General features: G+C 51.1%; 1 protein-coding gene across 1 annotated transcript; it reads right to left on the bottom strand.

The window, feature by feature from the left end:
- Positions 1–51,857: 51,857 nt before the first annotated feature.
- Positions 51,858–120,941, bottom strand: LOC132816261 (microtubule-actin cross-linking factor 1, isoforms 6/7-like). The gene is made up of 10 exons (XM_060825758.1): positions 120,918–120,941; positions 117,197–117,385; positions 110,105–110,216; positions 105,320–105,486; positions 102,830–102,992; positions 100,818–100,972; positions 100,397–100,471; positions 85,170–85,287; positions 83,735–83,913; positions 51,858–51,887 (listed from the first exon to the last, which is right to left on the bottom strand). Exons 1-10 carry the CDS (start codon positions 120,939–120,941, stop codon positions 51,858–51,860), a joined length of 1,212 nt encoding a protein of 403 aa, XP_060681741.1.
- Between the last annotated feature and the right edge of the window lie 21,660 nt (positions 120,942–142,601).

Raw genomic sequence — 142,601 nt, 5'->3', positions numbered from 1 at the left:
GCTTTACCAGTTCCCTCAGAGGGTCCGTCGCTTCCTGGTTGGGAGGGTGTTACCCTCCTTTCTCCACGTGGCGCTGGTGATGGTCCTCATTGCACCCGTCTTCACCGTCTGAAGAGCTGCCTGTATCCTCCTTGTGCAGCTGCTGTTTCCCTCTTTGTTGGGAGGTTTTGGGGACCTGGTGGGTTTCCTTTTCCTGTTTTTCACGGGTATCTACTCTTCTGCCTCCTTGGTTCTCTCCTCCTCCATTGTCTCCGTCTGTTCAGCTGGAGCTTGGGTCAGCTGCTGTACCTCTCTGCTGGCTGCCATCTGCTCCGCCTCAGCCTGTCCTTCCTTCTGGGTGCCCCCAGACTCCGTTTCCCTGCTGTCTGGTTGGACCTGCTGGTCACATTGCCACCTCTGGCCATGTATGTTTAGGTGGCAGCCTCTCATCTGGAGCCTCTCCACACAGTTCTTAACCTCCTTACATTCCTTGGTCAGATGACCCTCCTGCTTTACATTTCCTGCAGATGGTCACCTCACAACCCACTGCCATGTGTTCTGACTTCCTGCAGGTTTAGCACACTTTAAGCTGCCCTGCGTGTGTCAGGTAGCCCCTGCTCCCTCCAATTGTGAAGCTGGAGTCTGGGTGGGGCATGTTCCCTCTGGGGTCCACCCTCAGGGTTACCTTGACCTGCCGCTTGCTGGTCCAGATTCCGAATGGCTTCACTACATCAGTGCTGTCTCCTTCCACCTGGGCGTACCTTCCCAGGAAGGTCAGGGCATCAGCTGCTGAGACGTGGGGGTTGTACATGTGGATTGTAACAATCTGACTCCTCTGTGCAGGAAGCACACACAGTGTGACCGCAGACAGGATGGAGAACAGAGACTCCCCTTCCTTCTCCTTGATCACCTTCAGGAGCTGCTCACACTGCTTCGCACTCCTGAAGGTCACGTCGAAATACCCAGTGCTGGGGAAATCCTGCAGGCAGTACATGTCCACCGCTTGGAATCCGCCGCACTCCAACAGAATCTTCTTCACTAACACAGTCTGATCAACTGGCGTACACTCCTTCACCTTCTTCAGTTACCCTGCTCAAACTCCACCAGTGATGAGCAGTAACTGGAGACTAGCGTGGAGTCCTTGCACCATTCTGTGTTGATGTAGACACAGACTCCCACCCCGATCCTTACTGCACAGAGCTGCATTTCTGTCAGTGTGAAACAAGGCGAGCCGGTCTAGCTGGATGGCGGTGTCTGGAACTCTGTCACTGAGCTCTGTTTCCATGAAACAAGGATGCAGCAGTCTCTGAGCTCACAGAGAAACCTGCCTCACATGGAGGCAGTCCAACCTGTTGTCCAGGGAGCAGACACTGGGGAGCAGAATGGGTGGGAGAGCAGCCGGCTAGGATTTGCTTTTAGCCTAGCACAAATTCCTGCCTGCCTTACCCCGATTCCCCTTCCTTGCACACCGCTTCCAATGTTTCAACACCCAGCCACCGGCATCAGGCGAGGCTGAGGACTGAAGGCCTGGTCTCCGCAGTGAACCACGATCATGTAAACCCTTCAATAGCTCTCCATTCAGGTTTGTTTTTGGCTGGATCCTGGACTGTAGCAGTTTACAGACTGTAACAGTGTCTGCAAACACCAGGCTTCCTGTTCCTGTGCCTTTAGAAAACTGAACTTTAAATAGCCCAAGGTCAGGAGAGGCCGCTGCGAGCTGCTGCTGTGCTACCATTATGTTCTACTAAGTGGGAAAGCTGTTTTCTATCAATCTGTGTCCTCAGCCTATGATCTCTGTAGATCACTCTCTCTCTGTTCCAAAGAAAACAGCCTGAGCTTATCCAGCCTCCTTTATAGCTGAAGTGCCCCATCCCAGGGAACATCCTGGTGGATTTCCTATGTACTCCTTCCAGTCAATCACTTTCTTCCTATAGTGTGGTGACCAGAACTGCACACAGTACTCCAGCTGTGGCCTAACTAGTCCTGGGCAGCTCCAACAGAACCTCCCTGGACTTTATACTCACTACCATGGTTGATAAACACAAGTGACTTCTATGCCTTCTCAATTATGAAAATGAGTACGTAGGGTCAGTTGCACTCAGGCCTGGTCTTGTGGGTTTGTGTCTGAGTCTGTGTCTGCATTTTCTTTCCTGACTTTGCTGAGGGAGTGTTTTGCATGCTTTTTGGCATTAACCTTGTGAGCTATTTCCTGAACATGGAGGCGTATTGTATCAATGGAGGGATTCTCCCTGAGTCCCAGAAACTTGGGGGATGCTCAACTCAGCCCACTTTAGTTATTTACAGAATGTAGAACGTTACAGCGCAGTTCAGGCCCTTCAGCCCTTGATGGTTCCACAGGTTGGTGCAACAATCTGAAGCCCATCTAAGCTACACTATTCCATTTCATCCACATGTTTATCCAAATACTGTTTAAATCCCCTTAAAGTTTGTGAGACTACTACTGTTGCAGGCAGGCCGTTCCACGCCCCTACTACTCAAAGAGCAAAGAAAATTCACAGCCCAGGAACAGGCCCTTCAGCCCTCCAAGGTAATCCAAATATACTATCTGAACCTGTTGGTCAATTCCTAAGCATCTGTATCCCTCTGCTCCCCACCTACTCATGCATCTGTCCAGACGCATCTTAAATGAATCTACCGTGCCTGCCTCTACCACGTCTGCTGGCAACGTGTTCCAAACGCCTACCACCCTCTGTGTGAGGTACTTACTGTGTGTATTTCCCTTAAATTTTCCACCTCTCACCTTGAAAGTGTGATTGAATTTTTCACCCTGGGAAAAAGCTTATCTCTAACCTCAATCAGGTCCCCCCTCAATCTCCTTTTTTCTAGTGAAAACAAACCTAACCTACTCAACCTCTCTTCATAGCTAGCACCTTCCATACCAGGCAACATCCTCGTAAACCTTCTCTGCAGCCTCTCCAAAGCGTCCACATCCTTTTGGTAATGTGGTGACCACAACTGTACACAGTATTCAAACTATGGCCGAACCAATGTCTTGTACAATCTTAACATGACCTGCCAGCTCTTATACTCAATATCCCATCCAATGAAGGCAAGCATACCATATGCCTTCTTGATCACTCTACCCACCTGTGCAGCAACCTTCAGGGTACAATGGACCTGCACTCCCAGACCTCTCTGCTCATCAACTTTTCCCAAGGCTCTTCTATTCATTGTATAATTCACTCTAGAATTAGACTTTCCTAAATACATCACCTCACATTTGTCTGGATTGAACTCCATCTGCCACTTCTCCACCCAACTCTCCAGTCTATCTATATCCTCCTGTATTCTCTTGACAGTCCCTTATGCTTTCTGCTATTCCACCAATCTTTGTGTCATCTGCAAACTTGCTGATCATACCAACAGTGCCCTCTTCCAGATCATTTATGTATATCACAAACAACAATGGCCCCAACACTGACCCCTGTGGAGCGCCACTGGTCATCTTTCTCCATTTCGAGAAACTCCCTTCAACTACTACTCTCTGTCTCCTGTTGCTCAACCAGTTCTTCATCCACCTCGCTAGAACACCCTGCACACCATGTGACTTCACTTTCTCCAATCGTCTACCAGTGGGAACATTATCAAACGCCTTACTAAAGTCCATGTATATGACATCTACAGCCCTTCCTTCATCTATCAACTTGGTCACTTCCTTGAAGAACTCTATACGTTGGTAAGGCACGATCTCTCCCACACAAACCATGTTGCCTATCACTGATAAGCCCATTCTTTTCTAAATATAAGTAGATCCTATCCCTCAGTACCTTCTCCAACTTCTCCACCACTGATGTCAGGCTCACTGGTCTGTAGTTACCCGGAATGTACAGGGGGAACAACATGAGCAATCCTCCAGTCCTCACCTGTGTTTAAGGATGCCACAGAGATATCTGTCAGGGCCCCAGCTATTTCCTCTCTTGCCTACCTCAGTCACCTGGAATAGATCCCACCATGTACTGGGAGTTTTTCCACCTTAATAACCTCTAGCCTACCCAACACATCTTCCCTACTCATGTCAACGTGATCCACAACATGAATAGTGATGCAAAGTAATCATTCAGAATCTCACCCATTCTCTCAGGTTCGACACACAGCTTTCCTTCATTATCCTTTAGTGGACCAATCCTTTCTCTAGTTACCCACTTGCTTCTTATATAAAAATAAAATGCTTTGGGATTCTTCTTAATTCTGCTCTCTAAAGCTATTTCATGACCTCTTTTAGCCTGCTTGTTTCATTGTTTAAGACTTGTTCTACTCTTCCGATATTCTTCCAGGGTCCGTTCTGTTCTTAACTGCCTAGACCTTATGTACGCTTCCCTTTTCCTCTTGGCTAGTCGTACAGTTTCTCCTGTCATCCACGGTTCACGAATCTTGCCCTTTCCTATCCCTTGCCTTCAACGGGACATGCCTATCCTGCACGATCTTTAACCTATCTTTGAAAGCCTCCCATATATCAAATGTCCCTTCAAATAGTTGTGTCCAATCCACATTTCCCAGCTCCTGCCTGATTTTGATATAATTGGTCAGTTTAGTATTCTTTCCTTCCCTTGTCTTCTCTCCTTTATCTATGAGTATTGTAAAACTTACAGAATTGTGGTCACTGTTCCCAAAGAAACCCCCACCACAACTTCTACCACCTGTCCTGGCTCGATCCCCAGTACCAGGTCCAATATGGCCCCTTCCCTAGTCGGACTATTGACATACTGCTCTAGAAAACTATTCTGGATGCTTCTTACAAATTATACCCCATCCAGACCTCTGATGTTAAGTGCATCCCATGGCCACTACCCTATTGTCTCTACATCTTTCCATAATCTGTTTACCTATTTGTTCTTCTACCTCATGCTCACTGTTGGGAGGCCTGTAATATAGCCCCAACAGTGTAACTGCACCTTTCCCTCCATACCAGGCAACATCCCAGTAAATCTCCTCTGAACACTTTCCAAAGCTTCCACATCCTTCCTATAATGCGGTGACCAGAACTGTACCCAGCACTCTAAGTTGACCGCACCAGAGTTTTGTACAGCTGCAACATGACCTCATGGTTCCGAAACTCAATCCCCCTACCCGTAAAAGCTAATACACCGTATGCCGTCTTATCAACCTGGATGGCTACTTTCAGGGATTTATGTATTTGGACACAGAGATCCCTCTGCTCACATACACTGCCAAGAATCTTACTGTTAGCCTATTAACTGTTTATTTCTGTTGCTCCTTCCAGGATGAATCAACTCACACTTTCCTGCATTATACTCCATTTGCCACCTCTCAGCCCAGCACTGCAGCTGATCTACTTCCCTCTGTAACCTGCAATATCCTTTGGCACTATCCACAACTCCACCAATCTTAGTGTCATTCACACATTTACTGACCCATCCTTCTGCGCCCTTAAATAGATCACTTATAAAAATGACAAACAGCCGGGGGCCCAAAACAGATCCATGCAGTACACCACTAGCAACTGAACTCCAGGATGAACATTTCCTAGTGAAGTTGTTGGAACTGTTACGGAGAAGAGGTCATAGAGATGTACAGCAGGTCGTGGGAATGTCACTGGCAGGGACGTTCCCCCAGTGGATCCGTGCTAGCTGAGTAGTGGGGGGGGGTGGGGGGGGGGCAGAGGTGTGAACAGCACAGTCGGATGGCCATGGTTAGTGCCACAATCCCAGCAATGATAATAATGAATGCTATCAGTCCCTGTAGTAGGGCTGTACCCCATGAGCCCAGCCAAGAGGCTGCCTGGTTCCATAGGTCCCTGTGGGAGCTCTGATCATACAGGACAGAAGCTGCCTGCTGGATATATTGGGCCAGGTGTGTGATGTTTTCACTGGGGTCAGGAATGTAAGTGCAGCAGTCAGTACCAATGAGGGCGTATGTACCCCCTTTCGCAGCGAGCAGGTAGTCCAGGGCCATCCTGTTCTGCAGAGCCACAGTACGGATGGCAACAGCCTCTCCATTCAGTTGGGCGAGTGCGTCTGCTGTGGAGTTCGCCATCTCCTCTAGTGTGGCGGTGAGTTTGTGGGCTTCTATGTGCAACCGCAGGGTTGTATAGGGGGTGTCATCGGGTCGAGGGCAGCAAGGGCTCGTCTGCTGTGGGTCATGGGCTTTGGGAATGGAAGGGACTGGGTCGGAATGGATGAATGGGCACTGATTGGGGTGTGAGCAGCACGGCTCTGGCCTGGTCATGCTTTACATTAATGCTGCTGCTGAGGGCTTGTACATAATTCAGCAAGGCCACTTTGTGTTAGGGGATGGGCAGTGTCCATGGAGAGCTTTGGGGACCTGGTAGTGGTGGGCGTACATCTCTCCATGAGCCCCTCAAAAGGGGTGAGTCCAGTCGTGGGATTTGCTTGACCATGTATAGTGTAAAGAGTTAGCAGCAAGGCGTTTGGCCAGGTCAGTCCTGGGTCTTGGGGGATCTTGGTCAGTGTGGTTTTAAGGGTGCCATTCATCTGCTTGACCATGCCTGATGTCTGGGGTTGGTAGGGGATGTGGTGTCTCCACAGTAACCCCAGTGCCTCGTTAATGCCAGTCGTGAGCCGGTCAGTGAAGTGAGTCCTCTGTCTGTCTGTGTTACCGGGGACCCTGAATTTGGGGATGACATCCCTTAGGGGGCATTTTCCCCCTGCCTGTGCGCTATTCTTTTCTTGTTCTCTCGAAATAGATGGAAGCATTCCCCACATGTCGATGATGACAAAGATGTATTTGCAATCTTGTTGGAGCATGTGAACAAAGTCCATCTGCAAGTGGCTGAAAGGCCCCTCAGGAGCTGGTAAGTGGTTATATCTGACAACAGGCTTTCCTGTGTTGTTCAGCAGGGCTTGGGCAGCTGCAGCAATTCCTGGTGTGTACCAGGATTGTGTGACTGCGTGTTGTAGTGATCTCTCTGCTGAAGTGATGAACCCTCTCTGTTTCCAAAGTTGTGAACAACTCCGAAGTCGGTGTGAATGTTAGCTGTGTGACCTTTTAGCAATGACATGAGCCCTAGTGAATGTGAACAGCTCCGCAGCCTGTGTGGGTGTGCCATCTGGTAGCGCAGCTGATTCCAGGATTGTGAAAGGGTTGCACACACCATAACCTGCCAGTGTGCGATGGTCTGAGGGCCTTGAAGGATGAGCCATCCAGAGAGAGAAGAGTGCAGGGTTGTCTAGAGGTGTTTCAGAGAGGCCGGGGTGCAGTGTGATGACCTGCTGAACAAGGTCTAAGCAGTTATGGTCTTCCGCAATGGCGTTCTGAGTGAATGGGAGCAGGGTGGTGGGGTTCAGGGACAGGTTAGCTTTGGACAGTAAAGCGACCTCACAGCCAGTTCTCCGGGTGGCAGTGAGATGTGGGGTTGCTGCTGAATTGAGCGGCAGGGAGACCAAATGGGGAACCAAAACAGTGCATGGGTGATCGAGCATGATGGGATTGGCCTTCTCTGCTGTCACCGTGGCTGCTGCCACAGCTCTCTAGCACACCGGCATTCCCCTTACAACAAGTGGGAAGTGTACAGAGTAAAAAGCAACAGGGCACTCGAGATCCCCATGGAACTCTGTTAAAATAAGATTAGATTAGATTACTTACAGTGTGGAAACAGGCCCTTCAGCCCAACAACTCCACACCGACCCTCCGAAGACCAACCCACCCAGACCCATTCCCCTAAACTTACCCCATTCACCTAACACTACGGGCAATTTAGCATGGCCAATTCACCTAACCTGCACATTTTTGGACTGTGGGAGGAAACCGGAGCACCCGGAGGAAACCCATGCAGACACGGGGAGAACGTGTAAACTCCACACAGATAGTTGCCTGAGGTGGGAAGTGAACCCAGGTCTCTGGTGCTGTGAGGCAGCAGTGCTAACCACTGTGCCACTGTGCTGCCTTGTCATCTGTGTATGTGGCTACTAGGGACAGCAGGTCGCGGTGCTTAGTGGCCAGCCGATGTCCGTGGATGCAGACCGCCAGCCGTCCACCTGTCTGCATGCAGTCCTTGCATGGATTCCTGCAAACCATGTCTGTCCTGAACATAATGGGTATAGGATTTTTCAACAACCAAATATTTAACAGATCAACGGAACCCCTATGTGCTCTCCCGTCTTGGGGCTCATTGCATCACTGCTTCTGCTAAGGCTAAAAAAAACCAGCCCTTCCACAAATCCTACCCAAACTCTGGATGAGATACATGGATGACACTGTTGTGGTTCTGTTCGCCGAGCTGGAAGTTTTTGCTGCAAACATTTAGAACAAAGGACCCAATAGCCAGCACGAGCCAAACTAATGTAGTTTATAAAATACCATGCAAGGACTGCACAAAACACTATATAGGACAAACAGGAAGACAGCTAACAATCCGCATCCATGAACATCAGCTAGCCACAAAACGACACGACCAGCTATCCCTAGTAGCCATACACTCAGACAACCAGGAACATGAATTTGACTGGGAAAACACTACCATCATAGGACAAGCCAGACAGAGAACAGCCAGGGAATTCCTAGAGGCATGGCATTCATCCACAAACTCCATTAACAGACACATGGACCTGGACCCAATATACAAACCACTACAGCTGAAACTGACACCCGGAAACGGCAAGAACATCCATCAACAGACACATCGACCTGGACCCCACATACAAACTACTACAGCTGAAACTGACACCCGGAAGCGGCAAGAACAAACCACTATAAATACCGGAAGAAACATCAAAGCAGCGCCTCACAGGAGGCTCCAATAGCACTGATGATGTTCCCTAGCCAGGGAACGAAACATTTGCAGCAAAAACTTCCAGCTCGGCGAACAGAACCACAACAACGGACACCCGAGCTACAAATCTTCAACCAGACTTTAAACATGGATGACACTTTTATTATCATGAAGAGAACAGAAATCAACACCTTGGTCACAGGGATCAGATTTACGAGAGAGGAGGAAACCAACCATCAACTCTCTAGATGTGATGGTGAAAAGGACACGGAATAGTTAATGCACTACAAAAGTGTACAGAAAAGTCGCACACACTGACCAGGTCCTGAACTACAACAGCAACTTCGTGAACACACAAAAGCGAAGCTGCATTAGGACCCTGTTTAAAAGGGCTACAGCACATTGCAGCACTCTCGACCTATGAAGGGACCTTTAAAGTTTATTTTCCAACTTCATCAGCAGATTTCTCTAGTTTCCTATTTTCCCCTCCCCCCACCTTATCTCAGTCCCAACCCTCAGACACAGCACCGCCTTCTTAATCTGCAATCTTCTTCCTGACCTCTCCGCCCCCACCCCTTCTCCGCCTATCACCCTCACCTTAACCTCCTTCCACCTATTGCATTCCCAGTGCCCCTCCCCCAAGTCCCTCCTCCCTACCTTTTATCTTAGCCTGCTTGGCACCTTCCTCATTCCTGAAGAAGGGTTTATGCCCGAAACATCGATTCTCCTGCTCCTTGGATGCTGCCTGACCTGCTGCACTTTTCCAGCAACACTTTTTTCAGCTATGATCTCCAGCATCTGCAGTCCTCACTTTCTCCTCCTTCATCAGCAGATGCCTAATAGACAAACCAATGTGATGAGGACATGCTACGACCTAACTCACTAGCCACTCTACATTAAAAACACCTCAGAACTGACAGCCAGACTTCTCTGATCACTGGGATTCACGACAACCCAAACCCAACAGCCACACTCAGACAGCAACTCACTCGGACAAACGACCTGATACTCATCATGTGCCAGACAAATACAATTTACAAGATTCCATGCAAAGACTCTGTAACACACCATACAGAGCCAACAGGCAGACAACCAGCAATCCGCATCCACGATCACCAACCAGCCACCAAACGCCACCACCAAATGTCCCCAGTAGTTGCACACAAATGTCAAGGACCACAAATTTGACTGTACCAACACACCAATCATTGGACAAGCCCAAACAGAGGACAGCCAGAGAACTCACAGAAGTGTGGCACTCATCCACAGATTCCATCAACAAGCACACAGACCGAGACCCAACATACCAGCCACAACAATGAACAACCTGAACCGACAACCGGAAGCAGCAGGAACGGAACCAAACAAATTACAAGCGACACAGTACAGCTGCGCTTCACAGGAGGCTCCAAAACTCTGAAGATCTGAAACTCTGAAACCCAGACAGAGGACAAAACGTCCGCAAATCAACTTCCCAGCTCAGCAAACATACTCACGACTATGACTGGTTCTGAAGAAATATGGAACTGTTTTTTAAAATAAGAAAGTCACAAGAAATTATTCATAATCATTTCATTGTAATTTATTTATGTTTATGTTTAGAGATATTTGCCTAAAATGCATTAATTACATTATTAAAGTTGGAGGGAATTATATCAATAAGCATTAAGTTATTAAGTCAATACTGTCTTGGTTTCAGCTGTCCATGCTAATTAAGCTCTCTTGCACTTGCAGTCTCAGTAGCCATTCCAAGTTACTGCTATCCAAATTCATCAGCCTTCTCATTATAAATTCAGCTTTCACATGTCATTCAAACACTTTTCTCTCTATTTGTTGAGTATATTTATTTTCTGAGAGAGAATATCATGGGGCAGTAACTTTTCAATTGTAATGTGGAACAATGGGAAAGGCCTGTCTCCTCCCCTGCATACATCACTTTGATTAATTCAAAATGACAATAACAGAGCCTAGGAAGGTAGATGTGGCCTCAATTGTTCAGCTTCTAGATTTAAAAAACTCATCCTAGTGACAGAAGGCAGTAGTCAGAGCCGAATGAAGAATGTCCTGCTCACAGCCCTAATGCCATTTTATCAGGTATTAATAATAATAAATTCAGTTCTTGTCTATCAAAGTGCTAATATAAGGTCTCGCAGATTTCATGTATTTCTTTTCTACTCCACCCTCTTCACATCAACATGTGCCTCTGGGCATTGGGATGTTTAGCTGAGAGACGCTTCCAGTTATCAGTTCCAGCTGTCCACCGACACGTGGTGTAGGGATTCAATTCTTTCGGCATTTGTGCAGGAACCGGAGTTATTCGTATGTGGCACTTAGGCAGTCTCTTGCCCGAAAGGTGTTCAAAGTTTGTGAGAAGATTTGTAGCTCGGGTGCTCATTGTTGTGGTTCGCTGAGCTGGGAATTTGTGTTGCAGATGTTTCATCCCCTGTCTGATAACTGAGACAGTAATTGCACAGAAAACACAGCAACATAGCCATAACAGCATTTTGGGAAGAGAGCTCAGGAAACTTTGTGCCAGATTTTAAATTATTTGGATTTCCTATTCCAACTTTTGATAATTAGGCTGCATCTTCTGACACAACCAGAAATTATAAAGCAGTAAATTCTGAAAATCAGACAGCACCTAAGAATAAAACAGACAAGATGTTGGATACAAACAAACCCCTTGGATTCACTGACATAGAGGTAGAAGGGCTGAGTGTACTCTGGGACCCCCAGGGCAGGAGCAGAGATCAGTCACTGTTTTAATTCGGTTAATGCCTGTTCCATCTTTGGTGTCCAGTGCACTTTCGTTGGCTGCTTTGGTGAGGCTGCCTCTGGTAGGGGCTGGTCAATGGCACAGTGGTCTGGGATCCAGTGCTTTCAATAATTCACCATCCCCAGGAAAGCCTGCAGAGGAGTTCTTGTAGCTGGCGGGGGAAGCTGAGTGATGGCCATGACTTTCTCTCTAGATAGTGCCCTGAGGCCATGTGAGAGTTTGTACCCCAAGTACTGTACCGTGTACTGGCAGAGTTGCATTTTCTCTGTGGAGACCCTGTGTCCATTCTTTGCCAGACAGCAGAGCAATGCGACAGTGCCCTGCATACATGATTCAGTGGAGGTGGAGGCCAGTAACAAGCTATCTGTGTATTGGAGGAGGGTGCTGTGGTATGGCAGGTGTAGGATGGAAAGGATATGGTGTAGACTGTGTGGGGAAGCCTAGTCCATGTGTACTGGCAGCTGCCATATGTAAAAGTGAAAAGGTACTCACTCTCGGGACAATGTGATGGAGGAAAAAGGCTGAGCAGAGGACGGTCACAGAAAAACAGATGGCGGAGGCAGGGATTCTAGCATTCGTGTCTGGGAACACTGGCCTCATGGGTTTTGGGATGAGTGTATTACAGGGACTGGTCGTTGGAGCCAGGACACCCTGTAGTAGGAGGGAGTCAGTCACTGGCTTGATCCCTTCTACTGCTGCTGGGAATAGTGGGTATTGCTGTAGAAACAGCAGGATGGCTCCCTGCTTGAGTGTGACTCTGACTCTGTGGCGGCGTGTTGCAGACCTCACTTGGCCTGCATGGTTGGGGTGCTGTGCCCATAGTGATGCCAGGAGGTCCGTTAGCAACAGGGGTTTTTTGTAGGAGAGGGCAGTGCCTGAGGTGTGTATGGTAAATGTGGCCTGGAGTGTTGCAGGAGCGCAGCATACACAGAACTCACCCTGCACAAGTTGGGCAACCTCTACCAGGGGGATGGGACCAGACTAAAGGGTGCAAATTAGAGGGGTACACTTATAAAAGAGATGCCAACCCTGGTTCAACTGAAATTACTCTTAACTGCGTGTGAGCAGGACCAGGTGCAGCTGGAGTTAGAAGGGTTGGAGGTTCCAGGACTGTGGGAAATTGTTACCCGCAGCATGGAGTAGTGTCTGGGATTTCCAGCGTGAGATCCTCAGAGGAGCAGTGGATGCTGGCATCCAACTTGCAAAATGTCTGCCCACCCAGGAGGGCCACTGGGCATGAAGCAGAAATTATTGCAGTATTAGGGACAGTGACAGGCTCTATGCTGAAGTTGACAGGATCCGATAGTAACTCTACCATGGGTACTCCATAGTCCCTGATGAGATGCAGCAATCTTTAAAATCCCCCAAAAACAAAACTTAATTATGCCAGTATAATTTTCTGAATGCAATGTTGGTGGTTTGGAACATTTAGAACAGTCTTTAGAGTCGGATTTACAATTTTCTTTTGTATTTTAATTAAGCCATATAAAGTTCACGTTTATTCTCATGCAGAATCATTCTGTACCTCAGGCCAGGATGCCAAGTGTTACTTTAACTGTATTATACCATATCATTAAAATTCAATGTATTATTTTTTAAATAAACATACTGCCGTAAACTCTAATAGAGAAGCAGTGAACAGTCTGATGCCAATTTAGTTATAATCCAACTGCTTTGATCTACTTAAACAATTTTTTGACTTGTTAGAGAGTGCCAGTGGGCCAGTTATGGTGTCTAAGAAGGGAGGGAGTGTTAATACCTTATTAATAAAACTTAAGCAGAACTTTCATTTCATAAGCACTAATGGTTCATTAAAAGAAAAACCATCATGGATCACCAAATGCAAAATAAATCAAGTCATCTCTGGATGTTGAGCTGCAGGGATTGAAACAGACATTCAAACACCAGCAAGCAAATGTGCATGAAGTCCGAACACAGAGTCAAAGTTTCTCCAAGGTTTAGTGAGTAAGTGCATCCGGGCACTAGGACCCTGTTTAGTACTAACATGAACTTTGATAGTCAGTCCCTCTCTCTCCCTCTCTCCTCAGTAACAAGGTAAGTGTCAGGTACTGAGAGAAGGTGGCTGGGAAGCATCCTTATTTCCCCCAAGTTTTCGGGACTCTGATTTTAAGTCGGTGGTTGGGGGGTTGCTCACCATTTCCTGAAACTTACTTAAACTCAGGTGACGGGGAGTCACCAAACCTACCTTTCCAATTCTGCTCCCAAACAATATTGGCTGGAGACCTACCTTACTCTCTGAGTGTAGGTGGTTACCCCGGTGCTTGCTACTTCCTTGAGAGAGTCGGTGTCCGCGGTCCCCTGCCTCAGCAGGACAAGTTAGACCTGACCCTGGGGTAATCCTTCTCCAGAGGGTTGGGGTCCCATAACCTCATGGAGCTCTGATTTGAGCTGGGAAAGGTGAACAGACTGCAGCACTGACAAACACAGAAACAAACAGGACAAACGCAAGACAGACAAACGACAGCAGGGCCCCTGACAATTTCCCATGATGTGTGGATTTCTTAGTATTAAAATGTAAATTTAATCGGCGATCTCTGTGTCAATCTTGCCATGTTTTCTCTGCCCGCCCATCTTTCCCTGGCTGGATCAGAATCGTGACACAGGTAACAACAGTGACTGCAGATGCTGGAAACCAGATTCTGGATTAGTGGTGCTGGAAGAGCACAGCAGTTCAGGCAGTATCCAACGAGCAGCGAAATCGACGTTTCGGGCAAAAGCCCTTTGTCAGGAATAAAGGCAGAGAGCCTGAAGCGTAGAGAGATAAGCTAGAGGAGGGTGGGGGTGGGGAGAAAGTAGCATAGAGTACAATAGGTGAGTGGGAGAGGGGATGAAGGTGATAGGTCAGGGAGGAGAGGGTGGAGTGGATAGGTGGAAAAGGAGAAAGGCAGGTCGGACAAGTCATGGGGACAGTGCTGAGCTGGAAGTTTGGAACTAGGGTGAGGTGGGGGTAGGGGAAATGAGGAAACTGTTGAAATCCACATTGATGCCCTGGGGTTGAAGTGTTCCAAGGCAGAAGATGAGGCGATCTTCCTCCAGGCGTCTGGTGGTGAGGGAGCGGCAGTGAAGGAGGCCCAGGACCTCCATGTCCTCGGCAGAGTGGGAGGGGGAGTTGAAATGTTGGGCCACGGGGCGGTGTGGTTGATTGGTGCAGGTGTCCCGGAAATGTTCCCTAAAGCGCTCTGCTAGGAGGTGCCCAGTCTCCCCAATGTAGAGGAGACCGCATCGGGAGCAACGGATACAATAAATGACATTAGTGGATGTGCAGGTAAAACTCTGATGGATGTGGAAGGCTCCTTTAGGGCCTTAGATAGAGGTGAGGGAGGAGGTGTAGGCACAGGTTTTACAGTTCCTGCAGTGGCAGGGGAAGGTGCCAGGTTGGGAGGGTGGGTTGTAGGGGGGCGTGGACCTGACCAGGTAGTCACGGAGGCAACGGTCTTTGCGGAAGGCGGAAAGGGGTGAGGAGGGAAATATATCCCTGGTGGTGGGGTCTGTTGGAGGTGGCGGAAATGTCGGCAGATGATTTGGTTTATGCGAAGGTTGGTAGGGTCAAAGATGAGCACCAGGGGCATTCTGTCCTTGTTACGGTTGGAGGGGTGAGGTCTGAGGGCGGAGGTGCGGGATGTGGACGAGATGTGTTGGAGGGCATCTTTAACCACGTGGGAAGGGAAATTGCGGTCTCTAAAGAAGGAGGCCATCTGGTGTATTCTGTGGTGAAACTGGTCCTCCTGGGAGCAGATGCGGCAGAGGCGGAGGAATTGGGAATACAGGATGGCATTTTTGCAAGAGGTAGGGTGGGAAGAGATGTAATCCAGGTAGCTGTGGGAGTCGGTCGGTTTCCACCACAGAACGAGGGTTCTCTTCCTTGAGCTGAGGATGAAGCCAGGTTTTATAGGAATCTTGGACAATGAGGTTTATTAAAATGGGGAAAGATACAGTGTATTGGGAAATGGAGTAATCCCGTCACAATGGTGATAATTGTAAAGCCATTCTTTGAAGAATGTCCTCATAGTATGACAATGTAACATCCTGACAGTGTCAGTGAGTTCCTGAGGGGATCAGGAGATTCCAGCTCTCTTTGGTAGGGGAGCATGTCTCTTTTGAAACAGTGAGGTATTTCCATTGTTCGTGCCCTGGGAGCGATGTCCTTGGTGATGCCTCTCCTTCTGACTTGTCCTTTGTGTGACTTTGGTATTGCTGTGTTATGAGACTGCCCTCCAGGCTTTGGGACAGCTGTGTTTACCAGCTATTGATAGTGGGTTTTGGGAAGTGTATTCCCTTGTCTGCGAGTGCTGTCTGGTTTCACTTGTCAGCCTGTTTGGTCACTGCTGAGGCATTCTGGGTTATTCTGGTATAGTTTGGCCAAGTTTGCTTTCCTATGTTCTGTGCGGGCCTACATTGGGTAGGCAGGGTGGCAGATCTTTCCCCACAGTACATAACTCCCATTCTGGTTTTATCGCCTTTGTGGTTCCTGAACTCCACCCACACAGGCTCCACATCATCTGACTCTGTCATTCAGAGTCATAGATTTAATTTCATTAACTAAGAAGGCACACCCACCTCCTCTGCCAACCTCCCTGGTATTTTGATAAGTTGTATATCCTTGGATGTTTAACTGCCAGTCCTAAATCCCCTGTAACCACCTCTCTGTGATGCCTACCACAGATGATTTATGCTGTCAATTCATCTAGTTTGTTACAAATACTAAAAGCATTCAGGTAAAGCCCCTTAATGCTAACTTTCTTATCTTCCTGATTTCCATCACCTCTAGTAAGAGCCTTTTTGCTTCATTCCTAATCTGCCTCGAACTTAAACCATGCACACGTACTAACCTGCTGCTTATCTTTCTACATGATTCCTTACTCCCTGTCGCTTTCCCTTTCCCTTCACCACCCTCCCTCCCCCCACAACCACACTCACTAGTTTGAAGTCCTAGTGATCACCCTATTTATCCTGTTCACCAGAACACTGGTTCCAGATCGGTTCTGGTGGAGACTGTCCCATCAATACAGATCCCCCTCCCGGTTCTAAAGCTGATGCCTATATCCCATGAATGGAATCCCTCTTTCCCACACCAATTTCTTATCCACGTGTTTACTTCCGTAATCTTCTTATCTCTATGCCAATTAGCACGTGACTCGGGCAATAATCCAGAAATTACGACCCTCTAGGACCTCAAGTGTCCATTGTACAGCTGCCCCTAGTTTTGTTGTGGGGCCCTGTGTAGTTTCTGGATGGTTTGCAATTCCCCCAAGTGCTTTGTTTCCTCCCCCTCCTCCTCTGACTGGATTCTTTTTTTAGATTAGATTAGATTACTTACAGTGTGGAAACAGGCCCTTCGGCCCAACAAGTCCACACCGACCCGCCGAAGCGCAACCCACCCATACCCCTACATTTGCCCCTTACCTAACACTATGGGCAATTTAGCCTGGCCAATTCACCTGACCCGCACATCTTTGTGACTGTGGGAGGAAACCGGAGCACCCGGAGGAAACCCACGCAGACACGGGGAGAACGTGCAAACTCCACACAGTCAATCGCCTGAGGCGGGAATTGAACCCGGGTCTCTGGCGCTGTGAGGCAGCAGTGCTAACCACTGTGCCACCGTGCTGCCCACGGGTGGAGGTTGAGTTTGTTTCTGTGCTGGTTCCCTCTCCTCTCTCTCTGTCCACCCTTCTGTTTTTTTCCTTCTTACTGAAGGGTGACCCCTTACTGTTGTTTTGGGGGTGCTCTGTTCACATTGCCACTGCTCACCATTTGAGGATGTGCCCCCCCCCCATGGTCTTGGATATGTCTTATACAGGGTGTGCTCCTCCCACCACAGGTTGTGGTTCTTTGCTTTGCTGGCAGTCTCTGGTCAGGTGCCCTTCCTCTTTACAGTTCCTGCACACAGTCATCTTGCACTCGGCTGCAATGTGGCCTGACCTCCCACAGGTTTCCCCGCCTCTCTATCACCTCCTGAACACCTTGAGGATGAAGAACCTCTTGATGTTCCCTTTTACTGTTTCCCACCAGTCTGCTTGGGAATCAAAGAGGGGCTTCACGGTTCTCCAACCTCCTCAATGTTTCCCAGGGTCAACAGCTTTGTGTTCAGCTTCCACGTTCCCTTACCAGCCCGCTGCTCGTCCTGTAGGTGACAGTCGGCCAGCAGGAGGCAGTGGTCAGAGAAGAACACCGGCTTGACATCGGTGGATCTGACCAAGAGCGTTCGGGACACAAACAGGTAATCTATCCTTGAGTGGATAGACCCGTCTGTCCATGACCAGGTGTATCTACGCTGCGCTCCGTCTGCAGGGGTGATGAGGACGTCGAGCAGCTTGGCATCTTTTACCGTGTCCATCAGGGCTCTGGATGTGGCGTCCAGTTTACTGTCCCCCTCTCATCGCTGGATCGTCCATCTGCATCAATTATACAGTTGAAGTCTCCAGCCAGAATGACTGGCCTGGACATAGCCAGCAACAGTGGAAGCTGTTGCAGGACGGCCAACCGTTCATCTTACCCACTGGGGCGTACACATTAATCAGTCTCAGGGGAGCATTCCTGTACATGACGTCGGTGACGAGGAGTCGCCCGCGCACCACCTCCTTAACCTCGGAGATGGTGAAGTTGCCTCCTTGCAACAGGATACCCAGGCCTGAGGAGCGGTTATTGTTGCCCCCCCCCCGACCAAACGTCTGCTGCTTGGAATCCATCACACTCCAACAGAATCTTCTTCACTAACACAGTCTGATCAGCTGACGTACACTCCTTCACCACCTTCACAGTTACCCTGACTGTGTTCCGAATCCCCTGGCGTGGGCTGTGGGTGGCTGCTGAGGGGCCATTGCCCCAGGTTAGCTTTTCCCTGAATTGGTGAGTATGATATGCGTCCATGATGCCTATGCCCTAAACCTCCCCAACGTTTTTTTTTACAACTAATGAAACATGATTATGTGAATCCCAGTTGCCAAGTTAGGTCGGGTTCAGAGGCCTGTTATGCTCCAACCTCTTTCCCGTGGTAGGGGTTAGGAGTGTTTAAACACCCTGACCATGATGTGGTTAGGAAAAAGAACCTGAGATACAGTGGTCAAGAAAACCAGTGTTTCAGAGACAAGTGATTATGCAGAGGACTGCAAGAAATCAATCATTTTAAATAAAAGTGAAAATGGAGCTGACCTGTAGACAGAGACCACTTTAAATGTAGGTAATAGAAATGAAGGTGAAAGCAAAGGGGAGGTAGGGATCTGATTTGGAGACTATCCAAATGCGCAAAAAATTTGAAGGACTTAACCAACTTCGAATGTTATCAGCATGCCCAGGAATAAAGTTGTGATGCGGTGGTGCCAGTGTTGGACTGGGATGGACAAAGTGAAAAATCACACAACAGCAGGTTATATAAGGGAAAAAGTGAGAACCGCAGATGTTGGAGATCAGAGTCAAAACGTGTGGCACTGGAAACTCTCAGCTGGTCAGGCAGCATTTGAGGAGCAGGAGAGTTGAGTCCACAGGTTTATTGGGAAGGACGAGCTGTTGGATTGTTGCTCCTTTATCAGGAAGAAGTGAGATCCATGTGAGTTCAGATATATCAGAAACAATTACACCTTGTCTTGTCTGGCTGTCAGGAACTGTTTCATCACTTGGATCACTGAATCAGTGCATTTTTCAAACAGGTACCAAACAGAGGGTCTGAATGCTTTCTCTCTGGGGTGACTGTATTAAATCCTCCAAGAGGTAAAAACAATGACTGCAGATGCTGGAAACCAGATTCTGGATCAGTGGGGCAGGAAGAACACAGCAGTTCAGGCAGCATCCAATGAGCAGCAAAATCAATGTTTGAGGCAAAAGCCCTTCATCAGGAATAAGGGCAGTGAGCTGGAGGCATGGAGAGACAAGCTTGGGGAGGGTGGGGGTGGAGAGAGAGTGGCATAGAGTACAATGGGTGAGTGGGGGAGGAGATGAACGTGATAGGTCAGGGAGGAGAGGGTGGAGTGGATAGGCAGGTAGGACAAGTCATGGGGACAGTGCTGAGCTGGAAGTTTGGAACTAGGGTGAGGTGGGGTAAGGGGAAATGAGGAAACTGTTGAAGTCCACATTGATGCCCTAGGGTTGAAGTGTTCCGAGGCGAAAGATGAGGCATTCTTCCTCCAGGCATCTGGTGGTGAGGGAGCGGCGGTGAAGGAGGCTCAGGACCTCCATGTCCTCGGCAGAGTGGGAGGGGGAGTTGAAATATTGGACCACAGGGCGGTGTGGCTAATTGGTGCGGGTGTCTCAGAGATGTTCCCTAAAGCACTCTGCTAGGAGGCGCCCAGTCTCCCCAATGTAGAGGAGACCGCATCGGGAGCAATGGATTCAATAAATGATATTAGTGGATGTGCAGGTAAAACTCTGATGGATGTGGAAGGCTCCTTTAGGGCCTTGGATAGAGGTGAGGGAGGAGGTGTAGGCACAGGTTTTACAGTTCCTGCAGTGGCAGGGGAAGGTGCCAGGTTGGGAGGGTGGGTCGAAGGGGGGCATGGACCTGACCAGGTAGTCACGGAGGCAACGGTCTTTGCGGAAGGCGGAAAGGGGTGGGGAGGGAAATATATCCCTGGTGGTGGGGTCTTTTTGGAGGTGGTGGAAATGTCGGTGGATGATTTTAGATTAGATTTTAGATTAGACTTACAGTGTGGAAACAGGCCCTTCGGCCCAACAAGTCCACACCGACCCGCTGAAGCGAAACCCACCCATACCCCTCCATTTACCCCTTACCTAACACTACGGGCAATTTAGCATGGCCAATTCACCTGACCCGCACATCTTTGGACTGTGGGAGGAAACCGGAGTACCCGGAGGAAACCCACGCAGACACGGGGAGAACGTGCAAACTCCACACAGTCAGTCACCTGTGAACGATTCTCAGCTCATCCCCCAACACTTTCCTAAAATCATCCATCTGCTTATCTAAGGATGGTTTAAATCTCCCTAATGCGACTGAGTTGACTAGCAGGTAGTGCATTCCATGCCCTTACCACTCTCTGCATAAAGAACCTGCCTCTGACATCTGTCTTAAATCTATCAGTTTGCCGTTATGCCCTCTCATACACACTGATGTCGTCGTCATCATCCTAGGAAAAAGGCTTTCACTGTCTACCCTATCTAATCCTCTGATCATTTTGTATGTCTCAATCAAGTCCTCTCTTAGCCACCTTCTTGCCAATGAGAACAGGTTCAAGTCTCTCAGCCTTTCCTCATAAGACCTTCCCTCCAGACCGGGCAACATCCTGGTAAATTTCCTCTGCACCTTTTCCAATGCTTCCACATCCTTCCCAAAATATGGGGAGCAGAACTGTACACAATATTCCAAGTGTGGCCGCACCTGCGTTTTGTATAGTTGCAGCATGATATTGTGGCTCCAGAACTCAATCCCTCTACGAATGAAACCTAACACACTGTATGCCTTCTTAACAGCACTATCCACCTGGGTGGCAACTTTCAGGGATCTATGTACATGGGACTCCAAGATCCCTCTGCACATCCACACTACCAATAATCTTTCCACAGGAAGTACTCTGCCTTCCTGTTATTCTTCCCAAAGTGCATCACCTCACATTTAGCTGCATTGAACTCCATTTGCCACCTCTCAGCCCAATTCTGCAGTTTATCCAAGCCCCCCTGCAACCTGTAACATTCTTCCACACTGACCACTACTCCACCGACTTTAGCGTCGTCTGCAAATTTACTAATCCATCCACCTATGTTATGCCTGCGTCTAAGTCATTTATAAAAATGACAAACAGCAGTGGTCCCAAAACAGATCCTTGTGGCACACCACTAGTAACCGGATTCCAGGCTGAATATTTTCCATCAACCACCACTCGCTGCCTTCTTTCAGAAAGCCAGTTTCTAAGCCAAACTGCTAAGTCACCCTCCATTCCATGCCTCTGCATTTTCTCCAACAGCCTACCATGTGGAACCTTATTAAAGGCTTTACTGAAGTCCATGTATACCACGTCAACTGCCCTACCTTCATCGACATGCTTGGTCATCTCAAAAAACTCAGAGGTTTGTGAGACACGACCTGTCCTTGATGAAACCATGTTGACTATCTGAAATCAAATTGTTGCTTGCCACATGATTATAAATCTTATCTCTTATAATTCTTTCCGGTTGTTAAGATGGGAAACCCGAGCTGAAAAATGTGTTGCTGGAAAAGTGCAGCAGGTCAGGCAGTATTCAAGGAGCAGGAGAATCGGCGTTTTGGGCATGAGCCCTTCTTCAGGAATATTCCTGAAGAATTCCTTCTAATTCCTGAAGAAGGGCTCATGCCTGAAACATTGATTCTCTTGCTCCTTGGATGCTGCCTCACCTGCTGTGCTTTTCCAGCAACAAATTTTCAGCTCTGATCTCCAGCATTTGCAGTCCTCACTTTCTCCTAGAAGATGGGAAACCCCCCCATGTGAACGTCTGGACCTTGGAAGTGGGTGTGGAGACTGAGGACACTGAACTCTTACTTAGAGAACTTTCGTAAGTTGAGACTTTTAAAATTGGATAGATGTTTGGGAAGTCGGGTGTTGCAACACCTTTGCATCGGTTATGCTGGGGTGATCCCCCTCCCCCCAAACTGAGGAACTGTTAGGGTGTCTGTTAAGATGTTTAAATAAAAAATTGGGAAATGCAATTTGGCCAATGTTAGGAACTTGGGACATAAATATTTAAAAACAGACAAGGCAATTTGGAAACATAATATCGGGACTAAATGACAAACTTGAATATCCATGTGGAGAAAGACTGCTGAGGAAATAACGAATAAATGTAAACAGGCCAGCTGGGACAATAACACGCCATCTCAACGAGGGGTTAGAGTGTGTGATCGTGAGGGAAACACTAAGTCTTGGAAGGTGCTGTAGAGTCAGTGTAGAGGATTATGATGCCGAAAGAGAAACAGGAGAAACTGAGAAAGAAGGCAAAATCAGGAATTGGCGTTGAAATTCCAAGCCGGATTCTTGCGTGGGAATAAAATGGAGGTATCTCCTGACATGTCTCATCTGCCAATGATGTTTTGAAATAATGACACTGTCAATGAGGAAGGTTGGCAAATTCTGCCCAATGGTACCCCCCATATACCCTAATCCCTCTGCCAGCATTCCATCACCTCAGTCTCAGTCCAAGGGCCAACAACCATTGCCTTCACCCTATCCTCTAACACAGTCTGTCCCTCCACAACCTGATCGTCAGCCCCCTGCAAGTATTGACCATCCCCACCCTGACTAGAACCAGACTTCAGAAAGTTTCACCAACCCAGTCACTTTCAGAATTCTATCAAAAACCTAGAGGGCAACAGACTAACGTCTTTGAGAGACATAGGGGGCAGAACAACTGCTGGATATAACTAAAGTATTAGAGTGGAGCCCAAAGCAGGGAGAGGAGGGTTCAGATTTCTGGAATGGGTTCTGCTCCACAAATGCCACCTATGCAGGAAATCCCTCATCTCCATTTCGTGCCCAACTGTTGCAGTATGTTCCAGAAGAGGTGGTCACTGCTGTTAGGACCAATAGCTGAAAATGTGTTGCTGGTTAAAGCGCACCAGATCAGGCAGCATCCAAGGAACAGGAAATTCGACATTTAGGGCACAAGCCCTGTTAGGACCAATAATTTGGGTTGGTTGGGCAACACCCGCCCACAAATGAGAAGGGCGCTTATCTGCTACTGGTATAGCATTAAAGACTCTAAACAGACTAAGGCCAAATATGAAATGGTATGGTGTTCCTCCTCGTCAGCTCTATCACAGGGACTCTGATGCTCCTGTTATAGACCCTGACTCTCTCGGGGCCATCATATGGAAGCCCAGCATCATACCCCTGGGTGGGTAAATAGATGATGTTATACGTGTACCACTCACCCGAATGGGCCAAGTACACCTCAGTCACCCATGCCCCTTTTGCTCCCTTTCTGCAACAGTAAGTCGCTTCCAAAACCATGGTGGTCTGCCCTGTTTGGCAACACCAAAGTCAGCTCAGGGTTGTGCTAGGTATCATTGGCAGCAACATAGATCCCCAAAGCAGGAGAAAACCTTTCTTTACCAGCAACCCTTTCTCAGCTTGACTACCTTCCCTTCTGAATTACCCCATATTGGTGAAGGATCCTGAGGATGAACTGATAGATTGCTTGAACATAGAAAAATACAGCGCAGTACAGGCCCTTTGGCCCTCGATGTTGCACCGACCCAAGCCCACCTAACCTACACTAGCCCACTTTCCTCCATATGCCTATCCAATGCCCGTTTAAATGCCCATAAAGAGGGAGAGTCCACCACTGCTAATTGTAAGGCATTCCATGAACTCACGACTCGCTGAGTAAAGACTCTACCCCTAACATCAGTCCTATACCTACCACCCCTTAATTTAAAGCTATGTCCCCTCGTAATAGCTGACTCCATACGTGGAAAAAGGTTCTCATTGTCAACCCTATCTAAACCCCTAATCATCTTGTACACCTCTATCAAGTCACCCCTAAACCTTCTTTTCTCCAATGAAAACAGCCCCAAGTGCCTCAGCCTTTCCTCATACGATCTTCCTACCATACCAGACAACATCCTGGTAAACCTCCTCTGCACCCGTTCCAGTGCCTCCACATCCTTCCTATAGTATGGCGACCAAAACTGCACACAGTACTCCAGATGCGGCCGCACCAGAGTCTTATACACCTGCAACATGACCTCAGGACTCCGGAACTCAATTCCTCTCCCAATAAAAGCCATTTTTGCCATATGCCTTCTTCACAGCACTATTTACCTGGGTGGCAACTTTCAGAGGTCTGTGTACATGGACACCAAGATCCCTCTGCTCATCCACACTACCAAGTATCCGACCATTAGCCCAGTAATCCATCTTCTTGTTACTCTTATCAAAGTGAATGACTTCACACTTAGCTACATTGAACTCCATTCGCCACCTTTCTGCCCAGCTCTGCGCTTATCTATATCCCTCTGTAACCTGCCACATCCTTCCTCACTGTCAACAACTCCATCGACTTTCGTATCATCCACAAACTTGCTCACCCAACCTTCTAGCCCCTCTTCCAGGTCATTTATAAAAATGACAAACAGCAATGGTCCCAAAACAGATCCTTGCGGAACACCGCTAGTAACTGCACTCCAAGATGAATCTTTACCATCAACTACTACCCTCTGTCTTCTTCCAGCCAGCCAATTCCTAATCCAAACCTCTAATGCACCCTCAATGCCATACCTCCGTATTTTTTGCAGTAGCCTACCATGGGTAACCTTATCAAACACCTTACTAAAATCCATATACACCACATCTATCACTTTACCCTCGTCCACCTCCTTAGTCACCTTCTCAAAGAATTCAATAAGGTTTGTGAGGCACGACCTGCCCTTCACAAAACCATGCTGACTATCCTTGATCACATTATTTCTATCCAGATGTTCATAAATCCTATCCCTTACAATTCTCTCTAAGACTTTGCCCACAACAGAAGTGACACTCACCAGCCTATAGTTACTAGGGTTATCCCTACTCCCCTTCTTGAACAAGGGAACCACATTTGCTATCCTCCAGTCTTCTGGCACTGTTCCTGTAGACAATGAAGACATAAAAATCAAGGCCAATGGCTCTGCAATCTCCTCCCTTGCTTCCCAGAGAATCCTCGGATAAATGTCATCAGGCCCAGGGGACTTAGTTATTTTCACCCTTTCCAGAATTTCCAGCACCTCTTCCCTACATACCTCAAAGCCATCCATTCTAATTAATTGTGACTCAATATTCACATCGTTGAGGGCAAGGAAATCCCCTTTATAAAAGCAAATTACTGCAGATGCTGGAATCTGAAATAAAAAGAGAAAATGCTGGAAAATCTCAGCAGGTCTGGCAGCGTCTGTAAGGAGAAAAAAGAGCTGATGTTTCAACTCTAACTGACCTTTTGTCAAAGCTGGTTGTCAAAGCTTTGACAAAGGGTCAGTTAGACTTGAAACATCAGCTCTTTTGTCTTCTTACAGATGCTGCCAGATCTGCTGAGATTTTCCAGCATTTTCTCTTGAAATCCCCTTTATGATTGATACCACGGCCACAGCTTCAGCACTGGAAACATCCTGTATGCACTGGCACGGGTTTAGGCTCTCATCAACCTTCATGAACCTCCAGTGGTCTAACCGGGCAGGAGAGATCATACCCCCGATGGAACCACTAACTGTTCAGTTTGGCCCCTAAGACCCATTCTGTCCAATTTCCTCAAACCAGCGAATTAGGGATCAATCTGGGGCAGGAAGGGATTTGTTGTATTTCCTGAGTCTAGATTCTCTGCCTTGATGAGGACACCACCATTGGGGTAGCACGGTGGCCCAATGGTTAGCACCACTGCCTCACCATGCCAGGGACCTGGGTTCAATTCCAACCTTGGGTGACTGTGCGTGGAGTTTGCATGTTCTCCCAGTGTTTGCGTGGATTTCCTCTGGGTACTCCGGTTTCCTCCCACAATCCAAAGATGTGCAGGTCAGCTGGATTGGCATGCTGTCCATAGTGTTAGGTGCATTAGTCAGAGGGAGTTGGGTCTGGGTGGGTTACTCTTCAGAGGGTCGGTGTGGACTTGTTGGGCCGAAGGGCCTGTTTCCACACTTTAGGGAATCTAATCTAAACAAAAAAATTTTGGATCAATTGTGCCCCCCCAGTGGTGAGATGTCAATTTGAGGCCAGAGGATTTTACTCTACCCCTGCAGGCCCCTGTTCCATGTAACCCTTTGCTATGATTCCACTGGGATCCACTGTCACCATTACCATAGTGGGCACATCGAATGTAAGGATGGATCAGTCCTCTCAGTGGACATTCCTGTCCACCTCTGTCATCAACCAGGTCTGGTTTCTCTCCATACCACCTTGTCTGTGAATGAGGGCGATAAAGCAAAGGCCATGGGATTCCTAGCACACTGTTTACTGCAGCAGTCAGACCCCAGTGTCATTGACGTGCCCCACCAACTGACCGAGGGGAATTTTAACTGATTTATTCCAGTCCTTTCACCATAGTGGGCTCACTCTGCCATCATCAACCCCAACACCACCCCTCGGAAGTTCCCTTTCCTGATCTCTGGTTGGCCTCAAGCATGAACTAGGATACTTCCCTGTAGAGCCTATAATGATCCAGATTATACCAGGGCAAAACTGCTTTCAATACCCCTAGAACCCCCTAAGACCAGAAGCAATAGAAGGGATATCAACCTTGATAGATATGTCCCTCCAAGGTGTTCTTGTCCCCTGCCAATCACCCTGCAACACCCTCATTCTACCTGTCCCAAAGCCAGGATGCCCAGAATGGTGATTAGGACAGAGTCTCAGACAGATGAATACAATCATCCAGCCTTTACACCTGGTTGTGCCAAATCCTGCATTGATTCTTAGCAGTATCCCTGCTAGCGCCTGTATTTTCACCCAGTTGAACTACAGCATGCTTTCTTCACTCTCCCTCTGAGCAGATTCCCAAGATTTATTTGCTTTTACCTTCTGTCATGGAAATTAAATTGACTTGACTCAATTATTAGCAAGAGCAAAGAAAGGATCTTTATTTTAAATCCTGCAGGATTGACTCATTACACTAAGCCAGATGCCTCAGTGCAAGGAGTGCTGAACATTGTACAGATGCTTGCCTTATAGCGTTCCTTATTATACTCTCAAGGGCAAAGACTGGGGGAAATTCAAGTTGTCCTCTCATCCCCTGGTCCTAGACATAACAGTTGTTCAGCCTTCACTGAGTTTGACTATTGCAAGGTCGAGTTGAATGTTTACAGAATTCAAACAGAGATCAGCTAACTGCAGACCTTCATCAAAGCATCGTTTAGAAAGCTCAGTACGGCATTGAATTTAGGCAAAGCTTTCTATTTTAAGTTTCACAGTAAATGAATAATCAATTTCACAGTAAATGGATAATTTTCCATTACACCTTCAAAGGTCAGCAGTACACTTGGATGTGCCTCCCTCAGGGATTTGTCCATTCGCCCACTTTTATTCTCCCAGGTATTGCACTGGCATCTTTCGGAGCTTCGGCTCCTGGGCAGCGTCACCTTTGTCCAATATGTTGGTGACTTGCTCCTAGCTAGCCCTTTGGAATCTGCTCACATCAGATACCAACCATCTCCTGATCGCCCTCCATTGTTGGGGATATGTCATACCAGAAGAAAGTGAGGACTGCAGATGCTGGAGATCAGAGCTGAAAATGTGTTGCTGGAAAAGCGCAGCAGGTAATGCAGCATCCAAGGAACAGGAGAATCGCGTTTCGGGCATGAGCCTTTCTTAAGGATATGTCATACCATCCAGCAAGATTCCGCGCACCCAGCACAGTCACATTCCTGGGAACCTTACTGAGTGTTTCTGACAGACAATTGACCCTGGAGCATATTGCACCCACTTTCGTGACCCCCCTCTACCCACAAGCGCCAAGCCAATGTGTGCTGCCTTAGGCCTAGTTAACTACTGCTGACAGTGGCTCGAAAGTGTAACGTTACACTCCAAACAGTTAACCACTTTGGCTCAAACAAAGCTTCAAACACCTTCACCCTAAATGAAGAACAAAAGTCAGCTTTCACTGAATTAAGAACGGCCCCAGCACTCTGAAGATAATTGTATGACAGGCCCTTCCACCTGTATACCACTATTCTAGAGGACTGTGAAACAGCTGTTTTAACCCCAAACCCACAAGGATAGACAGTGGCCTATTACTCAACTCTCTTTCACTCTATCGCTACGGGCCTCCCACCCTGCTCACAAATTCTCCCGGCTATCTACTCCCTTGTAACGGCTGCTTCCAATATTTCTCTCCAGAAACCCTGACTGTCTATTCATCACATGCTATTGTAGTCCTTCTGACCTCCCATCAGACCCAACACCTTACACAGGCTTGACTGAGTTGCTATGAGTTAGCTCTTCTCAAGGACCCCTTTCTGACCTTCTACTGCTCAACTGTGAACCCGGCGACCTTCCTGAGTACCCCTGCAGAGGAGATCCCAGAACACCTAATGATTGCTTTTTGAGCAACCACTTCTTTATTTGTCCTTGACCAAACCTTGTAGACTCTCCAAAACCCACACCAGATTTTACCCGCTTTGTGGATGGTGGTTCCTCTATCGCTCTTAGGAGTATCCCATTTAAGATACACAATCGTGACCCTTCGCCACTTTGGAATCGGCCTCCTTCAATCCCTCAGTATCTGCTCAGAAAGCAGAACACTTTGCTGTAACACTGGCTTATATCCTGGCTACAGGAAAATCTATACACACCCACAGTTTGCTCTTGGCGTGACCTGTAACTTTGGCCAGCTATGGTCAGAATGTGGTCACCTCACAACGAGCAATGTGAGGTGCTGCATATCCAGCAACAATTCCATTGTGTTTACCACCTACAGGTGGCAGGAATAGTGGAAAGGGCAAATGGACTCTTGAAACCAAACTAGGTTAATGTCTGAAACAGACCTCAACTGGTTGAAGGTCTTGCCTTTGACCCTGCATCACTAGAATCACCCTACATCCGACCACTGGACTGTCAGCAGCAGAAATAATTTATGGCCGATCCAGTAGGACCCCTTGGGATGCTGACAGAGACCCACCCATTCACGTAGACTTTATTTTGGGAGTGGAAATGCAAAGATACTTTGAGCAGCTAACATCGTCACTAAAGATTCTCCATTCACAGGTAAAACACACCTTCGGACCACCATCACAAGCAACAGATCAAACCTCAGGCAACCAGAATGAATCCCCAGATGGAAGACCTTGTGTTGATCAAAGACTGGGATCACCCCCAAGCTTGGACCCAGCTGGAAAGGACAATTGTAGATGCTCCTTCAGATGCCAGTGTCAATCAAAGTCCATGGACAGTGGCTGAATTGATTTGAGTGACTGTAAATGAGGGGCTTCTCAAATGGCCTAAACACTACTCTCTCACTCTGTGTAGTATCATGGCTGCCATCGCGGTATTAGGCCTGGAGGACAGCTTGTTTTATAAAGCCCATATATATTTACGTGGTAATCAAACTGTTACCTGCTTGTCCTGTCAGTGTAGGTGTTATTTGTACCTATTCCTGGGTGGACCCCCCTCAACCTATACACCACAGATACTTCAGATGCCCCACACCCCACCACCCCTTGTAGGTCAAAGCTGGAAGTTTTAGAAGGGTGCCATCAGGATGGTGCATGGAGCTGATAGACTCAGACTCAGACCCTGAGCTGCATAGCGACCCTGGGAAGAAATGGTATGATTTGTTATGATCCCATGAGCTATCCACTTTGCATCTCAGGACAGGAGTGGGGCTGTGCCTATGCTTTGGTTCCCATGAATGTTTTTGGGCATGAGGCGATGTGCCACAGGCATTGTCAGGTGAGCCATGAAATAGTCATCTGCACCTGTGACAAGGAAAGGAGTTTAAATGTTACTGCAGGAAGACCATTCATTTGTGTGCACTGTAACAGAGCCCATGTCAGTTCAGCCGTTTGTTCCTATCCTTCGTATGATTACCAACTGATCGGATCAGGAGGAAACTCCAGCCAAGAGAGAAACTGGAGATATAAACAGTTTGTGACTGCCAATAACTGAGCAATAAAATGCTCCCGGGCCTAAAGAGGGTTTCTGTTCCTTCTCAACCGTACCTTTACTCTGGCAACCCCGACTCTCCCGGTCCTGTTCGCTGTAGGGGCAGTAGAACCACTCACTGTCCCATGCCCCATAGTTTTACGAGCTGTTAGGAGTTTTGTGTGGATTGGAAGGACCCAGTAACTCTGGGATCTTCCCTTGGCGATGGTTACCAGTGGCACTGTCCCTCTGAGGGTCAGCAGGAACAATATCAACAAAGAACCAGAATTTCTTCACTTGTGGGTTAACCATCCTGGGAAACAGTATAGTGAGGGGACTAGAGGCAGTTAATCAGGATCTATGCACAACAGACTAGATATGCAGTAGACTATCAATTGGCCCAACAAGGAGTTTGTATAATAGTAGGAGACAAATGCATCACCCATGATACAGATGAATCATACATTACCCACACCATCCAATGTATTAAGAACCAGTTGGATAATTTTCAGACAAGGTCCCAAGAATGGTGATGGCTGGCTAGGGTGGTGACTGGGAGGATCCTGGGGATCCTATCTACTGCATGGACTAGTAATTCTTGTTATAATCGTATGTAGTGTGTCAATAAGTTGCTTAAATACAGGCTGTCAGATTCTTATGAATAAGTTGGTAGTGCCTTCTTCAGCTCCATTTAGTTGGTTATCATGGAATGATAAAAGGAGGGAATGAGATGGTAAAGGGTTAATTTGTTCTGCTGAAATTTGATGTCCTGGGGGCTGGTTTTCTGTCTTGCAGGCAGGATGTGACACTCTAATCCTACTCTGTAAATACTGCAGTTAAAGGAATAACCTAATCTCACACTGTTTTCAGAAACAATCTAATCACAGGTGATACAGAACGGTCCAACAACTCGGAGGCCACACCGGGGACAGGTAGAACCTCAGTACGTAGTGACACTTGGTGTTTGCATACCGGGGATCCACGCACAGCTTGATGCAGCCACACACAAAGGTGGCCATCAGGGTGAGGGTGGCGTTGCGCGTGTTTTTTCCCCTGTTACCCAGATCTTTATACATGATGCTCCTTCGGACCTGGTCCATCTTTGATCTCCTCATGAAGTGGAAGATGGCCCGGGTGACTGCAGTGGCACAGGTTCTGGGAATAGGCCCAGTCTGTGTCACATATAACAATACTGACAGAACCTCACACCTGATGACCAGGTTTTTACCCATGATGGACAGTGACTGTTGCTCTCATCTGCCTAGTTTCTGCCTCACTTTGCTGATACACTCACTCCTCCCAAGACTTGGCGCATGCCCCAGCCTCTCAGAACCAAATACCCTGCACCTTCAGCTGGTTAGTCCTGATGGTGAAGGGGATGGAGCAGAGGTGGGGAACTTTTTCATGTTGGAAGGCTGCATTATGTTAGTTGTGATCTAATATGACCGCCTCCAAGAAACTTCAAATATATATTCTTCAAAATTCACATTATTTTGTAAAAGTCTAACTACTACGTACGAACTAACTAAAAAAAAAGACAAAGTTAATTCTAAAGTTAATTAACCTTTTAATGACTTTGTTCTAACTGCTCTTTGTAGGAAAGCATTTGAATATTTGGTTGCAGCATGGAGGTCTGTAGGTTCAGCTGATCCTCGAGATGGGTATCCGTCATTTGTGATCTTAAGGGCATTTTGATTTTGGTTACGTAGGGGAATGTAGATTCGCAGCAATAAGTGGTTGAAAAGCAAGAAAGCATTTTTCGTGCATGTTGCCGAAGGCATGGGGATTCTATTGCATTTTTCCATATTTCAATCGGATCTTTCGTAGCGTCAAATAAAGACTTTAAAATGTCATCTTCTGTAGGTCCATCTGTAGGTCTTTAGGAGCCTTGGAGACATCACCCAGGTGAGGTTGAAATGCTAATTTGAATGTGATGTCATGATTCTCAAAGTCGGAGAACCTTTCATTTGTATTCTCCAATTAATAAGTCTATAACAGCTGCGTATTCTTCAAATGATTTGCAAGAATCCTCCTGTTGATCACTGACGTTTGCTAACTGGGGAAAATGTTCATCTAAAATTTCCTTTTGAAGAAGAAGAGTTTTGAAAAAAGATAGCTTTTTTAGAAATGCTTGGATTTTTTTGCCACATTTCATATATAGACCTAGTTTTACCTTGCAAAGAAATATTCAAGTCATTTTGCTCTGGCGTGATATCACACAGAAATGCAGCATTTCTACAGAAATCTTCTTTCATTAATTCGCATTGCTGACTCTGTTCTTCATATAATTTAATTATCTGTTCTTGCAAAGAAAAAATTTGTGCTAACACCTGTCCCTTCGATAGCCAACGCACTTTAGAATGATAAGGTAAATCCACACTGAATACCTCGTCATCCAACTTCAGCATGTCACGAAACTGACGATGCCGTGTTGCATTTGCACGAAGTTAGTTAACAATACTTATAACTTGTTGCAAAGTGTCACATAAGATCGTAGATTTAGCACCGTGACTTTGCTGATGTAAGAGACAACGAAAAGAAATGAGCGCATCTGGATTTGATAATACTTTTTATCTGTGCAATAAACCCTTCATGTTTTTCTGTCATGGAAGGTGCACTATCTGTACATACACTCACTAACTTAACCAAATTCAGTTTAAATTCACGCCCAGCACCCCCGAACCAAATACCCAGCACCTTCAGGTGGTTGGTCCTGACGGTGAAGGAGATCAAGGATTGGTCGGCTCAGTTCCCGAAGAGCATGGCCTCGCTCTTGCGTCGATTTACATTGGCCCCCGAGGCCCATTCGAACTGGTCACAAATGCACATGAGTCTGTGCACGGACAGCAGGTCCGAGCAGAAAACGGCGATGTCATCCATGTACAGGGAGGCCTTAACCTGCAGGCCCCCACTGTCAGGAATAGTCACCCCTCTCAGACTCACATCCTTCCTGATGGGCTCGGCAAATAGCTCTATGCAGCACACAAACAAGGCAGGAGGGAGAGGGCAGCAATGCCTGACTCCAGATCTGACTGGGAAGCTATCTGATCCCCACCCATTGATTGAAATTGCACTGACAATGTTGGTGTAGCGCAGTCTGATCCAATTGCAGACTCCCTCCTCAAAGCCCATTTTGGAGAGAACATATCTCATATACGTGTGTGATATCCTGTCAAAGGCTTTCTCCTCGTCCAGGCTGATCAGGCAGGTATCCAACCCTCTGCCCTGCACGTAGGTGATCATATCCCTGAGGAGTGCGAGACTCTCAGCAATTTTCCTGCCCGGCACAGCACAGGTTTGGTCAGGGTGAATCACTGACCCCAGAGCAGACCTGACCTGGTTGGCGATAACCTTTGACAGAATTTTGTAATCCTCATTCGATAGTGAGATTGGTCTCCAATTTCTGAGTTCCTCCCTCTCCCCCTTCCGCTTGCAGATGAGGGTGACGATGCCTTTCCTCATGTATTCACTCATGGTACCTGCCAGAAGCATACTGACATACACCTCCAGCAGGTCCTGGCCAATCATGTCCCACAGAGCAGCATAGAGCTCGACCGGTAAATCTTCGCTTCCGGGAGTTTTATTCTTTTTGAAGGACTCGAGGGCCTTGGTCACCTCATCCAGAGATAGCGACTGGTCCAGCCTCTCTCGTGTTCCGTCGTCTAGGACCTCCGTGATAGAGGATATGAATGACTGGGAGGCCACACTGGCAGTTGGCTTCGAGTCATACAGACTGGCATAGAAGGATTTGCTGATCCTCATGATGTCAGCCTGAGATGACGTTACCGAGCCATCTTCTTCCCTCAGGCTGCTGAGCACAGAGCTCTCTTTGTGCACCTTCTGGAAGAAGAAATGTGAGCATGTCCTGTCCTGCTCCACGGAGCGGACTCTGGACCGGAAGATTATCTTGGAGGCCTCCGAGGCAATGAGCGAGGCTAGCTGGCCCAAACGCTGTCCGATCAACAGGTGTATGATCCTCCACCTTTTTCACAGTCACCCTGATTGTATTGCAAATGCCCTGGCCAGGGCTGCAGGCAGCTGGTGAGACCATAGCTCTGAGGTTGGCAGGTCCCTGAATTGGCGTTAGGCCAAAGCCAGCATGAAGGTCCACCAAAAGCAGGTCAGCACAACCAAATGATCTTCCAACATCCAATCACGATCCAGCGATTATCTCTACTAGCTCTGATGACTCGCAACTCTTACTCATCCTGATAGGAACAGACATTTGATCTTAGCCAAAAGGCCGAGAAGTTACCTGGAGCTGTGGGTACCTCCTGGTTCTCCCTGGGTGTGTGCTGGGCTTTACCAGTTCCCTCAGAGGGTCCGTCGCTTCCTGGTTGGGAGGGTGTTACCCTCCTTTCTCCACGCGGCGCTCCGTCTCTTCTTCTGGTGATGGTTCTCAATGCACCCGTCTTCACCGTCTGAAGAGCTGCCTGTATCCTCCTTGTGCAGCTGCTGTTTCCCTCTTTGTTGGGAGGTTTTGGGGACCTGGTGGGTTTCCTTTTCATGTTTTTCACAGGTATCTACTCTTCTGCCTCCTTGGTTCCCTCCTCCTCCATTGCCTCCGTCTGTCCAGCTGCTGTACCTCTCTGCTGGCTGCCATCTGCTCCGCCTCAGCCTGTCCTTCCTTCTGGGTGCCCCCAGACTCCGTTTCCCTGCTGTCTGGTTGGACCTGCTGGTCACATTGCCACCTCTGGCCATCTGTGTTTAGGTGGCAGCCTCTCATCTTGGGCCTTTCCACACAGTTCTTAACCTCCTTACATTCCTTGGTCAGATGACCCTCCTGCTTTACATTTCCTGCAGATGGTCACCTCACAACCCACTGCCATGTGTTCTGACTTCCTGCAGGTTTAGCACACTTTAAGCTGCCCTGCGTGTGTCAGGTAGCCCCTGCTCCCTCCAATTGTGAAGCTGGAGTCTGGGTGGGGCATGTTCCCTCTGGGGTCCACCCTCAGGGTTACCTTGACCTGCCGCTTGCTGGTCCAGATTCCGAATGGCTTCACTACATCAGTGCTGTCTCCTTCCACCTGGGCGTACCTTCCCAGGAAGGTCAGGGCATCAGCTGCTGGGACGTGGGGGTTGTACATGTGGATTGTAACAATCTGACTCCTCTGTGCAGGAAGCACACACAGTGGGACCGCAGACAGGATGGAGAACAGAGACTCCCCTTCCTTCTCCTTGATCACCTTCAGGAGCTGCTCACACTGCTTCGCACTCCTGAAGGTCACATCGAAATACCCAGTGCTGGGGAAATCCTGCAGGCAGTACACGTCCACCGTTGAAAATGTGTTGCTGGTTAAAGCACAGCAGGTCAGGCAGCATCCAAGGAATAGGAAATTCGACGTTTCGGGCATAAGCCCTTCATCAGGTCCACCGCTTGGAATCCGCCGCACTCCAACAGAATCTTCTTCACTAACACAGTCTGATCAACTGGCGTACACTCCTTCACCTTCTTCAGTTACCCTGCTCAAACTCCACCAGTGATGAGCAGTAACTGGAGACTAGCGTGGAGTCCTTGCACCATTCTGTGTTGATGTAGACACAGACTCCCACCCCGATCCTTACTGCACAGAGCTGCATTTCTGTCAGTGTGAAACAAGGCGAGCCGGTCTAGCTGGATGGCGGTGTCTGGAACTCTGTCACTGAGCTCTGTTTCCATGAAACAAGGATGCAGCAGTCTCTGAGCTCACAGAGAAACCTGCCTCACATGGAGGCAGTCCAACCTGTTGTCCAGGGAGCAGACACTGGGGAGCAGAATGGGTGGGAGAGCGGCCGGCTAGGATTTGCTTTTAGCCTAGCACAAATTCCTGCCTGCCTTACCCCGATTCCCCTTCCTTGCACACCGCTTCCAATGTTTCAACATCCGGCCACCGGCATCAGGCGAGGCTGAGGACTGAAGGCCTGGTCTCCGCAGTGAACCACGATCATGTAAACCCTTCAATAGCTCTCCATTCAGGTTTGTTTTTGGCTGGATCCTGGACTGTAGCCGTTTACAGACTGTAACAGTGTCTGCAAACACCAGGTTTCCTGTTCCTGTGCCTTTAGAAAACTGAACTTTAAATAGCCCAAGGTCAGGAGAGGCCGCTGCGAGCTGCTGCTGTGCTACCATTATGTTCTACTAAGTGGGAAAGCTGTTTTCTATCAATCTGTGTCCTCAGCCTATGATCTCTGTAGATCACTCTCTCTTTGTTCCAAAGAAAACAGCCTGAGCTTATCCAGCCTCCTTTATAGCTGAAGTGCCCCATCCCAGGGAACATCCTGGTGGATGTCCTATGTACCCCTTCCAGTCAATCACTTTCTTCCTATAGTGTGGTGACCAGAACTGCACACAGTACTCCAGCTGTGGCCTAACTAGTCCTGGGCAGCTCCAACAGAACCTCCCTGGACTTTATACTCACTACCATGGTTGATAAACGCAAGTGACTTCTATGCCTTCTCAATTATGAAAATGAGTACGTAGGGTCAGTTGCACTCAGGCCTGGTCTTGTGGGTTTGTGTCTGAGTCTGTGTCTGCATTTTCTTTCCTGACTTTGCTGAGGGAATGTTTTGCATGCTTTTTGGCATTAACCTTGTGAGCTATTTCCTGAACATGGAGATGTACTGTATCATGGAGGGGTTCTCCCTGAGTCCCAGAAACTTGGGGGATGCTCAACTCAGCCCACTTTAGTTATTTACAGAACGTAGAACGTTACAGCGCAGTTCAGGCCCTTCAGCCCTTGATGGTTCCACAGGTTGGTGCAACAATCTGAAGCCCATCTAAGCTACACTATTCCATTTCATCCACATGTTTATCCAAATACTGTTTAAATCCCCTTAAAGTTTGTGAGACTGCCTGTTGCAGGCAGGCCGTACCACGCCCCTACTACTCAAAGAGCAAAGAAAATTCACAGCTCAGGAACAGGCCCTTCTGCCCTCCAAGGTAATCCAAATGTACTATCTGAACCTGTTGGTCAATTCCTAAGCATCTGTATCCCTCTGCACCCCACCTACTCATGCATCTGTCCAGACGCATCTTAAATGAATTTACCGTGCCTGCCTCTACCACGTCTGCTGGCAACGTGTTCCAGACGCCCACCACCCTCTGTGTGAGGTACTTACTGTGTGTATTTCCCTTAAATTTTCCACCTCTCACCTTGAAAGTGTGATTGAATTTTTCACCCTGGGAAAAAGCTTATCTCTAACCTCAATCAGGTCCCCCCTCAATCTCCTTTTTTCTAGTGAAAACAAACCTAACCTACTCAACCTCTCTTCGTAGCTAGCACCTTCCATATCAGGCAACATCTTCGTAAACCTTCTCTGCACCCTCTCCAAAGCGTCCACATCCTTTTGGTAATGTGGTGACCACAACTGTACACATTATTCAAAATACGGCCGAATCAATGTCTTGTACAATCTTAACATGACCTGCCAACTCTTATACTCAATATCCCATCCAATGAAGGCAAGCATACCATATGCCTTCTTGATCACTCTACCCACCTGTGCAGCAACCTTCAGGATACAATGGACCTGCACTCCCAGACCTCTCTGCTCATCAACTTTTCCCAAGGCTCTTCTATTCATTGTATAATTCACTCAAGAATTAGACTTTCCTAAATACATCACCTCACATTTGTCTGGATTGAACTCCATCTGCCACTTCTCCACCCAACTTTCCAGTCTGTCTATATCCTCCTGTATTCTCTGACAGTCCCTTATGCTTTCTGCTACTCCACCAATCTTTGTGACATCTGCAAACTTGCTGATCATACCAACAGTGCCCTCTTCCAGATCATTTATGTATATCACAGACAACAATGGCCCCAGCACTGACCCCTGCGGAACACCACTGGTCATCTTTCTCCATTTCGAGAAACTCCCTTCAAATACTACTCTCTGTCTCCTGTTGCTCAACCAGTTCTTTATCCACCTAGCTAGAACACCCTGCACACCATGTGGCTTCACTTTCTCCAATCGTCTACCAGTGGGAACATTATCAAACGCCTTACTAAAGTCCATGTATATGACATCTACAGCCCTTCCTTCATCTATCAACTTGGTCACTTCCTTGAAGAACTATATCCGTTGGTAAGGCACGATCTCTCCCACACAAACCATGTTGCTTATCACTGATAAGTCCATTCTTTTCTAAATATAAATAGATCCTATCCCTCAGTACCTTCTCCAACTTCCCCACCACTGATGTCAGGCTCACTGGTCTGTAGTTACCCGGAATGTACAGGGGGAACAACATGAGCAATCCTCTAGTCCTCACCTGTGTTTAAGGATGCCACAGAGATATCTGTCAGGGCCACAGCTATTTCCTCTCTTGCCTACCTCAGTAACCTGGAATAGATCCCACCATGTCCTGGGAACTTTTCCACCTTAATAACCTCTAGCCTACCCAACACATCTTCCCTACTCATGTCAACGTGATCCACAACATGAATAGTGATGCAAAGTAATCATTCAGAATCTCACCCATTCTCTCAGGTTCGACACACAGCTTTCCTTCATTATCCTTTAGTGGACCAATCCTTTCTCTAGTTACCCACTTGCTTCTTATATAAAAATAAAATGCTTTGGGATTCTTCTTAATTCTGCTCTCTAAAGCTATTTCATGACCTCTTTTAGCCTGCTTGTTTCATTGTTTAAGACTTGTTCTACTCTTCCAATATTCTTCCAGGGTCCGTTCTGTTCTTAACTGCCTAGACCTTATGTACGCTTCCCTTTTCCTCTTGGCTAGTCGTACAGTTTCTCCTGTCATCCACGGTTCACGAATCTTGCCCTTTCCTATCCCTTGCCTTCAATGGGACATGCCTATCCTGCACGATCTTTAACCTATCTTTGAAAGCCTCCCATATATCAAATGTTCCTTCAAATAGTTGTGTCCAATCCACATTTCCCAGCTCCTGCCTGATTTTGATATAATTGGTCAGTTTAGTATTCTTTCCTTCCCTTGTCTTCTCTCCTTTATCTATGAGTATTGTAAAACTTACAGAATTGTGGTCACTGTTCCCAAAGAAACCCCCACCACAACTTCTACCACCTGTCCTGGCTCGTTCCCCAGTACCAGGTCCAATATGGCCCCTTCCCTAGTCGGACTATTGACATACTGCTCTAGAAAACTATTCTGGATGCTTCTTACAAATTATACCCCATCCAGACCTCTGATGTTAAGTGCATCCCATGGCCACTACCCTATTGTCTTGACATCTTTCCATAATCTGTTTACCTATTTGTTCTTCTACCTCATGCTCACTGTTGGGAGGCCTGTAATATAGCCCCAACAGTGTAACTGCACCTTTCCCTCCATACCAGGCAACATCCCAGTAAATCTCCTCTGAACACTTTCCAAAGCTTCCACATCCTTCCTATAATGCGGTGACCAGAACTGTACCCAGCACTCTAAGTTGACCGCACCAGAGTTTTGTACAGCTGCAACATGACCTCATGGTTCCGAAACTCAGTCCCCCTACCCGTAAAAGCTAATACACCGTATGCCGTCTTATCAACCTGGATGGCTACTTTCAGGGATTTATGTACTTGGACACAGAGATCCCTCTGCTCACATACACTGCCAAGAATCTTACTGTTAGCCTATTAACTGTTTATTTCTGTTGCTCCTTCCAGGATGAATCACCTCACACTTTCCTGCATTATACTCCATTTGCTACCTCTCAGCCCAGCACTGCAGCTGATCTACTTCCCTCTGTAACCTGCAATATCCTTTGGCACTATCCACAACTCCACCAATCTTAGTGTCATTCACAAATTTACTGACCCATCCTTCTACGCCCTTAAACAGATCACTTATAAAAATGACAAACAGCCGGGGGCCCAAAACAGATCCATGCAGTACACCACTAGCAACTGAACTCCAGGATGAACATTTCCTAGTGAAGTTGTTGGAACTGTTACGGAGAAGAGGTCATAGAGATGTACAGCAGGTCGTGGGAATGTCACTGGCAGGGACGTTCCCCCAGTGGATCCGTGCTAGCTGAGTAGTGGGGGGGGGGCAGAGGTGTGAACAGCACAGTCGAATGGCCATGGTTAGTGCCACAATCCCAGCAATGATAATAATGAATGCTATCAGTCCCTGTAGTAGGGCTGTACCCCATGAGCCCAGCCAAGAGGCTGCCTGGTTCCATAGGTCCCTGTGGGAGCTCTGATCATACAGGACAGAAGCTGCCTGCTGGATATATTGGGCCAGGTATGTGATGTTTTCACTGGGGTCAGGAATGTAAGTGCAGCAGTCAGTACCAATGAGGGTGTATATACCCCCTTTCGCAGCGAGCAGGTAGTCCAGGGCCATCCTGTTCTGCAGAGCCACAGTACGGATGGCAACAGCCTCTCCATTCAGTTGGGCGAGTGCGTCTGCTGTGGAGTTCGCCATCTCCTCGAGTGTGGTGGTGAGTTAGTGGGCTTCTATGTGCAACCACAGGGTTGTATAGGGGGTGTCATCGGGTCGAGGGCAGCGAGGGCTTGTCTGCTGTGGGTCATGGGCTTTGGGAATGGAAGGGACTGGGTCGGAATGGATGAATGGGCACTGATTGGGGTGTGAGCAGCACGGCTCTGGCCTGGTCATGCTTTACATTAATGCTGCTGCTGAGGGCTTGTACATAATTCAGCAAGGCCTCTTTGTGTTAGGGGAAGGGCAGTGTCCATGGAGAGCTTTGGGAACCTGGTAGTGGTGGGCTACATCTCTCCATGAGCCCCTTAAAAGGGGTGAGTCCAGTTGTGGGGTTTGCTTGACCATGTATAGTGTAAAGAGTTAGCAGCAAGGCGTTTGGCCAGGTCGGTCCTGGGTCTTGGGGGATCTTGGTCAGTGTGGTTTTAAGGGTGCCATTCATCTGCTTGACCATGCCTGATGTCTGGGGTTGGTAGGGGATGTGGTGTCTCCACAGTAACCCCAGTGCCTCGTTAATGCCAGTCGTGAGCCGGTCAGTGAAGTGAGTCCTCTGTCTGTCTGTGTTACCGGGGACCCTGAATCTGGGGTTGACATGCCTTAGGAGGCATTTTCCCCCTGCCTGTGCGCTACCCTTGTTCTCTCGAAAAGGATGGAAGCATTCCCCACATGTCGATGATGACAAGGATGTATTTGCAATCTTGTTGTTGGAGCATGTGAACAAAGTCCATCTGCAAGTGGCTGAAAGGCCCCTCAGGAGCTGGTAAGTGGTTATACCTGACAACAGGCTTTCCTGTGTTGTTCTGCAGGCAGATGAGGACCTGTAACAGCAGGACTTGGGCAGCTGCAGCAAAACCTGGTGTGTACCAGGATTGTGAGACAGCGTGTTATAGTGGTCTCTCTGTTTCCAGAGTGTGCCAAAGTTGACCGAAGGAACAATACTGGCCAAGGGACTCAACTACAACCACAGGGACGCCAAGACAGCAGACTTCCCAGCAGCACTAGAATGCACACTCAGGAACAATGGACTGACAGAAGAGACACAACAAACAGTGAGACAAAGTATCGTACCTCTGATAACAAGGAAAAGACAAACACACAACCTCAACACCAAGGAGAAAGAAGCACTAAAATCACTAAGAAACGATAAGAACATAATCATACTACCAGCAGACAAAGGCAGAATGACGGTCATCCTGGACAAAGCAGACTACATTCAGAAAGCACAACAACTACTTGCAGGATACCAAAACCTACCAAAAGAGGGAGGTTGACCCCACCCCACAGCTCACCAATAGGATAAACAACATACTGAGGAACCTACAAAAAAAATGGACAGATAACCAGGTTTGACCTACAAAGAATGAAACCGGAAAGTAACAACACCCCCAGATTCTATGGATTACCTAAAGTGCACAAACCAGACATCCCACTCAGACCCATAGTATCACTACCAGGAACACCATCACACAAATTGGCTAAAGAACTACAGCAGAAACTGAAACACCTGATCAGCAGATCCAGACAATCTATACAGTCAACACAGGAATTCTTGGACATTATCAGAAATATACCCATAGACAAGGGAGAAACCATGGTCTCATTCGATGTAACGGCACTGTTCACCTCTATCGACAAAGCCCTAGCCAGAGAAACAATAGCCAATCTGCTGGACATACAGAACAGACAACAAGACGGAGAACCTATCAACAAAGATGGCATACTCAAACTACTGGACCCGTGCCTCACAACACACTTCACATTCAACAACCAAATATATGAACAAATCAACGGCACAACCATGGGCTCACCAATCTCTGGACTCATAGCAGAAGCAGTAATGCAAAGGTTAGAACAAACAGTCTTACCGCAAATTCAACCCAAACTCTGGGTCAGATTTGTAGATGATACCTTTGTAATCATTAAAAGCACAGAAATAGAGAACACACACCGGATCATCAACGCCACACTGACAGGAATCCGATTCATGAGAGAGGAAGAAAAGGACAACCAGCTCCCATTCCTAGACATGATGGTACAGAGAACACCTAACGGAGAATTCACCACAAAGGTATACAGGAAAACCACACACACAGACCAAGTCCTGAACTATGAAAGCAACCACCCCAACACACACAAACGAAGTTGCATCAAGACACTGTTCAAAAGGGCCAGCACACCAGAACTGCAAAAAGAGGAAGAAGAACACCTATACAATGTATTCGCCAGAAACGGATACTCCCGCAATTTCATCAACTGATGCCTAAGGGAAAGACAACAGAACGAGGACATGCCACAACCCAAAGGACTAGCCACACTACGATACATCAAGAACATTTCTGAACTGACAGCCAGACTACTACAACCACTAGGACTCATAACAGCACACAAACCAACAGCCACTCTCAGACAACAACTCACCAGGACGAAGGACCCGATACCCAGCATGAGCAAAACCAACGTAGTGTACAAAATCCCATGCAAGGACTGCACAAAACACTATATAGGACCAACAGGAAGACAGCTAACGATCCGTATCCATGAACACCAACTAGCCACAAAACGACATGACCCGCTATCCTTAGTAGCCACACATGCAGATGACAAGCAACATGAGTTCGACTGGGACAACACTACTATTATAGAACAAGCCAAACAGAGAACAGCCAGGGAATTCCTAGAGGCATGGCACTCATCCACAGATTCAATCAATAAACACATCGACCTGCACCCAATACATCGGCCACTGCAGCGGAAAGCTGGAACTGACAACTGAAAGCGGCAGGTACAAGTCACTATAAATGCCGGAAGAAACATCACAGAAGCGCTTCACAGGAGGCTCCCAAGCACTGACGATGTCACTTAGACAGGGGATGAAACGTCTGCAACACAAATTCCCAGCTCGGTGAACAGAACCACAACAATGAGCACCCGAGCTACAAATCTTCTCACAAACTTTGAATCCTAAGGGGAGGCAGGGGTGGCCGTGGCTGACGAGGGAAGTTAAGGACCATGTAAAGACAAAAGGGAAAAAGTATAACATAACAATGGTGAGTTGGAAATCGGAGGACTGGGAAGCTTTTAAAGAATAACAAAGGACAACTAAAAAGGAAATACGCAAAGAAAAAATAAGGTACGAAGTAAACTGTCCAAAAATGATAGTAAAAGCTTTTTTAGGTATGTGAAAAGAAAAAAAAAATTAAGACTAAAATTGGGCCCTTGAAGACTGAAACGGGTGAATTTATTACGAGGAGCAAAGAAATGGCAGAAGAGTTGAATTGGTACTTCAGATCAGTGTTCACTGGGGAAGACACAAGCACTCCCCCAGAGGTAACAGTGACTGAAGGATCTGAACTGAAGGGAATTTATATTAGGCAGGAAATGGTGTTGGAGAGACTGTTAGGTCTGAAGGCTGATAAGTTCCCGGGACCTGATGGTCTGCATCCCAGGGTACTGAAGGAGGTGGCTTGAGAAATCGTGGATGTATTGGTGATCATTAGTGATTCTATAGATTCAGGATCAGTTCGTGCGGATTGGAGGGTGGCTAATGTTATACCACTTTTTAAGAAAGGAGGGAGAGAGAAAGCAGGAAATTATAGACCAGTTAGTCTGACCTCAGTGGTGGGAAAGATGCTGGAGTCAATTATAAAGGACAAAATTACGACACATCTGGATAACAGTAACAGGATAGGTCAGAGTCAGCATGGATTTATGAAGGGGAAATCATGCTTGACTAATCTTCTGGTATTTTTTGAGGATGTAACTCTGAAGATGGACAAGGGAGATCCAGTGGATGTAGTATACCTGGACTTTCAGGAAACCTTTGATAAAGTCCCACATAGGAAGTTAGTGAGCAAAATTAGGGCACATGGTACTGGGGGCAAAATACTGACATGGATTGAAAATTGGTTGGCTGACAGGAAACAAAGTGATAAATGGCTCCCTTTTGGAATTGCAGGCGGTGACCAGTGGTGTGCCGCGGGGATCAGTGCTGGGACTGCAGCCTTTTACAATGTACTTTAATGATATAGATGATGGTATTAAAAGTAATATTAGCAAATTTGCTGATGATACAAAGCTGGGCGGCAGTGTGAAATTGTTGTGGTTCTGTTTGCCGAGCTGGGAGTTTGTGTTGCAGACGTTTCGTCCCCTTTCTAGGTGACATCCTCAGTGCTTGGGAGCCTCCTGTGAAGCACTCCTGTGCTGATTCCTCCGGCATTTATAGTGGTTTGAATCTGCCGCTTCCGGTTGTCAGTTGCTGTCAGCTGCAGTGGCCGGTATATAGGGTCTAGGTCGATGTGTCTGTTGATTGAATCTGTGGATGAGTGCCATGCCTCTAGGAATTCCCTGGCTGTTCTCTGTTTGGTTTGTCCTATAATAGTAGTGCTGTCCCAGTCGAACTCATGTTGCTTGTCATCTGAATGTATGGCTACTAAGGATAGCTGGTCCCATGCAAGGGGAAATCCCATGCAAGGACTGCACAAAACACTACATAGGACAAACAGGAAGACAGCTAACAACCCGCATCCATGAACACTAACTAGCCACGGAACGATACGACCAGCTATCCTTAGTAGCCATACACTCAGATGACAAACAACATGAATTCGATTGGGACAACACCACTATTATAGGGCAAGCCAAACGGAGAACAGCCAGGGAATTCCTAGAGGCATGGCACTCATCCACAAATTCTATCAACAGACACATCGACCTAGACCCTATATACTGGCCACTGCAGCGGACAGCAACTGTCAACCGGAAGCGGCAGATTCCAACTACGATAAGTGCCGGAGGAATCAGCACAGGAGTGCTTCACAGGAGGCTCCCAAGCACTGAGGATGTCACCTAGAAAGGGGACGAAACGTTTGCAACAAAAACTCCCAGCTCGGCGAACAGAACCACAACAATGAGCACCTGAGCTACAAATCTTCTCACAAACTTTGGGCAGTGTGAAATGTGTGGAGAATGTTAGGAGATTACAGGATGGCTTGGACAGGTTAGGTGAGTGGATGGACGCATGGCAGATATAGTTTAATGTGGATAAATGTGTGGTTATCCACTTTGGTGGCAAGAACAAGAAGGCAGATTACTACCTAAATGGAGTCAAGTTAGGTAAAGGGGCAGTACAACGAGATCTGGGTGTTCTTGTACATCAGTCAATGAAGGTAAGCATGCAGGTACAGCAGGTAGTGAAGAAGGCTAATAGCATGCTGGCCTTCACAACAAGAGGGATTGAGTATAGAAGCAAAGAGGTCCTTCTGCAACTGTACAGGGCCCTGGTGAGACCACACCTGGAATATTGTGTGCAGTTCTGGTCTCCAAATTTGAGGAAAGACATTCTGGCTATTGAGGGAGTGCAGCGGAGGTTCACGAGGTCAATTCCTGGAATGGCGGGATTACCTTACACTGAACGACTGGAGTGACTGGGCTTGTATACCCTTGAGTTTCGAAGACTGAGAGGGGATCTGATTGAGACATATAAGATTATTAAAGGATTGGACACTCTGGAGGCAGGAAACATGTTTCTGCTGATGGGTGAGTGCCGAACCAGAGGACACAGTTTAAAAATAAGGCCATTTAGAACAGAGTTGAGGAGAAACTTCTTCACCCAGAGAGTGGTGGCTGTGTGGAATGTTTTGCCCCAGAGGGCAGTGGAGGCCCAGTCTCTGGATATTTTCAAGAAAGAGTTGGATAGAGCTCTTAAGGATAGTGGAATCAAGGGTTATGGGGATAAGGCAGGAACAGGATACTGATTAAGGACGATCAGCCATGATCATATTGAATGGTGGTGCTGGCTCGAAGGGCCGAATGGCCTACTCCTGCACCTACTGTCTATGATGACGTGCAGTTACGTAACTGAAGATCAATCAATCAATCTCTCTGGAATTTCCGGGATACGTGGGTTTAGGTTAGAGCGGTTTTTATTGATCATTTCTACCATATACAACTGATATAGTAAAAACAAGTCAGCATTCCTCCAGGACCAAGGGTGCTACATGAGCAACACAAATTGTACACAGCATAGAAAAATACAGCACAGATCAGGCCCTTCAGCCTATGATGTTTGCTGAGCTTTAATCCTAATGTAAGATGTAGTAATTTAACCTACACACCCCTTAACTCACTGCTATCCATGTGCATGTCTAGCAGTCACTTAAATGTTCCCAATGACTCTGCTTCTACCACCACCACTGGCAATGCATTCCATACATTCACAACTCTCTACATAAAGAACCGACCTCTGATGTCTCCTTTATACCTTCCTCCTAGTATCTTCAAACTTATGACTCCTCCTCCCAGTCAATCCTACCCTGGGGAAACGTCTCTGACTATTGACTCTATCTATTCCTCTCATTATCTTGTATACCTCAATCAGTTCTCCTCTCTTCCTCCAAAGAGAAAACTCCGAGCTTATTCAACCTTTTTTCATGAGACAAGCCCTCCAGTCCAGGCAGCATCCTGGTAAAACTTCTTTGCACCCTCTCCAAAGCCTCTGTATCTTTCCTATAGTAGGGCAACAGAACTGAACACAATATTCCAAGTGTAGTCTCACTTGTAGAGCTGCAGCAAAACCTTGCAACTCTTAAACTCAGTCCCCCTGTTAATGAAAGCCTAAGCAACATATGCTTTCTTAACAACCCTATCCACTTGGTTGGCAACTTTGAGGGATCTATGTACTTGCACACCTAGATCCCTCTGTTCCGCCACTCTGGCAAAAATTCTGTCTTTAATCCGATATTCAGCATTCAAGTTCGACCTTCCAAAATGCATGACTTTACACATATCCAGGTTGAACTCCATCTGCCATTTCTCAGCCCAACTCTGCATCCTGTCTATGTCACACTGCAGCTTGCAATAGCCCTCGATACTATCGATGACACCTCCAACCTTTGTGTCATCTGCAAATTTACTAACCCACTCCTCAACCTCATCATCCAAGTTGTTTATAAAAACTACAAAGAGCAGAGGCCCAAGAACAGAGCCCAGCGGAACCCCACTCAACACTGACCTCCAGGCAGAATACTTTCCATCTACAACCACACTTTGCCTTCTGTCAGCCAACCAATTCTGAATCCAGATAGCCAAATCTCCCTGTATCCCATACTTCCTGACTTTATGAATGAGCCACCGTGGGGAACCCTATCAAATGCCTTGCTGAAGTCCATATACACCACATCCATTGCTCGACCGTTGTCGACCTGTCTTGACACCTCTCAAAGAACTCAATAAGATTTGTGAGGCATGACCTGCCCCTCACAAAGCTGTGCTGACTGCCTTTAATCACACTATGCTTTGCCAAATAGTCATAAATCCTATTCCTCAGAATTCTTTCCAACACTTTGCTGACCAGAGACGCAAGACTGACTGGTCTGTAATTTCCAGAGATTTCCCTATTACCCTTCTTGAAAAGAGGAACAACACTCACCTCCCTCCAATCCTCTGGTACGACTTCCGGGGAGAGTGAGGAGGAAAAGATCTTCGCCAGCGGCTTAGCAGCCTCCTTTTTCGCTTCACGGAGCAGCCGAGGATAAATCTGCTCTGGCCCTGGGGACTTATCAATCTTAATGTTTGCCAAAATTTCCAGCACATCAACTTCATCAAGCTCGATCTGGTCAAGACTGTGTCCCAGCTCCTCAAAGTTCTCATTCACAACAAGGTCCCTTTTCTTAGTAAAAACTGAAGCAAAAAAACCTAATTTAAGGTTTCCCCTATCTGCTCAGACTCCATACACAAGTTCCCTCCGCTATCCCTGATTGGCCCACCTTCTCCCTGATCATCCTCTTATTCCTCACACATGAGTAAAATGCTTTTGGATTCTCCCTAATCCTTCCTGCCTAGCCTTTTTGTGTCCCCTCCTGGCTCTCCTCAGTTCATTTCTGAGCTCCTTTCTAGCAAGCCTGTAAACCTCTAAAGCTGTGCTAGATCCTTCCTTCTTCCACCTTACATAAGCTGCCTTCTTCCTTTTGATGAGAAGCTCCTCTGTTCTCGTCATCCAAAGTTCCTTAATCTTACCCCTTCTTACCTGTCTCAGAGGAACAAATTCTTGCATCACTCCCAACAACTGCTCCTTAAATGGTCTCCACATGTCTGCTGTGCCCTTTCTGTGGAACAATTGCTCCCAGTCTGTACTTTCCAACTCCTGTCTGATGGTGTCATAATTTCCTTTTCCCCAATTAAATATTTTCCCTTGGTAACTGCTCCTTTCTCTCTTCAAGGCTATGGTAAATGTGAGGCAGTTGTGATCACTGTCACCAAAGTGTTCTCCCACCACGAGATCTGACACTTGTCCTCGCTCACTGGCAAGCAGCAAATCCAAAATGGCCTCTCCCTTTGTCGATCTGTCTACATATTGAGTAAGGAAACCCTCCTGAACACACCTGACAAAAACGGCTTTATCCAAACCATCTGCACTAAGGAGGTTCCGGCCATAGAGTCATAGAGATGTACAGCATGGAAACAGACCCTTCGATCCAACCCGTCCATGCCGACCAGATATTCCAACCCAATCTAGTCCCACCTGCCAGCACCCGGCCCATATCCCTCCAAACCCTTCCTATTCATATATCCATCCAAATGCCTTTTAAATGTTGCAATTGTACCAGCTTCCACCACTTCCTCTGGCAGCTCATTCCATACACGTACCACCCTCTGTGTGAAAAAGTTGCCCCTTAGGTCTCTTTTATATCTTTCCCCTCTCACCCTAAACCTATGCCCTCTAGTTCTGGACTCCCCCACCTTAGGGAAGAGACTATGCCTATTTATCCAATCCATGCCCCTCATGATTTTGTAAACCTCTATAAGGTCACCACTCAGCCCCTGACGCTCCAGGGAAAACAGCCTCAGCCTGTTCAGCCTCTCCTTGTATCTCAAATCCTCCAACCCTGGCAACATCCTTGTACATCTTTTCTGAGCCCTTTCAAGTTTCACAACATCTTTCCGATAGGAAGGAGACCAGAATTGCTTAACCAATGTCCTGTACAGCCGCAACGTATCCTTCCAACTCCTGTACTCAATACTCTGACCAATAAAGGAAAGAATATCAAACGCTGCCTTCACTATCCTTTCTACCTACAACTCCACTTTCAAGGAGCTATGAACCTGCACTCCAAGGTCTCTTTGTTCAGCAACACTCACTAGGACCTTACCATTAAGTGTATTAATCCTGCTAAGATTTGCTTTCTCAAAATGCAGCACCTCGCATTTATCTGAATTAAACTCCATCTGCCACTTCTCAGCCCATTGGCCCATCTGGTTAAGATCATGTAATCTGAGGTAACCCTCTTCGCTGTCCACTACACCTCCAATTTTGGTGTCATCTGCAAGCTTACTAACTGTACCTCTTATGCTCACATCCAAATCATTTCTGTAAATGACGAAAAGTATAGGGCCCAGCACCGATCCTTGTGACACTCCACTGATCACAGGCCCCCAGTCTGAAAAACAACCCTCCACCACCACTCTCTGCTTCTACCTTTGAGCCAGTTCTGTATCCAAATGGCTAGTTCTCCCTGTATTCCATGAGATCTAACCTTGCTAATCAGTGTCCCATGGGGAACCTTATTGAACGCCTTACTGAAGTCATATAGATCACATCTACTGCTCTGTCCTCATCAATCCTCTTTGTTACTTCTTCAAAAAACTCAATCAAGTTTGTGAGACATGATTTCCCACGCACAAAGCCATGTTAACTATCGCTAATTAGTCCTTTCCTTTCCAAATACATAAATCCTGGGGAGATCACATGGTACAGCAGCAGAGCTCTTTGAACGATTACGAAAAGCAAAACTGGTAATAAACTTAAATCAAATGGGATTCACAAAAGTAGAGGTGATGTTCTTGGGACATAGCATTGGTCGTGGAAGGTTGACCCCTTGGAACACAAAGCTGAAGGCGATTCAGGAATTTCCACAAACAAACTCTAAGGAAGAGGTGCTACAATTCTTTGGACTCAGTGAATTCTCCTGGAAGTTTGCTCCAAACCCCAGCGGTGTGGTGGCACCGTTATAACCGACTTGCTGAAGAAGAACACAAAGTTTTGGTGGACAGAACTATGCCAGGAGGCATTTGACCATTTGAAATCAATATTAACCACCAAACCAGTTTTACTTACACCAAACTTTTCAAAACCTTTTAAAGTCATTATCGATGCGAGTGACATCGGAGTTGGAGCTGTACTCCAGGAAGATGAGGATGGGATTGAACTACCAGTTGGTTACTTTTCAAAGAAACTCCACATCCACCAGAGGAAATACTCCACAATGAAAAGGAACTTCGAGTAAAAAATGAGGTCTGCAGATGCTGGAGATCACAGCTGAAAATGTGTTGCTGGTCAAAGCACAGCAGGTTAGGCAGCATCTCTATTCCTGAGATGCTGCCTGGCCTGCTGTGCTTTGACCAGCAACACATTTTCAGCAATGAAAAGGAACTGTTGAGTTTGGTACGGCCTGACATTTTAATGCGTATGTTAGAACAGTGTGTCAGAGACGGTGGTGTACATGGATTACAATCCTCTTGCGGGAAAGATAAAAGACAGCTAAGAGACTTTTTCACACTGAGGGTGGTCCGTGTATGGAGTGAGCTACCAGAGGATGTGGAGGAGACTGGTACAATTGCAACATTTAAGAGGCATTTGGATGGGTATATGAATAGGAAGGGTTTGGAGGGATATGGACCAGGTGCTGGCAGGTGAGACTAGATTGGGTTGGGATATCTGGTCGGCATGGATGGGTTGAACAGAAAGGTCTATTTCCGTGCTGTACATCTCTATGACTCTATTGTTTTATTATTGAGTTGCCCTGACTCTTATGGTTCCATGGTACAATATGACTTTCAAACATTTTGTCCCTTTTATTTCAATCACTAACCTGCATTCCACCTTCTCCTTTATCTTTGATTTTATAATTTTCTATGCAATGAAACCCACCCCTCCACTATTTGGTTTAAAGCCCTATTACACAGTGCCAGTTCCCTGCAATTCACCAGGACTCTGATCCCAGCGTGATCAGATGGAGCCCGTCTCATTGGAACAGCTCTCTCCTTCTCCAGCCTTGGTGTCAATGTGCCATGAATTCAAACACATTTTCTCCCACACCAGTCTTTGAACCATTTGCTTACCTCTTTAATTGCGTTATCAATTAGCTTTTGGCTCACGTAATAATCGGGAGATTGTGTATTTTTGGTTCTGCTTTCTCATTTAGCCCCTAACTGCTCAAATTCCTTCATCAGAGCCTGTTTTTCTCTCTATCTATATGAGATATAGGGAAATTGAGAATAAACTCACAAGATTCAACTATTTTGAACAAACAATGTTGATTAATAAAGATTTTAATATTATTCAATTTTGCATTTTCCTAATCTACACATCAATGTAAAATAACCTGTGATTTAAAAACTCATTTTCAAATAGTAGAATTACTGCAAAACATTGCAGAGGGTGAAGTTATGTGATGAGGGGCCTCACTCCTTTTTCAGGCTTTTCTGTCTTTCCTGCAACGGAATAAAATAATCTGTTAGAAACATTTCACCACATGCATCTGGTCAGTTGAAGTTCTGGTCAGAAATTCTTCAAAACATCCCCATGTGGATGAAAAAGTTGAGTCAATTTTACAGCTTGCCCCAGATTTCATAGAATGACAGACATCATAATGAGGGAATGATCACAGCTGATTGAACAATTCAATGCCTTTTTGCTCATCTCATAATCCTGTACAACACAGTTAATCAAATCTTTAATCATACTCAAAGACTATCTCCATAGTCATCTGGGATAGAGTGTTTGAATCATAGAACCCCCTGCCATGCAGAAAGAGGCTCCTGATGAAGGGCTTACGCCCGAAACGTCGAATTTCCTATTCCTTGGATGCTGCCTAACCTGCTGTGCTTTAACCAGCAACACATTTTCAACCACATTCAGCCCATTACCCATCTGCACCAACCCTCCACCCAAACCAGGCCCTTATCCTATCCCTGTAATACCACATTTCCCATGGCCAACAAACCCAACCTGCACATCGACCATGGGAGGAAACAGAGCACCTGAAGGGAAGCCACACATTCATGAGGGGAATGTGCAAACTTCACACAGACAGTCGATGGTAGTATTGAAACTGGGCTGCCGAGGGAGCAGGTGCTGCTCAAGGAACTGAATGGCATGCTGTTTGTCTTTTGACCCACGAGGGAGGAACGTCAAGTCCCTGTCCAGTCAGGCCCATATGTGACTCCTGACCCAAAGTATCAGTTGCCAAGAAAACACTAAGTACAATTAGGGCTGGTCAGTAAAGCCTGGCTATGTAGCAATGCTAGACAGAGGCAGGAGGCGGGAAGAAAACAGCAAGGCAGGAAGCAGCAGGAGGGAGAGGAAGGCAGGAAGCAGCAGGAGGGAGAGGAACAGAGCAAGGCACACAGCATCAGAACGGAGAGGAACGCAGCAAGGCAGGCAGGATCAGGAGGGAGAGGGACACAGCAAGGCGGGCAGCATCAGGAGGGAGAGGAAGGCAGGAAGCAGCAGGAGGGAGAGGAACAGAGCAAGGCACACAGCATCAGAACGGAGAGGAACGCAGCAAGGCAGGCAGGATCAGGAGGGAGAGGGACACAGCAAGGCGGGCAGCATCAGGAGGTGCGTTCCCTTTCCCTCCTGATGCTGCCTGCCTTGCTGTGTTCCTCTCCCTCCTGATGTTGCCGTCCTTGCTGTGTTCCCCCAGCCTCCTGATGCTGCCTGCCTTGCTGTGTTCCCCTTCCTCCTGATACTGCCTGCCTGGCTGTGTTCCCCCAGCTTCCTGATGCTGCCTGTCTTGCAGTGTTTTCCTCTCCCTCCTGATGTTGCCTGCCTTGCTGTGTTCCCCCAGCCTCCTGATGCTGCCTGCCTTGCTGTGTCCCTCTCCCTCCTGATGCTGCCTGCCTTGCTGTCTCGCTCCCTCCTGATGCTGCCTGCCTTGCTGTGTTACCCTCCCTCCTGATGCTGCCTGCCTTGCTGTGTTCTCCCAGCCTCCTGATGCTGCCTGCCTTGCTGAGTCCCCCACCATCCTGATGCTGCCTGCCTTGTTGTGTTCCTCTCCCTCCTGATGCTGCCCGCCTTGCTGTCTCCCTCTCCCTTCTGATGCTGCCTGCCTTGCTGTGTTCCCCTTCCTCCTGATACTGCCTGCCTTGCTGTGTTCCTTCTCCCTCCTGATGCTGCCTGCCTTGCTATGTCCCTCTCCCTCCTGATGCTGCCTGCCCTGCTGTGTTCCCCATTCCTCCTGATACTGCCTGCCTTGCTGTGTTCCTTCTCGCTCCTGATGCTGCCTGCCTTGCTGTTTCCCTCTCCCTCCTGATGCTGCCTGCCTTGCTGTGTTCCTCTCCCTCCTGATGCTGCCTGCCTTGCTGTGTCCCTCTCCCTCCTGATTCTGCCTGCCTTGCTGTGTCCCTCTCCCTCCTGATGCTGCCTGCCGTGCTGTGTCCCTCTCCCTCCTGATGTTGCCTGCCTTGCTGTATTCCCTCTCCCTCCTGATATTGCTGTGTTCCTATCCTTCCTGATGCTGCCTGCCTTGCTGTGTTCCCCCAGCCTCCTGATGATGCCTGCCTTGCTGTGTTCCCCTTCCTCCTGATACTGCCTGCCTTGCTGTGTTCCCCTTCCGCCTGATGCTGCCTGCCTTGCTGTCTCGCTCCCTCCTGATGCTGCCTGCCTTGCTGTGTTATTTCTCCCTCCTGATGCTGCCGGCCTTGTTGTGTTCCTTCTCCCTCCTGATGCTGCCTACCTTGCTGTGTTCCCCCAGCCTCCTGATACTGCCTGCCTTGCTGTGTTCCCCTCCCTCCTGATGCTGCCTGCGTTGCTGTGTCCCTCTCCCTCCTGATGCTGCCTGCCTTGCTGTGTTGCCCTTCCTCCTGATGCTGCCTGCCTTGCTGTGTTCCCCTTCCTCCTGATACTGCCTGCCTTGCTGTGTCCCTCTCCCTCCAGATGCTGCCTGACTTGCTGTGTCCCTCTCCCTCCTGATGCTGCCTGCCTTGCTGTGTCCCTCTCGCTTCTGATGCTGCCTGCCTTGCTGTGTTCCCCTTCCTCCTGATACTGCCTGCCTTGCTGTGTTCCTTCTCCCTCCTGATGCTGCCTGCCTTGCTGTGTTCCCCCAGCCTCCTGATGCTGCCTGCCTTGCTGTGTTCCTCTCCCTCCTGATGCTGCCTGCCTTGCTGTGTTCCCCTTCCTCCTGATACTGCCTGCCTTGCTGTGTTCCTCTCCCTCCTGATGCTGCCTACCTTGCTGTGTTTCTCTCCCTCCTGATGCTGCTTGCCTTGCTGTGTCCCTCTCCCTCCTGATGCTGCCTGCCCTGCTGTGTTTCCCCAGCCTCCTGATGCTGCCGGCCTTGTTGTGTTCCTCTCCCTCCAGATGCTGCCTGCCTTGCTATGTTCCTCTCCCTCCTGATGCTGCCTGCCTTGCTGTGTTCTCCCAGCCTCCTGATGCTGCCTGCCTTGCTGTGTTCCCCCAGCCTCCTGATACTGCCTGCCTTGCAGTGTCCCTCTCCCTCCTGATGCTGCCTGCCTTGCTGTGTCCCTCTCCCTCCTGATGCTGCCTGCCTTGCTGTGTTCCTCTCCCTCCTGATGCTGCCTGCCTTGCTGTGTCCCTCTCCCTCCTGATGCTGCCTGCCTTGCTGTGTCCCTCCCCTTCCTGATTCTGCCTGTCTTGCTGTGTTCCCCTTCCTCCTGATATTGCCTGCCTGGCTGTGTTCCCCCAGCTTCCTGATGCTGCCTGCGTTGCTGTGTCCCTCCCCCTCCTGATTCTGCCTGTCTTGCAGTGTTTTCCTCTCCCTCCTGATGTTGCCTGCCTTGCTGTGTTCCCCCAGCCTCCCGATGCTGCCTGCCTTGCTGTGTTCCCCTTCCGCCTGATGCTGCCTGCCTTGCTGTGTCGCCCTTACTCCTGATGCTGCCTGCCTTGCTGTGTTCCCCTTCCGCCTGATGCTGCCTGCCTTGCTGTCTCGCTCCCTCCTGATACTGCCTGCCTTGCAGTGTTTTCCTCTCCCTCCTGATGCTGCCTGCCTTGCTGTGTTCCCCTTCCGCCTGATGCTGCCTGCCTTGCTGTGTCCCTCTCCCTCCTGATGCTGCCTGCCCTGCTGTGTTCCCCATTCCTCCTGATGCTGCCTGCCTTGCTGTGTCCCTCTCCCTCCTGATGCTGCCTGCCTTGCTGTGTCCCTCTCCCTCCTGATGCTGCCTGCCCTGCTGTGTTCCCCATTCCTCCTGATGCTGCCTGCCTTGCTGTGTTCCTCTCCCTCTTGATGCTGCCTGCCCTGCTGTGTCCCTCTCCCTCCTGATGCTGCCTGCCCTGCTGTGTTCCTTCTCCCTCCTGATGCTGCCTGCCTTGTTGTGTCCCTCTCCCTCCTGATGCTGCCTGCCTTGCTGTGTCCCTCTCCCTCCTGATGCTGCCTGCCCTGCTGTGTTCCCCATTCCTCCTGATGCTGCCTGCCTTGCTGTGTTCCTTCTCCCTCCTGATGCTGCCTGCCCTGCTGTGTTCCTCTCCCTCCTGATGCTGCCTGCCTTGCTGTGTTCCTCTCCCTCCTGATGCTGCCTGTCTTGCTGTGTTCTCCTAGCTTCCTGATGCTGCCTGCCTTGCTGTCTCGCTCCCTCCTGATACTGCCTGTCTTGCTGTGTTACCCCAGCCTCCTGATGCTGCCTGCCTTGCTGTGTTCTCCCAGCTTCCTGATGTTGCCTGCCTTGCTGTGTTCCTCTCCCTCCTGATGCTGCCGTTCTTGCTGTGTTCCCCCAGCCTCCTGATACTGCCTGCGTTGCTGTGTCCCCCCACCCTGATTCTGCCTGTCTTGCAGTGTTTTCCTCTCCCTCCCGATGCTGCCTGCCTTGCTGTGTCGCCCTTCCTCCTAAAACTGCCTGCCTTGCTGTGTTCCCCTTCCTCCTGATGCTGCCTGCCTTGCTGTGTCCCTCTCCCTCCTGATGCTGCCCGCGTTGCTGTGTTCCCCCAAATTCCTGATGCTGCCTGCCTTGCTGTGTCCCTCTCCTTCCTGATGCTGCCTTCCTTGCTGTGTCCCCCTTCCTCTTGATGCTGCATGCCTTGCTGTGTTCCTCTCCCTCCAGATTCTGCCTGCCTTGCTCTGATCCTCTCCTTCCTGATGCTGCCTGCCTTGCTGTGTTCCTCCCCCTCCTGATGCTGCCTGCCTTGCTGTGTTCCCCCAGCCTCCTGATGCTGCCTGCTCTCTGGGTTCCTCCATCTCCTGACGCTGCCTGCCTTGCTGTGTTCTCTCTCCCTCCTGATGCTGCCTGCCTTGCTGTGTTCCTTCTCCCTCCTGATGCTGCCTGCCTTGCTGTGTTCCTCTCCCTCCTGATGCTGCCTGCCTTGCTGTGTTCCTTCTCCCTCCTGATGCTGCCTGCCTTGCTGTGTTCCTCTCCCTCCTGATGCTGCCTGCCTTGCTGGTGTTCCTCTCCCTCCTGATGCTGCCTGCCTTGTTGTGTCCCTCTCGCTTCTGATGCTGCCTGCCTTGCTGTGTTCCCCTTCCTCCTGATGCTGCCTGCCTTGCTGTGTTCCCCCAGCCTCCTGATGCTGCCTGCCTTGCTGTGTTCTCCCAGCCTCCTGATGCTGCCTGCCTTGCTGTGTCCCTCTCCCTCATGATGCTGCCTGCCTTGCTGTGTTCCTATCCCTCCTGATGCTGCCTGCCTTGCTGTGTTCCTATCCCTCCTGATGCTGCCGTTCTTGCTGTGTTCCCCTTCCTCCTGATACTGCCTGCCCTGCTGTGTCCCTCTCCCTCCTGATGCTGCCTGCCTTGCTGTGTCCCTCTCCCTCCTGATGCTGACTGCCCTGCTGTGTTCCCCATTCCTCCTGATACTGTCTGTCTTGCTGTGTTCCTTCTCCCTCCTGATGCTGCCTGCCTTGCTGTGTCCCTCTCCCTCCTTAGGCTGCCTGCCTTGCTGTGTCCCTGTCCCTACTGATGCTGCCTGCCTTGCTGAGTCCCCCGCCCTCCTGATGCTGCCTGCGTTGTTGTCTCCCTCTCCCTTCTGATGCTGCCTGCCTTGCTGTGTTCCTTCTCCCTCCAGATGCTGCCTGCCTTGCTGTGTTCCTCTCCCTCCTTTTGCTTCCTGCCTTGCTGTCTCCCTCTCCCTTCTGATGCTGCCTGTCTTGCTGTGTTCCCCTTCCTCCTGATACTGCCTGCCCTGCTGTGTTCCTTCTCCCTCCTGATGCTGCCTGCCTTGTTGTGACCCTCTCCCTCCTGATGCTGCCTGCCTTGCTGTGTCCCACTCCCTCCTGATGCTGCCTGCTATGCTGTGTTCCCCATTCCTCCTGATACTGCCTGCCTTGCTGTGTTCCTTCTCCCTCCTGATGCTGCCTGCCTTGGTGTGTCCCTCTCCCTCCTGATGCTGCCTGCCTTGCTGTGTTCTCCTAGCTTCCTGATGCTGCCTGTCTTTGTTGTGTTCCCCATTCCTCCTGATACTGCCTGCCCTGCTGTGTTCCTTCTCCCTCCTGATGCTGCCTGCCTTGCTGTGTCCCTGTCCCTACTGATGCTGCCTGACTTGCTGTGTACCTGTCCCTACTGATGCTGCCTGCCTTGCTGAGTTCCCCACCCTCCTGATGCTGCCTGCCTTGTTGTGTCCCTCTCCCTCCTGATACTGCCTGCCTTGCTGTGTTCCTTCTCCCTCCTGATGCTGCCTGCCTTGTTGTGTCCCTCTCCCTCCTGATGCTGCCTGCCTTGCTGTGTCCCACTCCCTCCTGATGCTGCATGCCCTGCTGTGTTCCCCATTCCTCCTGATACTGCCTGCTTGCTGTGTTCCTTCTCCCTCCTGATGCTGCCTGCCTTGCTGTGTCCCTCTCCCTCCTGATGCTGCCTGCCTTGCTGTGTCCCTCTCCCTCCTGATGCTGCCTGCCTTGCTGTGTTCCTCTCCCTCCTGATGCTGCCTGCCTTGCTGTGTCCCTGTCCCTACTGATGCTGCCTGCCTTGCTGAGTCCCCCACCCTCCTGATGCTGCCTGCCTTGCTGTGTTCCTCTCCCTCCTGATGCTGCCTGCCTTGCTGTGTTCCTTCTCCCTCCTGATGCTGCCGGCCTTGCTGTGTTCCCCTTCCTCCTGATACTGCCTGCCCTGCTGTGTCCCTCTCCCTCCTGATGCTGCCTGCCTTGTTGTGTCCCTCTCCCTCCTGATGCTGCCTGCCTTGCTGTGTCCCACTCCCTCCTGATGCTGCCTGCCCTGCTGTGTTCCCCATTCCTCCTGATAGTGCCTGCCTTGCTGTGTTCCTTCTCCCTCCTGATGCTGCCTGCCTTGCTGTGTCCCTCTCCCTCCTGATGCTGCCTGCCTTGCTGTGTCCCTCTCCCTCCTGATGCTGCCTGCCTTGCTGTGTTCCTCTCCCTCCTGATGCTGCCTGCCTTGCTGTGTCCCTGTCCCTACTGATGCTGCCTGCCTTGCTGTGTTCCTCTCCCTCCTGATGCTGCCTGCCTTGCTGTGTCCCTGTCCCTACTGATGCTGCCTGCCTTGCTGTGTTCCTCTCCCTCCTGATGCTGCCTGCCTTGCTGTGTCCCTGTCCCTACTGATGCTGCCTGCCTTGCTGTGTTCTCCTAGCTTCCTGATGCTGCCTGCCTTGCTGTGTTCCCCTTCCTCCTGATACTGCCTGTCTTGCTGTGTTCCTTCTCCCTCCTGATGCTGCCTGCCTTGCTGTGTTCCCCTTCCTCCTGATACTGCCTGCCCTGCTGTGTTCCTTCTCCCTCCTGATGCTGCCGGCCTTGCTGTGTCCCTCTCCCTCCTGATACTGCCTGTCTTGCTGTGTTCCTTCTCCCTCCTGATGCTGCCTGCCTTGCTGTCTCGCTCCCTCCTGATACTGCCTGCCTTGCTGTGTTCCTCTCCCTCCTTTTGCTTCCTGCCTTGCTGTCTCCCTCTCCCTTCTGATGCTGCCTGTCTTGCTGTGTTCCCCTTCCTCCTGATACTGCCTGCCCTGCTGTGTTCCTTCTCCCTCCTGATGCTGCCTGCCTTGTTGTGACCCTCTCCCTCCTGATGCTGCCTGCCTTGCTGTGTCCCACTCCCTCCTGATGCTGCCTGCTATGCTGTGTTCCCCATTCCTCCTGATACTGCCTGCCTTGCTGTGTTCCTTCTCCCTCCTGATGCTGCCTGCCTTGGTGTGTCCCTCTCCCTCCTGATGCTGCCTGCCTTGCTGTGTTCTCCTAGCTTCCTGATGCTGCCTGTCTTTGTTGTGTTCCCCATTCCTCCTGATACTGCCTGCCCTGCTGTGTTCCTTCTCCCTCCTGATGCTGCCTGCCTTGCTGTGTCCCTGTCCCTACTGATGCTGCCTGACTTGCTGTGTACCTGTCCCTACTGATGCTGCCTGCCTTGCTGAGTCCCCCACCCTCCTGATGCTGCCTGCCTTGTTGTGTCCCTCTCCCTCCCGATGCTGCCTGCCTTGCTGTGTTCCCCTTCCGCCTGATGCTGCCTGCCTTGCTGTGTCGCCCTTACTCCTGATGCTGCCTGCCTTGCTGTGTTCCCCTTCCGCCTGATGCTGCCTGCCTTGCTGTCTCGCTCCCTCCTGATACTGCCTGCCTTGCAGTGTTTTCCTCTCCCTCCTGATGCTGCCTGCCTTGCTGTGTTCCCCTTCCGCCTGATGCTGCCTGCCTTGCTGTGTCCCTCTCCCTCCTGATGCTGCCTGCCCTGCTGTGTTCCCCATTCCTCCTGATGCTGCCTGCCTTGCTGTGTCCCTCTCCCTCCTGATGCTGCCTGCCTTGCTGTGTCCCTCTCCCTCCTGATGCTGCCTGCCCTGCTGTGTTCCCCATTCCTCCTGATGCTGCCTGCCTTGCTGTGTTCCTCTCCCTCTTGATGCTGCCTGCCCTGCTGTGTCCCTCTCCCTCCTGATGCTGCCTGCCCTGCTGTGTTCCTTCTCCCTCCTGATGCTGCCTGCCTTGTTGTGTCCCTCTCCCTCCTGATGCTGCCTGCCTTGCTGTGTCCCTCTCCCTCCTGATGCTGCCTGCCCTGCTGTGTTCCCCATTCCTCCTGATGCTGCCTGCCTTGCTGTGTTCCTTCTCCCTCCTGATGCTGCCTGCCCTGCTGTGTTCCTCTCCCTCCTGATGCTGCCTGCCTTGCTGTGTTCCTCTCCCTCCTGATGCTGCCTGTCTTGCTGTGTTCTCCTAGCTTCCTGATGCTGCCTGCCTTGCTGTCTCGCTCCCTCCTGATACTGCCTGTCTTGCTGTGTTACCCCAGCCTCCTGATGCTGCCTGCCTTGCTGTGTTCTCCCAGCTTCGTGATGTTGCCTGCCTTGCTGTGTTCCTCTCCCTCCTGATGCTGCCTGCCCTGCTGTGTTCCTCCCCCTCCTGATGCTGCCGTTCTTGCTGTGTTCCCCCAGCCTCCTGATACTGCCTGCGTTGCTGTGTCCCCCCACCCTGATTCTGCCTGTCTTGCAGTGTTTTCCTCTCCCTCCCGATGCTGCCTGCCTTGCTGTGTCGCCCTTCCTCCTAAAACTGCCTGCCTTGCTGTGTTCCCCTTCCTCCTGATGCTGCCTGCCTTGCTGTGTCCCTCTCCCTCCTGATGCTGCCCGCGTTGCTGTGTTCCCCCAAATTCCTGATGCTGCCTGCCTTGCTGTGTCCCTCTCCGTCCTGATGCTGCCTTCCTTGCTGTGTCCCCCTTCCTCTTGATGCTGCATGCCTTGCTGTGTTCCTCTCCCTCCAGATTCTGCCTGCCTTGCTCTGATCCTCTCCTTCCTGATGCTGCCTGCCTTGCTGTGTTCCTCCCCCTCCTGATGCTGCCTGCCTTGCTGTGTTCCCCCAGCCTCCTGATGCTGCCTGCTCTCTGGGTTCCTCCATCTCCTGACGCTGCCTGCCTTGCTGTGTTCTCTCTCCCTCCTGATGCTGCCTGCCTTGCTGTGTTCCTTCTCCCTCCTGATGCTGCCTGCCTTGCTGTGTTCCTCTACCTCCTGATGCTGCCTGCCTTGCTGTGTTCCTTCTCCCTCCTGATGCTGCCTGCCTTGCTGTGTTCCTCTCCCTCCTGATGCTGCCTGCCTTGCTGGTGTTCCTCTCCCTCCTGATGCTGCCTGCCTTGTTGTGTCCCTCTCGCTTCTGATGCTGCCTGCCTTGCTGTGTTCCCCTTCCTCCTGATGCTGCCTGCCTTGCTGTGTTCCCCCAGCCTCCTGATGCTGCCTGCCTTGCTGTGTTCTCCCAGCCTCCTGATGCTGCCTGCCTTGCTGTGTCCCTCTCCCTCATGATGCTGCCTGCCTTGCTGTGTTCCTATCCCTCCTGATGCTGCCTGCCTTGCTGTGTTCCTCTCCCTCCTGATGCTGCCGTTCTTGCTGTGTTCCCGTTCCTCCTGATACTGCCTGCCCTGCTGTGTTCCTTCTCCCTCCTGATGCTGCCTGCCTTGCTGTGTCCCTCTCCCTCCTGATGCTGCCTGCCTTGCTGTGTTCCCCTTCCTCTGATACTGCCTGCCCTGCTGTGTTCCTTCTCCCTCCTGATGCTGCCTGCCTTGCTGTGTTCCCCTTCCTCCTGATACTGCCTGCCCTGCTGTGTCCCTCTCCCTCCTGATGCTGCCTGCCTTGCTGTGTCCCTCTCCCTCCTGATGCTGACTGCCCTGCTGTGTTCCCCATTCCTCCTGATACTGTCTGTCTTGCTGTGTTCCTTCTCCCTCCTGATGCTGCCTGCCTTGCTGTGTCCCTCTCCCTCCTTATGCTGCCTGCCTTGCTGTGTCCCTGTCCCTACTGATGCTGCCTGCCTTGCTGAGTCCCCCGCCCTCCTGATGCTGCCTGCGTTGTTGTCTCCCTCTCCCTTCTGATGCTGCCTGCCTTGCTGTGTTCCTTCTCCCTCCAGATGCTGCCTGCCTTGCTGTGTTCCTCTCCCTCCTTTTGCTTCCTGCCTTGCTGTCTCCCTCTCCCTCCTGATGCTGCCTGTCTTGCTGTGTTCCCCTTCCTCCTGATACTGCCTGCCCTGCTGTGTTCCTTCTCCCTCCTGATGCTGCCTGCCTTGTTGTGACCCTCTCCCTCCTGATGCTGCCTGCCTTGCTGTGTCCCACTCCCTCCTGATGCTGCCTGCTATGCTGTGTTCCCCATTCCTCCTGATACTGCCTGCCTTGCTGTGTTCCTTCTCCCTCCTGATGCTGCCTGCCTTGGTGTGTCCCTCTCCCTCCTGATGCTGCCTGCCTTGCTGTGTTCTCCTAGCTTCCTGATGCTGCCTGTCTTTGTTGTGTTCCCCATTCCTCCTGATACTGCCTGCCCTGCTGTGTTCCTTCTCCCTCCTGATGCTGCCTGCCTTGCTGTGTCCCTGTCCCTACTGATGCTGCCTGACTTGCTGTGTACCTGTCCCTACTGATGCTGCCTGCCTTGCTGAGTTCCCCACCCTCCTGATGCTGCCTGCCTTGTTGTGTCCCTCTCCCTCCTGATACTGCCTGCCTTGCTGTGTGCCTTCTCCCTCCTGATGCTGCCTGCCTTGTTGTGTCCCTCTCCCTCCTGATGCTGCCTGCCTTGCTGTGTCCCACTCCCTCCTGATGCTGCATGCCCTGCTGTGTTCCCCATTCCTCCTGATACTGCCTGCTTGCTGTGTTCCTTCTCCCTCCTGATGCTGCCTGCCTTGCTGTGTCCCTCTCCCTCCTGATGCTGCCTGCCTTGCTGTGTCCCTCTCCCTCCTGATGCTGCCTGCCTTGCTGTGTTCCTCTCCCTCCTGATGCTGCCTGCCTTGCTGTGTCCCTGTCCCTACTGATGCTGCCTGCCTTGCTGAGTCCCCCACCCTCCTGATGCTGCCTGCCTTGCTGTGTTCCTCTCCCTCCTGATGCTGCCTGCCTTGCTGTGTTCCTTCTCCCTCCTGATGCTGCCGGCCTTGCTGTGTTCCCCTTCCTCCTGATACTGCCTGCCCTGCTGTGTCCCTCTCCCTCCTGATGCTGCCTGCCTTGTTGTGTCCCTCTCCCTCCTGATGCTGCCTGCCTTGCTGTGTCCCACTCCCTCCTGATGCTGCCTGCCCTGCTGTGTTCCCCATTCCTCCTGATAGTGCCTGCCTTGCTGTGTTCCTTCTCCCTCCTGATGCTGCCTGCCTTGCTGTGTCCCTCTCCCTCCTGATGCTGCCTGCCTTGCTGTGTCCCTCTCCCTCCTGATGCTGCCTGCCTTGCTGTGTTCCTCTCCCTCCTGATGCTGCCTGCCTTGCTGTGTCCCTGTCCCTACTGATGCTGCCTGCCTTGCTGTGTTCCTCTCCCTCCTGATGCTGCCTGCCTTGCTGTGTCCCTGTCCCTACTGATGCTGCCTGCCTTGCTGTGTTCTCCTAGCTTCCTGATGCTGCCTGCCTTGCTGTGTTCCCCTTCCTCCTGATACTGCCTGTCTTGCTGTGTTCATTCTCCCTCCTGATGCTGCCTGCCTTGCTGTGTTCCCCTTCCTCCTGATACTGCCTGCCTTGCTGTGTTCCTTCTCCCTCCTGATGCTGCCGGCCTTGCTGTGTCCCTCTCCTCCTGATACTGCCTGTCTTGCTGTGTTCCTTCTCCCTCCTGATGCTGCCTGCCTTGCTGTCTCGCTCCCTCCTGATACTGCCTGTCTTGCTGTGTTACCCCAGCCTCCTTATGCTGCCTGCCTTGCTGTGTTTCCCCCAGTCTCCTGATGCTGCCTGCCTTGTTGTGTTCCTCTCCCTCCTGATGCTGCCTGCCTTGCTGTGTCCCTCTCCCTCCTGATGCTGCCTGCCTTGCTGTGTCCCCCACCCTCCTGATGCTGCCTGCCTTGCTGTGTTCCCCAGCCTCCTGATGCTGCCTGCCTTGCTGTGTCCCGCCCCCTCCTGATTCTGCCTGCCTTGCTGTGTCCCTCTCCCTCCTGATGCTGCCTGCCTTGCTGTGTTCCCCTTCCTCCTGATACTGCCTGCCCTGCTGTGTTCCTTCTCCCTCCTGATGCTGCCTGCCTTGTTGTGTTCCTCTCCCTCCTGATACTGCCTGCCTTGCTGTGTCCCTCTCCCTCCTGATGCTGCCTGCCTTGCTGTGTCCCCCACCCTCCTGATGCTGCCTGCCTTGCTGTGTTCCCCAGCCTCCTGATGCTGCCTGCCTTGCTGTGTCCCGCCCCCTCCTGATTCTGCCTGCCTTGCTGTGTCCCTCTCCCTCCTGATGCTGCCTGCCTTGCTGTGTTCCCCTTCCTCCTGATACTGCCTGCCTTGCTGTGTTCCTTCTCCCTCCTGATGCTGCCTGCCTTGCTATGTCCCTCTCCCTCCTGATGCTGCCTGCCCTGCTGTGTTCCCCATTCCTCCTGATACTGCCTGCCTTGCTGTGTTCCTTCTCGCTCCTGATGCTGCCTGCCTTGCTGTTTCCCTCTCCCTCCTGATGCTGCCTGCCTTGCTGTGTTCCTCTCCCTCCTGATGCTGCCTGCCTTGCTGTGTCCCTCTCCCTCCTGATTCTGCCTGCCTTGCTGTGTCCCTCTCCCTCCTGATGCTGCCTGCCGTGCTGTGTCCCTCTCCCTCCTGATGTTGCCTGCCTTGCTGTATTCCCTCTCCCTCCTGATACTGCCTGCCTTGCTGTGTTCCCCAGCCTCCTGATGATGCCTGCCTTGCTGTGTTCCCCTTCCTCCTGATACTGCCTGCCTTGCTGTGTTCCCCTTCCGCCTGATGCTGCCTGCCTTGCTGTCTCGCTCCCTCCTGATGCTGCCTGCCTTGCTGTGTTATTTCTCCCTCCTGATGCTGCCTGCCTTGTTGTGTTCCTTCTCCCTCCTGATGCTGCCTACCTTGCTGTGTTCCCCCAGCCTCCTGATACTGCCTGCCTTGCTGTGTTCCCTCCCTCCTGATGCTGCCTGCGTTGCTGTGTCCCTCTCCCTCCTGATGCTGCCTGCCTTGCTGTGTTGCCCTTCCTCCTGATGCTGCCTGCCTTGCTGTGTTCCCTTCCTCCTGATACTGCCTGCCTTGCTGTGTCCCTCTCCCTCCTGATGCTGCCTGACTTGCTGTGTCCCTCTCCCTCCTGATGCTGCCTGCCTTGCTGTGTTCCCCTTCCTCCTGATACTGCCTGCCTTGCTGTGTTCCTTCTCCCTCCTGATGCTGCCTGCCTTGCTGTGTTCCCCAGCCTCCTGATGCTGCCTGCCTTGCTGTGTTCCTCTCCCTCCTGATGCTGCCTGCCTTGCTGTGTTCCCTTCCTCCTGATACTGCCTGCCTTGCTGTGTTCCTCTCCCTCCTGATGCTGCCTTCCTTGCTGTGTTTCTCTCCCTCCTGATGCTGCTTGCCTTGCTGTGTCCCTCTCCCTCCTGATGCTGCCTGCCCTGCTGTGTTTCCCCAGCCTCCTGATGCTGCCGGCCTTGTTGTGTTCCTCTCCCTCCAGATGCTGCCTGCCTTGCTATGTTCCTCTCCCTCCTGATGCTGCCTGCCTTGCTGTGTTCTCCCAGCCTCCTGATGCTGCCTGCCTTGCTGTGTTCCCCAGCCTCCTGATACTGCCTGCCTTGCAGTGTCCCTCTCCCTCCTGATGCTGCCTGCCTTGCTGTGTCCCTCTCCCTCCTGATGCTGCCTGCCTTGCTGTGTTCCTCTCCCTCCTGATGCTGCCTGCCTTGCTGTGTCCCTCTCCCTCCTGATGCTGCCTGCCTTGCTGTGTCCCTCCCCTTCCTGATTCTGCCTGTCTTGCTGTGTTCCCCTTCCTCCTGATATTGCCTGCCTGGCTGTGTTCCCCCAGCTTCCTGATGCTGCCTGCGTTGCTGTGTCCCTCCCCCTCCTGATTCTGCCTGTCTTGCAGTGTTTTCCTCTCCCTCCTGATGTTGCCTGCCTTGCTGTGTTCCCCCAGCCTCCCGATGCTGCCTGCCTTGCTGTGTTCCCCTTCCGCCTGATGCTGCCTGCCTTGCTGTGTCGCCCTTACTCCTGATGCTGCCTGCCTTGCTGTGTTCCCCTTCCGCCTGATGCTGCCTGCCTTGCTGTCTCGCTCCTCCTGATACTGCCTGCCTTGCAGTGTTTTCCTCTCCCTCCTGATGCTGCCTGCCTTGCTGTGTTCCCCTTCCGCCTGATGCTGCCTGCCTTGCTGTCTCGCTCCCTCCTGATGCTGCCTGCCTTGCTGTGTCCCTCTCCCTCCTGATGCTGCCTGCCTTGCTGTGTCCCTCTCCCTCCTGATGCTGCCTGCCTGCTGTGTTCCCCATTCCTCCTGATGCTGCCTGCCTTGCTGTGTTCCTCTCCCTCTTGATGCTGCCTGCCTGCTGTGTCCCTCTCCCTCCTGATGCTGCCTGCCCTGCTGTGTTCCTTCTCCCTCCTGATGCTGCCTGCCTTGTTGTGTCCCTCTCCCTCCTGATGCTGCCTGCCTTGCTGTGTCCCTCTCCCTCCTGATGCTGCCTGCCCTGCTGTGTTCCCCATTCCTCCTGATGCTGCCTGCCTTGCTGTGTTCCTTCTCCCTCCTGATGCTGCCTGCCTTGCTGTGTTCCTCTCCCTCCTGATGCTGCCTGCCTTGCTGTGTTCCTCTCCCTCCTGATGCTGCCTGTCTTGCTGTGTTCTCCTAGCTTCCTGATGCTGCCTGCCTTGCTGTCTCGCTCCCTCCTGATACTGCCTGTCTTGCTGTGTTACCCCAGCCTCCTGATGCTGCCTGCCTTGCTGTGTTCTCCCAGCTTCCTGATGTTGCCTGCCTTGCTGTGTTCCTCTCCCTCCTGATGCTGCCTGCCCTGCTGTGTTCCTCCCCCTCCTGATGCTGCCGTTCTTGCTGTGTTCCCCCAGCCTCCTGATACTGCCTGCGTTGCTGTGTCCCCCCACCCTGATTCTGCCTGTCTTGCAGTGTTTTCCTCTCCCTCCCGATGCTGCCTGCCTTGCTGTGTCGCCCTTCCTCCTAAAACTGCCTGCCTTGCTGTGTTCCCCTTCCTCCTGATGCTGCCTGCCTTGCTGTGTCCCTCTCCCTCCTGATGCTGCCCGCGTTGCTGTGTTCCCCCAAATTCCTGATGCTGCCTGCCTTGCTGTGTCCCTCTCCTTCCTGATGCTGCCTTCCTTGCTGTGTCCCCTTCCTCTTGATGCTGCATGCCTTGCTGTGTTCCTCTCCCTCCAGATTCTGCCTGCCTTGCTCTGATCCTCTCCTTCCTGATGCTGCCTGCCTTGCTGTGTTCCTCCCCCTCCTGATGCTGCCTGCCTTGCTGTGTTCCCCCAGCCTCCTGATGCTGCCTGCTCTCTGGGTTCCTCCATCTCCTGACGCTGCCTGCCTTGCTGTGTTCTCTCTCCCTCCTGATGCTGCCTGCCTTGCTGTGTTCCTTCTCCCTCCTGATGCTGCCTGCCTTGCTGTGTTCCTCTCCCTCCTGATGCTGCCTGCCTTGCTGTGTTCCTTCTCCCTCCTGATGCTGCCTGCCTTGCTGTGTTCCTCTCCCTCCTGATGCTGCCTGCCTTGCTGGTGTTCCTCTCCCTCCTGATGCTGCCTGCCTTGTTGTGTCCCTCTCGCTTCTGATGCTGCCTGCCTTGCTGTGTTCCCCTTCCTCCTGATGCTGCCTGCCTTGCTGTGTTCCCCCAGCCTCCTGATGCTGCCTGCCTTGCTGTGTTCTCCCAGCCTCCTGATGCTGCCTGCCTTGCTGTGTCCCTCTCCCTCATGATGCTGCCTGCCTTGCTGTGTTCCTATCCCTCCTGATGCTGCCTGCCTTGCTGTGTTCCTCTCCCTCCTGATGCTGCCGTTCTTGCTGTGTTCCCGTTCCTCCTGATACTGCCTGCCCTGCTGTGTTCCTTCTCCCTCCTGATGCTGCCTGCCTTGCTGTGTCCCTCTCCCTCCTGATGCTGCCTGCCTTGCTGTGTTCCCCTTCCTCTGATACTGCCTGCCCTGCTGTGTTCCTTCTCCCTCCTGATGCTGCCTGCCTTGCTGTGTTCCCCTTCCTCCTGATACTGCCTGCCTGCTGTGTCCCTCTCCCTCCTGATGCTGCCTGCCTTGCTGTGTCCCTCTCCCTCCTGATGCTGACTGCCTTGCTGTGTTCCCCATTCCTCCTGATACTGTCTGTCTTGCTGTGTTCCTTCTCCCTCCTGATGCTGCCTGCCTTGCTGTGTCCCTCTCCCTCCTGATGCTGCCTGCCTTGCTGTGTCCCTGTCCCTACTGATGCTGCCTGCCTTGCTGAGTCCCCCGCCCTCCTGATGCTGCCTGCGTTGTTGTCTCCCTCTCCCTTCTGATGCTGCCTGCCTTGCTGTGTTCCTCTCCCTCCTTTTGCTTCCTGCCTTGCTGTCTCCCTCTCCCTTCTGATGCTGCCTGTCTTGCTGTGTTCCCCTTCCTCCTGATACTGCCTGCCTGCTGTGTTCCTTCTCCCTCCTGATGCTGCCTGCCTTGTTGTGACCCTCTCCCTCCTGATGCTGCCTGCCTTGCTGTGTCCCACTCCCTCCTGATGCTGCCTGCTATGCTGTGTTCCCCATTCCTCCTGATACTGCCTGCCTTGCTGTGTTCCTTCTCCCTCCTGATGCTGCCTGCCTTGGTGTGTCCCTCTCCCTCCTGATGCTGCCTGCCTTGCTGTGTTCTCCTAGCTTCCTGATGCTGCCTGTCTTTGTTGTGTTCCCCATTCCTCCTGATACTGCCTGCCCTGCTGTGTTCCTTCTCCCTCCTGATGCTGCCTGCCTTGCTGTGTCCCTGTCCCTACTGATGCTGCCTGACTTGCTGTGTACCTGTCCCTACTGATGCTGCCTGCCTTGCTGAGTCCCCCACCCTCCTGATGCTGCCTGCCTTGTTGTGTCCCTCTCCCTCCTGATACTGCCTGCCTTGCTGTGTTCCTTCTCCCTCCTGATGCTGCCTGCCTTGTTGTGTCCCTCTCCCTCCTGATGCTGCCTGCCTTGCTGTGTCCCACTCCCTCCTGATGCTGCATGCCCTGCTGTGTTCCCCATTCCTCCTGATACTGCCTGCTTGCTGTGTTCCTTCTCCCTCCTGATGCTGCCTGCCTTGCTGTGTCCCTCTCCCTCCTGATGCTGCCTGCCTTGCTGTGTCCCTCTCCCTCCTGATGCTGCCTGCCTTGCTGTGTTCCTCTCCCTCCTGATGCTGCCTGCCTTGCTGTGTCCCTGTCCCTACTGATGCTGCCTGCCTTGCTGAGTCCCCCACCCTCCTGATGCTGCCTGCCTTGCTGTGTTCCTCTCCCTCCTGATGCTGCCTGCCTTGCTGTGTTCCTTCTCCCTCCTGATGCTGCCGGCCTTGCTGTGTTCCCCTTCCTCCTGATACTGCCTGCCTTGCTGTGTCCCTCTCCCTCCTGATGCTGCCTGCCTTGTTGTGTCCCTCTCCCTCCTGATGCTGCCTGCCTTGCTGTGTCCCACTCCCTCCTGATGCTGCCTGCCTGCTGTGTTCCCCATTCCTCCTGATAGTGCCTGCCTTGCTGTGTTCCTTCTCCCTCCTGATGCTGCCTGCCTTGCTGTGTCCCTCTCCCTCCTGATGCTGCCTGCCTTGCTGTGTCCCTCTCCCTCCTGATGCTGCCTGCCTTGCTGTGTCCCTGTCCCTACTGATGCTGCCTGCCTTGCTGTGTTCCTCTCCCTCCTGATGCTGCCTGCCTTGCTGTGTCCCTGTCCCTACTGATGCTGCCTGCCTTGCTGTGTTCCTCTCCCTCCTGATGCTGCCTGCCTTGCTGTGTCCCTGTCCCTACTGATGCTGCCTGCCTTGCTGTGTTCTCCTAGCTTCCTGATGCTGCCTGCCTTGCTGTGTTCCCCTTCCTCCTGATACTGCCTGTCTTGCTGTGTTCCTTCTCCCTCCTGATGCTGCCTGCCTTGCTGTGTTCCCCTTCCTCCTGATACTGCCTGCCCTGCTGTGTTCCTTCTCCCTCCTGATGCTGCCGGCCTTGCTGTGTCCCTCTCCCTCCTGATACTGCCTGTCTTGCTGTGTTCCTTCTCCCTCCTGATGCTGCCTGCCTTGCTGTCTCGCTCCCTCCTGATACTGCCTGTCTTGCTGTGTTACCCCAGCCTCCTTATGCTGCCTGCCTTGCTGTGTTTCCCCCAGTCTCCTGATGCTGCCTGCCTTGTTGTGTTCCTCTCCCTCCTGATACTGCCTGCCTTGCTGTGTCCCTCTCCCTCCTGATGCTGCCTGCCTTGCTGAGTCCCCCACCCTCCTGATGCTGCCTGCCTTGCTGTGTTCCCCAGCCTCCTGATGCTGCCTGCCTTGCTGTGTCCCGCCCCTTCCTGATTCTGCGTGCCTTGCTGTGTCCCTCTCCCTCCTGATGCTGCCTGCCTTGCTGTGTTCCTCTCCCTCCTGATGCTGCCTGCCTTGCTGTGTCCCTGTCCCTACTGATGCTGCCTGCCTTGCTGTGTTCCTCTCCCTCCTGATGCTGCCTGCCTTGCTGTGTCCCTGTCCCTACTGATGCTGCCTGCCTTGCTGTGTTCCTCTCCCTCCTGATGCTGCCTGCCTTGCTGTGTCCCTGTCCCTACTGATGCTGCCTGCCTTGCTGTGTTCTCCTAGCTTCCTGATGCTGCCTGCCTTGCTGTGTTCCCCTTCCTCCTGATACTGCCTGTCTTGCTGTGTTCCTTCTCCCTCCTGATGCTGCCTGCCTTGCTGTGTTCCCCTTCCTCCTGATACTGCCTGCCTGCTGTGTTCCTTCTCCCTCCTGATGCTGCCGGCCTTGCTGTGTCCCTCTCCCTCCTGATACTGCCTGTCTTGCTGTGTTCCTTCTCCCTCCTGATGCTGCCTGCCTTGCTGTCTCGCTCCCTCCTGATACTGCCTGTCTTGCTGTGTTACCCCAGCCTCCTTATGCTGCCTGCCTTGCTGTGTTTCCCCCAGTCTCCTGATGCTGCCTGCCTTGTTGTGTTCCTCTCCCTCCTGATACTGCCTGCCTTGCTGTGTCCCTCTCCCTCCTGATGCTGCCTGCCTTGCTGAGTCCCCCACCCTCCTGATGCTGCCTGCCTTGCTGAGTCCCCCACCCTCCTGATGCTGCCTGCCTTGCTGTGTTCCTCTCCCTCCTGATGCTGCCTGCCTTGCTGTGTTCCTTCTCCCTCCTGATGCTGCCGGCCTTGCTGTGTTCCCCTTCCTCCTGATACTGCCTGCCCTGCTGTGTCCCTCTCCCTCCTGATGCTGCCTGCCTTGTTGTGTCCCTCTCCCTCCTGATGCTGCCTGCCTTGCTGTGTCCCACTCCCTCCTGATGCTGCCTGCCCTGCTGTGTTCCCCATTCCTCCTGATAGTGCCTGCCTTGCTGTGTTCCTTCTCCCTCCTGATGCTGCCTGCCTTGCTGTGTCCCTCTCCCTCCTGATGCTGCCTGCCTTGCTGTGTCCCTCTCCCTCCTGATGCTGCCTGCCTTGCTGTGTCCCTGTCCCTACTGATGCTGCCTGCCTTGCTGTGTTCCTCTCCCTCCTGATGCTGCCTGCCTTGCTGTGTCCCTGTCCCTACTGATGCTGCCTGCCTTGCTGTGTTCCTCTCCCTCCTGATGCTGCCTGCCTTGCTGTGTCCCTCTCCCTACTGATGCTGCCTGCCTTGCTGTGTTCTCCTAGCTTCCTGATGCTGCCTGCCTTGCTGTGTTCCCCTTCCTCCTGATACTGCCTGCCTTGCTGTGTTCCTTCTCCCTCCTGATGCTGCCTGCCTTGCTGTGTTCCCCTTCCTCCTGATACTGCCTGCCCTGCTGTGTTCCTTCTCCCTCCTGATGCTGCCGGCCTTGCTGTGTCCCTCTCCCTCCTGATACTGCCTGTCTTGCTGTGTTCCTTCTCCCTCCTGATGCTGCCTGCCTTGCTGTCTCGCTCCCTCCTGATACTGCCTGTCTTGCTGTGTTACCCCAGCCTCCTTATGCTGCCTGCCTTGCTGTGTTTCCCCCAGTCTCCTGATGCTGCCTGCCTTGTTGTGTTCCTCTCCCTCCTGATACTGCCTGCCTTGCTGTGTCCCTCTCCCTCCTGATGCTGCCTGCCTTGCTGAGTCCCCCACCCTCCTGATGCTGCCTGCCTTGCTGTGTTCCCCCAGCCTCCTGATGCTGCCTGCCTTGCTGTGTCCCGCCCCTTCCTGATTCTGCGTGCCTTGCTGTGTCCCTCTCCCTCCTGATGCTGCCTGCCTTGCTGTGTTCCTCTCCCTCCTGATGCTGCCTGCCTTGCTGTGTCCCTGTCCCTACTGATGCTGCCTGCCTTGCTGTGTTCCTCTCCCTCCTGATGCTGCCTGCCTTGCTGTGTCCCTCTCCCTACTGATGCTGCCTGCCTTGCTGTGTTCCTCTCCCTCCTGATGCTGCCTGCCTTGCTGTGTCCCTGTCCCTACTGATGCTGCCTGCCTTGCTGTGTTCTCCTAGCTTCCTGATGCTGCCTGCCTTGCTGTGTTCCCCTTCCTCCTGATACTGCCTGTCTTGCTGTGTTCCTTCTCCCTCCTGATGCTGCCTGCCTTGCTGTGTTCCCCTTCCTCCTGATGCTGCCTGCCCTGCTGTGTTCCTTCTCCCTCCTGATGCTGCCGGCCTTGCTGTGTCCCTCTCCCTCCTGATACTGCCTGTCTTGCTGTGTTCCTTCTCCCTCCTGATGCTGCCTGCCTTGCTGTCTCGCTCCCTCCTGATACTGCCTGTCTTGCTGTGTTACCCCAGCCTCCTTATGCTGCCTGCCTTGCTGTGTTTCCCCCAGTCTCCTGATGCTGCCTGCCTTGTTGTGTTCCTCTCCCTCCTGATACTGCCTGCCTTGCTGTGTCCCTCTCCCTCCTGATGCTGCCTGCCTTGCTGTGTCCCCCACCCTCCTGATGCTGCCTGCCTTGCTGTGTTCCCCAGCCTCCTGATGCTGCCTGCCTTGCTGTGTCCCGCCCCCTCCTGATTCTGCCTGTCTTGCAGTGTTTTCCTCTCCTTCCCGATGCTGCCTGCCTTGCTGTGTCGCCCTTCCTCCTAAAACTGCCTGCCTTGCTGTGTTCCCCTTCCTCCTGATGCTGCTTGCCTTGCTGTGTCCCTCTCCCTCCTGATCCTGCCCGCGTTGCTGTGTTCCCCCAAATTCCTGATGCTGCCTTCCTTGCTGTGTCCCCCTTGCTCTTGATGCTGCATGCCTTGCTGTGTTCCTCGCCCTCTTGATGCTGCCTGCCTTGCTCTGATCCTCTCCTTCCTGATGCTGCCTGCCTTGCTGTGTTCCTCCCCCTCCTGATGCTGCCTGCCTTGCTTTGTCCCCCTTCCTCCTGATGCTGCCTGCCTTGCTGTGTTCCCCTTCCTCCTGATACTGCCTGCTTTGTTGTGTTCTCCTTCCTCCTGATACTGACTGCCTTGCTGAGTTCCCCCTGCCTCCTGATGCTGCCTGCTCTCTGGGTTCCTCCATCTCCTGATGCTGCCTGCCTTGTTGTATCCCTCTCCCTCCTGATGTTGCCTGCCTTGCTGTGTTCCTGTCCCTCCTGATGCTGCCTGCCTTGCTGAGTCCCCCACCCTCCTGATGCTGCCTGCCTTGTTGTGTCCCTCTCCCTCCAGATGCTGCCTGCCTTGCTGTGTTCCTGTCCCTCCTGATGCTGCCTGCCTTGCTGAGTCCCCCACCCTCCTGATGCTGCCTGACTTGCTGTGTCCCTCTCCCTCCTGATGCTGCCTGCCTATCTGTGTCCCTCTCCCTCCTGATGCTGCCTGCCTTGCTGTGTTCCCCTTCCTCCTGTTACGGCCTGCTTTGCTGTGTTCCCCTTCCTCCTGATACTGCCTGCCTTGCTGTGTTCACCTTCCTCCTGCTGCTGCCTGCCTTGCTGTGTTCCCCTTCCTCCTGATACTGCCTGCCTTGGTGTGTCCCTCTCCCTCCTGATGCTGCCAGCTCTCTGGGTTCCTCTCCCTCCTGATGCTGCCTGCCTTGCTGCGTAACTCTCCCTCCTGATGCTGCCTGCCTTGTTGTGTCCCTCTCCCTCCAGATGCTGCCTGCCTTGCTGTGTTCCTCTCCCTCCTGATGCTGCCTGCCTTGCTGGTGTTCCTCTCCCTCCTGATGCTGCCTGCCTTGCTGTGTCCCTCTCCCTCCTGATGCTGCCTGCCTTGCTGCGTAACTCTCCCTCCTGATGCTGCCTGCCTTGTTGTGTCCCTCTCCCTCCAGATGCTGCCTGCCTTTCTGTGTTCCCCTTCCTCTGATGCTGCCTGCCTTGCTGTGTTCCCCAGCCTCCTGATGCTGCCTGTCTTGCTGTGTTCCTCTCCCTCCTGATGCTGCCTGCCTTGCTGTGTCCCTCTCCCTCCTGATGCTGCCTGCCTTGCTGTGTTCCTCTCCCTCCTGATGCTGCCTGCCTTGCTGGTGTTCCTCTCCCTCCTGATGCTGCCTGCCTTGCTGTGTTCCTCTCCCTCCTGATGCTGCCTGCCTTGCTGTGTCCCTCTCCCTCCTGATGCTGCCTGCCTTGCTGTGTTCCTTCTCCCTCCTGATGCTGCCTGCCTTGCTGTGTTCCCCAGCCTCCTGATGCTGCCTGCCTTGCTGTGTTCCCCCTGCCTCCTGATGCTGCCTGCCTTGCTGTGTCCCACTTGCTTCTGATGCTGCCTGCCTTGCTGTGTTCCCCTTCCTCCTGATACTGCCTGCCTTGCTGTGTTCCTTCTCTCTCCTGATGTTGCCTGCCTTGCTGTGTTCCCCCAGCCTCCCGATGCTGCCTGCCTTGCTGTGTCGCCCTTCCTTCTGATACTGCCTGCCTTGCTGTGTTCCCCTTCCTCCTGATGCTGCCTGCCTTGCTCTCTCGCTCCCTCCTGATACTGCCTGTCTTGCTGTGTTCCCCCGGCCTCCTGATGCTGCCTGCCTTGCTGTGTCCCCCTTCCCCCCTGATACTGCCTGCCTTGCTGTGTTCCTTCACCCTCCTGATGCTGCCGCATTGCTGTGTTCCCCCAAATTCCTGATGCTGCCTGCCTTGCTGTGTCCCTCTCCTTCCTGATGCTGCCTTCCTTGCTGTGTCCCCCTTCCTCCTGATACTGCCTGCCTTGCTGTGTTCCCCTTCCTCCTGATACTGCCTGCTTTGCTGTGTTCCCCTTCCTCCTGATACTGCCTGCCTTGCTGTGTTCTCCTTCCTCCTGATACTGCCTGCCTTGCTGTGTTCCCCCTGCCTCCCAATGCTGCCTGCTCTCTGGGTTCCTCCATCTCCTGATGCTGCCTGCCTTGCTGTGTTCGCTCTCCCTCCTGATGCTGCCTGACTTGCTGTGTCCCTCTCCCTTCTGATGCTGCCTGCCTTGCTGTGTTCCTTCTCCCTCCTGATGCTGCCTGCCTTGCTGTGTTCCCCCAGCCTCCTGATGCTGCCTGCCGTGCTGTGTTCCCCCTGCCTCCTGATGCTGCCTGCCTTGCTGTGTCCCACTCGCTTCTGATGCTGCCTGCCTTGCTGTGTTCCCCTTCCTCCTGATACTGCCTGCCATGCTGTGTCCCTCTCCCTCCTGATGCTGCCTGCCTTGCTGTGTTCCTCTCCCTCCTGATGCTGCCTGCCTTGCTGTGTCCCTCTCCCTCCTGATGCTGCCTGCCTTGCTGTGTTCCTTCTCTCTCCCCCGATGCTGCCTGCCTTGCTGTGTCCCTCTCCCTCCTGATGCTGCCTGCCTTGCTGTGTTCTCCCAGCCTCCTGATGCTGCCTGCCTTGCTGTGTCCCTCCCCTTCCGGATTCTGCCTGTCTTGCAGTGTTTTCCTCTCCCTCCTGATGTTGCCTGCCTTGCTGTGTTCCTCCAGCCTGCCGATGCTGCCTGCCTTGCTGTGTCGCCCTTCCTTCTGATACTGCCTGCCTTGCTGTGTTCCCCTTCCTCCTGATGCTGCCTGCCTTGCTCTCTCGCTCCCTCCTGATACTGCCTGTCTTGCTGTGTTACCCTGGCCTCCTGATGCTGCCTGCCTTGCTGTGTCCCTCTTCCCCCCTGATGCTGCCTGCCTTGCTGTGTCCCTCTTCCCCCCTGATGCTGCCTGCCTTGCTGTGTTCCTTCTCCCTCCTGATGCTGCCCGCGTTGCTGTGTCCCTCTCCTTCCTGATGCTGCCTTCCTTGCTGTCTCCCCCTTCCTCTTGATGCTGCATGCCTTGCTGTGTTCCTCTCCCTCCTGAGGCTGCCTGCCTTGCTGAGTCCCCCACCCTCCTGATGCTGCCTGCCTTGATGTGTTCCCCTACCTCCTGATGCTGCCTGCCTTGTTGTGTCCCTCTCCCTCCTGATACTGCTTGCCTTGCTGTGTTCCTCTCCCTCCTGATGCTGCCTGCCCTGCTGTGTTTCCCCAGCCTCCTGATGCTGCCTGCCTTGCTATGTTCCTCTCCCTACTGATGCTGCCTGCCTTGCTGTGTTCTCCCAGCTTCCTGATGCTGCCAGCCTTGCTGTGTCCCCCTGCCTCCTGATGCTGCCTGCTCTCTGGGTTCCCCCATCTCCTGATGCTGCCTGCCTTGTTGTATCCCTCTCCCTCCTGATGTTGCCTGCCTTGCTGTGTTCCTGTCCCTCCTGATGCTGCCTGCCTTGCTGAGTCCCCCACCCTCCTGATGCTGCCTGCCTTGTTGTGTCCCTCTCCCTCCAGATGCTGCCTGCCTTGCTGTGTTCCTGTCCCTCCTGATGCTGCCTGCCTTGCTGAGTCCCCCACCCTCCTGATGCTGCCTGACTTGCTGTGTCCCTCTCCCTCCTGATGCTGCCTGCCTTGCTGTGTCCCTCTCCCTCCTGATGCTGCCTGCCTTGCTGTGTTCCCCTTCCTCCTGATACTGCCTGCCTTGCTGTGTTCACCTTCCTCCTGCTGCTGCCTGCCTTGCTGTGTTCCCCTTCCTCCTGATACTGCCTGCCTTGGTGTGTCCCTCTCCCTCCTGATGCTGCCAGCTCTCTGGGTTCCTCTCCCTCCTGATGCTGCCTGCCTTGCTGCGTAACTCTCCCTCCTGATGCTGCCTGCCTTGTTGTGTCCCTCTCCCTCCAGATGCTGCCTGCCTTGCTGTGTTCCTGTCCCTCCTGATGCTGCCAGCTCTCTGGGTTCCTCTCCCTCCTGATGCTGCCTGCCTTGCTGCGTAACTCTCCCTCCTGATGCTGCCTGCCTTGTTGTGTCCCTCTCCCTCCAGATGCTGCCTGCCTTGCTGTGTTCCCCTTCCTCCTGATGCTGCCTGCCTTGCTGTGTTCCCCCAGCCTCCTGATGCTGCCTGTCTTGCTGTGTTCCTCTCCCTCCTGATGCTGCCTGCCTTGCTGTGTTCCCCTTCCTCCTGATACTGCCTGCCTTGGTGTGTCCCTCTCCCTCCTGATGCTGCCAGCTCTCTGTGTTCCTCTCCCTCCTGATGCTGCCTGTCTTGCTGCGTAACTCTCCCTCCTGATGCTGCCTGCCTTGTTGTGTCCCTCTCCCTCCAGATGCTGCCTGCCTTGCTGTGTTCCCCTTCCTCCTGATGCTGCCTGCCTTGCTGTGTTCCCCTTCCTCCTGATGCTGCCTGCCTTGGTGTGTCCCTCTCCCTCCTGATGCTGCCAGCTCTCTGGGTTCCTCTCCCTCCTGATGCTGCCTGCCGTGCTGCGTAACTCTCCCTCCTGATGCTGCCTGCCTTGTTGTGTCCCTCTCCCTCCAGATGCTGCCTGCCTTGCTGTGTTCCCCTTCCTCCTGATGCTGCCTGCCTTGCTGTGTTCCCCTTCCTCCTGATACTGCCTGCCTTGGTGTGTCCCTCTCCCTCCTGATGCTGCCAGCTCTCTGGGTTCCTCTCCCTCCTGATGCTGCCTGCCTTGCTGCGTAACTCTCCCTCCTGATGCTGCCTGCCTTGTTGTGTCCCTCTCCCTCCAGATGCTGCCTGCCTTGCTGGTGTTCCTTTCCCTCCTGATGCTGCCTGCCTTGCTGCGTAACTCTCCCTCCTGATGCTGCCTGCCTTGCTGTGTTCGCTCTCCCTCCTGATGCTGCCTGACTTGCTGTGTCCCTCTCCCTTCTGATGCTGCCTGCCTTGCTGTGTTCCTTCTCCCTCCTGATGCTGCCTGCCTTGCTGTGTTCCCCCAGCCTCCTGATGCTGCCTGCCGTGCTGTGTTCCCCCTGCCTCCTGATGCTGCCTGCCTTGCTGTGTCCCACTCGCTTCTGATGCTGCCTGCCTTGCTGTGTTCCCCTTCCTCCTGATACTGCCTGCCATGCTGTGTCCCTCTCCCTCCTGATGCTGCCTGCCTTGCTGTGTTCCTCTCCCTCCTGATGCTGCCTGCCTTGCTGTGTTCCCCTTCCTCCTGATACTGCCTGCCTTGCTGTGTCCCTCTCCCTCCTGATGCTGCCTGCCTTGCTGTGTTCCTTCTCTCTCCCCCGATGCTGCCTGCCTTGCTCTGTCCCTCTCCCTCCTGATGCTGCCTGCCTTGCTGTGTCCCTCTCCCTCCTGATGCTGCCTGCCTTGCTGTGTTCTCCCAGCCTCCTGATGCTGCCTGCCTTGCTGTGTCCCTCCCCTTCCGGATTCTGCCTGTCTTGCAGTGTTTTCCTCTCCCTCCTGATGTTGCCTGCCTTGCTGTGTTCCTCCAGCCTGCCGATGCTGCCTGCCTTGCTGTGTCGCCCTTCCTTCTGATACTGCCTGCCTTGCTGTGTTCCCCTTCCTCCTGATGCTGCCTGCCTTGCTCTCTCGCTCCCTCCTGATACTGCCTGTCTTGCTGTGTTATCCCGGCCTCCTGATGCTGCCTGCCTTGCTGTGTCCCTCTTCCCCCCGATGCTGCCTGCCTTGCTGTGTTCCTTCTCCCTCCTGATGCTGCCCGCGTTGCTGTGTCCCTCTCCTTCCTGATGCTGCCTTCCTTGCTGTCTCCCCCTTCCTCTTGATGCTGCATGCCTTGCTGTGTTCCTCTCCCTCCTGAGGCTGCCTGCCTTGCTGAGTCCCCCACCCTCCTGATGCTGCCTGCCTTGATGTGTTCCCCTACCTCCTGATGCTGCCTGCCTTGTTGTGTCCCTCTCCCTCCTGATACTGCTTGCCTTGCTGTGTTCCTCTCCCTCCTGATGCTGCCTGCCCTGCTGTGTTTCCCCAGCCTCCTGATGCTGCCTGCCTTGCTATGTTCCTCTCCCTCCTGATGCTGCCTGCCTTGCTGTGTTCTCCCAGCTTCCTGATGCTGCCTGCCTTGCTCTGCCCCTCCCCCTCCTGATTCTGCCTGTCTTGCAGTGTTTTCCTCTCCCTCCCGATGCTGCCTGCCTTGGTGTGTCGCCCTTCCTCCTGATACTGCCTGCCTTGCTGTGTTACCCTGCCTCCTGATACTGCCTGCCTTGCTGTGTTCCCCTCCCTCCTGATGCTGCCCGTGTTGCTGTGTTCCCCGAAATTCCTGATGCTGCCTTCCTTGCTGTGTCCCCCTGCCTCCTGATGCTGCCTGCTCTCTGGGTTCCCCCATCTCCTGATGCTGCCTGCCTTGTTGTATCCCTCTCCCTCCTGATGTTGCCTGCCTTGCTGAGTCCCCCACCCTCCTGATGCTGCCTGCCTTGTTGTGTCCCTCTCCCTCCACATGCTGCCTGCCTTGCTGTGTTCCTGTCCCTCCTGATGCTGCCTGCCTTGCTGAGTCCCCCACCCTCCTGATGCTGCCTGCCTTGTTGTGTCCCTCTCCCTCCACATGCTGCCTGCCTTGCTGTGTTCCTGTCCCTCCTGATGCTGCCTGCCTTGCTGAGTCCCCCACCCTCCTGATGCTGCCTGACCTGCTGTGTCCCTCTCCCTCCTGATGCTGCCTGCCTTGCTGTGTCCCTCTCCCTCCTGATGCTGCCTGCCTTGCTGTGTTCCCCTTCCTCCTGATACGGCCTGCTTTGCTGTGTTCCCCTTCCTCCTGATACTGCCTGCCTTGGTGTGTCCCTCTCCCTCCTGATGCTGCCAGCTCTCTGGGTTCCTCTCCCTCCTGATGCTGCCTGCCTTGCTGCGTAACTCTCCCTCCTGATGCTGCCTGCCTTGTTGTGTCCCTCTCCCTCCAGATGCTGCCTGCCTTGCTGTGTTCCCCTTCCTCCTGATGCTGCCTGCCTTGCTGTGTTCCCCCAGCCTCCTGATGCTGCCTGTCTTGCTGTGTTCCTCTCCCTCCTGATGCTGCCTGCCTTGCTGTGTTCCCCTTCCTCCTGATACTGCCTGCCTTGCTGTGTTACCCTGCCTCCTGATACTGCCTGCCTTGCTGTGTTCCCCTCCCTCCTGATGCTGCCCGCGTTGCTGTGTTCCCCGAAATTCCTGATGCTGCCTTCCTTGCTGTGTCCCCCTGCCTCCTGATGCTGCCTGCTCTCTGGGTTCCTCCATCTCCTGATGCTGCCTGCCTTGTTGTATCCCTCTCCCTCCTGATGTTGCCTGCCTTGCTGAGTCCCCCACCCTCCTGATGCTGCCTGCCTTGTTGTGTCCCTCTCCCTCCTGATGCTGCCTGCCTTGCTGTGTTCCTGTCCCTCCAGATGCTGCCTGCCTTGCTGAGTCCCCCACCCTCCTGATGCTGCCTGCCTTGGTGTGTCGCCCTTCCTCCTGATACTGCCTGCCTTGCTGTGTTCCCCTCCCTCCTGATGCTGCCCGCGTTGCTGTGTTCCCCGAAATTCCTGATGCTGCCTTCCTTGCTGTGTCCCCCTTCCTCCTGATGCTGCCTGCCTTGCTGTGTTCCTCCCCCTCCTGATGCTGCCTGCCTTGCTGTGTTCCTCCCCCTCCTGATGATGCCTGCCTTGCTGTGTTCCCCTTCCTCCTGATACTGACTGCCTTGCTGTGTTTCCCTTCCTCCTGATACTGCCTGCTTTGCTGTGTTCACCTTCCTCCTGATGCTGCCTGCCTTGCTGTGTTCCCCTTCCTCCTGATACTGCCTGCCTTGCTGTGTTCCCCACCCTCCTGATGCTGCCTGCCTTGCTGTGTTCCTCTCCCTCATAACGCTGCCTGCCTTGCTGACTCCCCCACCCTCCTGATGCTGCCTGCCTTGTTGTGTCCCTCTCCCTCCAGATGCTGCCTGCCTTGCTGTGTTCCCCTTCCTACTGATGCTGCCTGCCTTGCTGTGTTCCCCTTCCTCCTGATGCTGCCTGCCTTGTTGTGTTCCCTTTCCTCCTGATACTGCCTGCCTTGCTGTGTTCCCCCAGACTCCTGATGCTGCCTGTCTTGTTGTGTCCCTCTCCCTCTTGATGCTGCCTGCCTTGCTGTGTCCCTCTCCCTCCTGATGCTGCCTGCCTTGCTGTGTTCCTTTCCCTCCTTATGCTGCCTGCCTTGCTGTGTTCCTCTCCCTCCTGATGCTCCCTGCCTTGCTGAGTCCCCCACCCTCCTGATGCTGCCTGCCTTGTTGTGTCCCTCTCCCTCCTGATACTGCCTGCCTTGCTGTGTTCCTTCTCCCTCCTGATGCTGCCTGCCTTGTTGTGTCCCTCTCCCTCCTGATACTGCCTGCCTTGCTGTGTTCCTCTCCCTCCTGATACTGCCTGCGTTGTTGTGTCCCTCTCCCTCCAGATGCTACCTGCCTTGCTGTGTTCCTCTCCCTCCTTTTGCTTCCTGCCTTGCTGTCTCCCTCTCCCTCCTGATGCTGCCTGCCTTGCTGTGTTTCCCTTCCTCCTGATGCCGCCTGCCTTGCTGTGTTCCCCTTCCTCCTGATACTGCCTGCTTTGCTGTGTTCACCTTCCTCCTGATGCTGCCTGCCTTGCTGTGTTCCCCTTCCTCCTGATACTGCCTGCCTTGCTGTGTTCCCCTTCCTCCTGATGCCGCCTGCCTTGCTGTGTTCCCCTTCCTCCAGATACTGCCTGCCTTGGTGTGTCCCTCTCCCTCCTGATGCTGCCTGCCTTGCTGTGTTCCTCTCCCTCCTAACGCTGCCTGCCTTGCTGACTCCCCCACCCTCCTGATGCTGCCTGCCTTGTTGTGTCCCTCTCCCTCCAGATGCTGCCTGCCTTGCTGTGTTCCCCTTCCGACTGATGGTGCCTGCCTTGCTGTGTTCCCCTTCCGACTGATGCTGCCTGCCTTGCTGTTTTCCCCTTCCTCCTGATGCTGCCTGCCTTGTTGTGTTCCCTTTCCTCCTGATACTGCCTGCCTTGCTGTGTTCCCCCAGACTCCTGATGCTGCCTGTCTTGTTGTGTCCCTCTCCCTCTTGATGCTGCCTGCCTTGCTGTGTCCCTCTCCCTCCTGATGCTGCCTGCCTTGCTGTGTTCCTTTCCCTCCTTATGCTGCCTGCCTTGCTGTGTTCCTCTCCCTCCTGATGCTCCCTGCCTTGCTGAGTTCCCCACCCTCCTGATGCTGCCTGCCTTGTTGTGTCCCTCTCCCTCCTGATACTGCCTGCCTTGCTGTGTTCCTTCTCCCTCCTGATGCTGCTTGCCTTGCTGTGTTCCTCTCCCTCCTGATACTGCCTGCGTTGTTGTGTCCCTCTCCCTCCAGATGCTACCTGCCTTGCTGTGTTCCTCTCCCTCCTTTTGCTTCCTGCCTTGCTGTCTCCCTCTCCCTTCTGATGCTGCCTGCCTTGCTGTGTTCCCCTTCCTCCTGATACTGCCTGCCTTGCTGTGTTCCTCTCCCTCCTGATGCTGCCTGCCCTGCTGTGTTCCCCTTCGTCCTGATATTGCCTGCCTTGCTGTGTTCCTTCTCCCTCCTGATGCCACCTGCCTTGCTGTGGCCCTCCCCCTCCTGATACTGCCTGCCTTGCTGTGTTTCCCCAGCCTCCTGATGCTGCCTGCCTTGCTGTGTTCCTTCTCCCTCCTGATACTGCCTGCCTTGCTGTGTTCCTCTCCCTCCTGATGCTGCCTGCCTTGCTGTGGCCCTCCCCCTCCTGATGCTGCCTGCCTTGCTGTGTTCCCCTTTAACCTGATACTGCCTGCATTGCTGTGTTCCTTCTCCCTCCTGATGCTTCCTGCCTTGCTGTGTCCCTCTCCCTCCTGATACTGCCTGCCTTGCTGTGTTTCCCCAGCCTCCTGATGCTGCCTGCGTTGCTGTGTTCTCCCAGCCTCCTGATGCTGCCTGCCTTGCTGTGTTCCCCTTTAACCTGATACTGCCTGCATTGCTGTGTTCCTTCTCCCTCCTGATGCTTCCTGCCTTGCTGTGTCCCTCTCCCTCCTGATGCTGCCTGCCTTGCTGTGTTCCTCTCCCTCATGATGCTGCCTGCCTTGCTGTGTCCCTCTCCCTCCTGATGCTGCCTGCCTTGCTGTGTTCCTCTCCCTCCTGATGCTGCCTGCCTTGCTGTGTTCCTCTCCCTCCTGATGCTGCCTGCCTTGCTGTGTTCTCTCTGCCTCCTGATGCTTCCAGCCTTGATGTGTTCCCCTTCCTCCTGCTGCTGCCTGCCTTGGTGTGTTCCCCTTCCTCCTGATGCTGCCTGCCTTCCTGTGTTCGTCTCCCTCCTGATGCTGCCTGCCTTGCTGTGTCCCTCTCCCTCCTGATGCTGCCTGCCTTGCTGTGTTCTCCCAGCCTCCTGATGCTGCCTGCCTTGCTGTGTCCCTCTCCCTCCTGATGCTGCCTGCCTTGCTGTGTCCCTCTCCCTCCTGATGCTGCCTGCCTTGCTGTGTTCCCTCAGCCTTCTGCCTGTCTATTTTGGATTCCAGCATCTGCAGTTTTTTTTCCCTATGTCGCAACGCTGTCATCCCATCAGCCCTGATCTCTCCTGGTGCCACATTGTCTGATTTTTAATTGCTCAATTATTTTAGGCACTGCTTTGCTTGTATTACTGAATAAATGCTGGTTGTTGGTAAGAATGGTTTAAAATTGGGAGTGTAGCCAGTGTCCACTTGTTAGCCTCTTCAATCGAACATTAAAGTAATGCAAACAAGCAGGAAGCTCTCATGTATTTACTGCAGATGGATTTATACATTAACAAGGGGTTTAACACCAACCATCTCTATTGAGCCTTTGGGATAAAGAAATGTACCTTTCGTGGTAGTGGGCTGTTAGGTGCTGAGTTGAAGGAGGCCACACTTGCGTTCTTCCGGCTTGGAGAACCCCCTTGGGAGTGGGGCCGTGTCTGGTTCCCAGATTTCACTGTCCCAATTCCGTAGCTGTCAGGAACCAGGTACTTCTCCTTAATTTTAAGGTTGGTCCGACCTTTCACTGTTCAAATTAAGGTGTGCTGTTAACAAAAGAATCCCCCATTCTTACTGATGAAACAAGGGGCCTGAGAGAGATTCCCCCTGCTGTTGGTTGTGTATTTGAATGATCTCGGTATGGATAGGAGACTAAAGCAGTAAATTTGCAGGTTAGTGAAAATTGATGGTGTTGCAGATAGTGAGAGAAATGCTTTTGACAAATAAAACAATCTCGATGGCTGAACAGAGGCAAATGGAATTTAATCTTGAAAGTGAAAGGTGATGAATTGAGTGGTAGGACATTTGGAAGTAGAGAGGAGCATTTCTGTATTTAAATAAAAGAAGTTGGCAATGATGGATTGGGGAAACTGACTAAAAGGCACTGGTAATGGATAGGAAAAGATCATGTGCAGGAATTACACTCTATCTGACACAAAACATCACAGGAGAGAGGTGGTTCAACCATGGCTTACCAATGAAATTAGGGATAATATTAGGTGCAAAGAGGCAACAGACAAAATTGCATATCAAAGCAGCAAGCTTGAGGGTTGACCGCAGTTTAGAATTGACGGAGTTGCACTTTGTGGCAGTTGGCCCAGAGCCTGGAATGTTGTGCCACATCTTGTTGAGGCCGTCACCACTTCTCTTTAATTTTTTGAATTTTTGATTTCGAACTGTGAGCTGAAGTTGAGAATGGAGCTTTGAACAGCAGCTTGTTTTAAAATAAAAGAACAAGGAATTTGGTAATTGAACACGGGAATTGGTCGAGAAATGTGATTGCAGATTCATTATTGAACAATGCAGATGTTTCAGCAACAGGATGTGATTGGTCAGTCAAGGGGGGGCGTCAGTTGCTGGCCAGTCAACCACAGAATGTAGAGAATGAGAAGCCATAGATTGAACCGGTGATGACTGACGTGAATGGGCTTTGTTGGGCAGCAGCCTGCGTGCTTGGAAGTTGCTGGACTTTTTGGCATTGCCCAGTTTGGGGTGAAGGGCCTGTCTTGGTGCTGTAGGACTGTAGAGTCAAGGGACTCTGGAAAGCTGTGTTTGGATTTTTACTTTCTCAATCATTCTTTAACTAAATATAAAACGAGAGTGTTTTGAGGAAAGAATCCCAGCTCATAAGAAATAAGTGAATATTCCTCAGAGCTTCCTGGATTAATGTGACTTCACAACTCAGGCAAGATCAATTTTGGTTTTTTTTCTATTCAAGGATTCCATAAGGACCTATGGTTTTGAATCTTTAGTCACATGGTCACATCTATGACCTTCACCAACCTCTGCAAGGATCATTCTTCACGAGGAACTCATCGAGTGGACTCCACCCCCCTCCCACTCGCACCATCACCGTACTGCGGAGAATCCGTACCATCCTCAGTTGCTTAGAGTCACCAAACTGCAAAAAGATAAACATAGAACAGTACAGCTAAGGACTAGGCTGTTTGGCCATGTTGTACTGAACATGACACCAAATTAAACTAATCCCTTCTGCCTGCCCTCAGTCCATATCCCTCCATTCCTTGCATATTCATGTGTTTATCTAAAAGCCCCTTAAACACCCTTATCGTATCTGCCTCCACCACCCCATGGTAGTGTGATCCAGACTCCTACCACTGTCTGTGTAAAAAAATCTTGTCCCACACATCTCCTTTGAACTTTCCCCTCTCACCTTAAATGCATGCCTGTCTAGTTTTTGACATTTCAACTCTGGGAAAAAGATTCTGTCTCTGCATCTCATTATTTTATCGACTTCTATCAAGTCTCCCCTCAGCCTCTGCTGCTCCAGAGAAAACAGCCCTAGTTTTTCCAGCCTCTCCTTATAGCTCACACCCTCTAATCCAGGCAGCATCCTGGTAAACCTCTTCTGTACCCTCTCCAAAGTCTCCACATCCTTCCTGTAATGTGGCAACTAGAACTGAACACAATATTCTAAGCACGGCCTAACCAAAGTCTTAGGAAGCTGTAACATGACATCCTGACTCTTGTACTCAGTGCCCTGACCAATAAAGACAAGTATGCCATACACCTTCTTCACCACCCTATCTAATTGTGTGGCCACTCTCAGGGAGCTATGGACTTGAACCCCAGAATCCCTCTGTACATTAATGCTGATCAGGGTCCTGTTATTAACTGTTTACTTTTCTTTAACATTTGATCTCCCAAAATGCAGCACCTCACACTTAAACTCCATCTGCCATTTCTCTGCCCACATCTGTAACTGATCTCTATCCCACTGTATCCTTTGACAGCCGTGTGCACTACCATCAACTCCACTGATCTTTCTATCATAGAACATATCAGAGCAGTACAGACCATCATCTGCAAACTTACTAACCCACCCATCTACACTTGTATCCAAGTCATTTATATGTCACAACCAGCAGAGAGGTCCCAGGACAGATCCCTGCAGAACGCCACTAGTCACAGACCCCCAGCCTGACAAACACCCTTCCACCGCTACCCTCTGCCTTCTGTGAGGCAAGCCAATTCTAAATATACACTGCCACGTCACTGTGGATCCCTTGCATCTTAATCGAAATTCCATGTGATAACATCCACCGCTCTATACTCATTAATCACCTTTGTCACCTCCATGAAAAATTCAATCGAGTTAGTAAGACATGACCTGCCCTCCACAAAGCCATGCTGACTGTCCCTAATTAGGTCATGCTTTTTCAAATGTGTGTAAATCCTATCCCTAAGAAGTCTCTCCAATAGCTTCCCAACCACCGATGTGAGACTCACCAGTCTATAGTTTCCTATCAGGATTATCCTGATTTCCCTTCTCGAACAGAGGAACAACATTAGCTAATCCCCAGTCCTCTGGGACCTCTCCATTGGCTAGTGAGGATACAAAGATCTTGGTCAAGGTCCCAGCAATCTCTTCTCTTGCATCTCAATAACCTGGGGTAGATACCATCAGGCCCTGGGGACTTATTCACCTTAATGCTCTTTAAGTGATCAAACGCTATTTCTTTCTTCATCTCAAAATACTTCAGCATATTAGCATGCTCCACACTCATCTCACTCTCCTCCATATCCTCCAGCTGGGTGAATATCAACGCAAAGTACTCATTTAGGGTCTCACTCACATCCTCTGCTCCCAAGCACAAGTTCCCTCCTTTATCCTTGAGTGATCCTACCTTCTCCCTCATTATCTCGCGGTGGGAGAACACTTTGGGGACAGAGACCACAACTGCCTCACATTTACCAAAGCCTTGGAGAGTGAAAGGAGCAGTTACAAAGGGAAGATATTTAATCGGGGAAAAGGAAATTATGACGCTATCAGACAGGAGTTGGAAAGTGGAGACTGGGAGCAATTGTTCCACAGAAAGGGCACAGCAGACATGTGGAGACCATTTAAGGAGCAGTTGTTGGGAGTGCTGCATGAATTTGTTCCTCTGAGACAGGTAAGAAGGGGTAAGATTAAGGAACTTTGGATGACGAGAACAGAGGAGCTTCTCATCAAAAGGAAGAAGGCAGCTTATGTAAGGTGGAGGAAGGAAGGATCTAGCACAGCTTTAGAGGATTACAGACTTGCTAGAAAGGAGTTCAGAAATGGACTGAGGAGAGCCAGGAGGGGACACAAGAAAGGCTCGGCAAGAAGGATTAGGGAGAATCCTGCAGAGTGTGAAAATAGATAAGTCCCCTGGGCCTGATGGGATTTATCCTAGGATCCTCTGGGAACCATGAGGTATGGCACTCAGCCACAGATTCAATCAATAAGCACATCGACCTGGACCCAATATACCGGCCACTGCAGCGGACAGCTGGAACTGACAACCGGAAGCAGCAGATTCAAACCACTACAAATGCTGGAGGAAAGATCACGGAAGCACTTCACAGGAAGCTCCCAAGCACTGAGGATGTCACCTAGACAGGGTTCAAAACGTCTGCAACACAAACTCCCAGCTCGGCGAACAGAACCACAACAACGAGCACCCGAGCTACAAATCTTCTCACAAACTTTGAATCCTCTGGGAAGCCAGGGAAGGGATTGCCGAGCCTGTGGCTTTGATCTTTAGATCATCACTGTCTACAGGAATAGTGCCAGAAGACTGGAGGATAGCAAATGTGGTTCCCCTGTTCAAGAAGGGGAGTACAGACAACCCTGGTAATTATAGACCAGTGAGCCTTACTTCAGTTGTTGGTAAAGTGTTGGAAAAGGTTATAAGAGATAGGATTTATATTCATCTAGAAAAGAATAATTTGATTAGGGATAGACAGCATGGTTTTGTGAAGGGTAGGTCATGCCTCACAAACCTTATTGAGTTCTTTGAGAAGGTGACCAAACAGGTAGATGAGGGTAAACCGGTTGATGTGGTGTATATGGATTTCAGCAAGGCGTTCGATAAGGTTCCCCACAGTAGGCTATTGTACAAAATGCGGAGGAATGGGATTGTGGGAGATATAGCAGTTTGGATCAGTAACTGGCTTGCTGAAAGAAGACAGAGGGTGGTGGTGGATGGGAAATGTTCATCCTAGAGTCCAGTTACCAGTGGTGTACCGCAAGGGTCGGTGTTGGGTCCACTGCTGTTCATCATTTTTATAAATGACCTGGATGAGGGTGTAGAAGGTTGGGTTAGTAAATTTGCAGATGATACTAAGGTTGGTGGAGTTGTAGATAGTGACAAAGGATGTTGTAAGTTACAGAAAGATATAGGTAAGCTGCAGAGCTGGGCTGAGAGGTGGCAAATAGAGTTTAATGTGGAAAAGTGTGAGGTGATTCACTTTGGTCAGAGTAACCGGAATGCAAAGTACTGGGCTAATGGTAAGATTCTTGGTAGTGTAGATGAGCAGAGAGATCTCAGTGTCCAGGTACACAGATCCTTGAAAGTTGCCACCCAGGTTGACAGGGTTGTTAAGAAGGCAGACAGTGTTTTAGCTTTTATTAATAGAGGGATCAAGTTCCGGAACCAGGAGGTTATGCTGCAGCTGTACAAAGCTCTGGTACAGCCACACTTGGGAGTATTGCGTACAGCTCTGGTCACCGCATTATAAGAAGGATGTGGAAGCTTTGGAAAGGGTGCAGAGGAGATCTACTAGGATGTTGCCTGGTATGGAGGGAAGGTCTTACGAGGAAAGGCTGAGGGACTTGAGGCTGTTTTCGTTAGAGAGAAGAAGGTTGAGAGGTGACTTAATAGAGACATAGAAGATAATCAGAAGGTTAGATAGGGTGGACAGGGAGAGCCTTTTTCAAGAATGGTGACGGCGAGCACGAGGGGGCATAGCTTTAAATTGAGGGGTGATAGATATAGGACAGATGTCAGAGGTAGTTTCTTTACTCAGAGAGTAGTAAGGGTATGGAATGCTTTGCCTGCAACGGTAGTAGATTCACCAAGTCATCATTGGGCAGGCATATGGACATACATGGAATAGTGTAGGTTAGATGGGCTTCAGATTGGTATGACAGGTCAGCGCAATATCGAGGGCCTAAGGGCCTGTACTGCGCTGAAATGTTCTATGAAGCCAAAGGTGTTTTACTCTACATGAGGAATAAGAGAATGCTCAGGGTGAATGTACGGCTGATCAGGGATAGCGGAGGGAACATGTGCGTGGAGTCTGAGCAGAAAGGGAAACCCTAAATGAGTTTTTGCTTCAGTTTTCACCAAGGAAAGGGAACTTGTTGTAAATGAAAACTTAGCGGAGCTGGGACATAGTCTCGGCCAGATCAAGATTGATGAAGTTGATGTGCTAGAAATTCTGGAAAACATTGAGATTGATAGGTCCCCAGGGCCAGACCAGATTTATCCTTGGCTGCACTGGGAAGCGAGAAAGGAGGTTGCTAAGCTGCTGGTGAGGATATTTGCATTCTCCTTCTCCACGGGAGTCATGCCAGAGGATTGGAAGGAGGCGAATAGGGAAATCCCTGGCAATTACAGACTAGTCAGTCTTACGACTGTGGTCAGAAAAGTTGTGGAAAGAATTCTGAGGGATGGGATTTATGACTATTTGGCAAAACATAGTGTGATTAAAGGCAGTCAGCAAGGCTTTGTGAGGGGCAGGTCATGCCTCACAAATCTTATTGAGTTATTTGATGAGGTGACAAGACAGGCCAACGACGGTACAGCAGTGGATGTAGTGTACTTGGACTTTAGTAAGACATTTGATAGGGTTCCCCACGGTGGCTCATTCATAAAGTCAGGAAGTATGGGATACAGGGAGATTTGGCTATCTGGATTCAGAATTGGTTGGCTGACAGAAGGCAGAGAGTGGTTGTAGATGGAAAATATTCTGCCTGGAGGACAGTGTCTGTTCTTGGGTCCTCTACCCTTCGTAGTTTTTATAAGTGACTTGGACGTGAAGGTTGAGGGGTGGGTTAGAAAATTTGCCAATGACACAAAGGTTGGAGATGTTGTCGATAGTATAGAGGGTTACTCCAGGCTGCAGCGTGACATAGACAGGATGCAGAGCTGGGCTGAGAAATGGCAGATGGAACTCAACTGGATAACTGCAAAGTGATGCATTTTGGAAGGTTGAACTCAAATGCTGAATATAAGATTAAAGGCAGGAGTCTTGGCAGTGTGGAGGAACAGAGGGATCTGGGTGTGCAAGTACATAGATCCCTCAAAGTTGCCAACCAAGTAGGTAGGGTTGTTAAGAAAGCATATGTTGTTTAGGCTTTCATTAACAGGGGGATTGAGTTTAAGAACCACGAGGTTTTGCTGCAGCTCTACAAGTCCCTGGTGAGACCACACTTGGAATATTGTGTCCAGCTCTGGTCGCCCTACTATAGGAAAGATACAGAGGCTTTGGAGAGGGTGCAAAAAAGGTTTAGCAGGATGCTGCCTGGACTGGAGGGCTTGCTTTGTGAAGAAAGGTTGAAAAAGCTTGGACGTTTCTGTCTGGAGAGAAGGAGGAAGAGAGGAGACCTGATCGAGGTATACAAGGTAATGAGAGGAATAGATAGAATCAATAGCCAGAAACGTTTCCCCAGGGCAGGATTGACTGGTACGAGGGGTCATAGTTTGAAGTTATTAGGACGAAGGTATAAAGGAGACATCAGAGGAAAGTTCTTTATGCAGAGAGTTGTGAAAGTATGGAATGTGTTGCCAGCTGTGGTGGTGGAAACAGAGTCATTGGGGTCATTTAAGCGACTACTGGACATGCACATGGATAGCAGTGAGTTGAGGGATGAGTAGGTTGTTATTATATTTTACATTAGGATTAATTCTCGGCACAACATCGTGGACCAAAGGGCCTGATCTGTGCTGTACTTTTCTATGTTCGATGTTCTAAATGTAGACCTGTCTGATAGCAGCTCCTCCCAATTAACATTCCCAAGCTCTGGCCTAATACTGAGATAATTTGCCCTCCCCTAGTTTTGTGCCTTCCCATAAGGTCCTGACTTATCCTTATTCGTAGCTGTCTTCAACCTTAAGAAGGTGTGATCATTGTTTCCAAAATGGTCTCCCATTGAGAGGTCAGTCACCTGGCCAGGCTCATTAACCAATACAAGGTGCAGAGGGACTGTCCACATACTGTTTCAAGAAACCCTCTTGGGTACATTTAACAAATTTTTCCCTCTTGCTCTAAGGGGGTCCCCCAGTCAAAATTGCAGAAGTTAAAGTCACTCACTATGACAACTCTGTTGTTATTGCATCTTTCCATAATGCTGATATATTTGTTCCTCGATGTCTTCGTGGCTGTTGGGGGGGGGAGGGGGGGGGGGGTCTATAGTATAATGCTATTAAAGTGATTACAACCATCTTATTTTGAGCTGTATGCATATTGCCTCAGTGGATGAGCCCTGCAGTATGTCCTGTCTGAGTGCAGATATAACATGCTCCACCTCTTTTACCTTATAGATCAACAACATTAGCCAAAGTTGAACCACCTCTCACAAGGCAAGGTTCACAACTCCATCGACATGAACTGTCTCTGGTGCGATTCACACACAATGGCCTCACAAAACACTCGTGTTCTGTTCCTTTTGGTGGGGTACATTTCTTTTTGTCCATTCAGACCCTGGAGTGAGTTTTCAATCCTGGGAATGCTGGAAGGATCAGCTCAATTCCACCAATTAATGCAAACTGACAGACAAAACTGGGTGGGTGTTACCTGCTAGTTGTACCAAGCTTTAGTCGCTGCTATCTTGTGTAACAATGTTTGGATCTGCACTGTGCACCCAACACACTACCTGCAAGCAAATACCCGAACAACTCCACAGCATCATCTCAAAGTGAACTTCCAAGGCACTGTTTATGCAATCGGAATGAACTCCCTCAAGTTTAAAAAGGTAATGGTGATCTCGTCAAGGTGTTGGAGATGATTAAAGCGTTTAACACAGTGGGGAGGTTAGGAAATGAGCATTCACTTTAGAACAGAGCCAGGAATGAAACACAAACCTACAGTTTTGGTTATAATCCTCAACCCCTCTATTTCAAAAAATCTGTCCACCTCCTGTTTAAACAGTTTCAGTGATCGTGCTTCCACAACTCCCAGAGGTAGAGAATTCCAGAGCTCACTACTCTGACAAAAGAAATTCTTTCCCGTCCCCATTTTAAATGAGTGTTTCCTTATTCTGTAACCCTGTCCCTATTTATAGACTCTCCCACCAGTGGAAACAACTGCTCAACATTGCATCCATTCAGAAGTTTTGGTGTTGCAATAAGATTGTTTCTCAATCTTTTAAACTTGAATTAGTAAAGGCTAAACCTCTTTATAGTTACTCTTGCTAACACATTCACTTCATCCCAGGGATCACCTGATTGAATCTCTTTTGAACCAGGAGAAAGTGAGGACTGCAGATGCTGGAGATCAGAGCTGAAAAACGTGTTGCTGGAAAAGTGCAGCAGGTCAGGCAGCATCCAAGGAACAGGAAATGCGACGTTTCAGGCATGAGACCTTCTTCAGGAATGAGGAGGGTATATCCAACAGGCTAAGATAAAAGGTAGGGAAGAGGGACTTGGGGGAGGGGCGTTGGGAATGCAATAGGTGGAAGGAGGTTAAGGTGAGGGTGATAGGCCGGAGAGGGGATGGGGGCGGAGAAGTCAGGAAGAAGATTGCAGGTCAAGACGGCGGTGCTGAGTCCGAGGGTTGGGACTGAGAAAAGGTGGGGGAAGAGGAAATGAGGAAGCTGGAGAAATCTGCATTCATCCCGTGTGGTTGGAGGGTTCCTAAGCGGAAGATGAGGCGCTCTTCCTCCAGACATCGTGTTGCCATGATCTGGCGATGGAGGAGGCCAAGGACCTGCATGTCCTTGGTGGAGTGGGAGGGGGAGTTAAAGTGTTGAGCCACGGGGTGGTTGGATTGGTTGGTGCGGGTGTCCCAGAGGTGTTCCCTGAAACGTTCCGCAAGTAGGCGGCCTGTCTCCCCGATGTATAGGAGGCCACATCGGGTGCAGCAGATGCACTAAATGTTGTGTGTGGAGGTGCGGTGAATTTCTGACGGATATGGAAGGATCCCTTGGAGCCTTGGAGGGAAGTGAGGGGGGAGGTGTGGGCGCAAGTTTTGCATTTCTTGCAGACCCCACCACTAAGGATGTATTTCCCTTCCCTCCCCTATCAGCGTTCCAGAGAGACCACTCCCTCCGCGACACCCTCGTCAGGTCCACACCCCCCACCAACCCAACCTCCACTCCCGGCACCTTCCCCTGCAGCCGCAAGAAATGCAACACTTGCGCCCACACCTCTCCCTCTCGCTTCCCTCCAAGGCCCCAAGGGATCTTTCCATATCCACCACAAATTCATCTGCACCTCCACACACATCATTTCCTGCATCCGCTGCTCCTGATGTGGCCTCCTGTACATTGGGGAGACAGGCTGCCTACTTACAGAATGTTTCAGAGAACACCCACACCAACCAACCCAACCGCCCCGTGACTCAACACTAACTCCCCTTCCCACTCCGTTAAGGACATGCAGGTCCTTAGCCTCCTCCATCACCAGACCCTGGCAACACAGCGCCTCATCTTCCGCCTAGGAATCCTCCAACCATAAGGGATAAATGCAGATTTTTCCAGCTTCCTCATTTCCCCTCCCCCACCTTATCTCAGTCCCAACCCTCGGACTCAGCACCGCCTTCTTGACCTGCAATCTTCTTCCCGACCTCTCCGCCCCCACCCCCTGTCCGGCCTATCACCCTCACCTTAACCCCCTTCCACCTATCGCATTCCCAACGCCCCTCCCCCAAGTCCCTCCTCCCTACCTTTTATCTTAGCCTGCTTGGCACACCCTCCTCATTCCTGAAGAAGGGCTTATGCCCAAAACGTCGATTCTCCTGCTCCTTGGATGCTGCCTGACCTGCTGCGCTTTTCCAGCAACACATTTTTCATCTGTTTTGAACAACCAAGGGGACGTTTATAAAGTGCACAATCAGTAACGTGATGGACGGTGTCAGTAACAGGGCTACCAAGCGGCACCTGCTCAGCAATAACCTGCTCAGTGACCTGCCCAGTTTGGGTTACCCCAGGGTCACTCAGCTCCTGACCTCATTGGGTCAAATATGGACAAAAGAGCTGAATTCCAGAGGGGAGGGGAGAGGGACAGCTCTTGACATCAAGACTTCCTTTGATTGAGTGTGGCATCAAGGAGCCCTGGTAAAACTGGAATCAATGGGTATCAGGGGACAAACTCTCCACGGGTTGGAGTCTACCTGACACATAGGAAGATGGTTGTGGTTCTGGGAGGTCAGTCATCTCAGCTCCAGGACACCTCTGCAGGAGTCCCTCAGCGTGGTGTCCTAGGCCTAACCATCTTCAGCTGCTTCATCAATGACCTTCCCTTCGTCATAAGGTCAGGAGGGGGGATGCTCGCTGATGATTGTCCAATAGAACATAGAACAATACAGCACAGAACAGGCCCTTCGGCCCACGATGTTGTGCCGAACATCTATCCTAGATTAAGCACCCATCCATGTACCTATCCAATTGCCTCTTAAAGGTCGCCAATGATTCTGACTCTACCACTCCCACGGGCAGCGCATTCCATGCTCCCACCACTCTCTGGGTAAAGAACCCACCCCTGACATCTCCCCTATACCTTCCAGCCTTCACCTTAAATTTATGACCCCTTGTAACACTCTATTGTACCCGGGGAAAAAGTTTCTGACTGTCTACTCTATCTATTCCTCTGATCATCTTATAAACCTCGATCAAGTCACCCCTCATCTTTCGCCGTTCCAACGAGAAAAGGCCGAGAACTCTCAACCTATCCTCGTACGACCTATTCTCCATTCCAGGCAACATCCTGGTAAATCTTCTCTGCACCCTCTCCAAAGCTTCCACATCTTTCCTAAAGTGAGGCGACCAGAACTGCACACAGTACTCCAAATGTGGCCTAACCAAAGTCCTGTACAGCTGCAACATCACTTCACGACTCTTGAATTCAATCCCTCTGCTAATGAACGCTAATACACCATAGGCCTTCTTACAAGCTCTATCCACCTGAGTGGCAACTTTCAAAGATCTATGTACATAGACCCCCAAGATCCCTCTGTTCCTCCACCTGACTAAGAACCCTACTGTTAACCCTGTATTCCGCATTCTTATTTGTTCTTCCAAAATGGACAACCTCACACTTGACAGGGTTGAACTCCATCTGCCACTCCTCAGCCCAGCTCTGCATCATATCTAAGTCCCTTTGCAGCCGACAACAGCCCTCCTCACTGTCCACAACTCCACCAATCTTCGTATCATCTGCAAATTTACTGACCCACCCTTCGACTCCCTCATCCAAGCCATTAATAAAAATTACAAACAGCAGAGGACCCAGAACTGATCCATGCGAACTCCACTTGTAACTGGGCTCCAGGCTGAATATTTGCCATCTACCACCACTCTCTGACTTCGACCGGTTAGCCAGTTTTCTATCCAATTGGCCAAATTTCCCTCTATCCCATGCCTCCTGACTTTCCACATAAGCCTACCATGGGGAACCTTATCAAATGCCTTACTAAAATCCATGTACACTACATCCATTGCTCTACCCTCATCCACATGCTTGGTCACCTCCTCAAAGAATTCAATAAGACTTGTAAGGCAAGACCTACCCTTCACAAATCCGTGCTGGCTGTCCCTAATCAAGCAGTGTCTTTCCAGATACTCATAAATCCTATCCCTCAGTACCCTTTCCATTACTTTGCCTACCACAGAAGTAAGACTAACTGGCCTGTAATTCCCGGGGTTATCCCTATTCCCTTTTTTGAACAGGGGCACAACATTCGCTACTCTCCAGTCCCCTGGTACTACCCCCGTTGACAGTGAAGACGAAAAGATCATTGCCAACGGTACTGCAATTTCCTCTCTTGCTTCCCACATAATCCTAGGATATATCCCGTCAGGCCCGGGGGACTTGTCTATCCTCAAGTTGCTCAAAATGTCCAACACATCTTCCTTCCTAACAAGTATCTCTTCTAGCTTACCAGTCTGTTTCACACTCTCCTCTTCAACAATACGGTCCCTCTCATTTGTAAATACTGAAGAAAAGTACTCATTCAAGACCTCTCCTATCTCTTCCGACTCAATACACAATCTCCCACTACTGTCCTTGATCGGACCTACCCTTGTTCTCGTCATTCTCATGTTTCTCACATACGCATAAAATGCCTTGGGGTTATCCTTGATCCTATCCGCCAAGGATTTTTCATGCCCTCTCTTAGCTCTCCTAATCCCTTTCTTCAGGTCCCTTCTGGCAATCCTGTATCCCTCCACTGCTCTGTCTGAACCCTGTTTCCTCAACCTTATGTAAGCCTCCTTCTTCCTCTTTACTAGACATTCAACCTCCCTCGTCAACCAAGGCTCCCTCACACGACCATTTCTTTCCTGCCTGATAGGTACATACATATTAAGGACACGTCGCATCTGTTCCTTGAAAAAGTTCCACATTTCCACCACATCCTTCCCTGACAGCCTATGCTCCCAGCTTATGCTCCTCAAATCCTGTCTTACAGCATCGTAATTTCCCTTCCCCCAGTTGTAAAATCTACCCTGTTGTGCGCACCTATCTCTCTCCATAACCAAGGTGGAAGTCACAGAATTGTGGTCACCATCACCAAAATGTTCACCCACTAACAAGCCCATCACTTGTCCCGGTTCATTACCGAGTACCAAATCCAATATGTCCTCCCCTCTGGTTGGACAATCTACATACTGAGTTAGAAAAGCTTCCTGGACACACTGCACAAACATCGCCCCATCCAATCTACTTGATCTAAAGAGCTTCCAATCAATATTTGGGAAGTTGAAGTCGCCCATGATTACGACCCTGTGGCTTCTGCACCTTTCTAAAATCTGTTTCCCAATCTGTTCCTCCACATCTCTGCTGCTATTGGGGGGCCTATAGTAAACACCCAACAAGGTGACTGCACCTTTCCTATTTCTGACTTCAGCCCATACTACCTCCAAAGGCAGATCCCCCTCAAACTTCCTTTCTGCAGCCGTTATACCATTTCTAATTAGCAACGCCACCCCCCCCTCCTTTTTTACCACCCTCCCTAATCTTACTGAAACATCTGTAACCAGGAACCTCCAACAACCATTCCTGTCCCTCATCTATCCACGTTTCCGTGATGGCCACAACATCAGCACCATTCGGAAACCTCAGCTACTGAAACAGTCCATGTTCAAATTTTCATTCATTCATAGCGTCCGGTTATCACTGGCCAGAGCAGCATTTATTGCCTATTCTTTGTTGTCTTTAAAATGCAACAAATTTGGACAATATCCAGTCTTGGGGTGATAAGTGACAAGTAGTATTTGCACCACATAACTGCCAGGCAATGACCACCATGAATGAGAGACAATCTAACCACCACCACTTGACATTCAACGGTATTACCATCACCGAATCCCCTACTGTCAACATCCTGGGCGTTACCATTGACTAGAAACTCAACTGGACTCACCTCATAAACACAGCGGCTACAAGAGCAGGTCAGAGGCTGGGAATCCTGCTGCGAGTAACTCACCACCTGACTCCCCAGAGCCTGTCCACCATCTATAAGTCACGTGTCAGGAGAGTGATGGAATACTCCCCACTTGTCCCTGGATGGGGGCAGCTCCAACAACACTCAGGAAGCTTGACACCATCCAGGACAAAGCAGCCCCATTTGATTGGCACCACATCCACAAGAATCCATTCCAACTCCCTCAGTAACAGCAGTGTGTACCGTCCCCTCCCTTCCCCACCCACACTCAGTAGCAGCAGTGTGTACTGTCTACAAGATGCACTGAAGAAATTCACCAAAGATCCTCAGACAGCACCTTCCAAACCCAGAACCACTTCCAACTGGAAGACTAGGGCAGCAGGTACATGGGAACACCACCCTCTGCAAGTGCCCCTCCAAGCCACCCACCTTCCTGATTTGGAAATATATTGCCATTCCTTCACTGTCGCTGGGTCAAAAATCTTGGAATTCCTGCCCTCAGGGCATTGTGGGTCAATCCACAGCACGTGGACTGCAGCAGCTCATAAAGGCACTCACCCCCACCTTCTCAAGGTCAACTAGGGACAGCCAGTCAGCAATGCTTGTGTCCTATGATCTTGATGAAGCAGCTGAAGATGATTGGGCCTCAGACACTACCCTGAGAAACTCCTGCAGAGGTATCCTGGAGCTGAGATGACTGACCTCCAACAACCACGACCATCTTCCTATGTGTCAGGCAGACACCAACCAGTGGAGCCTCCTCCACCGCCACTCCCTCACCACCAGACGCCTGGAGGAAGAACGCCTCATCTTTTGCCTCGGAACACTTCAACCCCAGGCATCAATGTGGACTTCACCAGTTTCCTCATTTCCAATCCCCCCACCTCACCTCAGTTCCAAACTTCCAGCTCAGCATCATCCCCATCACCTGTCCTACATGTCAATCTCCCTTCCCATCCATCCGCTCCACCCTCATCTCTGACCTATCACCTCCATCCCCACCCCCATTCACCTATTATACTCTTTGCTACCTTCTCCCCACCCCCACCCCCTCCCATTTATCTCTCCACCCTGGAAGCTCCCTGCCTTCAGTCCTGATGAAGGGCTTTTGCCCGAAACATTGATTTTCCTGCTCCTCGGATGCCGATTGACACGCTGTGCTTTTCCAGCACCACTCTAATCTAAACTCTGGTTTCCAGCATCTGCAGTCCTCACTTTTGCCTTTTTCACTAGACCAATAGTCCAGAGATCCAGATAATGTTGGATTTTGAATCCTGCTTTAAAGATTATAGAATTTGCATTTAATAAAGAAAATATGGAATTAAGAATCTAATGGTGACCAACTGTTCCAAACGCTCCATCTGCTTCATTGTTTCCTTAGAAAAGGAAATCTGATGTTCTTACCCAGTCTGGCCAATATGTGACTCCAGACCACAGCAATGTAGTTGATTTTGCGCTACTCTCGATCATACTGTGATCACTCATCCCTAAAAGTTTTGTAACTAGTTTATTAATTAGCTGTTCAAATAAGCATGACCTTCAGTTGGCTTCTCAACACATTTCTCTCAAACCATGTATAAACCATTGCAGAAACATGTGCTTTACTGCGTTAGTGCTCAGTCAATTTACTCGATCTATTTGCAGATTGAAGTTAGCCAGGATAACCGTGTGGACTGTGCTACATGCTTCTCCTGTCTCTAGGTTAATACCACGCCCCACACTTCTGCCACTGTTTGGTGGCCCATAAATAACTCCAATCAATGTCCAATGTTCTTTGCTGCTTCTGAGTTCACCCAAACAGATTCCAGACATTGCTCTTCTGATCTGAAACCCTCGTCTTTAATGAACTGATCCCTGTCCCTAACCAGAAGTGCAAATCCACCTCCTTTTCCTTCTTGTCTGCCCATTCTAAATGTCAGACCCTCTTAAATATTCAGTTCTCAGTCCTGTGTACAATGCTGCCCTGTTTCTGTAATGACAATTAGATCATGCCCAAATATCTCTATATGTACCTTCTGTATGTCTATCTACAAATGTACCACTGTCAGGTTGGCATTGGGACAGAGTATTGCTGACGGAGAGCCTGTCTGTAACTGGATGTGGCTACGGACAGGTAAACTGTATGACCTTTTGGAGACACGGGGAGGAGAGAGTTTAAGGTGAGTTTGATTGGATAGAGGAAGAGAATGCACTAGAACTTGAACTCATGGTGAAAATCCTCTGAGAAACTCAACCCAACTTGCACTTTGCCAAAATTTAATGTAAGAATCAGCCCATAGTTTTACTTTCACCCTTTTTGCACAATAAATTTGTTATTTTGGTGAAGTAGAGCCTCTTGTGAAGATTCTGTGCTTGACCACTGTCATAAACAATAAGGAAAAATAAAACTTACAAACGAATGAACACTAAGCCAGGAGTGGGCCATTCGTCCCCTCAATCCCCTGCCATTCAGCGTGATCACAGCTGGTTTGATCATCACTGCAAATCCACATTCTTACCTACCCTCAATCTTCACTTGTGAAGAATCTCTTCACCTCTATTAATCCCGTTCTCACTCTAGGACCTGACTTGTTGAGTATTACAATCAGCTCATGAACAATATAAAATGGTACACAGAGCCAGGAGGAAGCAGTACCTACCCGGTATCTGTTTGCACTGATCTGTTCCACCTGGAATCGCTGGGCACAGTTACATTCAGCAACCTGGCGGCAAACCTGCAAGACAAATGACTCAGCACTGAATAATGGAGCATACTGAGAGAGAGAGAGGAGTCCAGACAGGCTGGAGTCAGGGAAAGGCCTGGGATTAAAGTTCCGGGAGGACTCCAGAGCACAACCGTCTGAGCTGGTGGGGATGGCTATGAGTATGGTTGAGCTCTGGGAAGGGAATAAAGAAGCCTTTAAGTTCAGTGAGAGGCCTAAGGGAAAGGCCTATCCCAGAAAAGGCAGTAGAAAGGAATCTAAAGGACAGCCTAAGCTTGGAAGAGGCCTAGTAAAAAAGGCTTATTGCTGTTTCTAAGGTCGCAGATACTCCACCTGAAAAGTAAACATTGTCTCTCACCTCATCTTCAATCCTGTCTTCATCCTCAGTTCTCCGATGGTGGTCTCTGCTCGGGTGTAGTGCATTAGCAAACTCGTAGTAATCAATGAATCCATCACCATTCAGGTCAAAAATGGCAGCAACTGCCTCCATCTCCACAGAGCTCGTGGGGAATTCTGGCCAAGTGCAGGGAAGATGTTTAGGATCATGCCATTTCTTTCCACAGAACCAGAAAACAGTTAAAGCCCAGGAGAAAGCCATTCAGTCCATCTTACGAACTCTTATCCTCCTGGGACCCTGCGCATTGTTCAAATTTCTCACACGCTTGGAGCCCCATTACAGTTTCTATCTGGGACCTGATGGGTGGGTGAGTGAATTTCAGAGAATTTACAATGGATCTCAGGGAAAAATATAATTCCTAAGCATTAAATGATAATATAAATGAATACTTAATAAGAATGAAAGTTCAAAACTGCCAAGCAGCAGAGCCAAGAATGAGGGGTGGCATAATGGTAATGTCACTTGTTATATATTTCTATATGGACTATGAGAAACTGGAATATAAAGTGCAGCTTCAGGAACATTTATCGTGTGATGTCTTGGACATGAAAAGACTGAAAGTCAAAGGAAGCTTTAAAAGAAAAGATAAAATTGTATTTATGACCTTAATGTCTTAACAAACAAAGTTGAGGAAGAAATTATAGGATCGATGCTGCCACTGCCAAGCAACAGGCTCTGGACTGTAATTTCTGTCTTGCTACAGACATGGAAGCTGTTGGGAGTTAAAAGAAAGCTGGTGTGAGAGAAATTCCTCTCACTTACTCTGTCTCTCACTGTCTCAGTCTACTCTACTACTGCCCGGCTACCTGAACTGAGGATCTTCCATTGCCCTGTAGCCAATAGCAACATGATCATGTCAATGGAAACTGAAAGAACTATGGGAAAAAAAAATTACCTCAAACCATGTTTGTGGTTTTCACTCACAATCCAAAACGTGTTACTTTCTGTATCTTTCTCTAACCATAATTTCTCTGCAGAGTTGTTATCCTCTCTTATCCTGTCTGTGTAAGGTATGTATATTTGGAACTAATGGAGATGTAGTTTAATTTTGCAAAGTGGTAGTTAATAATGTGTCTTGACTCTAGTTAAAGACTAAGTTTTCCATGATAAATAGGTTATTAATAAACCTAGTGAGAGTCTCTCTTGTGTCCCGGGCAACAATAAATTAAAACAACGGGACAGCCTGGTGATTCAATCAGGCACTGACACTTTGGGAGTAATAGGGTGGTGCGATGGCTCAGTGGTTAGCACTGCTACCTCACAGTGCCAGGCACCCAGGTTCAATTCCCATCTCGGGCAACTGACTGTGTGGAGTTTGCACATTCTCCCTGTGTCTGCGTGGGTTTCCTCCGGGTGCTCCGGTTTTCTCCCACAGTCCAAAGATGTGCAGGTCAGGTGGATTGGTCATACTAAATTGCCCGTAGTGTTCAGGGATGTGTAGGTTAGGTTCATTAGTCAGGGGAAATGTAGAGTAATAGGTTAGAGGAGTGGGACTGGGTGGGATTCTCTTCGGAGGGTCGGTGTGAACTTATTGGGCCAAATGGCCTGTTTCCACATGTAGGGATTCAATAAAATTAACAACTCCCCTCAGCCACCCTGCCCCATCCTGGTCAGAGTCGCAACCACCACATGTAAAGGATTAAGAGTTAGAAGTCACAGCCTTAAAGTAATATACAAAAGAAGCAAAATGATGAGGTAGAAAGCTTCGGAATGTGCTGCTAGGAAATGTGGTGGTGGTGGCAGGATCAATCGAGGCATTCAAAAGGGACATTGGATAATTAATTGATTAGAATCAACGTACAAAATTATTTGGAAAATGCAGGAGATTGGCACATAATTAAAATGGTCAGAGAGCCAGTACAGACATCACAGACTGAATGGCCTCTTTCTGTATTGTAACAATTTTAATTCTGATTTAAACTTTTGAACTGATATTTCTGTGACACAGAGAAATAGCCAGATTATAAACTCACTGGAGTCAAGAACACTCTGTGTAAACTCCTGCTGACTGATTCGTCCATCTCGATCCTTGTCAATATATCGGAAAATGTCCAGCATTCGGAATTTCTTGCTGCTAATCCACTGCATGTATCGCTTCCTCCACGTGTTAAAGCTGAAGGTCTCCAGAGCTTCGAGCTGAAATTTGCAACATAGATCGATGATTCCTTACTGATTTATTCACTTGGTTTCTTATTTCTTTTATACATAAAACAATTAAAATCAAATGAGAGTGGACCATTCAGCACCTTAAACCTGCTGTCAGCAGGTATGGGTTAAACACACTCATGGTCAGAAGGTCCGAATATTTCCTAAATATTGAGGGGTTGGAAAGTGTAAATGTACTAAGAGTCATAGATGTCCTTATTGATAAGTCACTGAATGTGAGCGTGCAGGTGCAACAAGTTATGAGAAAGATGAATGGCTTTTATAGCAAGAGGCTTTGACTCCAGGAGGAATGGAGTATTGTTTTAATTGTACAGGAGCTTGTTTAGACCAGGCCTGGAATACTCTGAGCCAATTTGGTCTCCTTCTCTCAGGAAAGACGTTAGTGCCTTAGAGAGGCTGCAGTGAACATTCACTGGAGTTGCTGGTGTGATTACAAGACTGCTTGTCTGGAGGAGCCTTCCACAATGTCCTCCCTCAGTATAAAGAATAAATCAGAAACTTGGTTCCTGAGCAGTGGCTGCCTATGGAATGACCAACTCTTGGCTATCTGAGGATCTGCACTGATCCTGTGGAGTGACTCTAGCAGCCCCTGAGTCCAAACCCTGAGCTAGAGCAGCTGGCTCATTCATGTAGTCCTCCCAGATATAAAATGTCCTCAAGTTCCCAGATACAAACTTAGAAAATAGGAGCAGCAGGAGGTCATTTGGCCATTATGCCCTGCCTCTTTATGGGGAACATGACACAATCCTTGTTCCAGTCTTACACTGGCTCCTTCCCACAATTCTTGGTTTTGTACATCAACAACTACTTTGGTGCTGCTTCATGCTCTTGCCTAGAATCTTGACACATTTATTCATTTTGTCTCCACTTTCCATTCCTCTATAACTTTTGTATTGTCAATTTCTGATACTTCCCTTCCTTTCGTTGACCTGTCAGTCTCCATTTCAGGGATTAAGCTGTCCACTGCAAAGCCACTGACTCCTAAAGCTATCTTCATTACAGCTCGTCATACCCCACATCCTTCAAGAATTCCATCCCCTTTTCCCAGTTCCTTTGTCAACGTTGTATCTGTTTGGATGTTACCACCTTTCAGAACAGTGCTGCTGACATGTCTTCCTTCTCCATGACCGTGGTTTCCTGCCCACTATGGTTGACAGTTCTCTCGACTGCATCTGACCAATCACCTGTGCTTCCACCCTTGCCCCTTCCTATCATGCACAGCAGCGTGATCAGGTCCCCCTTGTCTTCTCTCTTCATCCCACCAGCCTCCGCATTCAAAGAATCATTCTCCACCATTTCAGACAACTCCAGCAGAATGCTTCAGTTAACCCCACAAACACATCTTCCCCTCAGACCCCCGGCTGCATTTCGGAGGAATCATTCCCTCTGGGACACCCTATTCCATTCATCAACCACCAACTCCAGCCCTTTCCAACAGCACCTTCCCATGTAACTGCAGAAGGTGCAACTCCTGCCCGTTCCCCATCTCCCTGCTCACCACCCAAGGGCTGAAACAACCTTTCCAGATCAAGCCGCATTTCTCCGGACCCCCTCCGATCTTGTGGATTATATCCGCTGCACCCAATATGGCCAGCTCTACATCAGAGAAAACAAACACAGACTGGGTGACCACTTTGTCGACCACCTCTGATCTGTGCAGAAACATGACCCTGACCTTCCCTTAGCTGGTTATTTTAACACAGCGTCCTGCTCATATGACCGCTGTCCTCAGCACGCTGCAGTGTTCCGGTGAATCCCAGCACAAACTGGAGAAACAGTGTCTCATTTCAGGCTAGGCAACTCACAGCTTTCTGGAGTTAATATTGAGTTAAAACATTTCAGATTGTGAGCCCAGTGGAAGTGGCTGCTCTTTCAAATCTGGCAGTTAGACACACCATTGTTCTGCCTTTCTCATATTCCAATCACTTAATCTGAATTATTTACCCCCTTTCCCCGCCCCCCAGCACTCCAACTGTACCTCCCCAAATATGGTATAAATATTGCCCCTCCACACTTCACCAGCTCTGATGGAGAGTCATCTAGATTCAAAACATTAGCTTGCTCTCTCTCCATGGATGCTGTCTGACCCGTTGAGACCTACAGCACATTTTAGTTTCAGTCCAGATTCCAGCATCTGCAGTAATTAGCTCCGACACAGTTTAAAAAAATATATCTGGGTGTTTGGAAGTTGGCCACAAATCAGCCAAAGTATTCCTCAAGTACTGAACAATTGTGAGGGATGGTGTGCCCCCTCGTGCCCTGTATTTGGACCTCGCTTCAAGGTAAACTGTACTCACCTCGTAAAGTCTCTGGACTTTCTCTTGTAGTCGGGCCTGTCTGTCTAATGCTCGTGTCCATAACTGCTCCCACTTTCCCAGGAGATGGGTAACCAAAGGGCTCGCTGCATCTGAGGAGTCAGCGCTTCGAGGAAGGTGGGGTTGAGATCTCCAACAGTGACCGTCCCCTGGAACAAAACAGAACAGCACATCAAAAACACACCTTAACATGAGCCGGTTAAGTATCATCGCCAACACCCCTCCAATGGAACAGAATCACAACGACCTCCTCACCTGAGTGAATATGAATGGGTGGGGGAACAGAAGGCAACAGCAGAGTGGTACTGTCAACAGAGCATTCACTGAGAAACCCAGAGTAATGGTATTATTGACAGAGGGTACCAGCCCAGCATGTTCCCTCCAGGGTGATGGGAAGGAGTAACAATGGCTATCCAGAGAGATTCAGGATAAAATGAGAAGGAAAAGAGAGGCTTTTAACAGGTACAAGGGGAATAAATCAGCAGAAGCATTCGTAGATTAAAAAAAGCGCAGGGTGAAGCTGAAGAAAATAACTAGGAAAGGGAAAAGGGGTTCTGAGAAATCTCTGGCTGAGTAAATCCCAAGATAGTCTGTAAGTATGTCAATGGGAAAAGGATTACCGTGGCAAGAGTACGGTCCATTAGGGACCAGCAGGGTAATGTGAGAGTGGGATAGAGCCCTTTAGGGACCAGAGGGTAATCATGTGGGTGGAGTGGGGCCCATTAGGGACGAGCAGGACCATCTGTGAGTGGGTTGAGACTGTAGTCCTGGAAAAGCACGGCAGGTCAGGCAGCATCTGAGGAACAGGAGAATCGACGTTTCGGGCATAAGCACTTAATCAGGAAAGGCTAATGCCCGAAACGTCGATTCTCCTGTTCCTTGGATGCTGCCTGACCTGCCGTGCTTTTCTAGCACCTGCAGTCCTCACTTTCTCCTAATCTGTGGGTGGAGCCAGAGGACATTCGGAGAGTGTTGAACCAATGTTTTATATCCATCTTCACCCAAGAAAATGACAATGGACAAATCATCAGGTTTGGATGAAGTGTGTCCCAGACTGCTGTGGGACGCAAGGGAATAGATTACAGGGACTCTGACCCGTATTGTTAATGTCTCTCTGTCCACAGGGGAGGTGCCAGAACGTCAAGGTGGTTCCTATATTTAAGAAGGATTGTAGAGATAAGCCAAAGAACTACAGACCAGTTAGCATCTGTTGGAGAAACTGTTGGAGAAAATTCTGAAGTATAGCATCTATTTTCACTTGGAGAGGGAAGGCTTGATCAGTGATAGTCAGGACTGTTTTGTCAGAGGGAAGTCGTACTTAACAAATCAGAATGGATTTCTGAAGTGGTGGCCAGGTGTCTAGATGTAGAGGTTAGTTGATGTAGTTCACATGAATTCCAGCAAAGCCTTTAACAAGGTCCCACATGGAGATTTATCAAATACATAGAACATAGAAAAATACAGCACTGTACAGGCCCTTCGGCCCTTGATGTTGCACCGATTCAAGCCCACCTAACCTATACTAGCCCACTATCCTTCATATGCCTATCCAATGCCTGTTTAAATGCCCATAAAGAGGGAGAGTCTACCACTGCTATTGGCAGGGCATTCCATGAACTCACGACTCGCTGAGTAAAGAATCTACCTCTAACATCAGTCCTATACCTACTACCCCTTAATTTAAAGCTATGTCCCCTTGTAATAGCTGACTCCATACGTGGAAAAAGGTTCTCATGGTCAACCCTATCTAAACCCCTAATCATCTTGTACATCTCTATCAAGTCACCCATAAACCTTCTTTTCTCCAATGAAAACAGTCCCAAGTGCCTCAGCCTTTCCTCATACAATCTTCCTACCATACCAGGCAACATCCTGGTAAACCTCCTCTGCACCCGTTCCAGTGCCTCCACATCCTTCCTATAGTATGGCGACCAAAACTGCATACTCCAGATGCGGCCGCACCAGAGTCTTACACAACTGCAACATGACCTCAAGAGGGTTATCCCTACTCCCCTTCTTGAACAAGGGAACCACATTTGCTATCCTCCAGTCTTCTGGCACTATTCCTGCAGACAACGAGGACATTAAAATCAAGGCCAATGGCTCTGCAATCTCCTCCCTTGCCTCCCAGAGAATCCTAGGATAAATGCCATCAGGCCCAGGGGACTTATCTATATTCACCCTTTCCAGAATTTCCAACACCTCTTTCCCTACATACCTCAAAGCCATCCATTGTAATTAATTGTGACTCAATATTCACATCGGCAACAATATCCTGTTCCTGAGTGAATACTGACGAAAAGTATTCATTCAGTGTCTCCCCAATTTCTTCAGCCTCCACACGCAACTTCCCACTACTATCCTTGACTGGACCTATTCCTACCCTAGTCATTCTTTTATTCCTGACATACCTATAGAAAGCCTTTGGGTTTTCCCTAATCCTACCAACCAAGGACTTTTCATGTCCCCTCCTTGCTGCTCTTAGCTCCCTCTTTAGATCCTTCCTGGCTACCTTATAACTCTCAATCGCTCCAATTGAACCTTCACGCCTCATCTTTACATAAACTGCCCTCTTCCCTTTAACAAGGGATTCCAATTCCTTATTAAACCATGGCTCCCTCACACGACCCTTTCCTCCCTGCCTGACAGGTACATACTTATCAAGGACACTCAATAGTTGCTCCTTGAACAAGCTCCACATATCGATTGTGCCCTTCCCTTGAAGCCTACTTTTCCAAGCCAAGCATCCTAAGCCATGCCTCACCGCATCATAATTTCCCTGCCCCCAGCTATAACTCTTGCCCTGTAGTGCACACTTATCCCTCTCCATCACTAGAGTAAAAGTCACTGAATTGTGGTCACTGTCCCCAAAGTGCTCACCTACCTCCAATTCTAACACCTGGCCTGGTTCATTACCTGGAACCAAATCCAGTATGGCCTCACCTCCTGTTGGTCTGTCTACATATTGTGTCAGGAAACCCTCCTGCACACATTGGACAAACACTGACCCATCTAACATACTCGAGCTATAGCTGTCCCAGTCAATATCTGGAAAGTTAAAGTCCCCCATAACAACCACCCTATTACTTTCACTCTTCTCCTGAATCATCCTCGCAATCCTTTCTTCTACATCTCTAGGAATATTAGGAGGCCTGTAGAAAACTCCTAACAGGGTGACCTCACCTTTCCTATTTCTAAGCTCAGCCCAAACTACCTCAGATGGCGAGTCTTCATCCATCGTCTTTTCCACCGCTGTAATACTATCCTTGACAAGAAATGCCACACCTCCCCCTCTTTTACCCCCACCTCTGACCCTATTAAAACATTTAAACCCTGGAACCTGCAACAGCCAATCCTGTACCTGTTCTACCCATGTCTCCGTAATAGCCACAACATCGAAATCCCAGGTACCAACCCACACTGCAAGTTCACCTACCTTATTTCGTATACTTCTCGCATTTTCGTACACTTCAAGCCACTTTCCCATTTACAGGCACCTCCTTCGAGATTGATGCCATGTTCCTAACCTCCCTACACTCAAGTAGATAAATGCACATGGGATACAGTCCAACAGGTTTAATGGAAGGCACTAGCTTTCGGAGCGCTGATCCTTCATCAGGTGACTGTGGAGAATAAGACTGTAGGACACCATCCACTTCTCCATAACAATCTGATGAAGGAGCGCAGTGCTCCGAAAGCTAGTGCCTCCCATTAAACCTGTTGGACTATAATCTGATGTTGTGTGATTTTTAACTTTTACATCCTCAGTCCAACACAGGCATCTCCAAATCTTGGGATACAGGGTCATTTGATAAAGTGGATTCACAATCGGCTCAGTTGTTAGGAGCCAGAGGGCGATTACCGTATGCTGCTTTAGTGGCTGGAAGCCGGTGTCCAGGAGTCTGTGCTGGGTCACCTGCTATTCATTATTTATATAAATGACATGGCTGGCTGTGTGGGGGTTGGACTAGTAAATTTGCAGATTATGTAAAGATTGGTCAGGTGGTTAAAATGAGGTTGAGTGTTTTGAGCTACAAGAAGATATAAACAGGGTGGTCAAATGGGCAGCTAAGTGGCAGATGTGAAACGTGTGAGGTGATGGTCTTTAGAAGAAGTAATTTGATGAGAAAGTATTCAATGAATGACATGCACTAGGAAGTTCTGTTGAACAAAGGAACCTTGGTGTGTTTGCACAAAGATCTCTGAAGGCAGCACGGCATGTTAATCAGGTGGTGAAAATGTCACATGGGACACTTTCCTTTATCAATGGAGGCATAGATTAATAAAGTAGGGAAGTCATGTTGGAGTTGTATAGAACTATGGTGAGATCACAGCTGGAATACTGTGAACAGTTCTAGATGCTACGTTACAGAAAGGATCTGATTACACTGGAGGGGGTGCAGAGGAGCTTCACCAGGATACTGCAGGAGATTCATGAGGAGAGAGCATTTAAGTTATGAGGAACGGTTGGATAGGCTTGGGTTGTTTCTGAGTAGGGCAGACTGCGGAATGATCTGACTGAGGTGCATAAGGTTATGAGGGGCATGTGCAGAGTGGATAAGGAGCAGCTGTTCCCCTTAATTGAAGGGTCAGCCACAAGGGGACCCAGGTTCAGGGTGAGATGCAGGAGGTTTAGGGGATGTGAGGAAAACATTATTTAATACTGTCAGTGCCTAATCAGTCATGTACACATCCCAGTGAAGTAATTAGAAACTTGGAAACCCAGCCTTGGTCATGAATGAATATGGCATTTCTCAGGACCCTTACCAGGTGAGGAAAGCTGTGGAAAAACCTGACCATGATCGTCCAGATTGTGGGAAGTTGGTTTCTTTATTCTCTCGATTTCTGTTTTCTTTCCCATCAATTCATCCAATAAAACCTGCAAGAACAGCATCAGTGACAGGTTATCACCAACAGCGAGCTGGAAACAGGTCCCATGGGAGCATTCAGTTCATGGTTACATGTTTTGGAATATTACTTGCACTTTTGAGAAATTTCACTAAAGATCCTTAGTCAGCACCTTCAAAACTCATCATTCCTCATTGTCGCTGGGTCAAACTCCTGGGCAGTTCCCTCTCTAAGGCCCTTGTGGTCAACCTACAGCATGTGGACTGCAGGGATTCATGAAGGCAGCTCACCCCGCCTTCTTAAGGGGCACCTAGAGACAGTCAACAACACTCACGTCCCAAAGAATAGGTAAAAAACTGTTAATGTTATAATGTGGAGATAACCGGGGTCATCTGTTTGGAAAACTGGGGTGAATTTAAATTCATTTTCAAATTGTCAATTAGGATCTGTAATTTCTTCTGTAAACGACTCAATGACGATTTCTGTTGATTTCTGTAGGATCATTAAACCTTTTTGTTATAACAAACTAATCAAAACAGCCAGACTTCCCCGACCACTAACTGACAGCCACGCTCAGACAACAACTCACTGGGAAAAAAGACCCAATACCCATCATGCGCACGACTAACGTAATTTACATGATTCCATGCAAAGCCTGCACAAAACACAATATAGGGCAAACAGGCAGACAACTTACAGTCCACTTCCATGAACACCAACTAGCCACTAAATGCCATGTCCAGATGCTCCTAGTATCATACACACAGGGACCACAAATTCAAGTGGGACAGCACAACAATCACAGCACAGTCCAGAAAGAGAATAGCCAGAGAATTCCTCGAAGCATAGCACTCAACCACAGCCTCAATCAACAAGCACATTGACCTAGACTCAGTATACCGGCCACTACAATAAACAACTGCTAGCAGCAGAAACGGACCCAAATAAATTCCAGAAGACACAGTACTTCACAGGAGGCTCCAAGCAGAAACAGACCCAAATAAATTCCAGAAGACACGGTACTTCACAGGAGGCTCCAAAGCACTGAAGATGTCACCTAGACAGGGGTTAAAAATGTCTGCAAATCAACTTCCCAGCTCGGCGAACATATCCACAACCACGACAACCGGCACCCTTTACGTAAACCTTGAACTAATCAAAAGATTTGCATCTCTCTGTAGTTTCGTACAAACTGCTTCCTTGATATGTAACAATCATGATGTGGCCAGAAGAAACCAAACAAGTCTGAGCTGATTATATTTAACAAATAGCCTGTGTTACAAAGGTATAATCAACAGTGAAAGAACAGATTTCCATCTCCAAGGATATCCAAGTCGTCTGGAGGGAGAGAAGTGTCATCCATTAGAGATGGAATTATTCATATGACTTAAAGAAGCAGAGAGCTGTGAAAGTCTTAAAATAATTTGTTTGCAGTTTTGTTTTGTCCCAAATCCTGCCATATCACTACAGAAATACTTATTCATGGTGGAGTCTTGATGAGATGGTTCATTTTTTTAAGAAGTATCAAATATCTGTATGTCTTTGCTCACACGATCGAGCAGTTCAGTGTAGACTTCATCAAAGAACAGCTGGGGTATTTTCTTTACTTTGAGGTCAGAGAAACCTATAGTGGTTCCCAAAGAGCCTTGTGGAAGACAGCAGTTACTCTAGAGGGAGTTGTCCAGAAACTGTGAGAGCAGACTGGGAGAAACCAGTACAGGCAACATAAGACTTCAGAGGGAATCTCTCTTTGCCAAAAGCTAATAGAATCTTCATGAAATTTGCAACTCCAGTAATAGCTGGAGTGCAAAGGAGCAATAACGTACCAGAAGACAACTGAATCATCCTTTACAATATTGTAAAATAAGGGAACTCTAGTGAGGGTAGGGTGGGACATGGATGTGGAAATACTGAACTGAGAAAACAGAAGTCTTTATGAACTACAGTGATGATCATGGTGCCTGCTTTATTTAATTTCCCTTTAAATAAAAACAATTGTTGTAATTGTAAAGTCATGAAATCTTGTGGCTTAGTTTTACCAATCGATGGGTAAAATGGGATCAATTTCTTCTTTAGGAGTGATTGGCCACATTAGGATGGTAACATACGAAGGAAGGAATTCCTAAGAAACTGTCGACAGGTATAGTAATAGTTATTGAATCAGTTACAGACAAGTAATGAATCCCAACTTGCCGAGGATTCTAAAATAGGTGGCAAGGAATGTAATGATGAAGACACAAAGAATCTGCAAAGGGGATGTAGATCAGTGAAGGAGTGAACAAAAACTTGCAGGTAGATGCAAAGTAGGAAAGTCTGAAGTCATGCATTTCTTTGGAAGAATCAATTTAAATGGAGCAAGACACCAAAACAAAAAGTGCAGTTTGGAGGATATTGAGTGTTCCTGTGCATGAAACACAAAATATTAATATCCAGGTGCAGCAAGGAGTTAAGGTGGCAAACCGAGGTTTGTTCTTTCTTGGTTGGGGGTTGAAATTGTACAGGCCATTGGAGAGGCTGTGTATGGAGTTGGTGGGGGGAACATGAGAAGTCATTGGCAGATATGATCAAGGAAAACCCGAAAGCTTTCTCTAGGTATATCAGGAATAAACTAGAGTAAGATTAGGGCCAGTCAAGGACATCAGTGGGAAGTTGTGCATGGAGTCTGAGGAGATATGGAAAGTGCTAAATGAATATTTTTCATCAGTATGCACACAGGAAAAAGACAATGTTTTCGAGGAGAATACTGAGATGCATCTATTAGACTAGACAGAATTGAAATCCATAAGGAGGCGGTGTTAGCAATTCTGGGAAGTGTAAAAATAGATAAGTCATCTGGCGTCAAGTTTTACACCTTCTCCAGTAGGTACATCCACATACTGAATCAGAAAATTGTCTTGTACACACTTAACAAATTCCTCTCCATCTAAACCTTTAACACTATGGCAGTCCCAGTCGATGTTTGGAAAGTTAAAATCCCCTACAATAGGGTGGTTGAAATTGTACAGGCCATTGGAGAGGCTGTGTATGGAGTGTATGTAGTGGGCGGCACGGTGGCACAGTGGTTAGCACTGCTGCCTCACAGCGCCTGAGACCCGGGTTCAATTCCCGACTCAGGCAACAGACTGTGTGGAGTTTGCACGTTCTCCCCGTGTCTGCGTGGGTTTCCTCCGGGTGCTCCGGTTTCCTCCCACAGTCCAAATATGTGCGGGTCAGGTGAATTGGCCATCCTAAATTGCCCGTAGTGTTAGATAAGGGGTAAATGTAGGGGTATGGGTGGGTTGCGCTTCGGCGGGTTGGTGTGGACTTGTTGGGCCGAAGGGCCTGTTTCCACACTGTAAGTCTAATCTAATCTAATCTAAAAAGACAATTTTCTGATTCAGTATGTGGATGTACCTACTAGAGAAGGTGTAAAACTTGACCTACTCTTAGGAAATAAGGCAGGGCAGGTGACTGAGGTATCAGTGGGGGAGCACTTTGGGGCCAGCGACCATAATTCTATTCGTTTTAAAATAGTGATGGAAAAGGATAGTCCAGATCTAAAAGTTGAAGTTCTAAATTGGCGAAAGGCCAATTTTGACGGTATTAGGCAAGAACTTTCGAAAGCTGATTGGGGGCAGATGTTCGCAGGTAAAGGGACGGCTGGAAAATGGGAAGCCTTCAGAAATGAGATAACAAGAATCCAGAGAAAGTATATTCCTGTCAGGGTGAAAGGGAAGGCTGGTAGGTATAGGGAATGCTGGATGATGAAAGAAATTGAGGGTTTGGTTAAGAAAAAGAAGGAAGCATATGTCAGGTACAGACAGGATAGATTGAGTGAATCCTTAGAAGAGTATAAAGAAAGTAGAAGTATACCTAAGAGGGAAATCAGGAGGGCAAAATGGAGACATGAGATAGCTTTGGCAAATAGAATTAAGGAGAATCCAAAGGGTTTTTACAAATATATTAAGGAGAAAAGGTTAACTAGGGAGAGAATAGGGCCCCTCAAAGATCAGCAAGGCGGTCATTGTGTGGAGCCACAGAGAATGGGGGAGATACTAAATGAATATTTTGCATCAGTATTTACTGTGCAAAAGGATATGGAAGATAAAGACTGTAGGGAAATAGATGGTGACATCTTGCAAAATGTCCAGATTACAGAGGAGGAAGTGCTGGATGCCTTGAAACGGTTAAAGGTGGATAAATCCCCAGGACCTGATCAGGTGTACCCGAGAACTCTGTGGGAAGCTAGAGAAGTGATTGCTGGGCCTCTTGCTGAGATATTTGTATCATCGATAGTCACAGGTGAGGTGCTGGAAGACTGGAAGTTCGCAAACGTGGTGCCACTGTTTAAGAAGGGCGGTAAAGACAAGCCAGGGAACTATAGACCAGTGAGCCTGACCTCGGTGGTGGGCAAGTTGTTGGAGGGAATCCTGAGGGACAGGATGTACATGTATTTGGAAAGGCAAGGACTGATTCGGGATAGTCAACATGGCGTTGTGTGTGGGAAATCATGTCTTACAAACTAGATTGAGTTTTTTGAAAGGGTAACAAAGAGAATTGATGAGGGCAGAGCAGTAGATGTGCTCTATATAGACTTCAGTAAGCCGTTCGACAAGGTTCCCCATGGGAGACTGATTAGCAAGGTTAGATCTCATGGAATACAGGGAAAACTAGGCATTTGGATACAGAGCATGCTCAAAGGTAGAAGACAGAGGGTGGTGCTGGGTTGTTTTTCAGACTGGAGGCCTGTGACCAGTGGAGTGCCACAAGGATCGGTGCTGGGTCCTCTACTTTTTTTTATCATTTACTTAAGTGATTTGGATGCGAGCGTAAGAGGTACAGTTAGTAAGTTTGCAGATGACACCAAAATTGAAGGTGTAGTGGACAGCGAAGAGGGTTACCTCAGATTACTACAGGATCTGGACCAGATGGGCCAATGGACTGAGAAGTGGCAGATGGAGTTTAATTCAGATAAATGCGAGGTGCTGCATTTTGGGAAAGCAAATCTTAGCAGGACTTATACACTTATTGGTAAGGTCCTAGGGAGTGTTGCTGAACAAAGAGACCTTGGAGTGCAGGTTCATATCTCCTCGAAAGTGGAGTTGCAGGTCGATAGGATAGTGAAGAAGGCGTTTGGTAAGCTTTCCTTTATTGGTCAGAGTATTGGGTACAGGTGTTGGGAGGTCATGTTGTGGCTGTGCAGGACGTTGGTTAGGCCACTGTTGGAATATTACATGCAATTCTGGTCTCCTTCCTATCGGAAAGATATTGTGAAACTTGAAAGGGTTCAGAAAAGATTTACAAGGATTTTGCCAGGGTTGGAGGATCTGAGCTACAGGGAGAGGCTGAACAGGCTGGGGCTATTTGCCCTGGAGAGTCGGAGGCTGAGGGGTGACCTTATAAAGGTTTACAAAATTATGAGGGGCATGGATAGGATAAATAGACAAAGTCTTTTCCCTGGGGTTGGAGAGTCCAGAACTAGAGGGCATAGGTTTAGGGTGAGAGGAGAAAGATATAAAAGAGACCTAAGGGGGAACTTTTTCACGCAGAGGGTGGTACGTGTATGGAATGAGCTGCCAGAGGAAGTGGTGGAGGCTGGTACAATTACAACATTTAAGAGGCATTTGGATGGGTATATGAATAGAAAGGGTTTGGAGGGATATGGGCCGGGTGCTGGCAGGTGGGACTAGATTGGGTTGGGATATCTGGTCGGCATGGATGGGTTGTACCGAAAAGTTTGTTTCCATGCTGTACATTTCTATGACTGTATGGCAAATGGGATTTATCCTCAGATTCTCTGGGAAGCCAGGGAGGAGATTGCAGAGCCTTTGGCTTTGATCTTTATGTCATCATTGTCGACAGGAACAGTGCCAGAAAACTGAAGGATAGCAAATGTGGTTCCCCTGTTCAAGAAGGGGAGTAGAGACAACCCTGGTAATTATAGACCAGTGAGCCTTACTTCGGTTGTGGGTAAATTGTTGGAAAAGATTATAAGAGAGAGGATTTATAATAAACTAGAAATGAATAAGTTGATTCGGACTGGTCAGCACAGTTTTGTGAAGGGGAGGTCGTGCCTCACAAACCTTATTGAGTTCTTTGAGAAGGTGACCAAATAGGTGGATGAGGGTAAAGCAGTTGATGTGGTGTATATGGATTTCAGTTCGAGAGAAGAAAGTTGAGAAATGTGATTTAATAGAGACATAAGATGATCAGAGGATTAAATAGACTGGACTGTCAGAGCCTTTTTCCTTGGATGGTGATGGCTAGCACGAGGGGACATAGCTTTAAATTGAGGGGGTGATAGATATAGGACAGATGTCAGAGGAAGTTTCTTTACTGTGAGAGTAATAGGGGCGTGGAACACACTGCCTGCAACAGTAGTAGACTCACCAACTTTAAGGGCATTTTAATGGTCATTGGATAGACATATGGATGAGAATGGAATAGTATAGGTTAGATGGGCTTCAGATTGGTTTCACGGTCGGTGCAACATCGAGGGCCGAAGGGCCTGTACTGCACTGGAATGTTCTATGTTCTATTGTGCTGTGGAACAGGGTTGTGTTATTGGATCATCTCAGGGCAAGGGGCTCCATGCTGCAGATGGGGCTTCACACAGAGCTACCCCCACCCCTCCCCATGGGGACTCCATCACAGAGACTGTATTCACACGGAGTGGGGTGGGTGGGCGGAGCTCGGTGTGGACCCCCACCAGGTGTTGACTAAGGTAGGCAGCTCAGTTTGGGGGAGTAACATGTGATGGGGTTCTGAGTCAGGCGCTGATGATGTTGAAGAGGGGGGAGTGTCCTCACTGAGTGCTGGGTTAATGGGGGGTGGGGGGTGTCCTCACTGAGTGCTGGGTTAATGGGGGGGGTGTCCTCACTGAGTGCTGGGTTAATGGGGGGTGGGGGGTGTCCTCACTGAGTGGTGGGTTAATGGGGGAGGTGGTGTCCTCACTGAGTGCTGGGTTAATGGGGGGTGGGGGGTGTCCTCACTGAGTGCTGGGTGAATGGGGGGTGGGGGGGGTGTCCTCACTGAGTGCTGGGTTAGCAGCTCCTCCAGCTGCCCAGTGTTTTCGGGGAGAACCTCCTGATCTCTCTGACTCAGTGACTCTGCTGTTTCCTCCAGCCATTCCTGTAGATCCTGCAAATCCTGTTGCTCCAAACGAAGGGACAACATTGCTGCTTCCACTCGATCTCCCTGGCAACTGGCCCAGCTCCTGACCTGCAACACAACCAGAGACACACACGAGATTTAACAACTGTTGGAAAATGGAATTGTGATAAAATGAGGGGTTGGGATTGTGGTGTAATGTGATGCAGACCATTCAGCCCATCAAATCCATACTGACCCTTCAAAGAACAGACGACCCTTACCCTTTATCTCTACATTTCCCATGGTCAATCCACCCTAACCTGCACAGCTTTGGACTGTGGGAGGAAACCCCTATAGACATGGGGAGAATGTGCAAACTCCAGACAGAGTGTTGCCCAAGGTTGGAATTGAACCAATTTTGTCCTTCACACTAACAGGAACATGCTGTCCCTGAACTCTCATTGTCTCACTTTTTAAACCTTCCAGTTGCTAGATGTCCCTTTACCCGAAAACAGCCTCCACCGATCAACTTTTGAAAGTTCCTGACTAAGACCATTAAAATTGACCTTGCCGCAATTTAGAACTTTAACTTATTGGCTGGACTTATCCTTTTCTGTAACTATTTTAAAACTAAAAGAAGTATGGTCACTGGTCCCAAAGTGCATCCCCATTAACACCTCAGTCATTTGTCTGCTTTATTTCCCAACTGGAGGTCAGGTTTTGCCCCATCTCTTCAATTTGGGCCATCTCCAAATTGATTGAGAAAGATATCCTGGACATACTTAACAAATTTGAGCTAAGTATAATTTATTAAGCAACAGAATGCAGCAAGTCAAGATAAATGGGTCTGGTTAGCAGGGTTAGTCTGGTTAGTAGGGTTAGTTTGGTTAGCAGGGTTTAATTAGTGTAGTGCCACTGGGTTTGGTCCTTGGATCCCGACCTTTTTCTTTCACTTGAGGGACATGGGTGTCACTGGCTGGGTCATATTTATTGCCCGTCCCTAATTGCCCCTTGAGAAGGTTGGGGTGAACTGTTTTCTTGAACTGCTGCAGTCCATGTGCTGTAGGTAGACCCACAATGTCCCTTAGTGAGGGAATTCCAGGATTCTGACCAGATGACAGTGAAAGAACGGCGATATATTTCCAAGACAGGGTGGGGAGTGGAGGGGAACCCGCAGGGGGGTGATGTTCTGCTGCCCTTGTCTTTCCAGATGGAAGTGGTTCTGGGTTTGGAAGGTGCTGTCTGAGGGTCTTTGGTAAATTTCTGCAGTGTATCTTGTAGATAGTATGCACAGCTGTTACTGAGCGTCGGTGAGGGAGGGAGTGGATGTTTGTGGATGTGGTGCCAATCAAGCGGCTGCTTTGTCCTGGATGGTGTCAAGTTTGAGTGTTATTGGAGTTTCCCCCATCCAGGGGCAAGTGGGGAGTATTCCATCTGATGAAGGGCTCTGATTCTCCTGCTCTTCAGATACTGCCTGACCTGCTGAGCTTTTCCAGCAACAGTATTCCATCACATTCCTGACTTGTGCCTTGGAGATGATGGACAGGCTTTGGGGAGTCAGGAGGTGAATTATTTGCTGCAGTATTCCCAGCCTCTGACCTACTCTATGTTTATGTAGTGAAAACAAAAAATGATGAAAGTCACAGCAAGGCAGGCAGCATCAATAGAGAGACAGCAAGATATCATTTCGGGAATGGATGACTTTTGGATGAAGGGTCATCTAGATTCGAAACACCAGCTTGACCTCTCTGCATGGATGCTGCCTGACCTGCTGTGATTTTATTGTTTTCAGTATAAACTCGAGGAACTGCAATAATTTTCTCCTATATTTATGTGGTGAGTCCAGTTGAGGTTCTGGCCAATGGTAACCCCAAGGATGTTGGTAGTAGGGAATTCAGTGATGGTAACACCATTGAATGTCAAGGGGAGATGATTAGATTGTCTCTTATTGGTGATGGTCATAGCCTGGCATTTGAGTGGTGTGAACATTACTTGTCATTTGTCAGTCCAAGCCTGGATATTGTCCAGACCTTATTGCATTTGAACACAGACTGCTTCAGTGTCTCAGGTGATTTTCAACAGTGGTGTGTTTGAGGGTTATAGAGAGTGGGCAGGTTAGTGGAGTTGAGGCTGAGATGAAATCAGTCATAATCATATTAAATGCCTCACAAATTTGTTAGAGTTCTTTGATAAAGTGACCAGGAAGATAGATGAGGTGAGGCAGTAGACCTACTGCTGGATTTCAGTAAGGCCTTCTAAGGTTCCACATGGCAGGTAGCTCTGGAAGGTTAGACCTTATGGAATACAGGGTGAGCTGGCAAATTGATATAACAATTGGTTTGATGATAGGACGCAGAGGGTAATAGTGGAAGGATGCTTGTCAGACTGGAGGCTGGTGAGTAGTGGAGTACCTCAGGGGTCAGTGTTGAGTCCATTGCTGTTTGTTACCTATATCAATGATTTGGATGAGAATGTCCAAGGCATTCATTAATTTGCTGTTGGCACTAAACTAGGCAGCATTGTGGACAGTGAGGAAGGTAATCAGAAATTGCAGTAAGACCTTGACCAGCTGGGGAGTTTATGGAGTTTAGTATGGATAAGTGTGTGGTCTTGCATTTTGGAAAGTCAAGTCAAGGTAGGAATTTCATGGTGAATGGTCGGGCCTTAAGGAGTGTCATGGAACAGAGGGACCTTGGAGTTCAGGTTCACAGTTCTCTGAAAGTGGTGTCCCAGGTAGACAGGGCAATAATGAAGGCTTTTGGCACACTGGCCCTCATCAATCAGGTCATTGAGTATAGAAGTTGGGAAGTTATGTTGCTGTTATCCAGGATGTTGGTGAGACCACGCTTGGAGTATTGCGTTCAGTTTTGGTCACCTTGTTGTAGGAAGGATGTTACTAATCTAGAAAGAATGCAGGAGAAATTTACAAGGATATTGTCTGGACTCCCATGGTCTGAGTTTTAGGGAGAGGTTGGACAAGCTAGCATGTTTATTGTAGAGCATAGGACACTGAGGGGAGAACCTTTTAGAGGTGTATAAGATTATGAGAGGCATGGACAGGGTAAATGCGCTCAGTCTTTTTCCCAGGGTTGGAGAATGGAGGACAAGAGGGCATAAAAGAGAACCTGAGAGGCAACTTTCTTGCACAGAGGGTGATATGCATATGGAATGAGCTGCCAGCGGAAGTGGTGGAGGCATATACATTAATAACATTTAAAAGGCATTTAGACAAACACATGGATAGGAAAGGATTAGAAGGATATGGGTCAAGTGCAGGGAAATTGGGTTATGGAGGGCAAACATTTTGGTCAGCATAGACCAATTTGGGCCAAAAGACATGTCTCCGTGCTGTAGGACTCTATCAGTCTCTATGACTATGAAATGAGATAGCAGGCCTTCAGGGGCTGAATGGCCTCCTCTTGCTCTTAGTTTTTAGATTACTTACAATGTGGAAATAGGCCCTTCAGCCCAACAAGTCCACACCGACCCTCCAAAGAGCAAACTGTGAGGCAGCAGTGCTAACCACTGTGCCACCGTGCCATCCAGAAAAAATAGTAGTTGGATGGGGGCGCCCGGGTCTTACATTTCTTCTGTTTGACAGTCTCTGACGAGGAGGTGCTTCTCTGGAAAAACTGAATCTTGCACCATGCTTCGGACTCACCTCATCCCATCGTGTTTGTACCATGTTGATCCAGGATTGGATGATGCTGACTGATTCCGGATTACAGGAAGTCAGGATCTCATTCCCAAGGGCAATGATAGACTCCAGAGCTGGATACTCCTGCTCCAGACTGATAACGGCCTCCTGAAACAGGTATGGGAACATCAGCTCCCGCCATCCTGCTCACCCTCCCCTTCTCCCCACTCATTTACACCACCCTCTTCCCCCCCTCCTCCCCATCACTCTCTGCTTCCCTCCCTCTCCCCTCAGCCCCCACCTCCCTCCCTTTCCCCCTCACCCCGCCAACTCCCTCTCCCCTTACCTCCACCTCCCTCCCTCTCCCCTCACCCCGCCACTTCCCTCCCCCCTCACCTCCCTCCCTCTCTCTCCTCACTCCCCCCTCCTCTCTCCCTCACCTCTCACCCCCCCCTCCCTCTCCCCCCACCCCCCTCCCTCTCCCTCACCCTCAGCCCCCACCTCCCTCTCCCCTCACCCCCCCCCTCCCTCTCCCTCCCTCAGCCCCCACCTCCCTCTCCCCTCACCCCCCTCCCTCTCCCTCTCCCTCAGCCCCCACCTCCCTCTCCCTCCCCCTCAGCCCCCACCTCCCTCTCCTCACACACCCCCACCTCCCTCCCTCTCCCCCTCACCCACCACCTCCCTCTCCCCACACCCTTCCACCTCCCTCCCTCTCCCCTCACCCACCACCTCCCTCTCTCCTCACCCCCACATCCCTCCCTCTCCCCTTACCCCCTCCCTCCCTCACCCCTCACCCCCCACCTCCCTCTCCCCTCACCCCGCCACTCTCCCTCCCCCCTCACCTCCCTCCCTCTCTCTCCTCACTCCCACCTCCCTCTCTCACCTCTCACCCCCCCCCACCCCCACCTCCCTCTCCCCTCACCCCCCTCCCTCTCCCTCACCCCCACCTCCCTCTCTCCCCCCACCCACCCTCCCTCTCCCCTTACCCCGCCTCCCTCCCTCTTCCCTCAACCCCCTCCCTCTCCCCTCACCCCCCCCTCCCCCTCACCCTCACCACCCCCCCTCCTCTTAACCCCTCCACCTCCCTCCCTCTCCTCTCACCCCCCCACCTCCCTCACCCCCTCCCTCCCTCTCCCCTTACCCCCTACCTCCCTCCTCTCCCCTTACCCCCCCTCCATTCCTCTCCCCTTACCCCCACCTCTCTCCCTCTCCCCTTACCCCCCCATTCCTCTCCCCTCACCCCCCCACCTCCCTCCCTCTCTCCCTCACCCCCCACCTCCCTCCCTCTCCCCTCACCCCCCCACCTCCCTCCCTCTCCCTCTCTCCCCCCGCAACTCCCTCCCTCCCTCCTCCTCACCCCTCACCTCCCTCTCTCTCCCCCCCCTACCCCCTCCCTCACTCTCCCCTCACCCCCCTCCTCCCTCCCTCTCCCCTTACCCCCCTACCTCCCTTCCTCTCCCCCCAACCCCCACCTCCCTTCCTCTCTCTCCCCTCACCCCCACTTCCCTCTCCCCTCACCCCCCACCTCCCTCTCCCCTCACCCCCCACTTCCCTCTCCCCTCACCCCCCACCTACCTCTCCCCTCACCCCCCACCTCCCTCTCCCCTCACCCCCCACTTCCCTCTCCCCTTACCCCTACCTCCCTCTCCCCTCACTCCCCCACCTCCCTCTCCCCTCACCCCCCACCTCCCTCTCCCCTTAACCCCCCTCCCTCCCTCTCCCCTCATCCCCATCCCCCACCTCCCTCTCCCCTCAACCCCCACCTCCCTTCCTCTCTCTCTCCCCTCACCCCCACTTCCCTCTCCCCTCACCCCCACCTCCCTCTCCCCTCACCCCCCACCTCCCTCTCCCCTCACCCCCCACCTCCCTCTCCCCTCACCCCCCACCTCCCTCTCCCCTCACCCCCCACCTCCCTCTCCCCTCACCCCCCACCTCCCTCTCCCCTCACCCCCCACCTCCCTCTCCCCTCACCCCCCACTTCCCTCTCCCCTCACCCCCCACCTCCCTCTCCCCTTACCCCCACCTCTCCCTCTCTTCTCCCCCTCCACTTCCCAGCCTCTCCCCCTGCCTCTTCACTGCATCCCAATCCTCCCTCTCGGTGCTGCCCTGTTCCCTCCCTCTGTAACCTTGACCCTCCCCTCGATCTAACCCACCTGGTGCTGGTGTTTAAATTCCAGCAGAGCTTCCTGCTCCTGCAGGATGTGTCCATCTGTCAGCTTCCTCTCGGTCTGTGTCAGGTGACCCAACAAAGTCTGAACCAAAGACTGAAAATGCTCAGCCTAACAGCAGAGAATGTGGATTCAGTTTCATGGAGAACAACTGGTCAAGCCTTGGAAAACACTGAACATACAACTGCAGAATGCCAGCACGGCTCTGTGCTTGGCTCTCCCAGTCACCAGGAGGCTCTGCCAGTTCTGTGTTAATGTCTCACTCTGCCCGTGAATGTGTCGATTACAAATTCATCCGGTAATCCCCTGTCTGCCTCCCATCATTCTCCATCCAGGAGAGCATTTGTAATAAAGTTGATGAATTAACTGCGCAAACAGCTATTAATATATATACAATGCAATTGGGATAAGACCATAAGACATAGGAGTGGAAGTAAGGCCATTCGGCCCATCGAGTCCACTCCGCCATTCAATCGTGGCTGATGGGTATTTCAACTCCACTTACCAGCGTTCTCCCCGTAGCCCTTAATTCCTCGAGACAACAAGAATCTATCAATCTCTGCCTTGAAGACATTTAGCGTCCCGGCCCCACTGCACTCTGTGGCAATGAATTCCACAGGCCCACCACCCTCTGGCTGAAGAAATGTCTCTGCATTTCTGTTCTGAATTGACCCCCTCTAATTTTAAGGCTGTGTCCACGGGTCCTAGTCTCCTCGCCTAACGGGAACAATTTCCTAGCGTCCACCCTTTCCAAGCCATGAGATCACAGAGACCTGGCTCCAGGGTGACCAAGGCTGGGAACTGGACATCCAGGGTTATTCAATTTTCAGGAAAGACAGACAGAAAGGGGTGAGGTAGTGTCGCTGGTTAAGGAGGAGATTAACACAATAGTAACCGAGGACATTAGCCTGGACGATGGGTGGAGCTGCAGAACACCAAAGGGATAAAGACGTTAGTGGGAGTTGTGTACAGACTACCAGTTGGTGTAATATTGGGGATTATATTTAGCAGGAAAGTAGAGATGTATGCAGTAAGGTTACAGCAGTTATTATGGGTGACTTCAGTCTACATATTGCTACCAGTTTGTCAGTTCAATCAATGTGATGGTGGACGATTCCCTGGAATGTATGACAGATGGGTTCCATGACCAGAGAGCTGGCCACCCTGGACTGGGTGTTATGTAATGAGAGAGGATTAATTAGCAACGCTGTGGTGTGAGATCCTTTGGGAACAGTGATCATAATATGGTAGAATTCTTCATTAAGGTGGAGAGTGACACAATTAAAGCTGAACCTAGGGTCCTGAACTTAAAGGAAGAGAACTTTGATGATATGAGGCATGGATTGGCAAGAATAAACTGGCCAGGATCCTTTAGGAGTTGATATTGGATGGGCAATGGCAGATAGTTAAAGAACACACAGATTAACTGCAACAATTGTACATCAGTCTGGCATAAGAGTGAAACAGGGAAGGTGGCTCACCCATCGCTAATAAGGTCAGAAAATGCAGACAACCTGTGTACTGGGAGAAATTTAAAATTCAGCAGAGGAGGGAGGACAAAGGGTTTAATTTGGAAAGGGAAGGTAGAATATGAAGGTAAGCTGCAGAAAATCAACGGCAAAAGCTTCTATAGAAACGTGAAAAGAAAAAGACTGGTGAAGACAAATGTAGGTTCCTTATAGGCGGCATCAGGTGAATTCATAATGGACAATAAAGAGCTAGCAGAGCCAGTTCAACAAATACTTTGGATCTGTCTTCATTAAGGAGGACCCACATAACTTTCCAGAACTACAAGGGGACAGAGGCTCAAGCCTGAAGGAGGAACTGAAAGAAATCCTATTAGTCAGGAATTGGTTTGGGGGCAATTGATGGGATTAAAATCCAATAAGTCCCCAGGGCCCGATACTCTGTATCCCAGAATACTTAAGGAAGTGGCCCGAGAAATAGCAGATGCATTGGTAATTATTTTCCAACACTCTATAGACTGTGGAAGAGTTCCAATGGATTGGAGGGTAGCTAATGTAACTCCACCCTTTCAAAAGGAAGGGGGAGAGAAAATGGGGAATTATAGACCAGTTAGCCTGACATCAATGGTGGGGAGAATGCTGGAGTCAATCATTAAGGATGTAATAACTGAGCATTTGGAAAGCAGTAACAGAATCTGTGCTAGTTGGTATGGATTCACTAAAGGGAAATCATGATTGACAAATCTTCTGGAATTTTTGAGGACATGACCAGTCAAGTGGACAGGAGGAAATCAGTAGATGTTATGCATCTGGACTTTGACAAGGTTCCACCCAAGAGATTAGTATGGAGAATTAAAGCTCATGGTATCAGAGATAATGTACTGACATGGATAGAGAACTGATTGGCAGACAGGAGGCAGAGAGTTGGAATAAACAGGTCCTTTTCAGAGCGGCAGGCAGTGATAAGTGGGATACCACAGGGTTTAGTGCTGGGACCCCAGCTGTTCACAATATACATGAACAATTTGGATGAAGGAATTGAATGCAATATCTCCAAATTTGAAGATGGCACTAAGCTGGGTGGCAGTGTGTGCTGGGAGGAGGATGCTAGGAGGTTGCAGGGTGACTTGACATACTGGCTGTGTGGGCAAATGCTTGGCAAATACTTGGCAAATGCGATATAATGCTGATAGATGTGACAATATTCTCTATGGAGAGCTTACATCCAGGAAGAGACGTACTGGGCATTCCCAACGATGTCTGCATGAGGGATATGAAGGTGCTTGATATCAGAACAGAGAAAAGTACAGCACAGAACAGGCCCTTTGGCCCACGATGTTGTGCCAAGAATTAATCCTAATGTAAAATATAGTAACAACCTACACACCCCTCAACTCACTGCTGTCCTTGTGCATGTCCAGCAGTCGCTTAAATGTCCCCAATGAGTCTGCTTCCACCATCACCACTGTCAACGCATTCCATGCATTCACAACTCTCTGCGTAAAGAACCTTCCTCTGAAGTCTCCTTTATACCTTCCTCCTAATATCTTCAAGCTATGACTTCTCGCACCAGTCAATCCTGCCCTGGGGAAAAGTCTCTGGCTATTGACTCTATCTATTCCTCTCATTATTTTGTACCTTGATCAGGTCTCCTCTCTTCCTCCTTCTCTCCAGAGAGAAAATTCAGAGCTTAGTCAACTTCTCTTCATTAGGCAAGCCCTCCAGTCCAGGCAGCATCCTGCTAAACCTTCTTTGCACCCTCTCCAAAGCCTCTGTATCTTTCCTATAGTAGGGCGACCAGAACTGGACACAATATTCCAAGTGTGGTCTCACCAGAGACTTGTAGAGCTGCAGCAAAACCTCGTGGCTCTTAAACTCGATCCCCCTGTTAATGAAAGCCAAAACACCATATGCTTTCTTAACAACCCTATCCACTTGGGTGGCAACTTTGAGGGAGCTATGAACTTTCACACCAAGATCCCTCTGTTCCGCCACTCTGCCAATAATCCTGTCTTTAATCCGATATTCAGCATTCGAGTTCGACCTTCCAACATGCATCACTTCGCATTTATCCAGGTTGAACTCTGTTTGCCATTTCTCAGCCCAGCCCTGCATCCTGTCTATGTCACGCTGCAGCCTGCAGTAGCCCTCGATACTATCGATGACACCTCCAACCTTTGTCATCTGCAAATTTACTCACCCATCCCTCAACCTCCTCATCCACGTCATTTATAAAAATTACAAAGAGCAGAGGCCCAAGAATAAGCCCTGCGGGACCCCACTCAATACTGTCCTCCAGGCAGAATACTTTCCATCTACAACCACGCTCTGTCTTCTGTCAGACAACCAATTCTGAATCCAGATAGCTAAATCTTCCTGTATCCCTGCCTTCCCTGATGAAGTCCATACACAACACATCCACTGCTTGAACATTGTCGACCTGTCTTGACATCTCCTCAAAGAACTCAATAAGATTTGTGAGGCATGACCTGCCCCTCACAAAGCCATGCTGACTGCCTTTGTCACTCCAGCATTGGACTCTTCAGTCACAAGCGACGTTGCTTCAGGGAAGCAGAAAGCTAGAACAATGAGGATACAACCGATGGTCAGCCATGACTGAAAAGAGCCTCACTATCTACTTTGGTCACAAAAGAGGAAGGCAGATTATGATCTGAATGGTGGCAGTTTAGGAAAAGGTGAGGTGCAATGAGACCTGTGTCATGGTGGAACAGTTGCTGAAGGTTGGTATGCAGGTGCAGTGGGCAGCGAGGGAGGCTAATGGCATGTTCTCCATCACAGCGAGACGATTGGCGTATCGGAGTAGGGATGTCTTGCTGCAGTTACACAGGGCCTTGGTGAAGCCACACCTTGAGTATTGTGTGTGGTTTTGGTCTCCGAGTCTGAGGAAGGATGTTCTTGCTATTGAGGGAGTTCAGTCAAGGTTCACCAGACTGATTCCCGGGATGGCAGGACTGTCATATGAGGAAGAACTGGATCGATTGGGCTCCTACTCACAGGAATGTAGAAGACCGAGGGAGAAACATATAAAATTGTGATGGGACTGTCCAGGCCAGATGTGGGAAGAATGTTCTTGATGTTGGGGAGGTCCAGAACAAGGGGTCACAGTCTAAGAATAAGGGGTAAGCGATTTAGGACTGAGATGAGGAAGAATGTCTTCACCCAGAGAGTTGGGAACCTGTGGAATTCTCTCCCACAGAAAGCTGTTGGGGCCAGTTCATTCGATGTATTCAAGAGGGAGCTGGACGTGGTCCTTGTGGCTAAAGGGGTATGGGGAGAGGGTGGGAACAGGATACTGAGACTGCATGATCAGCCATGATCATATTGAATGATGGTACAGGCTCAAAGGGCTGATTGGCCTGCTCCTGCACCTAGTTTCTATGTTCCCAAACCATGAGATACAAACAAGTGGACAATTCACCATTCCCTCCAGTATTAGGCCCTTTGAAAGTAGACAGATTTGTCACTGCATTGTGAATATGTCACATCGAGGAATACTCTAAGAAGCAGATCGATAATATCAAACAGCATAAGCTAACATGAAGGAGCAGATAAATCAGGTCTGAACATCCCTGACTCCAATCAGGCCTGAAGCAGACCACATCCTCCCTAGACCTAGGTACAGCAGAAACTACAGCAGAATTCCAGTCCCTTAAGGCATCTGATATATATTGTTGCTGAACAATGAGCCCCCTCAGTCACCGTTACACACAAGAGCACGAGCCCCCTCAGTCACCGTCACACACAAGAGCACGAGCCCCCTCAGTCACCGTCACACACAAGAGCATGAGCCCCCTCAGTTACCGTCACACACAAGAGCACGAGCCCCTCAGTCACCGTCACACACAAGAGCATGAACCCCCTCAGGGTTGCATTTGTTGACAATGTGATAAGGTGATGATTGACACCAGGTTCTTACCTGACACAGTGCAGCTTCAAGCAGAGACTGCTTCGAGACGGAAATGCTGCACACGTGCTCCCACTGTTTATCCAGTTCCTCCATCTGAGCTTTCAGCCAGACACAGCTGACGCCTGAGTTTTTGTTCAGCTCCCTGAAGGTACGTTTCAGAGTCCTCACACAACTGGCCCGTTTGCCCAACTCCTTCTGAAAGACCTGCAGATGGACCCAGGCAGAACGGAATCTGAAACGTTAGCTGTTTATCAACCTGAAGGAAGTCTTAATATTGACATCACTCATCTGACCATGAGCTAAAAGCATGATAGAAAGTACAACAGAAATAGATAAAATGTCCAGTTCCTAAATGACTCACGTGGCTTTGACTGAAGTGATTATTGACTCTGGGAGTCGGGGACTTTGTGAAACAGCAGCTGACATTTTGAAATCCTGACAGTGATTTCAGACAAAGAAATGAAGTGGCAATGTTGCTCAGGCCCTGATGATTCCTGGAGGTTTCCACTTGGCATCTATTGGCCTCTTACAATGCTCATCGCTTTTAATAGGTTTTAAGACAAAATTCTGCCTTTAAGAATAAGTCAATGGCACAGGGAAACATTTTTTTATTATTTCTGGGACATGCATTTATTGCCTGTCCCTAGTTGCCCCTTGACAAGGTGGGAGTGAGCTGTCTTCTTGAACCAGTGCAGTCCATGTGGTGTGGGTAGATCCACAATGTCATTAAGGAGGGAATTCCAGGAGTTTGACCCAGTGACACTGAAGGAATGGCAGTGTCATGGTGGACGGAGTCCGTCAACACACACTACTGCTCACCGTGTTGTATTTTAATGAGACTGCAGCTACTCTGGTGAGGAGTTGATTAATAAATTTGCAAATGACAGTAGGGTCAGCAGAGTTGGGTAGTGCTGAAGGATGTTGCAGGTTATAGAGGGACATAGATAAGCTGCAGAGCTGGGCTGAGACGTGGTAAATGGAGTTTAATGTGGTAAAGTGTGAGGTAGCTCACTTTGGAAGAAGTAACAGGAATGCAGAGTACTGGGCTAATGGTAAAATTCTTGGCAGTGTAGATGAGCAGAGAGATCTCAGTGTCCAGGTGCATAGATCCCTGAAAGTTGTGACCTAGTTTGATAGGGCAAAAGAAGGCATATGGTGTGTTGGCGTTTATTGGTAGTGGGATTGAGTTTCGGAGCCACGAGGTTATGCTGCAGCTGTACAAAGCTCTGATACGGCCGCACTTGGAGTATTGTGTACAGTTCTGGTCACCGCATTATAGGAAGGATGTGGAAGCTTCGGAAAGGATTCAGAGGAGATTTACCAGGATGTTGCCTGGTATGAAGGGATGGTCTTACGAGGAAAGGCTGAGGAAACTGAGACTGTTTTCATTAGAGAGAAGAAGGTTGAGAGGTGACTTAATAGAGACAAATAAGATAATCAGAGGGTTAGATAGGGTGGACAGGGAAAGCCTTTTTCCTTGGATGGTGATGACTAGCATGACTAGCTTTAAATTGAGAGGTGATAGATATAGGACAGATGTCAGAGGTATTTCTTTACTCAGAATAGGAGGGAGGTGAAACGCACTGCCTGCAACAGTAATAGACTTGCTAACTTTAAGGGCTTTTAAATGATCATTGGATAAACATATGGATGAGAATGGAATAATATAGGTTAGGTGGGCTTCAGAATGGTTCCACAGGTGAGTGCAATATTGAGGGCAGAAGGGCCTGTATTGCTCTGGAATGCTTTGTTCTATGAATTAACTGTGGACAGATGTGGGGAGGTTTATTGATCAATTCTTCGGCATGGAGAGGGAGCAAATGTGTTGGAGGGATAGTTGAAGGAGGGGTTGAGGGAGGTGGGAGATTGGCTGGGTGTTTGGGAGGAGAAGTTGGGAAAGGGGTCAGGTATTTAGGGTGGGGGAGGGGGTATGATGTGTATCTGGATGATAAATTCAGGCAATGAATGCCTCCTTATGAATATATGAGCGGCACGGTGGCACAGTGGTTAGCACTGCTGCCTCACAGCGTCAGAGACCGGGTTCAATTCCCGCCTCAGACTGTGTGGAGTTTGCACATTCTCCCCGTGTCTGCGTGGGTTTCCTCCCACAATCCAAAAATGTGCAGGTTAGGTGAAATGGCCGTAGTGTTAGGTGAAGGGATAAATGTAGGGGAATGGGTCTGGGTGGGTTACGCTTTGGTGGGTCGGTATGAACTTGTTGGGCCGAAGGGCCTGTTTCCACACTGTAAGTAATCTAATATATAAAAGTCCAGTTCAGGGGAAACTGTTTGCAGGAGTTAGGAATTCCCCAGAGCTGTTTTTGGGAGATTTAAATTTGTGACGGATCATCCCCACAGTGTCTCTGAGCTTGGACAATGAGCTCCATTGACTAAGAGTGTGTCGGGACAGAATGGAAACAGCAGAGACATGAAGTGATGGATACACAACAAGAACATGAACAGTTCATTACCTTGTGTTTCTCAATGAACATTTTGACAGATTGGAGGTCACCATTTACTCGGTCTTGCTCATTCAGAGTGACCTCTGCCCTGTACAACCAGGCCAACACCACCTGCAGAGATTCAGTCAGTCTACCCGAAGACAATAAAACTTCTTCAATCATGGACTGCCTGTAAAACCAGATTATACCCATCAACAATCAATGGAAACAACCAGCTACAGGGTCAGTGCTGAGGGAGTGCCGCACTGTCGGAGGGTCAGTGCTGAGGGAGTGGGCACTGTTGGAGGGTCAGTGCTGGGGGAGTGGGCACTGTTGGAGGGTCAGTGCTGAGGGAGTGCCGCACTGTCAGAGGGTCAGTGCTGAGGGAGAGGGCACTGTCGGAGGGGCAGTGCTGAGGGAGTGCCGCACTGTCGGAGGGCCAGTGTTGAGGGAGTGCCGCACTGTCGGAGGGTCAGTGCTGAGGGAGTGCCGCACTGTCGGAGGGTCAGTGCTGAGGGAGTGCCGCACTGTCAGAGGGTCACTGCTGAGGGAGTGCCGCACTGTCGGAGGGTCAGTGCTAAGGGAGTGGGCACTGTCGGAGGGTCAGTGCTGAGGGAGCGCCGCACTGTCAGAGGGTCAGTGCTGAGGGAGTGCCGCACTGTCAGAGGGTCAGTGCTGAGGGAGTGGGCACTGTCGGAGGGTAAGTGCTGAGGGAGTGGGCACTGTCAGAGGGTCAGTGCTGAGGGAGTGGGCACTGTCAGAGGGTCAGTGCTGAGGGAGCGTCGTACTGTCAGAGGGTCAGTGCTGAGGGAGTGCCGCACTGTTGGAGGGTCAGCGCTGAGGGAGCGCCGCACTGTCGGAGGGTCAGCGCTGAGGAAGTGCCGCACTGTCGGAGGGTCAGTGCTGAGGGAGTGCTGCACTGTTGGAGGGTCAGTGCTGAGGGAGTGCGGCACTGTCAGAGGGTCAGTGCTGAGGGAGTGCCGCACTGTCGGAGGGTCAGTGCTGAGGGAGTGGGCACTGTCGGAGGGTCAGTGCTGAGGGAGAGCCGCACTGTCAGAGGGCCAGTGCTGAGGACGTGCCGCACTGTCGGAGGGTCAGTTCTGAGGGAGTGCTGCACTGTCGGAGGGTCAGTGCTGAGGGAGTGGGCACTGTCGGAGGGTCAGTGCTGAGGGAGTGCCGCACTGTCGGAGGGTCAGTGCTGAGGGAGTGGGCACTGTCGGAGCGTCAGTGCTGAGGGAGTGGGCGCTGTCAGAGGGTCAGTGCTGAGGGAGCGCCGCACTGTCGGAAGGTCAGTGCTGAGGGAGTGCCGCACTCTCCGAGGGCCAGTGCTGAGGGAGGGCCGCACTGTCGAAGGGTCAGTGCTGAGGACGTGCCACACTGTCGGAGGGTCAGTGCTGAGGGAATGGGCACTGTCGGAGAGTCAGTGCTGAGGGAGTGGGCACTGTCGGAGGGTCAGTGCTGAGGGAGTGCTGCGCTGTCAGAGGGTCAGTGCTGAGGGAGTGGGCACTGTCAGAAGGTCAGTGCTGAGGGAGTGCCGCACTGTCAGAGGGTCAGTGCTGAGGAAATGCTGCACTGTCGGCGGGTCAGTGCTGAGGGTGTGGGCACTGTCGGAGGGTCAGTGCTGAGGGAGCGCCGCACTATCGGAAGGTCAGTGCTGAGGGAGTGCCGCACTGTTGGAGGGTCAGTGCTGAGGGGATGCCGCATTGTCGGAGAGTCAGTGCTGAAGGAGTGCCGCACTGTCGGAGGGTCAGTGCTGAGGGGATGCCGCATTGTCGGAGAGTCAGTGCTGAAGGAGTGCCGCACTGTCGGAGGGTCAGTGTTGAGGGAGTGGGCACTGTCAGAGGGACAGTGCTGAGGGGGTGCTGCACTGTCAGAGGGTCAGTGCTGAGGGAGTGCCGCACTGTCGGCGGGTCAGTGCTGAGGGTGTGGGCACTGTCGGAGGGTCAGTGCTGAGGGAGCGCCGCACTGTCGGAAGGTCAGTGCTGAGGGAGCGCCGCACTGTCAGAGGGTCTGTGCTGAGGGAGTGCCGCACTGTCGGAGGGTCAATGCTGAGGGAGTGGGCACTGTCGGAGGGTCAGTGCTGAGGGAGCGCCGCACTGTCGGAGGGTCAGTGCTGAGGGAGTGGGCACTGTCGGAGGGTCAGTGCTGAGTGAGTGCCGCACTGTCGGAGGGTCAGTGCTGAGGGAGTGCCGCACTGTCAGAGGGTCATTGCTGAGGGAGTGCTGCGCTGTCAGAGGGTCAGTGCTGAGGGAGTGGGCACTGTCAGAGGGTCAGTGCTGAGGAAATGCCGCACTGTCAGAGGGTCAGTGCTGAGGGAGTGGGCACTGTCAGAGGGTCAGTGCTGAGGGAGTGCCGCACTGTCGGAGGGTCAGTGCTAAGGGAGTGGACACTGTCGGAGGGTCAGTGCTGAGGGAGCGCCGCACTGTCAGAGGGTCAGTGCTGAGGGAGTGCCGCACTGTCAGAGGGTCAGTGCTGAAGAAGTGGGCACTGTCGGAGGGTCAGTGCTGAGGGAGTGGGCACTGTCAGAGGGTCAGTGCTGAGGGAGTGGGCACTGTCGGAGGGTCAGTGCTGAGGGAGCGTCGCACTGTTGGAGGGTCAGCGCTGAGGGAGCGCCGCACTGTCGGAGGGTCAGCGCTGAGGGAGTGCCGCACTGTCGGAGAGTCAGTGCTGAGGGAGTGCTGCACTGTCAGAGGGTCAGTGCTGAGGGAGTGCCGCACTGTCGGACGGTCAGTGCTGAGGGAGTGGGCACTGTCGGAGGGTCAGTGCTGAGGGAGTGGGCACTGTCGGAGGGTCAGTGCTGAGGGAGAGCCGCACTGTCAGAGGGCCAGTGCTGAGGACGTGCCGCACTGTCGGAGGGTTAGTTCTGAGGGAGTGCTGCACTGTCGGAGGGTCAGTGCTGAGGGAGTGGGCACTGTCGGAGGGTCAGTGCTGAGGGAGTGCCGCACTGTCGGAGGGTCAGTGCTGAGGGAGTGGGCACTGTCGGAGGGTCAGTGCTGAGGGAGTGCCGCACTGTCAGAGGGTCAGTACTGAGGGAGTGCCGCACTGTCAGATGGTCAGTGCTGAGGGAGTGCTGCGCTGTCAGAGGGTCAGTGCTGAGGAAATGCTGCACTGTCAGAGGGTCAGTGCTAAGGGAGTGGACACTGTCAGAGGGTCAGTGCTGAGGGAGCGCCGCACTGTCGGAGGGTCAGTGCTGAGGGAGTGGGCACTGTCAGAGGGTCAGTGCTGAGGGAGTGGGCACTGTCGGAGGGTCAGTGCTGAGGGAGCGTCGTACTGTCAGAGGGTCAGTGCTGAGGGAGCGTCGCACTGTTGGAGGGTCAGCGCTGAGGGAGCGCCGCACTGTCGGAGGGTCAGCGCTGAGGGAGTGCCGCACTGTCGGAGAGTCAGTGCTGAGGGAGTGCCGCACTGTCGGACGGTCAGTGCTGAGGGAGTGGGCACTGTCGGAGGGTCAGTGCTGAGGGAGTGGGCACTGTCGGAGGGTCAGTGCTGAGGGAGAGCCGCACTGTCAGAGGGCCAGTGCTGAGGACGTGCCGCACTGTCGGAGGGTCAGTTCTGAGGGAGTGCTGCACTGTCGGAGGGTCAGTGCTGAGGGAGTGGGCACTGTCGGAGGGTCAGTGCTGAGGGAGTGCCGCACTGTCGGAGGGTCAGTGCTGAGGGAGTGGGCACTGTCGGAGGGTCAGTGCTGAGGGAGTGCCGCACTGTCAGAGGGTCAGTACTGAGGGAGTGCCGCACTGTCAGAGGGTCAGTGCTGAGGGAGTGCTGCGCTGTCAGAGGGTCAGTGCTGAGGAAATGCTGCACTGTCAGAGGGTCAGTGCTGAGGGAGTGGGCGCTGTCAGAGGGTCAGTGCTGAGGGAGTGCCGCACTGTCGGAGAGTCAGTGCTGAGGGAGTGTTGCACTGTCAGAGGGTCAGTGCTGAGGGAGTGCCGCACTGTCAGAGGGTCAGTGCTGAGGGAGTGGGCACTGTCAGAGGGTCAGTGCTGAGGGAGGGCCACACTGTCAGAGGGTCAGTGCTGAGGGAGTGTTTCACTGTCGGAGGGTCAGTGCTGAGGGAGCCCCGCACTGTCGGAGGGTCAGTGCTGAGGGAGCCCCGCACTGTCGGAGGGTCAGTGATGAGGGAGTGCCGCACTGTCAGAGGGTCAGTGCTGAGGGAGTGCCGCACTGTCAGACGGTCAGTGCTGAGGGAGTTGGCACTGTCGGCGGGTCAGTGCTGAGGGAGTGCCGCACTGTCCGAGGGCCAGTGCTGAGGGAGGGCCGCACTGTCGGAGGGTCAGTGCTGAGGGAGTGGGCCCTGTCGGAGGGTCAGTGCTGAGGGAGTGGGCACTGTCGGAGGGTCAGTGCTGAGGGAGCGCCGCACTGTCGGAGGGTCAGTGCTGAGGCAGAGCTGCGCTGTCAGAGGGTCAGTGCTGAGGGAGTGGGCACTGTCAGAGGGTCAGTGCTGAGGGAGTGCTGCGCTGTCAGAGGGTCAGTGCTGAGGGAGTGGGCACTGTCAGAGGGTCAGTGCTGAGGGAGTGCCGCACTGTCAGAGGGTCAGTGCTGAGGAAATGCTGCACTGTCAGAGGGTCAGTGCTGAGGGAGTGGGCGCTGTCAGAGGGTCAGTGCTGAAGGAGTGCCGCACTGTTGGAGGGTCAGTGCTGAGGGAGTGCCGCACTGTCAGAGGGTCAGTGCTGAGGAAATGCTGCACAGTCAGAGGGTCAGTGTTGAGGGAGTGGGCACTGTCAGAGGGTCAGTGCTGAGGGGGTGGGCGCTGATCAGAGGGCCAGTGCTGAAGGAGTGCCGCACTGTCAGAGGGTCAGTGCTGAGGGAGTGCCGCACTGTCAGAAGGTCAGTGCTGAGGGAGTGGGCACTTTCAGAGGGTCAGTGCTGAGGGAGTGCCGCACTGTCGGCGGGTCAGTGCTGAGGGTGTGGGCACTGTCGGAGGGTCAGTGCTGAGGGAGCGCCGCACTGTCGGAAGGTCAGTGCTGAGGGAGCGCCGCACTGTCAGAGGGTCTGTGCTGAGGGAGTGCCGCACTGTCCGAGGGTCAGTGCTGAGGGAGTGGGCACTGTCGGAGGGTCAGTGCTGAGGGAGCGCCGCACTGTCGGAGGGTCAGTGCTGAGGGAGTGGGCACTGTCGGAGGGTCAGTGCTGAGGGAGAGCCGCACTGTCAGAGGGCCAGTGCTGAGGGAGTGCCGCACTGTCAGAGGGTCAGTGCTGAGGGAGTGCCGCACTGTCGGAGCTCAGTGCTGAGGGAGTGGGCACTGTCAGAGGGTCAGTGCTGAGGGAGCGTCGTACTGTCAGAGGGTCAGTGCTGAGGGAGCGCCGCACTGTGGGAGGGTCAGCGCTGAGGGAGCGCCGCACTGTCGGAGGGTCAGCGCTGAGGGAGTGCCGCACTGTCGGAGGGTCAGTGCTGAGGGAGTGCTGCACTGTTGGAGGGTCAGTGCTGAGGGAGTGCGGCACTGTCAGAGGGTCAGTGCTGAGGGAGTGCCGCACTGTCGGAGGGTCAGTGCTGAGGGGGTGGGCACTGTCGGATGGTCAGTGCTGAGGGAGAGCCGCACTGTCGGAGGGTCAGTGCTGAGGGAGTGGGCACTGTCGGAGGGTCAGTGCTGAGGGAGTGCCGCACTGTCGGAGGGTCAGTGCTGAGGGAGTGGGCACTGTCGGAGCGTCAGTGCTGAGGCAGTGGGCGCTGTCAGAGGGTCAGTGCTGAGGGAGCGCCGCACTGTCGGAAGGTCAGTGCTGAGGGAGCGCCGCACTGTCCGAGGGCCAGTGCTGAGGGAGGGCCGCACTGTCGAAGGGTCAGTGCTGAGGACGTGCCACACTGTCGGAGGGTCAGTGCTGAGGGAATGGGCACTGTCGGAGGGTCAGTGCTGAGGGAGTGGGCACTGTCGGAGGGTCAGTGCTGAGGGAGCGCCGCACTGTCGGAGGGTCAGTGCTGAGGGAGTGCTGCGCTGTCAGAGGGTCAGTGCTGAGGGAGTGGGCACTGTCAGAGGGTCAGTGCTGAGGGAGTGCTGCGCTGTCAGAGGGTCAGTGCTGAGGGAGTGGGCACTGTCAGAAGGTCAGTGCTGAGGGAGTGCCGCACTGTCAGAGGGTCAGTGCTGAGGAAATGCTGCACTGTCGGAGGGTCAGTGCTGAGGGTGTGGGCACTGTCGGAGGGTCAGTGCTGAGGGAGCGCCGCACTGTCGGAAGGTCAGTGCTGAAGGAGTGCCGCACTGTTGGAGGGTCAGTGCTGAGGGGGTGGGCGCTGATCAGAGGGCCAGTGCTGAAGGAGTGCTGCACTGTCAGAGGGTCAGTGCTGAGGGAGTGCCACACTGTCGGCGGGTCAGTGCTGAGGGTGTGGGCACTGTCGGAGGGTCAGTGCTGAGGGAGCGCCGCACTGTCGGAAGGTCAGTGCTGAGGGTGCGCCGCACTGTCAGAGGGTCTGTGCTGAGGGAGTGCCGCACTGTCGGAGGGTCAGTGCTGAGAGAGTGGGCACTGTCGGAGGGTCAGTGCTGAGGGAGCGCCGCTCTGTCAGAGTGTCTGTGCTGAGGGAGTGCCGCACTGTCGGAGGGTCAGTGCTGAGGTAGTGGGCACTGTCGGAGGGTCAGTGATGAGTGAGTGCCGCACTGTCGGAGGGTCAGTGCTGAGGGAGTGCCGCACTGTCAGATGGTCAGTGCTGAGGGAGTGCCGCACTGTCGGAGCTCAGTGCTGAGGGAGTGGGCACTGTCAGAGGGTCATTGCTGAGGGAGTGCTGCGCTGTCAGAGGGTCAGTGCTGAGGGAGTGGGCACTGTCAGAGGGTCAGTGCTGAGGGAGTGCCGCACTGTCAGAGGGTCAGTGCTGAGGAAATGCCGCACTGTCAGAGGGTCTGTGCTGAGGGAGTGACGCACTGTCAGAGGGTCAGTGCTGAGGGAGTGCCGCACTGTCAGAGGGTTAGTGCTGAAGGTGTGGGCACAGTCAGAGGGTCAGTGCTGAGGGAGTGCCGCACTGTCAGAGGGTCAGTGCTGAGGGAGTGGGCACTGTCAGAGGGTCAGTGCTGAGGGAGTGCCGCACTGTCAGAGGGTTAGTGCTGAAGGTGTGGGCACAGTCAGAGGGTCAGTGCTGAGGGAGTGCCGCACTGTCAGAGGGTCAGTGCTGAGGGAGTGGGCACTGTCAGAGGGTCAGTGCTGAGGGAGTGCTGCGCTGTCAGAGGGTCAGTGCTGAGGGAGTGGGCACTGTCAGAAGGTCAGTGCTGAGGGAGTGCCGCACTGTCAGAGGGTCAGTGCTGAGGAAATGCTGCACTGTCGGAGGGTCAGTGCTGAGGGAGTGGGCACTGTCGGAGGGTCAGTGCTGAGGGAGCGCCGCACTGTCGGAAGGTCAGTGCTGAGGGAGTGCCGCACTGTTGGAGGGTCAGTGCTGAGGGGGTGGGCGCTGATCAGAGGGCCAGTGCTGAAGGAGTGCTGCACTGTCAGAGGGTCAGTGCTGAGGGAGTGCCACACTGTCGGCGGGTCAGTGCTGAGGGTGTGGGCACTGTCGGAGGGTCAGTGCTGAGGGAGCGCCGCACTGTCGGAAGGTCAGTGCTGAGGGTGCGCCGCACTGTCAGAGGGTCTGTGCTGAGGGAGTGCCGCACTGTCGGAGGGTCAGTGCTGAGAGAGTGGGCACTGTCGGAGGGTCAGTGCTGAGGGAGCGCCGCTCTGTCAGAGTGTCTGTGCTGAGGGAGTGCCGCACTGTCGGAGGGTCAGTGCTGAGGTAGTGGGCACTGTCGGAGGGTCAGTGATGAGTGAGTGCCGCACTGTCGGAGGGTCAGTGCTGAGGGAGTGCCGCACTGTCAGATGGTCAGTGCTGAGGGAGTGCCGCACTGTCGGAGCTCAGTGCTGAGGGAGTGGGCACTGTCAGAGGGTCATTGCTGAGGGAGTGCTGCGCTGTCAGAGGGTCAGTGCTGAGGGAGTGGGCACTGTCAGAGGGTCAGTGCTGAGGGAGTGCCGCACTGTCAGAGGGTCAGTGCTGAGGAAATGCCGCACTGTCAGAGGGTCTGTGCTGAGGGAGTGACGCACTGTCAGAGGGTCAGTGCTGAGGGAGTGCCGCACTGTCAGAGGGTTAGTGCTGAAGGTGTGGGCACAGTCAGAGGGTCAGTGCTGAGGGAGTGCCGCACTGTCAGAGGGTCAGTGCTGAGGGAGTGGGCACTGTCAGAGGGTCAGTGCTGAGGGAGTGGGCACTGTCAGAGGGTCAGTGCTGAGGGAGCGCCGCACTGTTGGAGGGTCAGCGCTGAGGGAGCGCCGCACTGTCGGAGGGTCAGCGCTGAGGGAGTGCCGCACTGTCGGAGGGTCAGTGCTGAGGGAGTGCTGCACTGTTGGAGGGTCAGTGCTGAGGGAGTGCGGCACTGTTGGAGGGTCAGTGCTGAGGGAGTGCGGCACTGTCGGAGGGTCAGTGCTGAGGGAGTGCCGCACTGTCAGAGGGTCAGTGCTGAGGGAGTGGGCACTGTCGGAGGGTCAGTGCTGAGGGAATGGGCACTGTCGGAGGGTCAGTGCTGAGGGAGTGGGCACTGTCGGAGGGTCAGTGCTGAGGGAGCGCCGCGCTGTCGGAGGGTCAGTGCTGAGGGAGTGCTGCGCTGTCAGAGGGTCAGTGCTGAGGGAGTGGGCACTGTCAGAGGGTCAGTGCTGAGGGAGTGCTGAGCTGTCAGAGGGTCAGTGCTGAGGGAGTGGGCACTGTCAGAAGGTCAGTGCTGAGGGAGTGCCGCACTGTCAGAGGGTCAGTGCTGAGGAAATGCTGCACTGTCGGCGGGTCAGTGCTGAGGGTGTGGGCACTGTCGGAGGGTCAGTGCTGAGGGAGCGCCGCACTGTCGGAAGGTCAGTGCTGAGGGAGTGCCGCACTTTTGGAGGGTCAGTGCTGAGGGGATGCCGCATTGTCGGAGAGTCAGTGCTGAAGGAGTGCCGCACTGTCGGAGGGTCAGTGCTGAAGGAGTGCCGCACTGTTGGAGGGTAAGTGCTGAGGGGATGCCGCATTGTCGGAGAGTCAGTGCTGAAGGAGTGCCGCACTATCGGAGGGTCAGTGTTGAGGGAGTGGGCACTGTCAGAGGGTCAGTGCTGAGGGGGTGGGCGCTGATCAGAGGGTCAGTGCTGAGGGAGCGCCGCACTGTCGGAAGGTCAGTGCTGAGGGAGCGCCGCACTGTCAGAGGGTCAGTGCTGAGGGAGCGTCGCACTGTTGGAGGGTCAGCGCTGAGGGAGCGCCGCACTGTCGGAGGGTCAGCGCTGAGGGAGTGCCGCACTGTCGGAGAGTCAGTGCTGAGGGAGTGCTGCACTGTCAGAGGGTCAGTGCTGAGGGAGTGCCGCATTGTCGGACGGTGAGTGCTGAGGGAGTGGGCACTGTCGGAGGGTCAGTTCTGAGGGAGTGCCGCTCTGTCAGAGGGTCAGTGCTGAGGGAGTGCTGCACTGTCGGACGGTCAGTGCTGAGGGAGTGGGCACTGTCGGAGGGTCAGTGCTGAGGGAGCGCCGCACTGTCAGAGGGTCAGTGCTGAGGGAGAGCGCACTGTCGGAGGGGCAGTGCTGAGGGAGTGCCGCACGGTCGGAGGGCCAGTGTTGAGGGAGTGCCGCACTGTCGGAGGGTCAGTGCTGAGGGAGTGCCGCACTGTCGGAGGGTCAGTGCTGAGGGAGTGCCGCACTGTCGGAGGGTCACTGCTGAGGGAGTGCTGCACTGTCGGAGGGTCAGTGCTAAGGGAGTGGGCACTGTCGGAGGGTCAGTGCTGAGGGAGCGCCGCACTGTCAGAGGGTCAGTGCTGAGGGAGTGCCGCACTGTCAGAGGGTCAGTGCTGAGGGAGTGGGCACTGTCAGAGGGTCAGTGCTGAGGGAGTGGGCACTGTCAGAGGGTCAGTGCTGAGGGAGCGTCGTACTGTCAGAGGGTCAGCGCTGAGGGAGCGCCGCACTGTTGGAGGGTCAGCGCTGAGGAGTGCCGCACTGTCGGAGGGTCAGCGCTGAGGGAGTGCCGCACTGTCGGAGGGTCAGTGCTGAGGGAGTGCTGCACTGTTGGAGGGTCAGTGCTGAGGGAGTGCGGCACTGTCAGAGGGTCAGTGCTGAGGGAGTGCCGCACTGTCGGAGGGTCAGTGCTGAGGGAGTGGGCACTGTCGGAGGGTCAGTGCTGAGGGAGTGCCGCACTGTCGGAGGGTCAGTGCTGAGGGAGTGCTGCACTGTTGGAGGGTCAGTGCTGAGGGAGTGCCGCACTGTCGGAGGGTCAGTGCTGAGGGAGCGCCGCACTGTCGGAGGGTCAGTGCTGAGGGAGTGGGCACTGTCGGAGGGTCAGTGCTGAGGGAGAACCGCACTGTCAGAGGGCCAGTGCTGAGGGAGTGCCGCACTGTCAGAGGGTCAGTGCTGAGGGAGTGCCGCACTGTCGGAGCTCAGTGCTGAGGGAGTGGGCACTGTCAGAGGGTCAGTGCTGAGGGAGCGTCGTACTGTCAGAGGGTCAGTGCTGAGGGAGCGCCGCACTGTTGGAGGGTCAGCGCTGAGGGAGCGCCGCACTGTCGGAGGGTCAGCGCTGAGGGAGTGCCGCACTGTCGGAGGGTCAGTGCTGAGGGAGTGCTGCACTGTTGGAGGGTCAGTGCTGAGGGAGTGCGGCACTGTCTGAGGGTCAGTGCTGAGGGAGTGCCGCACTGTCGGAGGGTCAGTGCTGAGGGGGTGGGCACTGTCGGATGGTCAGTGCTGAGGGAGAGCCGCACTGTCGGAGGTCAGTGCTGAGGGAGTGGGCACTGTCGGAGGGTCAGTGCTGAGGGAGTGCCGCACTGTCGGAGGGTCAGTGCTGAGGGAGTGGGCACTGTCGGAGCGTCAGTGCTGAGGCAGTGGGCGCTGTCAGAGGGTCAGTGCTGAGGGAGCGCCGCACTGTCGGAAGGTCAGTGCTGAGGGAGCGCCGCACTGTCCGAGGGCCAGTGCTGAGGGAGGGCCGCACTGTCGAAGGGTCAGTGCTGAGGACGTGCCACACTGTCGGAGGGTCAGTGCTGAGGGAATGGGCACTGTCGGAGGGTCAGTGCTGAGGGAGTGGGCACTGTCGGAGGGTCAGTGCTGAGGGAGCGCCGCACTGTCGGAGGGTCAGTGCTGAGGGAGTGCTGCGCTGTCAGAGGGTCAGTGCTGAGGGAGTGGGCACTGTCAGAGGGTCAGTGCTGAGGGAGTGCTGCGCTGTCAGAGGGTCAGTGCTGAGGGAGTGGGCACTGTCAGAAGGTCAGTGCTGAGGGAGTGCCGCACTGTCAGAGGGTCAGTGCTGAGGAAATGCTGCACTGTCGGAGGGTCAGTGCTGAGGGTGTGGGCACTGTCGGAGGGTCAGTGCTGAGGGAGCGCCGCACTGTCGGAAGGTCAGTGCTGAAGGAGTGCCGCACTGTTGGAGGGTCAGTGCTGAGGGGGTGGGCGCTGATCAGAGGGCCAGTGCTGAAGGAGTGCTGCACTGTCAGAGGTCAGTGCTGAGGGAGTGCCACACTGTCGGCGGGTCAGTGCTGAGGGTGTGGGCACTGTCGGAGGGTCAGTGCTGAGGGAGCGCCGCACTGTCGGAAGGTCAGTGCTGAGGGTGCGCCGCACTGTCAGAGGGTCTGTGCTGAGGGAGTGCCGCACTGTCGGAGGGTCAGTGCTGAGAGAGTGGGCACTGTCGGAGGGTCAGTGCTGAGGGAGCGCCGCTCTGTCAGAGTGTCTGTGCTGAGGGAGTGCCGCACTGTCGGAGGGTCAGTGCTGAGGTAGTGGGCACTGTCGGAGGGTCAGTGATGAGTGAGTGCCGCACTGTCGGAGGGTCAGTGCTGAGGGAGTGCCGCACTG

This window comes from Hemiscyllium ocellatum, chromosome 5, assembly GCF_020745735.1.
Source record: "Hemiscyllium ocellatum isolate sHemOce1 chromosome 5, sHemOce1.pat.X.cur, whole genome shotgun sequence".
NCBI lineage: Eukaryota > Metazoa > Chordata > Chondrichthyes > Orectolobiformes > Hemiscylliidae > Hemiscyllium > Hemiscyllium ocellatum.
Note: the sequence above shows the minus strand (reverse complement) of the source record. Positions and strands in the feature narration are given on the sequence as shown.

Excerpts from the sequence above, each read along its gene's own strand:
- LOC132816261 (XM_060825758.1), bottom strand. The coding sequence starts at position 120,941 with ATGGTACAAACACGATGGGATGAG. Across the intron at positions 102,993-105,319 it reads AAGTCCAGAGACTTTACGAG|CTCGAAGCTCTGGAGACCTT; the intron begins GTGAGTACAGTT and ends TGCAAATTTCAG. Across the intron at positions 83,914-85,169 it reads GAAGAATGATCCTTGCAGAG|TGAAAGGTCGGACCAACCTT; the intron begins GTTGGTGAAGGT and ends TAATTTGAACAG.